Below are 132,556 nucleotides of genomic sequence, written 5' to 3' on the forward strand. Positions count from 1 at the left end.
TGTAAGGCTATTTAGTGAGAATTCAAAAGGCTACCGATTAATGGATCCATTGAATAAAAGGAGAGTTACACACAGAGATTCTTTGAAAATAGAAAGGACTCTGAAGAGGGCAAGGTTACTAAGTTAACTGCACTTAGTTCTGAGAGTGAAACCTTATTCAAAGAAAGAGAAAGTGAATAACAGGAAGAGGATAGTCAAAGGCAAATGGACAATATTTATGATGACAATGAGTTTGAGGACAAACAAAATGAAGAGAACAATGTAAGGCATTCTTCTTATATACCAAAAATAATAATATAAAAAATCTGGATTTTGAGATTTATGCAGCCCACTCTTTTAATGATGAGCCAGCAACATCAGAAGAAGCAATGAGTGGCCTGAACTCCCAAGAATGGAAAGAAGCAGTAGAGAGGGAATTGGAATCTTTATCTCAGAATGAAACCTTTGAATGGGTAAATAAGCCAGCAGATAAGAAACCATTACAGGCAAGATGGGTATTCACTTTGAAGAGCCCCAAAAATTCATCACCAAAATATAAAGCATGACTTCTAATAAAAGGATAGTCACAAAAACAAGGGGTAGATTACAAAGAAATTTTTTCACCTGTAGTAAAGTATGCCTCATTGAGATATCTTCTAGCCTTGGCAGCAAAACTAAATTTAACAGTACATCATCTGGATGTAAAAACAGCATATTTAAATTTGAAATTGGAGGAGGAGATGTATGACATTCCACCAAGAGAAGCCAGATCAGAAAGGGAAAAGATTTGGTGTTTGTGAAAAAGTATTTATGGACTTCAACAGAATGGACATTGCTTGAATTGATGTCTACATGAAACTCTAATAAACATGAATCTGAATCAATCTAAGGTAGGTCCAAGTATATACTATAAAAGAGGATGAAAAGGGATAATAATAGTGGCAATATGGGTGGACGACTTCTTTATCCTGACTGAAAATGAAAGCAGGATGAGAATTTTTAAGAAACAGCTATAAACCAAGTTTAAGGTGCATGATTTGGGAGGAGTTAGATGATATTTAGGTGTGCAGATTACTAAAGATGAAGAAAGACAAGACTTGAGCATAAATCAATCATCATATGCCATAAACTGTGGTGAATAGGAACTCAGGTGTGAATAGGGACAGCAGTTCAGGAAAAAGTTTTATGTGAGATCTGATGTCCAAAACACCTTATGAGTGTGTTTCTCTGAAATACTATCATCTTTGACTTATTTCAGAAGTTGGCACCCTTGTTCAAACTTGTCATCTGTTTGTGTTGTTTTTGTTTTGGCAGAAAAATTTCAGCTGTACGTGCTACATACTTTTGAGAGATATTTTCAAAAGTTTACAGGTAAATATTATCACTATACACAAGAGACATGCACAGAGATTTATGATACAATCATGTTTTTGTAAAAACTGTAATATGTTTTCTCTTATGCTGTAACATTTTTTAACTTTCAGGGGTGAATAGGGACAGCATGGTTAGAAAATATCAGATTGATCCTAGAGGTCATCGCCACAAACATGTTACACAAGAGGACCTGGAAAGGGCTATATAAGCCATTAGAAAAGGGATGTCACTTCAAAAAGCTTTAGAAAATTTTAAAATTGTGAAATCTGCATTACAAAGGTACAAAAAAATGTCTAAGCAGGAAATTGAAAACAGAATTAAGAAGGGAGGACAAACAGCTCTTGAAGTCCAATGTTTTGTGAAGTACTGTTTTGACAGAGAAGAAACAATAATAAGCCAATTTAAAAACAATCTTCCAGGTCCAGATTGGTCACAATCTTTCATTGAGAGACACAAAGTTATTTCTCCATGAATATTTCAAAATTTATCCCAAAGCAGGGCTAAAGTTACCTCACAGAATATTGTTCGCTATTTTGAAGAGTTGAAAATAACTCTTAATGGTGTTCCCCCAGAGCAAATATTAAATTATGATGAGACAAACCTTGTGGACAACCCTGGAAGGAAAAAATTTCTGTACAAAAGAGGCTGAAAATATCCTGACAGATTTATGAATCAAACAAAATCCAATGTAAGCGTGATGTTTGCTGCTCCAGACAATGGCACACTATTGCCACCTTATGTGATGTATAAAGCTAAACACCTATACGATCTGTGGAGTGAAGGTGGTCCTGCTGGGGCAAGGTTTAATAGAAGTAAATCAGGCTGGATGGATGGCAGCTGTTTCTTAGATAGGTTTAAGTCTATAGCGATACCTTATTTTCATTGTTTCGAGGGAAGAGAAGTGACAACTTGAGCTGTCATCTGTCTCCACCTGTCATTGATTTGTGCTAAAAACATGACACTGAGTGTGGTTTCTGACCACCGAACTCAACTCATCTTACACAACCTCTAGATGTTGCAATGTTTAGGCCATTGAAACAGGCTTGGCAAAAGGTTCTGGAGAAGTGGAAAAGCAGAACTAACAACTGTTCAGGAATTGATAAGAAATACTTTCCTTGATTTTTGAAAGAAACCCTTGACATGTTATCACCAACCATAGAAAGAAACATTTGTTCAGGTTTCAAGAAGATTGGTATTTATCCTTTCAATGAAGAGCAAGTTCTTGGAATGTTGCCGTCTGAAGAAAGTGGAGAAGGCAGCTCTGGCACTGTTAATGACAGCCTGGTTGAATTCTTAAAGCATCAAACACGGCCTGATGATAATTTGCCAAAACCAAGTAGAAAAAGGAAACTGAACATACTACCTGGCAGGAGTGTTCATGCACATGACTTGTCAAATTCAGTGAGTGAATCAGAAGAAGACAGTGATGGTGACAACAGTGATCACAGTTATGAAGAGAGAGAAGACTCCACACTTACTCATAAACCAAAGAACTGTCTACTGATAGAGTGTTACACTTTGGGGATTGGCTGAAAGTGAAATTTGAGAGCTTAAAGAGGGCTCCAAAATATTTTATTGGTAGACTTACCAAAGTTTTGCTTTAAGGAAAAACATATGTGGCATTATTTTTTAGACAAAACTCCAAAGACAATAGTGTTTATGTTTTCTCAGTTGTAGAAGATGTATCTGAATTCTATTCAAGTAATTCAAGTCATGAAAGAACCGTTAATAAGATGAGGCAGACATATTTTTAAATGATGTTTTAATATTCCAAAGTATTAAAGGTTAATTTGTATTTTTACAAACCATTTTTGTGTCCCTTTTGACCCCTGTGCCAGTTGCAGTAGGGTTCTGTGAGTTATATTTATCACTGTCCCTATTGACCCCTACCAAGTGGTAAAAATGGACACTGTATAATTGCTAATTACTACAAATTATATTAAGCAATACTAAATATACCTAGTTTCAAGGTTGAATGATTATACTATCTTCCACTTTAATGATTAAAAACTTATATTCAGATTGTATTTCTGGATTTATTATTTAAAAATCTGAAATTCTGTCCCTATTCACCCCAGTTTATGGTACAGAAAAAATCTTTAAGAAATTTGGCATGACTGATTGTAAACCCATAACTACTCCTATGGCAGTAGGAGCGAAGTTAAATATAAATGAGGCAGATGTGGAATGTGATAAGAATGTTCCATGTTTAGAAGCAGTAGGAGTCTGTTATATTTATCTCAAACTTTACGACCTGACATTGGTTTTTCCACCAACGCAGTGAGCAGATATTGCAGGGACCCAAAGGAAAAGCACTGGAAAGCTATGAAAAGGATATTCCAATACCTAAGAGGAACTTCAACCATGAATTGAGATAACATAGAGAAGACATTGCAAAACTAGAATACTACAGTGATGCAGACTGGGGGAGTGAATTGGGAGATAGGCACTCCAGTACTGGTTGCTGCTTTAAATTAATGGGGGGGGGGGGGGGGGGCAGCCCTCATTTCATGGTCATGTCAAAAGCATAAAACTGTTGCATTGAGTACAGTAGAGGCCGAGTATATGGTGCTATCTTATACCACACATGAAGCACTGTGGCTAAGAATATTAGTATTTGAAATAGAACCCAATTTAATTGTGGAACCTATAACAATCTTGTATGACAATAAAGGAGCCATAAATCTACATAAAAATGATGTCATTCCACGTGGGAAAAATATATCTAAAAACAAAGATGATGTGACTTACCAAACGAAAGCGCTGGCACGTCGATAGACACACAAATATACACACAAAATTCTAGCTTTCGCAACCAATGGTTGCTTCATCAAGAAAGAAGGAAGGAGAGGGAAAGACAAAAGGATGTGGGTTTTAAAGGAGAGGGTAAAGAGTCATTCCAATCCCGGGGGCGGAAAGACTTACCTTAGGGGGAAAAAAGGACGGGTATACACTCGCATGCACACACATATCCATCCGCACATATACAGACACAAGCAGAATGTCTGTGCAAAATTAAAAAAACTTAGTTGTCTCTGACTATAATATCAATGAGTCACCGCTGTAATCAGCCAACTTATACAAATATCTTGTTGTAATGCTTTGTAGGGATGTTAAATGGAATGATCAATTTGGCTCAGTCATGAGTAAAGCAGGTAGTAGACTTTGGTTTATTAGTGGAACACTGGGGAAGAGCAGTTAGTCTACAAATCACTCATGTAACTGGTTCCAGAATATTGCTCAAGTGTGTGGGATTCACACCAAATGAGACTAACAGGAGATACTGAACATACACAGAGAAGGCCAACATGGTTGGTAACAAAATGGTTCAAATGGCTCTGAGCACTATGGGACTTAACAACAAAGGTTATTAGTCCCTTAGAACTACTTAAACCTAACTAACCTAAGGACATCACACACATCCATGCCCAAGGCAGGATTCAGACCTGTGACTGTAGTAGTCACGCGGTTCCAGACTGAAGCACCTAGAACCGCTCGGCTACCGCAGCTGGCAGTTGGTATCAGTTTTGGTGATAAATGGGAGAGTGTCACAGAAATATTGGGTTTTACTATGGATACTGTTTTGATTGTATTTATTCATTATTTCTATTTATTTATCCTACAGTATAGTTATGAAATTACTTGGTATGCTTTTCATACAAATATATGATCTTTCTAAAAAATTTGTCATCCATGTATTCTTATATGAAATCTAAATGAAATTGGTTAAAAATAATAATTAATGTTAATATAAATTATATATTACATTAGTGCATAAATCTCAATTTTTCTAATGTACAGAATTAATGTCACAAAATAGATAAAAGTAACTTCTTTGAAAAATCATCTCTGATATATGATAGTTTATTGCTGTAAGTAGATGTCATGTTGGCAATCTGTGTTATGTTGTTTCATGGTTATGGCCCCACTGAGTTAAGTTTTGTTTCATCTCTATTTTGTGAAGTTATTGTGTGTATTAAGGATATGAAACTAATTTAAAGAACTATGTGATGAGAAGTATGACATGTATTATATTTGCATTCAATAAAAACAGCAAAATAAACTGAGATGACAAAAGCCATGGGATACATCCTGACACAATGTCAGACCTCCTTTTGCTCAGCATAGTGCATCAACTCAACATGGCATGGACTCAACAACTCATTGGAAACCCACGCAGAAGTACTGAGCCATCCATGATTGCAAATGTATTACTGATGCAGGAAGTCATGCACAAACTGACCTCTCTATTATGTCCTGTAAATGTTCAGTGGGATTCATGTCAGGTGATTTGGGTGGCAAAATCATTCATTTGAATTTTCATGATTGTTATTCAAACCAATTGTGAACAATTGTGGTTCTATAATATAACATTGGTGTTTGAGAACATGTCCATCAATGGCTGCAAATTATCTCCAAGTAGCCAAACATAACCATTTCCAGTCTGTGATCAGTTTGGTTGGACCAGAGGACCTGTCCAGTCCATTTAAATGCAGCTCACACCATTATGGAGTCAACACCAGCTTGCAGAGTGCCTTGTTGACAACTTGAGTCCATGGATTTATGGGGCCTGCACCACACTTGAACCCTACCATCAACTCATATGACCATGCCATGGTTTTCCAGTAACTTAGGGTCCAACTGACATGGTGATGAGCCCAGAAGAGATGCTGCAAGAGATATCATGCTGTTAGCAAAGTCACTCATGTCGAATGTGTGTTGTTATCCCCCATTAATGCCAAATTTTGCCACATTGTCCTAACGGATACATACATCATATAGCCCACATTGATTTCTGTGGTTATTATATATGGTGTTCCTTGTATGTTAGATTTGAGACAACTCTACACAAATGCTGCACTCACGGCTATCAGCCACTGCATTGTCCAAGGTGAGAGAAATGTCTGAAATCTGGTATTCTCAGCACACTCTTGACACTGTGGATCTCAGAATACTGAATTCTTCAATGATTTCCAAAATGAAATGTTCCATGCATCTAGCTCCAACTACAATTCTGAATTCAGAATCTGTTAATTCCCACTGTGTGGCCATAATCATGTCAGACACTTTTTCACATGAGTCACCTGAGTACAAATGAGCAAATGACAGCTCCACCAATGCACTGTCCTATTACACATTGTGTATGTAATACTACCACCATTTGTATATGTGCATTTTGCTATCCCATGACTTTTGTCACCTCAGTGTAAATCAGCAACATCACAAAATTAGTGTTTGGTCATTTACAAATCGAAATCCAAACCAACATTTTGAATAGTTTTGATAAGTGAATTTTAGCCCATGGACCATTGAATCCATCAAACTAAAAGATAAGTAGAGACTGAATGTTTTATACAACTACTGATACCTTTCAACGGAGTATTTTTATCTTGCAAAATTTCTCATGATTTGCTGAAATGCAAGGTGTAAGTTTTTTATGATCATTGTCAGCAACACCATTGTGGAAAAGTAGTTTGTAGAAGGCAATCACAAATATTTTTTCGTGAAAGCATTGACTTTTCTGTCTCACATAATTGTAAACATCTTAACCATTATGGTGATTACTTTTGAAATAATAAACTGTTTACCTAGTTTTCCATCTGTCTCATTTTCATGCAACTTTCCCTTACAAAAGGTTTTTTTACTGGCTATTTACCATGTCTTTCTATTATTGTCCTTGTTGCTAAACCAATAAGGAAAGTTTAAAAAATAATAAAAGTATCATCAATATAATAAGCTTCGCGCCAGTCTGTGAATCCTATAGGGATGTCTACTGGCCACTGTGTCATCCTCCACTTTGTGGCATCATGCACATGCTGTTTGGGGAAGCACATGGTCAGCACACCGCTCTCCAGTCTATTTTGCAGGCTTCCCAAACAGGGAATCAAACATGGGTCCTCCACAAGGCAACCATCTGTCCTGATCACTCAGCTATGGAGGCAGACATTATTGATATATGATAACTAAATTTAATAAAATTAATATTTACTACATTTATAGTAACTCGAGAAGTTCATCACCTTTGGTTGAGCTCTCATAAAAATAAGTGTTTAATTGAGTAATAACAATTAATTAAGGCAATATGAAATCATAAATTAATATCTATTTTAAGCTACCAATTGAAGAGTTCGCATTTTTTGTGTGTTTCCTGGAAAAAGGAAACATATTATAGGTGCGAATTTTTTACTAGGATTTGTTTACATTATCATATACTACAAGTTATGTGATTATTCCAATATAGTACACTTTGTGTTCCTAGATTAGATTAGATTAATACTTGTTCCATAGATCATGAATACAACACTTTGTAATGATGTGGAATGTGTCAGGTTAATAAAAGATGTCTGTACAAGATATTACATTACACAAAATATTGCATGACACAAATGTTTAAGTTGCTGTTGTTTTTCTTTTTGTTCCCCCCCACCTTAATTTATATCAAAAAATTCAGCCAATGAGTAGAAGGAGTTGTCATCTAGAAATTCTTTTAATTTATTTTTAAATGTTAGTTGGCTATCTGTCAGGCTTTTGATGCTGTTTGGTAGGTGACCAAAGACTTTCGTGGCAGCATAATTTACCCCTTTCTGTGCCAAAGTCAGATTTAAGCCTGCATAGTGAAGATCATCCTTACTCCTGGTGTTATAGCTATGCACACTGCTATTACTTTTGAACTGGATTGGATTATTAACAACAAATTTCATAAGTGAATATATATATACTGTGAGGTTACTGTGAGGATCCCTAGATCCTTAAATAGATGTCTGCAGGATTACCGAGGGTGGGCTCCAGCAGTTATTCTGATTACACATTTTTGAGCAATGAATACTTTTCTACTCAACAATGAATTACCCCAGAATATCATGCCATACGAAAGCAGTGAATGAAAGTAGGCATGGTAAGCTAATTTACCAAGATTCATATCACAAAAATTTGCAATAACCCTAATAGCATACGTAGCTGAACTCAGACGTTTCAGCAGACCATCAATGTGTTGCTTCCAGTTTAACCTCTCATCAATGGACACACCTAAAAATATTGAAAATTCTACCTTAGCTACAGAGTTCTGTTCAAAGTCTATTTTTATTACTGGAGTTGTGCCATTTACTGTATGGAACTGTATATACTGTGTTATATCAAAATTTAAAGAGAGTCCGTTTGCTGTGAACCACTTACTAATTTTGTGAAAAATATCGTTTACAATTACATCACTTAGTTCTTGGTTTTGGATGTTATTACTATACTTGTATCATCTGCAAAAAGAACTAACTTTGCATCTTCATAAATGTGGAATGGTAAGTCATTAATGTATATCAAGAACAGTAAAGGACCTAAGACCGAACTCTGTGGGACCCCGTACTTGATAGCCCCCCCAGTTTGAGGAATCAGCTGTTGTTTTAACATTACATGAACCACTTATTTCAACTTTCTGCATTCTTCCAGTTAAGTATGAATTAAACCATTTGTGTATTGCCCCACTCAAACCATAATGATTTAGCTTATCTAAAAGAATTCCATGATTTACACAATCAAAGGCCTTTGAGAGATCACAAAAAATAGCAACAGGTAATGTCTGGTTATTCAGAGCATTTAATATTTGGTCAGTGAAAGCGTATATAGCATTTTCTGTTGAAAAGCCTTTCTGAAAACCAAACTGATATTTTGCTAGTACTTTATTTTTACAAATATGGGAGGCTACTCTGCAATACATTACTTTCTCAAAAATTTTTGATAGAGCTGTCAGAAGAGAGATTGGGCGGTAGTTGTTGGCATCCGACATATCCCCCTTTTTATGCAATGGTTTTACAATGGCATATTTCAGTCTATCGGGGAAAACACCCTGCTCCAAAGAGCTATTACATACGTGGCTGAGAATCCTACTTATCTGTGGGGAACAAGCTTTAAGTATCTTGCTGGAAATGCCATCAGTTCCGTAAGAGCTTTAACTTTTCAGTGAGTTTATTATTTTACTTATTTACTGATTTACTGATAGTAGTGTATTGTTGCATGCTATCCATTTCATTCTCTACTATGTAGCTCATTCTCTACTATGTAGCTGAAGTGAAAAGTTCTGAAATAAGTGAAAAGTTTATAAAGTGTAGGCCCAGTTCTATGTTTACTCTTTGTTTCGTCATCCAAGGGATACAGGTTTAATCATTTCTGTTTCTCTAGAAGTTTTGAATAGTATCCGAACTTTAGGCATAAACTTTCTAAGAAATTTAATATATTAATTGACTTGTTAAGAAAGTTATTTTTGTTTAACTTAGACTAAACCTAAAATTTGTTTTCTCACACTTTAGAAACATGTGGTTTGCCATAGGATTGTTAGTTCTGGAGTGTTGTGTGAGGGTTGTTGCAGTTTCTGTCATGTAGGTGGCTCTAGCAGTGTGGGAATTGGGGGAATAAACAAAGTTCATTGGTTGTCTAGGATTTGCTGTAGAGATAGGAAGGTAGTGGAACAGGGGGAAAAGAATGCTGCCCTGCAGGCAGAACTAGATAAAGCAAAGCAAGATCTTGAAAGATTGAGGGGAGAGAAGGGAAAAGAAAGGTGGGAAGCAACAACAGGTTCTAGGAGAAATAGGTGTAGGACTTTCTCAGACAGTGTTGTGAATGTGGAAAACAGGTTTGACCTGTTGTCACAATTGGAAACTGATGAGTCACAAGAAGATGTAGGAGTAGACAGAACACAACAAAATTTTCAAAAAGGTTTTTAAAAGTAAGAAGTCAGAAAACTTTGTGAAGAAGAAGAAAGTTTTGTTATTAGGAAGTTCACATAGTCGTGTCGGCCAACTGTTGCAGAATGAACTAGGGTTAGGTTACCAGGTCACAAGGTTTTTTTTAAACCTAGTGCAAGTATGGGTCAGATGTAGAGGATGTAGGTTCACTCTACAAAGACTTCAAAAAGGAAAACACTGTGGTAAGAGTGAGTGGGGTGCCCAACAGTATAGAGAGGAACCCTAAGTATTCAATTGAGAGTGATCTGGTGAAGATAACTTCAGCAACAAGACATACTGGTGTTGGGCTTGTGCCTGTTCTGAGGCGCCATGACTGCCCTCATTTATACTCTCCTGTAAGGAGAGTTAATTTAGAGGTTGAACGGCAGCTTGGATCAGGCATAGGGTCTCATATCAGTGTGGTTCCTGTTGACTCTTATCAGGAGGTGGGACTATACTAGGATTTTCTGCTACCTATACTAGGTATTTCATAATAAGTCTTTATAATAGTTCGTATATACAGATCACCTTCAGGAAATTTTAACCTCTTCATTAAAAATCAGGAAGCTCTGTTGTCCAATCTCACAGTAAAAACAAAGAAGTGGTGGTTGCTGGTGATTTTAATGTGGACTTATTGAAAAGCTCTGTCAGTGAACAATTATTGGAATCAGTAACAATGTCATTCAATTTGGTTCCTACTGTGAACTTTGCAACTGGGATATGTAAATCCTCTGAGACTGCTATTGATAATATCTTTGTAGACAAAAGTCATATAACAAAACCAATAGTAAATGAGCTATCTGGTCGGGACATGTCTTGTGTTAAGTGTTGAAATTTGTCATGATTAAAAAATCTATTAAATCTGAGTACAGAAGGGTAATAAATCAGTTAGAAATTGAGAAATTCAGAAAATTGCTCAAAGATATGAAATGGATAGATGTTTACAATACTTCTGACTCAAATGGAAAATACAAAGCATTCATTAATAAAGTTACTTCCATTTTTGAAAATTGTTTTCCTCTAAAGGTAACTCAAATCACACAGAAATCAAAAAATAAACCATGGATTACACAAGAAACAAAGCTATCATGTGGGACAAAAAGGAGACTGTATCTACTACCCAGGAACAGCTCTGATGTTAGCACTGTAATGCATTGCTAAGAATACTGCAAAATCTTGAAACAAGTAATTCAGAAACTGAGGCAGTTTTATTATGACAAAAAGATAATTATATCAGGCAACAAAATAAAAAGTTTATGGGATATAGTGAAGACAGAGACAGGTGGGGCCAAAAAGGAAGAGGAACAGATAACTAAAAAACAAATGAGACTCTGGTAACAAGTGCACGTAGCATTGCAAACCTCTTAAACAAGTACTTTATTTCTGTTACTGACAGCTTGGGATTATTAGGTTCACTGGACAGTGCAATGGAGCATCTGAGACCAGTCTTTAAAAATAACTTCAATAAATGGAAATGACACACATGTCTGCCAAAGAAGTAGCAGCCTTCATAAAGTCCTTAAAATTTAAGTACTCTAGTGGGTGTGACTACATATCAATGAAGTTAATCGAAGACTGTTCAAGTGAGTTGCTTTCTATCTTAAATTATTTGTGTAATCAATCTCCTATCAGTGGGACATTTCCAGACTGGCTAAAATATGTTGAAGTTAAGCCTCTTTACAAGAAGAGGGATAAAGAGAAACCATCAAACTATCAACCAATTTCACTTTCGTCAGCTTTTTCAAAAATATTTTAAAAAGTTGTGTTCAAGCATCTACTTGAGCATCTGACTGCAAATAATATATTGTCCAAGTCACAGTTTGAATTTCTGAAGGATTCTGATATGGGGAAAGATAGTTACACATCTAGTGAGAATGTACTTAATTCATTAGATAATAAACTAGAGGCTACTGGCATTTTCTGTGACCTGTCAAAAGCCTTTGACTGTGTGAACCATGGCATTCTCTTAAGTAAATTAGAATATTATGGTGTCATTGGTAATGCTGTGAGGTAATGCTGTGAAATGGTTTGCGTCTATCTAACTAACAGAAAACAAAGGATGTCATTGAGAAATACCTGTGCAGTAGGCAGTCAGTCTTCATCTGTTTGGGAATTAATTACATGTGGTGATCCTCAAGCTTCCATCTTGGGTCGATTACTTCTTCTTGTGTACATTGATGACCTCTTGTCTGTTACATTGCCAGATGCTAACACTGTTTTGTTTGCAGGTGATACATTGTTGTTGTTTGTTGTGGTCTTCAGTCCTGAGACTGGTTTGATGCAGCTCTCCATGCTACTCTATGCTGTGCAAGCTTCTTCATCTCCCAGTACTTACTGCAACCTACATCCTTCTGAATCTGCTTAGTGTACAGATGATACAAACATTGCAATAAGTAGCAAGTCAAGTATAGGTTTATAAATAGCTGCTCATCAAATTTTCACTGGCATTAAGAAATGGTTTAAAGCTAATTCTCTGTCACTGAACTTTGAAAGGACCCATTATATGCATTTCAGAACCTGTAAGAGATTTCCTTCCAGCATGTATATAACACATGAAGATATGCAGATCAAAGAGGTTGACAGTGTTAAATTTCTGCAATTACAACTCGATAATAAATTCAGTTGGAAAAGACATACTACAGAATTGATGAAGCACCTAAACAAGTCTATATTTGCCATGAGAATGATGTCAGATGTAGGAGACATAAATATAAAAAAACTTGCATACTTTGCTTACTTTCTTTCTATTATGTCATGCAGGATTCTGGGTTAAATCATAAAACTGAGCAAAAGCTTTTAGCATGCAAGAGTGTGTAGTAAAAATCATTTGTGGTGTAAATTCAAGAACATCATGTAGAAGCCTGTTCAAGGAACTCTGTATTCTAACCATTGCTTCTCAGTATATTTATTCCTTAATGACTTTTGTTGCAAGTAATATATCTCTTTTTCCAACCAATACCTCAATACATAGTATTGTGGTGTTGATAGGTCACATCGACCACACAAATTGCAGTCTTTGGAATATTAACTTCTCTGATGAGTTGCCTTTGTACTTCATGCAGCGTTCATGTGTATCAGTCTTTATGGTAAAATATTTGTGTGTATAGAGAGCTTGGGAACTGTTTATTACATATATTATGATTTGTATCTGGAATCCCATATTGGTGACCCCAGACAAAAAGTTCTGTGTCTTCCGCGCCTTCTGCACCGGTCTTATAGAATCAACAGGTTTCATGTCCAATGCCATGGCTACATCACCGAACATTCTTTATGAAGATTCCAACCCTACAACTGCTCACCCCTTCCACAGTACTGTTTGCATCTGCTGTGCCAGCCTTCTGCGTCATTTCCGAGCTGGACAATGTCAGTGGCATTCCTGCAATTTCCGGTCCAGATTATGGGCCCTCATTATGCGACACTCACACATTCACTCCCCTGGTACTGGCCGTGCCTGCCGCATCATGTTTTCAGGTGTCTTCTGAGACATTACAACCAGCCATTGTTCTGAACATGTGTGCTAGTAACATTTCCGCTCCGGTGATGCCGGATCTCAGCATGAACTCTTGTGCAGCAGGACCACAGGCCTTCCAAGATATGCCAAAGCCACCTTTGTCTCCACCTCCAGGCTGCCTACCCAAGCTACCTCCCCTATACAAGGACAATCCAGTTTCATGGTTCGCATTAGTGGAGCACCTCTTCTAGCTGCATCAAGTGACTGCTGAAAACTCCAATTCCTACGTTTGGTCACACACTTTAAAGACCACTTGGATTTAATTTGTGATCTACTTTAGCCTCCACCACCACCAAAGTATGAGTCTGCCAAGAAAATGATATTGGACCAACTTGTCTGCTCACCACAGGAATTGATAATCGAGATTCTGTACGAGGAGCACCTGGGGGACCGCTCTCTGTCACAACTTTGTCGCTGCCTCAGGTTACTCATGAGTGAACACACAATGCCAGACATCACTCTGTGGGCAATATAGTCTGCCAAGTTACCTACTGACCTACAGATACACCTACTGCCACACTCTTTCGAGTCTATTGATTCTCACCTATGCATCGCAGATCAGCTGTATGCACTCCTGCGCCAGAAACACCCAGTCATCCCCCATCGCTGTGTAACACTACACCTCCTGTTTACCGGCCATCTGCAGGCAGGGGCAGGGCTCGTTCCACTTCCACACCTTCTACACCACCAGGCAGTACTCATTCACTCTCTCCTCTTTCCGAGCACTGAAGACTCGCCCTTGCTCCATACGTTCCAGTTTACGTCCCAGAACAGATCAATGGGGACAAGCCTCCCCCACTATCACAGCCACCACCACCACCATATCCAGCTCATCCATACTGTTGGTACCACAAGATTTTTGGGGTTGAGGCCAAGAAGTACAGGTTACCTTGCCAACACCCAAATGCCGACAGGTGTCCCATAGCATTGCACTCCATCCACTCATCCCCTCGGCTGAGCAGTTATTTATACGTGATGACATTTCATCACAGTTTGTCTACCTAATTGACACTGGAGCTGACGTGTCTATCATACCTTGATCGTTGGCTCCTACCGGCTTTTCACCAACAAAGTCTCTCCTGTGAGCTGTCAACACATGAACGTTACAAACTGTCGGTTCTGTGAAAGTGATGGTGCACCTATTCCCTTTTCTGCATTTCCTGTGGACCTTCTACATCGCCAACATTGATGAACCAATTCTCGGTATGGATTTTTGTCCCATTATAAGCTCTCCCCGAACATAGTCCAGTGTTCGGTGTTACACCACCTGTCTAACACTCAGATATTGTGCTCCAGCACCCATACTCCTCATTCCTTTTCCGCCATAACATGGGATTTAGTTCACGAGTGTTCTGCCCTTGCAGGCAATATTGTGACCTGTGTCACTAACCTACTTTCAGAATATGACTCAGCGGTGCACCTCCACTGGGAGAATGATGAGCTGAAACAATGCATTGCTCACACTTACAATGAGATCACTGTGGCCCACACCTCGCTGTTGAAACTGCAATCCACAGTTCCTTCACCAGATCAAACTTCATCGCCAAGCATCAGTTCAAACACTCATCAGGTTAGTTCAAAAATATTCATTGCGTGTGACAATTTGCATTCAGTGACCTCCACACTGCCCAAGCATCCACTACGCACAGTGCCTCATGTTTCAAACAGTGTCTCTAATAACAGTCACTTGTGCAGCACGACCACATCCACTAAGCAGGCAGCTTGTTGATAAACATTCCCCTCTCCCACGCACCATCCGAGCAACTTGGCGGCCATCGCTGTCCCTTGCGCAACACTAGCGCCTCTCTCACCTGCACTGGTTATGCAAGGCAAAGTTAACAACAGACAGTCACTGCGTGCCCCACTCCGCTCTGTGCTGCATGCGCTGCCAACCTCTACAAACAAGCACACACCGTGCTCACGTAATAGGCATGTGACCTTCGTGCTGCCTTTTCCCACTCGCACTAATGGCTATACCTCATCATGCCCCACTCATCCGAAAATTTCACATCAGAATGTTACTCAGCCTCATGTGCAGTTCTCAGTCTCTTCCATCACTGACGGAATGACACACAAGATAATTACTACTGTCGGCCCACCTGTTATTCACAAGGTTAGATGCCTCAACCCCATTAAGTTGTGTGCAGCCTGGTAGCAAATTAATGATCTTCTGGAGGCAGGCATTCTACAGCCATCAGACAGCAATTGGTCTTCACCAATTCACCTCATCACCAAACATGACGTTTCTTTTCAAATGTGTGGTGATTGCAGACTTTTAAATGCTCGCACTGTCATGGACAATTACCCCATGCCAAACATAAACGATTTCACTCATATGTTATTGGGCACCACAATCTTCAGCGTGTTTGACTGCAAACATGCTTATCACCAGGTTCCCATTGTGCTGGAAGAAATTCCAAAGACTGCGATCATCACTCCACTCGGTTTGTTCCAGTACAACTTTATGCCATTCGGCTTAAAGAATGCAGCATAAACGTGGCAAGTTTCATCAACTCAGTCTTACAATGATTTGAGTTCTGCTTCACATACCTGGATGACATACTCATTTTCAGCAAATTGACTGAAGACCACGAAGGTCATTTATTCCAGGTCCTCCAGACTTTGGCATCCAACAATGTTGAGGTCAACAAAGAAAAATTCCAATTGCATCAGTCTTCTGTGACATTTCTGGGTTACACTGTCTCTGCAGACGGAATATAGCCTCCCAAATCCCACATGCAGGTTATCACGTCATTGCCACCCCCAGCTACTTACAAAGAACTCAGACATTTCCTAGGTACTATAAATTACTTCCACCATCATCTACCTTCTGCCGCTGCTGTGCAGGCCCTGCTGATGGACTCACTCTCCAGCAAACAAACTTCGGGTGTTAAACCAGTCCATTGGACTGAACCCATGCTACAGGTTTTCAGGGCTCTTAAAACAGCTTTAGCTCATGCAGTCATACTTGCCCACCCAGATCCATCTGCCGATTTGTTCATCACTACGAATGCCAGTGACATAATGGTCAGGGCAGTATTACAACAGAGCAAAGGTGACACAGTTTCACCACTTCATTTCTTCTCCAAAAAACTGTCTACAGCACAGAAGAAATATTCTAATTTTGATAGAGAGCTTCTGGCAGCATACAAGGCCATCAGACATTGCCACACTGACATCGAGGGCCATCCTTTTTTCATTCTTACTGATCACAAACCACTGGCAGATGCCTTCTGCAACCTGCAACCCACCAGAGGATAGTCCCCCCCAACGTTTCTGCCACTTCAACCTGGTCTCTCAACTTACTATGGGCGTACGCTACATGAAATACACAGAGAACATCCCTGCTGATTTCCTCCAGTGGATCAATGCCATTTCAAGTATTGTCAATTTATCCAACCTCGCCACTCTATGAGCTTCAGACGAGGACACTCATGTTCTGCTCACGGACTCGCAGTCTTCACTCGTGTTTACCAAGCCTAAGTTCCCTAGCATTTCAGATTAAGTGTGGTGCGACTCTTCCACAGGCATTTTGTGGCCTTTGCTACCACCCACACTGCGCCAACAGATTTTTGACGCCTTGCATAATCTTTGCCACCCTGGCGTCCGAGCCACCACTCACCTCATCACCGAGCATTTTGTGTGGAAAGATGTGAACTGGGACTGTCAAACATGGGCACACAGCTGCATTTCCTGTCAACAAAACAAAAGAGGATGTCACACCTCTCCACCGCTCGGCAAGTTTGACATTACTAAGGGAGGTTTCCGTTATGTACCTATTGACCTTACCGGTCCCCCGTCTTCGTCTTTTAATAATTCCTCCACAGCCCCCTAGAAAATTTTGGTTGGCCCTTACAGCCATTATAGTTGGATGTGGAAAGCAAACTAGTTTGATTCACATACATAGTCTCTTCATGTATTTTCTGAGTTTTATGACATCTGACACCTAATGAAGATTGTGACTGGCATTTGGGTGCTCACACAGAGAGATTATTTTGCTCATGGCTGTACTGAAACCTGTGTGGAACCACCACCACTGCACAAAATGTTGAAACTGTGAGTAGTGTGCTGTACTGACCTGTCTATTATTGTCAGCTAATCACATTGTATCTCAGTATCTGGGAGGCACTGATCTGAGACAGGAGCATCTTGACTCTTCAGATGCACCTGGCCTGGCTCAGTTACTGCATGCCCACTTGTGGCATAAAATGTCTGCTGATGTGTTTGTGGTGGGTAGCAAGAACATCCATATTGTAATGTGAAAACAGGTCTGCCATTTTTTGTTTAACTTCTTGTGTGAGCCCTTGATTTGTTATCTGGAACACCTGAATAATGAGGGGCAACTTACTAACTCATAGTTTCATGTTCACTTAGGTTCACATACTGTGCAAAAACTATGGAGTCTGTCTTTACAGCTGCTCGCAGAAAACTGCTTGATATCACTGATGGTAGAAGTATGCCCTGTGATGTTACACAGTAATGTGGAATATTTAGCTATATTGAGTGGCAAACACAGATTCTACAATGCCAAACCATTTTTTTTGGGGGGGGGGGGGGAGGGGGGGGGGAGAAAACAGGAGCAATTTAGTCAACACAGGTTGGCACACTGCTGGAAATGTGTCTGTATGACACTAACTGAGATCATCCAGCAAATTTAATCGAACATAACCCCACTGATGTCACAGTGTGGTAGGTAACTCAGATTCCTTCATGTGACAGAAATTGATTCATCCCTCCAAAAACCGGTGTGGAAGCAGAGATTGAACTGGGAGGAGTATGAATACAAAAATCTGAAGCAGGTCCAGTAACACCTGTTGGTATCAGTCTCCTCTACTCCTCTGTTGGAAAGAAGTCTATAAGATTTATAACAAGGAACTGCACCATGTGGAATCCACATGTCATTGGGTGTGAGCTACAGGTGGACTGTAATCACTTTCACATGTAGCTCTATGCTTGTATTGTTTCATATTGTTTGTTGTACTACACAATCCATTTGAAACACCATTAATCCATGAAAGTCACAATAACCTTTTTTGGTCCACTGGTCTTGGTCCATAGTTTTATTTTCCATTCTGGGAAAGGATCCACTCTGTTTCCTTTACCTGGAGAAGTGTTAGTTTTTTCCTCTTCACCTCTACAATGAAAAGACTACCTCCAGGAAGTCTTTAATACATTGAATAAATTAGGCATTTTCATGAACAAGAATGACTGTCAAATATGCCAGAAGTTAGTGATATTTTTGGGACATTCTGTGTTGCACGCCAGGATCAGACCAATGAACTAATAAAACTGAGACCTAGGCCTACCATGTTTCAGGAATTCAGAAGGTTTTTTTGATGATAAATTTTTACAGGCAACATATTCCACAAACTGCTAGAATCCAGGCACGACTAACCACTGCTTTGGCTGACAAAAATATGAGGGGAAACAGCCTTTATTTTGGACATCAGAAACTCTAGAAGTTTTGAAGTGATTAAACAGTGCTTTCAGTGTGCTGTTACCCTGACCTGTCCCTTACTTCTGGTACATTTATCTGTTGTGGCTAATGCAAATGAGCCCACTACAGGTGCAGTTTTGCTACAACACCCAACAACTCTTATGGTTCTTTTTACATAAGCTGACTAAGACCAAACAGTTATGGCTGGCTTATGACTGTGAATTGTTGGCATTATATAAGTCAGTACTTCAGAGAGGACATATAAGGCTGCCCCCTAACAATTTTTAATGATTACCATCTGTTAGTTCATTCAATATGTAATCTGAGTCAGAACAGTTCTCCCTATTATTTCAGACACACACAGCACATTCACAACCAACCATCAGCACATAAATGTGATAGACAATGTGTTCACCAATTACCTGCCATGCACTCAAACACTTAGTACACTGATTGATTTCAGACAATTAGCTATAGAACATAAACAAGAGTGGCAGTTAATAGCATTCTTGGAAGACACCAGCACAGGTTTGAAGTTGTAACACATTCAGATTACCAACATTAACTTGCACCAATGGTGTGATAACACAGGGCAGGCCAAGCCCTTTGGTTGTGGAAAAATTCCCCAGGTCCATCTTTGACAGTTTGGATAACCTATCACACCCTGCTGTTCATCCCACCTCAAAGCTAGCAACTGAGCTCTTTGTTTAGCCATGGGTAAAGGCTGGTTGCCAAAAGTGGACATGCACCTGTCTTGCCTGCCCTGTCTTCCCACCACAGGGAACATTGGCATGCCAAAAGGTCATTTTAGTATGTTCACTTGGACTAAGTTGACCCATTGCACAAATCAAATGGATTTCAATATATTTTGTGCACAATGAACAGGACAAAGTGGTGGGTGGAAGTTGCAATTAAAGCACATGACAACTGTTTCTACAACATTGTCTTTTGTTAATATTTGGATTGCTCTTTTTGGATGCCTGTTGACAGTAATGACTGACCAGGTGTGAGAGTTTGAACAGCATCTCTTCAGTGAATTGTGTATATTGTGTGGTGTGGAACATTTTCACATTGCAGCTCACCATCTACAAAACAATAGATTAGTTAGATGAAACAACCATACTATGAAGGCTGCATTGATGTGTAACAGATTCCAGTGAATGGAAGAATTACTATGAGTCCCACTTGGAATCTGATCCACTCAAAAAGAAAATCTGAAATCTTCCCTAGCTGAAATAATTTGCATCTACATCCATACGCCACAAACCACCATGAGGTGCATGGCAGAGGGTACATCTCATTTTACTAGTTATTATGGTTTTTTCCTGTTCCATTCACATATGTAACATGGGAAGAATCACAGTCTGAATGCTTCTGCATGTGCAGTAATTATTCTAATCTTATCCTCGTGATCCTTATGTGATCAAAATGTAGGGGATTGTAGTATATTCCTAGAGTCATCATTTAAAGCTGGTTCTTGAAGCTTTGTTAACAAACTTTCTTGGGATAGTTTACGTCTATCTTCAAGAGTCTTCCAGAGCAGTTCCTTCAGTATCTCTGTGACACTCTTCCACAGATCAAATGAACCTGTGACCATTCATGCTACCCTTCTCTGTATACTTCAGCATCCCCTGTTTGTCCTATTTGGTTCAGGTCCCACACACTTGAGCAATGTTCTAGAACCAGTCACATGAGTGTTTTGTAAGCAATCTCCTTTGTAGACTGATTGCACCTCCCCAGTATTCTACCAATAAACCAAAGTATACCACCTGCTTTACCCATGACTAGACCTATGTGGTCATTACATTTCATATCCCTACAAAGTGTTACACCCAGGTATTTGTAACAGTTCACCAATTCCAACAATGACTCATTGATGTTATAATCAAGGCTACTACATATTTTTGTTTCATGAAGTGCACAATTTTATATTGAATGTCCTTCATTATAGATAACTGCATCATATGCAAAAAGGCTGATGTTACTATTAATATTGTCTGCAGGATTATTAATATACAACATGAACAGCAGGGGCCACAACACACTTCCCTGGGGCACATCCGAAGTTACTTCTACATCCAACAATTATTCTCCATCCAAGATAACATGCTGCATCCTCCTTACCAAAAACTTCTGAATCCAGTCATGAATTTCAGTTCCTGTCTCATTCACTAGGGACTGGACACTAACTTTGGTGCCACCAACATCCTTTACATATGACCAGAATTTCTTTGGATTCTGTGAAAGATTATTTGACAATATTCTGCTACAGTAGACATTGAAGGCATCATACATTGATCTCTTGACAGCCAAATGCATTTCATTCAGCATCTCTCTGTCTATAGCCCTACAGTTTGTGTTACACTTATTATGCAGTAATCTCTGTTTCCTTAAAAGCTTCATTACAATCACTGTATACCATGATACCATACGGCATCCCATGAACAATTCTGCTGGCTACATATCTATCCAGTGCATGGTCAACTATTCTTTTAATCTTGAGCCATAGTTCCCCTACATTCTCCTGACCTGTGCTAAGAAGTTTCAAGTTCCTCACTGAGATATGAAACAACTAATTTTGTATCTTGTTTACTGAACATATAAATTTTTCTGTTTGTTTTAGTTGTCCTTTATACTTTGATAATCATTGTTGCCACAACCGCATCATGGTCACTGATATCAGTTTTGATGTGGACATCCTCAAAGAGGTCAAGTCTATTTGTTGACATTAGATCCAATATATTTCAAACATGAGTTGGGTTGCCAACTATCTGTCACAGGAAGTTTTCAGAGAGGGCATTTGGTAATGTTTTACAGGATGTACTATCATGCTAACCACTAACAAAACCATAATTTTTGTACTTAAGTGGTATACTACTAATATGTATAGTGTGACATTTTTGAACTATATGAAATAAAATTGTCATAGCTTCTGAACAGTTTTTGTCAGAATGTTGAAACTACATGGTTTGCTTCAGGGCAATTAGTATGTGCATGCACACTCGCCTTATTGTTGGCGGCCATTTGCACATGGAGATGTCACAGTACTGTGTGCCTGAGCATATAGCACCTGTGAAGGCCTACTGTGTGAGGAATAAGAGCCCAACTGTTAGTAACTGATTTCAAGCTGAAGAAAACCAATCCAAGTGTGCTAATAATCAAGAATTTGATTTGTTTCAAATGGAAAATTGATATTATGGATAGAAAAGAATAATGTTGATATATTTAAAAATAGAGGATATAGCACAGAAAACTAAGAAAAAACAGTGGTACAATTCCCTTTTTAAATCATCAGACTTGTCTTATCAAAAAGATGCTAAATAATACTACTCAGCATACTTCATTCTATTGCAATTATCTTCCACTACTAATTACTTTCACTATTCACTTCTCACTATTAATTACTTTCATTTTCTGTCATTCCAACATTAGCATTTAGTACTCTTCTTTTAGTTATCAACACCACAGTAAATACATTATAACCTTTCAGCTCAGACCCCGATACAGAAACATACTTCATGTTACAACTGAATAGACTGTATGGTTCTCTAAATCTATGCACAGTTAACAATAATGGCAGAAGCAAGCAGTTTCACAACTGGCATGGTCCTCCACCAGGAAGCAGCAAATGTACAATAACCACTCAGATTTTTTTCATGAAAACTGACCCCTTGCCAAAGCAAATAGCCTGCTTACAACTGCTAACTCCCCATAGCCTATGATGGTTTTTTGGGATGATATGGAAGGTAGACCACTAGTCATCTATACAGGTCAGTGGACTCGAATATGTAACCTGTCAAAAGACGCTTTCACCACCTGGATTACATTGCACAATTCGCAACTGATGTACACCACTGAAAGGCACAGATAACATCATTGCTGATTATCTTGCATAGATCAATACTATCTCCATGTGTAATCACAACAGCAGGATAATCAGCTCCAAGATCTCCTCAATGATGTGATTATGAATCTCAAGTCTGAACACCACATGACACCAGACACAGCAAGGCAGATCAGACATCTCACAAAATTAAACTTGATGCTTAGTATCTCAACCATTTTGGAAGATCTTCTTGACCAGCTGCACAGTTTGTCACGTTGTGATATCTGACCAATGACAGCTTCTTACAAATTATTTTGTATGGCCAAACCTCAATAAAGACTCCAAGGAGTGGGCACACATTTGTACACAATGTCAGAAAAGCAAATGGGGTTGCTATGTGCAGCCACCCCTCAGACAGTTTAGAATATTTAAGGGACAGTCCCAACAGGTAAACCTCGACTTGGTGGGACCCCTCCATAATCTGAATATTATCAAAATTTATTCTCAGTCATCAACTATATAACATTTTGGGTAGAAGCCATCCACCTATGAGATGTGTAAACAGAATCAACAGCCAGACCTTTCATCAACATCTGGATTTCCTGGTACAGATGCCCAGTATCCATAACCACCAATTAAGGCTGAAAATTCGAATGAGTCCTGTTCAGTGAATTATGTAACTTGTGTGGTGCCCACCGTTATTGAACCACTGCTTACCACCTTCAAAGCAATGGCTTTGTTGAGTGGTGACATCACACACTAAAAGCTGCTCTTATGTGCACATGTCAGATACTGGATGGAAGCGTTGCCATGGGTGCCAAGTTCCTGGTCATTGAAGGTCAACACCCTGAAAGCAACACTGGGGATAGTTTCATCAGTTGGCAGTTTCTTATGAACTGCCCCATGACATCAATATGGCAGCCATCATATTGCAGCTATCTTCTGATGGTTTTCTCAAAATCTCCATTACAGCCTAGTACTACCACGATGCAATGAAATTACTCACCAAAAGCCAACCTTGACACAGTGCCCTGTTAACTGACATCCTACAAAAATCCTGTTAAGATCACACTACAGGGTGGGGGGCTCTGTGGGAACTCCATGTTGTGTAAGCTCACTGACAATGAACCCTGCTTCACAATGGACGATTAGAAAATCTTTGTTGTTGGCTGCGTAGTGACAGTACACTCTATGCTTTCATTTGAACAGATGTGCTTCTCTCATTGTATAATGCTCTTGGAAAATAAAGCATATTTCTATACCATATCATGCTGTATACATTCTGCATCATACTTCCACTGTATGAATCTACACATGGTACTTCACAAACAAACTAATTAGCCTATCATCTTCAATGATGACATTTCACAATGCTCCCAGAATAAACATTAGGAAAGAAGTGTATCATACTTCAAATTAGTATGAAAGTATGGAAATATATTTTGGGCTAGCTCAAACCATATGTGTCAAATATTAAAACTTCAGAAAACCATCATTACAAATATGAAGAAAAGCATATTGCTCTTTTCTGAAAAAAAATCTCAGTTCATTAAGTCTTCCTTCATTGTAAATCCATAAAGTGAGTTTCTTTGTACATAGTAACTATGATTTTTTGTAGAGAACCAATTTCAATATGATGCAACACTAGGAGTCAAAATAATATTATGCTGCCCAACCATTTTTCAAAACTTAAAGCTCAGACAGAATGAAATTTATAACAATGTATAAGGAGGAATGATTATAAATTATTACTGAAAATAAATGACAAACTGGTGCAGAAATATTATCATTTAATTTAAGAGTTCTAGAAGAACAATCTGAAAATGTGGGCAGGAGAGAAAAATCTTCAGTTATGTTCAAATGGCTCTGAGCACTATGGGACTTAACTTCTGAGGTCATCAGTCCCCTAGAACTTAGAACTACTTAAACCTAACTAACCTAAGGACATCACACACATCCATGCCCGAGGCAGGATTCGAACCTGCGACCGTAGCGGTCGCGCGGTTCCAGACTGTAGCGCCTAGGACCGCTCGGCCACTCCGGCTGGCTTCAGTTATGCATTCAACACAATATATTATATTAATGATATTTTAAAAAAAACTGTAAATAAATTTTCATGTTTTGATAAGTCTTCTGTACATTAAGTCAATGATTTGAAATTGTTTTTTATGAGACAATAAACTTTTGTCTTTCCCACCTGAGCTATGTCAGGTAAATATGTGTAACCTTTACTTCAATGAAACAATGGAAAATTCAGGATGGATGACAACAGTATGAAAAGACTAAATTGCTACTCACAATATAACAGAAATGTTGAGTCACAGATAGGCACAACAAAAAGATAGTCAAACAAGTAAACTTTCAGCCAGAAACACACAGACACACACACACACACACACACACACACACACACACACACACACACACACACACACACACACATATGTATGACCACTCTCTCCCATTGCTGAGGCCAGACTGCGAGCAGCAGCACATGATTGGAGAAGCATTCTGGGTGGTGGGGGTTAGGAGAAGGCTGAAGTGTGGAGGGGGAGGAACAGCGATATGAGTGGGTGACAGTAAAGTGCTGATTATTGCGGGAGCTTACAGGAACAATGTGGTAGAGAGATCTATGTGCTTTCAATAGGTTAGACAGTGGCTTGGGGGAGAGGAAGCAGCAGAGAGGAGAGAAGTAAAAAGACTGTGAGTGCTTTGGTGAAATAGAGGGCTGCGCTGAAGTGGGAACAGGAAAAGAGATGAGAGGGTGTAGGTCAATGACTACCAAAGGTTGAGGCCAGGAGGGTTACTAGAATCTAAGGTATATTGCCAACTATGCAGTTCAGAAAAGCTGGTGTTGGTAAGAAGGATCCAGATGGCACAGGCTGCAAAAAAGTCATTAAAATGAACAGCTCTGTGTTGGGCAACTTGTGCATCAACTGTACGGTCCAGCTTTTTCTTGCTCACAGTTTTCAGTGGCCATTCATGTGGACAAACAGCATGTTGGTTGTCATGCCCACATAGAACACAGCACAGTGGCTGCAGCTTAGCTTGTAGTTCACATGATTGATTTCATGGGTAGACATGCCTTTGATGGGATAGATGATGTTTGTGACTGGACTGGAGTAGGTTGTGGTAGGAGGATGTATGGGAAAGCTCTTGCATCTAGGTCTACTTGAGGGATATGAACAATGAGGCAAGGGGCTCAGAGTAGAGGTTGTGTAGGGATCAATGAGGATATTGTGTAGGTTCAGTGGGCGGCAGAATACCACTGCAGGAGGAGTGGAAAGGATAGTGGGTAGATGTTCCTCATTTTAGGGCCTGATTAAAGGTAGTCAAAATCCTGGCGGAGAGTGTGATTCAGTTACTCCAGTCCTAGGTAGTACTGAGTCATGAGGGGAATGCTGTTCTATGGTTGGACGGTGGGACTGTGAAGTGGTGGGTGACTGGAGAGATAAGGCCCTGGACATCTGTTCCTGTACAAGGCTGGGAGGGTAATTATGATCTGTTAAGGACTCAATTAGACCTGTGGTATATTTTGAGAGGATGCTTGTCACTGCAGATGAATTGTCTTGTGTGGCTAGGCAGTATGAAAGGGACTCATTGGTATGGAATGGGTGGCAGTTGGTGAAATGGAAGTATTGCAGCTGGATGGTAGGTTTGATATGGATGGAGGTACAGATGTAGCCGTCTTTGAGGTGGAGGTAACATCAAGGAAGGTTGGGAAGGATGGGAAGAACAGTTGAGATAGAGAGTTTGGGATAGGCAGTGAAATTAATTAGATGTCTTGTTCAGATGTAACAAATACTTAGAACTTTATATCTCAAGGAACAGATAAAACAATATTAATGTGTCAGGTGTATTAATACTGTAATAAGTAACTAGTCAGAGAATCTAGGAACACAGTAAATATTCCTGTTTTATTTGGTAGTTTCTGAGTCATCAACTTGACAATCTTGAAAATAGTAACTTTACTTAATGCAAGTAAAAACAGTTGACACAGTCAAAATATTAATGAGAGACAACAAAACCAACATCAAAAGAATCAGCAAAACACAAGTTTAATTGTTCAGAGCTGAGTTCATTTTCAGTTTCAATCAAAATGAGGGAAATCGTGGAATGTATAAGCCATTGTATAGTCATTACTGGAAGAGGTATGTTACAGCCTACAGCACTGTTATTTTTATTTAAAGATGATTCTTCTGGGCCATACAACAACAACATATCTGTGACATCAAACTGATTACACAAACAATGAAAGAAGTGAAAGTATCTGTGTGATATTGAGTAGTTAACAGATACATAAACAAGAATAAAAACAGAGCTGTGCTTTCAGGCAAAACCTGTCTTTAGAGATAACTGATACAAATCTCACTTACACATGCACACACCCTCCCTGCCTCTTTTCTCCTCTTACTCACTTCATGCAATACAATTTCCATCAGGCTTGCAGTGCTGGAACAATGTAGCTGGATAGGATTATTACCTAGTTACAAAGAAGGTCATTGTCCAACTACTGAAATATATTTGAAATCTTAATTGTGTGCTTATTAACTAGTCAATACATTCATTATATGGTGAGTAGTCACCTTTACTCCAAGCATTCTTCGTATTCAAACCAGGACTTCACATGATCATTTCTCTCACTTGTTGACAAAAGTACTAGCTGATGTGTGCATGTTCCTTAGCCTCTATATCTACATCTACATCTTCATATGCCAGATAATCTGCAAACATCTGTAGGGTGAATGAAAGAGGGTACCTCATATGACTACTAGTCATTTACTTTCCTGTTCCATTCACAAACAGAGTGAAGGAAAAATTACTTTCTATATGCTACCAAACAAATCTTATTTTCTTCTGTCTTATCTTCTGGGTCCTTACATGAAATAAATTAACACCATCTAGAATCATTTTGCAGCCAGCTTCAAATGCTAGTTCTCTAAATTTTCTCAACAGTGTTTTGCAAAAAGAACATTGTCTTCCCTCCAGGGATTCCCATTTGAGCCCACAAAGCATATCTGTAATACATGTGTGTTGATCAACCTATCACTAATAAATCTAACAACCCATCTCTGAATTGCATCAGTGTCTTCCTTCAATCTAATCAGGTGGGAATCCCAAACTCTCAAGCAGTATACAATTATGGGTTGCACCAGTGTTCTATAAGTGGTCTCCTTTACATATGAACCACCTTTTCCAAAATTCCCCCGATAAACCCAAGTCAACCATTCACCTTCCTTAGATACTACCCTCTACCACCACATAATGATAATAATGATACTGCTACCTCCCCCCACCCCCCACCCCCTCACCCCCACCCCACCCCCCTTCCAACCCAGCTGTACTACCAATACCCTAGTAAGCACTGCATTTACATTCACACTATCCCTAACATAGTTCCAGTTTTACAACAACATGTTGGTTTTGAAGTACCCTCATTGGTCGTAGGAAAGTGTCTGCAGAATACTGAAATGCATTTTGGGAGAAGGGAGCAGGGTTGGAGGCTAATTTGCTTTACTGTAGTGCTTAATACAGAGTGATGATTATTGAACTATATGAAAAAGCATAAATTAGTTACAAACTGTGGCATGCACACACTTTATTCAACATTTAAACATCACTACAGAAAGTTGGATTTTGGTTATGATGTGTTTGATATGCCTGCCATAATTGGTGATGATGTGCAGACAAATAGCAAAATTCTACAGGACCCGCTGAATGTTTGAACACGGGTGCTGTTGATGAGCTCCTGGATGCAGGAATGGTTTTGGTGTTATTGCTATACACTTTGTCTTTAATATAGGCCCACAAAAAGGAGTCACAAATGTTCATATCTGGAGAATATGGTGGCCAATTGAGGCAGTTACCAGTGGCCTCTGGGTACCCAAGAGCCAGAGTGCAGTCCCCAAAGTACTCCTCCAGGACATTAAACCTTCTCCTGTTTTGATGGGGTCGAGCTCTGTCTTGCATGAACCACATCTTGTCGAAATCAGGGTCACTTTGGATAATGGGGATGAAATCATATTCCAAAACCTTCACGTCCTGTTTGGTAGTCACCGTGCCATCAAGGAATATCACACTAATTATTCTGTAACTGGATGTTGCACACCACACATTCACCCATTGTGGGTGAATAGACTTCTTGATTGTGAAAGAAGCAGATTCTCTGTCAACCAAATGCGCCAATTTTGCTTATCAATGAATCATGCAAATGAAAATGGGCTCTGTTGCTGAACCAAACCATATTCACATCAAAGTCTTGTTCATCAATTCTGTGGACAATAGTAGTGGCGAAACATAACTACTTTTCTGTGCCCCTGGTGCTTAATGGCTGATGGGTTTAAATTTCATACAGCAAGGAATGCAAGTCTTCAGCAAGATATGTCACAGTGTCTCCCATTTGGTTCCCATCTGTTGTGCAGCTCATATGACTGATTTCCTGGGGCTGTTTTGAAACACAGCACATGTCTTCTCAATGTTTTCACCCATTTTGGATGACCAATATTGCCAACATTGTCATCATGATCACTACCTGTTCTCTCAAACATTTTTCATTTGTACATTTACGTCAAGTTCTACATTCATGTGTTTTCTTTGTGTAAATACACACACTTATGTTTGTTTTTACATTTTCTCTGGCATACAGAGTTATGTTTTGGGCAAATCTCTCAGTGAAAATGATTTTTCCATTGCTGTTGGAGCATAACCTCAACTACACATTCTGCCAATCTGTGTTGTGAATGTTGCTGGGTAGTTACCATTGGAGACCACTCAGCTTTCTTTTGGAGTTCATCCCTTTCATATACTCATCCTATTGCTTAACACTGTTGCTATACTTTCTTTATCCTTCTCCTGATGAGTGGTAATTTTGGCTAAACTTCTCCAACAAGAGAAGCTTCTTTCATTTTGAAGCAACATGCTTGTCTTGTTGCAGTGCCCAAACTATACTTTTCTCTTGTTTCTTTCACCAATAAAATAAGCAGTTATGAGATTATTTAGAATTTAAAGAACTTTTCTTTGACAGCAGAACTAATATCTTACGATTGATGTCAGATATGCTGCTTAATAAAATATATTCACTGAGTATTTTGTCTTAGTTAAAAGAAGTTTGGGTAGGAGAATGTATGTGTGTTATTGTTGGAACTATTAGGTCATTTTGAAGATAGGTCAGATATGGTATATTGTAGATTCACTATCAGCATTTGAATTATGATGCAAAAACTGAAGTATTTCTGAAAATATTTTTGTGATTAAAGTGTTTAAGATGAAAATTTATGCATACTGACAAATCTGAAGGATTTTCCTTTGATGTGGGTGGGTTAGATTTCGGGAAATAGATTGAAAGTGTCATTCAAAGAGGGCCAAAGTTCTTTCAGTGGTATCACAATAACAAGCTACAAAGGGGCATCCAGGTTTGGTGGGTTTGTGGATTTTGGGCAGCAGCTACAAAGGTGCATCCCTCTTGTCACCCAATGCCACGTCAGATTGGAACTATTGATCCACATCCTTTGTCAGGCTTTGATTATTTGTCATCATGCCCTAATATGAGGGACATCCTTCCCAAGATCCTCCCCACCCATCCCAAAGCTATGTTTTGTAGTTCACCCAACCTCTACAACATCGTCCACCTATATGCTACTCCCAAACTCAACCCTTTGCCAAAGGGCTGGGACTGATTTGGGGAGAGGAGACTTTTCCAAAGGAAGAACTAGGTGCAGGATATATCCATTCCACCCACCTGGCACTTCCTATTCCAGTCCTGTCACAGGTTTATCCTACCCCATCAGGTCACCTGTAAAAGCAGTCATGTCATGTATCAACTTTGCAATCACTGATCAGGTTTTTTATGTTGGAATGTTTACCTTATAGCTCTCCACCAGGATGATTGACCACTGCCAAACAGTGGCCATGAGCAAAGTGGATCACCTGTTGCACTGACGATAACATGCTTGATTTTTATGGCTGATTCACAGTCTGGGCCATCTGGATCCTTCCCTCCACCACCAGCTTTTTGAACTGCGCAGATGGAGGTTATCCTTACAACACATTCTCCACTTCCAAAATAATTCCAGCCTCAACCTACAGTAACCTACTGTCCCCAACCCTCCACCCAACAGTTTCTGCTACCTCTGTCCTACCTCCTCCTTCCAACTCACATCCCCATCCTCATTGTGTACTGCTGTCCGCCCCCCTTGTAGCTAAGTGGTCAATGCTACGGAATGTCATACGTAATGGCCCGGGTTCAGTTCCCGGCTGAGTAGGAGATTTTCTCTGCTCAGGGACTGGGTGTTGTGTTGTTCTTGTCATTGTCATTTCATGCCCAGTGACACACAAGTCACCAAAGTGGCATCAACTCGAAAGACTTGCACCAGGTGAACAGTCTACCCGACGGGAGGCCCTAGCCACATGGCATTTCCATTTCCATTGTGTACTGCTCTCTGCCAGTGCACTCACAGATATTTTCTTTTTCTTTGCTCCTGTTCTTTCCACTTCCGTTTTTTCCCCTTCCCTCCCTCCTGCACAGCCTTCCAACTCTGCATTGGTTAGCCTTATCTGCCACCTCTAGTCCCTAAATGCTCTGCCAGACAGCACTGTTTCCTCTTAACCATCCATAGCATCCTATCCCTCCCCCTTCCCTGCTTCACCATAGATTGTTGCTCCCATTTGATGCATTTCAGTTTCATTGTGGCCTGAGCAGACAGTGATAGCAGTCATGTGTGTGTGAGTGGTGCTTCCTTGTGTGAAAGGGTGTGTAATTCTCTTTTCTAATGAAGGCTTTGACCAAGAGCTTAATGGGTAACAGTCTTTTTGCAGTGTCAGTCTGCAATTCAATGTGTCATCTTTACAATGAGTATCAGTCTACTTTTTCCATTACAGTTATGTAATTAATTGTTTGTCTGCAATTAAATACCTGCAGTCCTCATACACATTTAAATACCTCAATCACAGCACTGGAGCATACTGCTGGAGGATCCAGAACAAAACAATATGGATCACTGATAAAGAGGAGTATATTGCAGTAATTTGTTTTTGGCAGCAGCAGAAACATTGCATCTGTGCCAGTCCACTCCAGATGGCTAAAGAGTGATTTCATTCTCTTTTTATTATCACACATTATGGGGAATACATCTCAAAATGTTCTCACAAATATTATTAGATGTACTGTATCTTCTGGTGTGAACTTTGAAAACCAATTTGTCCAATGAGTCATATGCAGTCGATGTCACCACAAATGTAATAAATATCAATTTTATTAAATTTAGTTATCCTATATCAATAACACTGCTATCATTTTACAAACACTCGTTATTGGTGTAACAACAGGAACAGCAATAGAAAGACATGAAAAATCATTAATGGGAAAACAACCAGCAGAAAAACTTTGTGTAAGGGGCAATCAAATGAAAACAAAATGGACAGAAAAGCAAGTAAACTGGAATGTCTATTGTTTTGACTGCACTGTAGAAACTCTAATGCATTCTGCAAAAAATCTCAAACCTTTTTTTCCATTCAGATAGAAATGTTGTAATCTACCTTAAACTGAAGTTTATGGGATTCATGTTCTTGTTCTAGAAATTCCTGTTTTGTCTTTTAATCTGAAAATCATTCACCATGTTCATTATTTAAGTCTTATTTAGCTTCCCCTACAGATTCAATGAATTCTTTTCTGGCAACTTTATACTATTGTAAATTTATTTTCTCAGGTGTTCATTATCATTAACAATGTCCTTAGAAAACTGGACTTCAATTTAGTTAAACTTACCTTGTATGTTTTATATCTCTTTGGATCTACTCTTTCCCTCCTGAGATTCATGAATATTATTCTGAGTTTGGCACTTGCACTGTTGTCTGTACAATTAAGGTCTGGTCTATACATTCCATTAAACAAGATTAATTTTTAATTTAAGTTTTTAATCTTTCCCTTGTTTTTCTATTATCATATTTCAGGTCTTTAATTTCGTTTTTAAATTTGTTTTTAAGTACTTCCAAACACAGTACTTACTATTTTGGTGTCCACTTCAGTTTAATAGTTTTACATTGGGCAGTCAAATGAAAACAATGTGATGAGCACAGGCATTGGTAATGCAGGCGGGTGTGTATAGAGTGCCCTCTATTTGGAATCAGGAAGGAACAGTACAAATGTTCACTGCTGTGCCACTTGCCTGTTAGACATGCTTGATGTGAAATCACTTAGTCAATTTCACTGTGGGGGCAAGGAAAGAGGAACATTGAGGTGTAGTGCAGTTCCCCTTTTTTATTTTTCATTTTTTTTTAAATTTTACTGTGGAAGGAGTATTGGGAAGTGAAATTCATGCCTGAAATTCTGTTATATATGGCAAACAGCACGTCACATGTGCATGTGTGAGTGCTTTGACCAAACAATTTTGAGAAAGTTGGGTGCAACTGAAAGACAGCTGCTGAGTCATCATGAAATTACCACTTCTGTCATTGCAGTGGTGGATTCTGCCATCAGTCATGGTGGAAGAATTCGGCTCATGTTGGACATCCTTTCTGGTATGCTCAGTTTTCATGACAGAGCATCTGAGGTCCCAGAAAATCTGTGCACAATGAGATCCACACAGCCTGATGGGGTGGCAGAAGTTGAACAAAATATCAACAACAGTTCAGCAGCTGGAATGGTATCACAATGCAAAATATTGTTTGCTGTCCCATTTTGTAACAGGAACTGAAACTTAGTGTTATTATTTTGAGCTGAAGAGCAAGCATCAGAGCCAACAAAGGAAGCATATGGATCCAGCCCCACCAAAAATATCCAAAGCTGTGCACTCCTGCTCTGGGAAAGTTATGATGAATTTTCTTCTTTGATTCCAAAGGTGTGCTGTTAATTGACTTACTGGAAAACAGCAAGACAGTTAATACACGGCAGTATATGGACACTTTGTGAAAACTGAAGTGTGCCATCAAGTCCAAGTGCCCAAGAATGTTGGCAGATGACATTCTTTTGTTTCAGAATAATGCCCACCCACATTTTGCAAAGGTTTTTTTGACTGCACTGCAGAAGTTTTTCTGGGAAGCTCTTACACATCTTCCATACAGTCCCAGTCCCCCCCCCCCCCCCCCCCCATGTGACTACCATATTTTTGAAGCCCTGAAGAAAGATATTCATGGCCATCAATTTGCTTCAGATAAAGAGATGCGCAGCTGATACAATTATGGTTTTGTAGGCAACCACAAACATTTTTCCATGAAGACACCAACCATTTCTCACACAGTGAGATTACTTTTAAATAACAAACAGTTTACTTACTTTTTTCCTGGCTGTCTTGTTTTCATTTGATTTGCCCTTATAATTACTTTTGTTTATTAAATGAGGGTTTTTATTATTAGTGTTAAGTAGGAAACATTATCACAATTTTCTGCAAATATATTATTTATTGCACCATGCACAAGCTTTCAGCTTCTGAGGACATTGTCTGGTGGAAATTGCTTGTAGCAAGCTACTTTCAGCTTCTAGTGTTCTACAACTTCTTAACTTCATAATCCCACTTCTTTTGAAATAATTTTCTCACAATGACATTTCAAAAATAAGCTAATGCATTCTTTAAGCTGCCATGTGTATTCAGTGTCAGCATCAGCAATGGTTGTAGTTCCCATTCACCATGGCTGAAGGTATGAGTTCTGCTCACCCATCCCATGCAGAGTTGCTAATTCTGTGCCTGGAAAAATAGCACCTGCTGGCTCATTGGAAAAACCTGACCATGGAGAGTAGACAGAAGTTTTGTGGAAACAAGAATTTCCTCTGTATCCACTGAAAGTGGTTTGTATTTGTCTTCCCCTGATGCTTTATTGCACTGCCTTTCTTTTCTTGTTAGCATATATTTTTTTTATTTTCCATCTTGTTTAGTGATGTCTTGCATGATATTGATAAGCTCTTGTTTTAGATTTACTCAAAATGAGGTTTAGCATTAGTTTCATTAAAAAGCATCCAAAGATTATAACAGTAACCATTTCAGTCATCAAGTAAAACAACAAAACACCACAAATCAGATTTTTCCCCCTGCAGTTGAGGTTTTTCTTGTCCCAGTATAGTCAAAGACAACTACCACTCTTTCCTGTAACAATTGTCATGGAATCTCTGGGTTTAAAGATGTGAGTTTTTCATACAAATTTGGTTGTTTGTTATGAAAAAACGCAAACAATAATAAAAATAAAGGCAGCCTCTCCAAAAGTGAACAGATTTGCACATCCATGAAAACAAAATGTGTTGCTTTACATTCCCACCCACTAAGCATTTTAACCTGCGTGGGTCCTCCAGGGTCTTGTGTCCACAAAGTTGTTGACAGGTTGTTACTCAAGCCTGTCCTGTTATCCAATGATGGCCGTCCTGAGGTCATTCAGTGTGTGAGGTAAGTTCCTCTTCACTGTAAGTATCAACTGGTCCAACATATTTAACTACATTCATGTCAGCAGATACTGCATGCCATTGAGTTTGGTTGATATCTGCATGCAGGAAAAATGTGCACATGAGGTGGGTGCACAGTTCTCATGTATTATCATCTTGAAATCTGAATGCATCACCAAATTTTGACTGTAGGAGCAGACAAGAGATAGGAGGATCCAATCCTGATACTGTATAATCTTAAAATTACTCTCAACAGGGATAAGAGGTGTCTGAATCTGCACATCACATTGGTTCAAAAACTACTGAAACATAGAGTTGCTGAACTTGTATGATTCCATGTCTGCAATATCTGTATGCATCTGGCCATCTCCACCCTTTTGTATGACAAACATCAACAAATCCTGCACTCATCAGTGGTGACAGCCCAATGCTATTGATCTAGGTTGTACTCCAGGTGTTCCTCCTAATGGATATGTAGGAGCCCAATTTATGATGCAGAAATGGTTCCATTCTGTGTGGGTTGACACAGACCTAACAGTTACTGCCAAACCGTTGAATTCTCTCCAGGGTACCTAAGAGTCATAATTAGTACATAGCATACATCAGCTGGTATTTTTGACCATGGTCAACAAATTATGAGGTGGCTATTCGGTGTTTTGAATGTCACAGTAGTGACTGAATACTCAAATAACACTTTTATTGTGTAGACCAATTTTATTGGTGACTTCCTGTGCTGACAGCTCTTCTTGCAGTAAAGTTAATACGTATACACAGTCTAAACTTGGAATTACTCTTTGAGACTTATTAACAGTTTCATCATTGAACACAAACCACATTATTCTGTTCAAGATATGAGATGGAGCATGATCTATTTTCAGCTTCATTATACATATATGTGCATTGACAATAGTGGCCCCAAAAAAGGAAACAAATCACATATGCTTTTCAAGTGGTACATAATGTTATCTGATTTTATTTATTTATTTATTTATTTAATCATGTGGCTAGGGTCCCCCGTCAGGCAGAACATTTGCAGGGTGCCAGGCTTTTCATTTTGACGCCACTTTGGCGACCTGCAGACAATGAGGATGATAGGATGATGATGAGGACAGCACAATACCCAGTCCCTGGGCAGAAAAAATTCCCCGACCCAGCTACAATCGAATCCGGGGTCAGAGGATTGACAATCCATCACACTGAACGTTCAGCTACCGGGGGCGGACGATGTTTTCTGATCAATATGTATCAAACATCGCTGAGGCCTATGTGTCTCAGATTAGATCCAAACATAAAAAAATATAATGTAAAAATCCTAAAAGGAATAGTATAACTGTCCTCTAAGTATGATAATACAGGAGAAAACAATAGCACAACTACTTGCTGTGAAGAGTCATAGGAAAGAATGTTACAGTGCTGTAAGCTTTCTGTAGATTACAAATACTGATGACTGCCACTCTGCCTTCTCTATGTATGTTAACAAGGTGAAATCAAGTAATTATTTTTACTGTTCAGTCTCTGATTGAATACATGGTTCTAGGTTCTGCTGCCAAATCTCTCTCATGTAAATTTCACAATATTTCTCTCAGGCAGTTGCTTGACATTGTCAGGTTACTGCTGGAAAGTAGCAACCAGTGGTGTCCATCATGTGATGGCATTCTTACAGAGACTCCATCTGTGAGTCATGCATTTGTGATTGAGTTGAGTCAAGAAAGATGATGATAGTGTTTCTAGAGCCCCTGGTGTGAATCATGCCATGCTCTCCTGTATGTGCACTCTGTCCCTGATGCATCTAACAACTGTCACTGTGGCATCCTCCAATACACTGCAGTGGAGCTGTCACTGAAAATTCTTGTTTTCCTCTATATTCAATGGCAGCAAGTGCAGGGAACCAGGCTGTACGTACGTGGAATCCTGATACTCTACTGATGAGGTTGTCCGCTGCGTGAATATGTATTGGCTCCTTTATCAACCACTCCCAGATGAATGAAACTGACAATATTATGTCTTCTCATAAGCATGGACTGTCATGCAATAAGAAAAGCTCTGTTACTGTAGATTTATCTTGCTGGTCTAGGTGTGTATGATGATGGTATTTATAATACAGATTAGTGTGATATGTATGAGCAATACATAAACATTCTACACTAACACAGAGTCCTTTAAAACCATTAACCCCAGAAGCCAAGATCTCCTTTGACTAGGCCCCACATGTTCCTTAGTCTCTCAATAGATGGTGACAGAAGACGCATTTAATGTTGCGTCTGTTCAGGAATCCATACTGGTTTGCATGGAGGAGGTCATAATGTTTGACATACTTCATTATTTTTGAGCTCAGAATTTGTTCTAAGATTCTACAACAAATGGATGCCAATGATATTTGATGTTAGTTTTGTGGATCAGTTCCACTACCATTTTGTAGATGGATGTGCATTGTAATGGTACCTACCTGCATTGTCAATCTTGATGATCAAAGCCACATAGAATATCTGTTAATTTATTTCCAGGAACTATGAAAATGATGTTCAAGACACAAATTTCCAAGTAACATGGCTTTTTTCCATATTTGTTACCACCACAAAAATTAGCTGACTGGATAAAATTTCACATCATACATTTTTATGCAGGTGGTACCTACACCCCTCCACTTCACTATACACAGGCATAGGATTAAGAAAATAGTCACTATGTGCAGAGACAGTATATCTTAGACATGACATTAGCATAACACAGTGGCTATAGATTATGTAAACACTGAATAATCATCATCCTCTCATCACTGATTTTGATCCTACAATACCAGTGGAAGGAATGCAAATGCCCAGAAGAACTTGGTGCAGACTTAATCATGTGAGGACTAACCACAGCAGGTGTAAGGCCACTCTCCACAAATGGAAATTCACTGATGACCCACGATGTGACTGTGGTGCAGAAGAACAAACAATCCCTCACCTGATCTTTGAATGTCCTACAAGGAGGTTTGAAGAGGAATGGTGGGATATCATGAATGCTACTCCACGTGCTGTTCAGTGGGTGACATGCTTAGATGTGGACTTGTAACTGCTGCAGTGACTGTCTCCCTAATCTTTTGCATATTGTTGTTTGCAGTCAATCATTTAATAATATGTTTGTAACTCATTTATTATGTTAATTAATAGTATGTGTGCAATTTTACCCTGTAGATGCCATACGTTAAATAAAATAAATAAACCAAGATGGTTAAACATAAAGTGCATGACATGAGACTAGTCCAAAATAAACAACATCCATCACTTCAAAAAGAATTAACACAGTCACTGTCTGATAAAAGTTCATCAGATAAGCCATCCATCACTGCTGATTATACAGGAGAGGGACAAAAATATGGAAACACCATGAGAAATGCATGTTTCAACATATATGCAGCTGCTAGCCAAGCCTCTAGGTTGCACTGTTGTGTCTGATGACAAATGGTGTCTCTGTTATGTCTCAATATGCTGCATGTGTCTGTCATGGTCAGAAAGATGTTTGATGTAGCTGTGAGAGCATTCTGTCAGAGCTCAGTGCATTTCAATATTGGCAAATTGTTGATGACCATATGGTGAGTGTTTCAGTAATCAAAGTAGCCAAAGTTTTTGGTGTTTCAAGAGACATTGTACTGAAGATTTATACTGCATTCAGGGAAAGCATAAATATAATCCACTAAGACACAATGCAGATGAAAGTATGTGTTGGGTGAGTGTGTTGTACGGTCATTGAAGAGGATTATGACGAAAAATAAGAGGATGACAGCTGCAGACATCACCACTGCATAACTGAGTGTTGTGCTCATAAACACTGTCAGCACCAAATGAAGAGAACTGCAGGTTTAGCTGCATCAGTGAAAAAATTAGGAAAATATGGTGCCAAAGCCATAAAACCTAAACTGATAAGCAATGGCAGGATGTCATTTGGTTTCACACTGTTTCCAATTCTAGCTGAGTTATTGTCCCAAGAGTGAAACATGGTGAGGGTCCAGTGAGGACTGAGCAGTAATATTGTAGTATTCCACAGACTGCATGGCTATCTTGCACGGCATCATTACTGCCAAGGATTATGTGACCTTTTTGACTGGTCAGGTCCATCACATTGTATAGTGTTTGTGCTTCAATAATGATCCTGTGTTCCAAGATGACAGAGCCCTTTTTCACACAGCTCTCTTTATGCGGGTTGGTTCTGTGAGCACAAGGATGAATTGTCGCATCTCTCTTGGCCACTATTCTCACCACTCCACTCCATCTAAAGGCCACAAGTGACCCATCGGGACCATCCGACCGCCATGTCATCCTTAGAGGAGGATGCGGATAGGAGGGGCGTGGGGTCAGGACACCGCACTATCAGTCGTTATGATGGTATTCTTGACCAAAGCCACTACTATTCAGTCGAGTAGTTCCTCAATTGGCATCATGAGGCTGAGTGCACCCTGAAAAATGGCAACAGCGTATGGCGGCCTGGATGGTCACCCATCCAAGTGCCGACCATGCCCGACAACACTTAACTTCGATGATCTCACAGGTACCGGTGTATCCACTGCGGCAAGGCCGTTGCCTACTATTCTCACCACATGCCAATATTATTGAGCCTTTCTGGTCTCTTTTGGAAAGAAGGGCACATGATCGCTATCTGCTTCCATCATCGTTACCTGAACTTGTCACTATTTACATCAAGAATGGCAAAAGATACCTTTGAAAACCAGGACTTGTATTTATCCATTCTGAGATGACTGGAAACTATTTTTAATGTAAATCACTTCCCTACATCATATTTTTAACTGTTAAATATGAAACGTCATGAACAATGATTAGTTGCACAGTTATCCACATGATGGTAACAGTAAGCGGTAGTTTTCCAAATGTTTGTCAAGAAATGACTTTAACACAATCAGTCTAGCTACTAGATCTCACATCACCACAAGTGCTAGCTGATACCAGACTTTATTTTTACAAACAGTGACAGAGATATTGCTATTTTAATACCTCTCAGTACATTAAAGTCACCTCCAACTAATGTTAAATTATCAGGGTACTTCTGTAATGGTGAGTGTGGACTTTCTTTGAATGAATCTACAATGGTTGTGGCAGAATTGGGTGGCTGATAAAAGCATCTGCTAATTAACTTGAGTTCATCTAAGTCTGCTATTAATGTTCAGAAAACCTCACAGTCACACTCAATTTCAAACTCAATAGTCACAATATTTTTATTGACAGAAGAGAACAATCCCCCTGTCTTGGCACCTAATCTGTCTTTTCAATATACATCCCATGCCTTGCTAAACATTTTAGAGGTTTCTTTTTCAGGTTCAGTCCAGGTCTTGGTTCTGAGAATAATTTGAGCATGACAACTTTTCTGGAGGGCAATAAGTTCAGGAACTTAGTTATGAATACTTTGACAATTTGCTGTTAAAATTTTGACAGTCAATGTATGTTTACTTTGCATGGAATAACTGATTTAGCAGTCTGTGTATCAACTGGCAAGTGCTCGTAAGAGGACCTCAAACTACCACCTAACCTAAAAAGCCTCATGTTCACTCCACTAGTACTCTGGCACTGAGTTACTGCTTCCTTTGTTTAGTGCAAATCTGACCTATCAAGAGGAATCTCACAATTCTCCACCCCATAATGCAGGCCCAGAAATCTGCAGCCATGAGCATCACAGAATCAACAAAGAATGTGGCTGAGACCCTCCACTCAGCTCCAGGTCAAAGGATCCTGTTCAACTCTGAGGATAATGCTGAAAATTGTGAGCTCTGCTTGCACCCAGTGAGCAAGGCCATTAGTCTTCACTGTTTCCACCATATGACCATAGAAACAGAGGCTGTCTTAAGAACCCAAATGACAGACACCACAAATGCCACTATAAAAACAACTTGCTGACTACAGCACCTGTACACTTGAGGGCTGCAGGCAGGGCCTAGGGCCATCACCTCATCTTTGATGAGGCCTTCCTGGCAGACAAATCAGGTGTAAATTTGATTTCTTTCCAGCCCTCAATGCTATTTCCCTAAGAGACTCCTTAACGCGCCTATCATTGGAGCTCTAAATAGCCAGTAAACCCCTCCCCCTGTATGCCTGCCAGACTCTACTCATAAGTGGTCACCTGTCCACCCAAAAAGTGAATGGGCAAGGCCAGGCAGCCAGCCTCCATAATGACTCTCCGCCTCAAGCAAAATGATTGCGAGTATAGACTGGGACATCTAAGGATTTGGTGAAGGAGTTATGGACAGACAACTTTGTAAAGTACTTTTGAATAATTTTTCCAAAAACTGACTTGAAGAACTAATTAAACAACCCACACACAATGGAAATATTTAAGTTCTTCTAGCTACAAACAGGCCAGACCTTACTGACAGTGTCAGTGTAGAGACAGTGCTTAGTGATCATGATGTCACAATAGTGACAATGGTAACTAAAGTTAATAAATTCCTGAAGAAGGCTAGAAGAGTATTTATGCTAGCAAAAAGCAGATGAGAAGTTGTTAGCATCTCACTTAGACAATAAGTGGACATCATTTAGATCCAACATGATGGATGCAGAAGAATTACAGGCAAGGTTTAAAGCAATTGTATATCGCAGCCTGGAGATGTATATGCCAAGTTAAGGATGGAAAAGACACATTCTGGTTTAATAATAAAATTTATAAAATGCTGAAGAATTAGATATTGTTGTCTTCTCATTACAAAGAACAACATGCAATTGTCAATAGGAAGAAGTTAGTGCAAATTTGTCCATCCAGAAGAAGGTCGATGTGCAAAGGGTACAACTTCCACCGTCATACCCTAGCAAAAGTTCTTGGTGGGAACCTGACAAAATTCTGGTCATACATGAAATCACTAAGCAGAGCAGAAACTTCTATCCAGACATTTCTTTTCCAGTATGAGGTGGCAGTAGAAGATGGCAAAAAGATAACTGAAGTTTTAAATTTCATGCAGAAGTTCAGACAAACATACCGTCATTTGACTGTCACACGGACTCCTGCATGGAGGACATAGAAATAAGCATCCCTGGCATAGAAAAGCAACTGAAAGAATTGAAAACAAATGTGTCACCAAGTCCACAGGGTGTGCTCTGGAGCATTGGCCCATTACATAGTTTTCAGTTATTGCAAATCTTTCACCCACCATAAAGAACCTAGTGACTAGAAAAAAGTGCCGGTAAGAAAATTAACTCACATATTATGGACTAATGCCCTTAACATTGGTTTGCTGCAGAAATCTTTAATACATTCTCATTTCAGAGGTAGTAAATTTGCTTGAGACATAAAAGTGTTGTGACAGTGCCACGACATTTAATAGTGCCACCACGTCAGTACGCACAAACGGCGATAGAGGCGCTCCGCAACTCGGCTGAGCACGGGAGCACCACCTAGCTACGAACGGTGCCGGCCGCATGTCACGGCATGGCAGTAGAATGACCGATACGGAATTGGTAGCATGTAACCAGCTATTGTTTCTACGTTTGTATATCCACGCAATTTATTGGTGATTAAAGGTTATAACACTTTTTGGCGATGAGGTCGGATATTTTTGTTCCTGTGTTGTGGATTTGTGTGTTCATTTTGGGGCAGACATGGAACAGCTTATGCAAGCACTCATTGAACAACAAACACAGCTGACAGCTGCTAGTCAGGCATTGTCGACGTCGCTTACTCATCGTCTGTCTTCCTCTTCTCCACCACCGTTCCCTCCTTACGACGAGTCCGCTGAAGACTGGGAGGATTATGAGAAGCGTTTGCAGCAACACTTCTTGGCTTTCAGCATTGTTGACGCTCCTATGTGTAAGTCGTTATTTCTACCTTGGATTTCCCCATGGATCTATCAGCTGCTATCTCAGTTAGCCCCACTGTGGGAACCTGCCTCTCTGTCCTTCCAAGAAATGTGTGACTTATTGTCTAACTATTACCGAAAAAACGCCCACGTCGTTGCCGCCCGCGTGGCATTCTACCGGTGTCGTAAACAGCCCCATCAATCTTACCGGGCTTGGGCGGCGGAACTACACGGTCTGAGTAGGAAATGTCAGTTTGTCACGGACACTCATCATGAGTCTTATGCTGATTCAGTGGTTAGGGATGCTATTCTACAGCTTGCTCCTGATAAAGAAGTTCGGCAATGTGCCTTACAACTGCTAAACCCGTCGTTGTCGGAAGTTCTAAGCATCGCTCAATCTTTTGAAGTGTCTCACGCTGCTGGTGCACAAATAGATGCGTGGTGTGATGTAGGCACTATACAGACCACTTTCGACATGGACAATTTGCCTGTCTCCCAGGGGATCTACAATGTGGCGGCGGTTCGCTCGCGTCAACAATGTCGCGTTGGGCAGCCACGCTCGCAGCAAAAACAGCAACCACAGAAGCAGGTTCGTTCCGCACTTCCTTCTTGTCCACATTGTTTCGTACAGCATGACAGGGCCGCGTGTCCGAAACATTGGGCCACGTGTAATTCATGTAGGAAAAAAGGCCACATTGCTTCTGTGTGTCAGTCCCCTAAAGTTCCTGTCGACGCGGACGAGGCATCGGACATGGATGTTAACTGTGTGCTTTCTCAAACAAATAAGTTGTTTGTTACTGTTCATGTTCTGGAATAACCCATTCGCATGCAAGTGGACACTGGCTCTGCAGTAACTCTCATTAATTCTCGCACGTATTTGGAGTTGGGCTCCCCTCCCTTGTCTCCAGTTACGCGAAATCTGAGAACTTATAATAAACAGAAAATTCCTATCGTTGGCCAGTTTGATGCTTCCACTGCCTACAAGTCTGTTGTTAGGCCCCTCACGTTTTATGTGGTGGATCATGCGGGCACTGAAAACCTGTTCGGTTATGATGCTTTCCAGTTGTTCGGGTTCTCCATTGATGATGATGGGCACCTCATATCTGAGGATATTCTGTATCAACAGCTGGATGGATTGTGTTCTGAATTCTCGTCCATGTTCTCTGCTGGTCTGGGTCGTGACAAGGATTTTGAAGCCCACATTACTCTTAAACCTACAGCTCACCCTAAGTTTTTCCGGGCACGCCCTATTCTGGTGGCGTTGCGTGCACCTGTCAAGGCTGAGATAGACAGGTTAACAGCTTCAGGGATTCTCCTTCCTGTTACCTCCAGCGAATGGGCATCGCCAATCGTGGTGGTTTCTAAACCAAACAGGAGTCTGCGATTGTGTGGTGATTTTAAAGCCACTGTCAACGCTCAGAGCCTCATTGACACTTATCCTCTCCCCCGTCCTGAGGAGTTATTTACCAAGCTCGCTGGGGGCCAGTTCTTTTCCAAACTTGACTTATCGGAGGCGTACCATCAGTTGCCGTTGGATGCAACTTCTAAGAAATTTCTCGTCATCAACACTCATTGTGGGTTGTATCAGTACCAGCAGTTACCGTTTGGCGTCGCTAGCGCACCGGCCATTTTTCAGCGGTTTTTGGAACAGCTCACGGCTTCCGTTCCCGGCTGCATAAACTATCTGGATGACATTGTTGTCACAGGGGCCTGCACTGAGGAGCACCTTCGCAATTTGCGTTCACTGTTTCGGGTTCTGCATTTGGCTGGGTTGAAGTGCAATCTGGACAAGTCACAGTTCTTCCAACCCTCCATCGTGTATCTTGGTTTCCACTTGTCCCGTGAGGGTATACGTCCTCTGTGTCAGCATGTTGCAGCCATTACCGCTCTACCCCGGCCATCTATGGTAAAAGAACTTCAGGCTCTTCTAGGCAAGATTGCTTATTATCACAAATTCATTCCATCCGTGGCGGCAGTAGCTCATCCTCTGCATCAGCTGTTACGCAAAAACGCTCCTTTCTGTTGGTCTGACGAGTGTGAGCAGGCTTTTGTCCGCCTGAAGGTTCATTTGCAGTCGGCACCTTGTCTTGCCACATTCCGTCCGGGTCAGCACTTGGTTCTGGCGACTGACATGTCCCAGTATGGCTTAGGGGCTGTTCTCGCCCATCGGTATGAGGATGGGTCAGAACAACCAATCACCTATGCTTCCAAGACCCTCAACGATGCGCAACGGCATTATTCTCAAATCGAAAAGGAGGCGCTCGCTATCATTTATGCTCTAAAAAAGTTCAGCATTTTTTTGTATGGTTCTAAGTTTCACCTCATCACCGACCACAAGCCGCTGGTCTCTCTGTTCAGCCCATCGGCGTCGCTTCCGGATAAGGCAGCTCACCGCCTGCAACATTGGGCCTTATACTTGTCTTGTTTTCACTATGAGATTCACTATCGCCCCACGGCCCAGCACGCCAACGCTGACGTGTTGTCGCATTTGCCAATGGGCCCCGACCCAGTTTTTGATCGAGATGAACTACTCTGTTTCCACATTGATGAGGCAGAACGTCGTGCGGTCGAGGGTTTTCCACTTAGAGGTTCGCAGGTCATGTCGGCTACTGCGTGGGACCCGGTCCTGTGTCAGGTGATCGGTTTTATTCAACGGGGTTAGCCGGACAGGACCAAGGGCCGGGCATCGGATCCCCTTCACAACTACCATGCCTTGCGCCTTCGTCTGTCTGTTCGTGATGGTGTTGTTCTTCTGGCCAAGGATGGCGCATCTCCACAGGTCGTGGTGCCAGCCTCTCTTTGCAAAGATGTTCTCAAACTGTTGCATGAAGGCCATTGGGGGATTTCTCGGACTAAGTCCCTGGCCCGCAGGCACGTTTATTGGCCTGGTATTGATTCGGACATTGCCCACATGGTGGCTGCTTGTGGTCAGTGTGCTCAACAACTGGCTGCACCCCATACAATGCCCTCTCCATGGCCTGACCCGGCGCAGCCATGGGAACGGGTGCACGCTGACTTTGCTGGCCCCTTCCTCAGCACTTATTGGCTGCTGTTGATTGACGCCTTCTCAAAGTTTCCGTTTGTTATTCGATATCCGTCGCCCACCACTGCGGCGACGATGCTGGCTTTGTCCAAAATCTTTGTGCTAGAAGGTCTTCCATCCACAATTGTCACAGACAATGGCCCTCAGTTCTCTTCACAGGCCTCCCAAGAGGCCATGGATGTCTCCGCGCTGTCCGTGTCTTCCAGGAAGTGAGTGTTTTTTTTTTTTTTTTTTCAAGGGGGAAAAAGTGTTGTGACAGTGCCACGACATTTAATAGTGCCGCCACGTCAGTACGCACAAACATCAATAGAGGCACTCCGCAACGCGGCTGAGCGCGGGAGCGCCACCTAGCTACGAACGGCGCCGGCCACATGTCACGGCATGGCAGTAGAATGACCAATACGGAATTGGTAGCATGTAACCAGCTATTGTTTCCACGTTTGTATATCCACGCAATTTATTAGTGATTAAAGGTTATAACAAAAAGCTTCTACCCACAAATCAACATAGGTTTATGAAGCATCATTTATGTGAAACTCAGTTTGCCCTTTTCTCACATGATATCCAGTGGGCCATAGACAAAAGGCAACAGGCTGACTGCACATTCCTAGCTTTCTAGGAAACATTTGGCACAGTGCCCCACTACAGACTGTTGATGAAGGTCCAAGCATTAGGTTCGCAGATGTGTTGTGAGTGGTACCAAGGCTTCTTCAATAATAGAATCCAGTATGATGTCCTTGATGACAAGTATTCATCAGAAACAGGAGTATTATCGGAAGTGCCCCAGGAAAGTGTGATAAGGCCACTCTTATTCTCTACATACATAAATGATTAGACAGACAAGGTGATCAGCAATTTAGAGCTGTTTTCTGATGATGCTGTGCTGTATGGGAATGGGTCATTGCTGAATAACTAGGAGGATACAAGATGACTTAGAGAATTTCTAGTTGGTTTGATAAATGGCAGGAGTTCCACATTTACAAAAATGTAAGTTAATGTAGGAAAAACATTCCTGTAACTTTCGAATCAAGCATTAGTGAGGTACAGCTTGATGCACTCACATCCATTAAACATCTAGGCATAATGCTGCTAAGTGATATGAAGTGCAACAAGCACATCAGGTTGGTAGTATGGAAGGCAAATGCTCAACTTTATTGTATTGTGAGAATTTTGGAAAAGTGTAGCACATCCATGAAGCAGATGGCATATAGAATGCTAGTACAACCCAGTTTTTAGTACTGTTCAAGTGTTGTGCATCCCCACCAAGTCAGATTAAAGGAAGACATTGAAGCAATTGAGAGACATGCTGCAAGATTTGTTACTAGTAGCTTAACTCAACGTGTAAATATTATATGATGTACTTCATAAATTCAATTTAGAATCCCTGGAGGTGAGCTGATGCTCTTTCCACAAGGCAGTATTGTGTGAATTTAGGGAACCAGCATTTGAGGCTGATTGCAGAATGATTCTACTGCCACAAATCTACATTTTGCATAAGGACCATGAAGATAGGATGTGAGTATTTATAGTGGCTTGATGAGTTTGAATGTATATGTAGATGTAGATATGACAATGTCAGCCAATAATATTCAAATGGAAGCTACATCCTATAAAGAAATTCTTCTTTCCTCCTCCCTATTCCCACATCCAACAATGTGACAAGTTATCATAACACCCCAATCAAGTGAAGAGGGGGAAAGGAGAAATGTTATTATATTTCAGTGCAAGTGGAATTATTGAAATAGTAAGTTAAATATAGTAGCTGCAAAATTGGTGCATATAATACCATGATGAGATCATAAAGCCATAAGAACTGTCAATCCTTTACATGTACTCTGTAATAAAATTTTAAATTAAAATTAGGCTCATGTAAAAGTATCGCAGGTTTCATTCAGTGACCAATCAACAGAAAAATAATTTCCATTTGCATAAAGCATCCTTAACTTTTGTAGAAAAGGTATGCAATATTCTGCAGGTTCCATTTTTATAAGCATTCTGAAGAACTGAAAAATTTGAGAGATAACCCACAGATTTGGAGATCTCAGTTGAAAAGCTTTCTTTGTAGTACACTACTTTTATTCTCTACACAAATTCCTCATGGTACATTAGATTCATTCATATATACTATTGCAAGAGTTTTGTTTTCTGGTGTTTGTTTTTTTTTAATTTTTGTCAGCTTTTCTGAATCATTAAGAAGTTTATTTCACGATTGGAAGTCTCTGGCTCACTTGTTTTCTTAGAGGACAAGAAAAATAAATAAGTAAATAAACTTTATGGAAAATGAATACCCTTTATGTCATAGTGTAGCATGTCTACAATAATATGAGGAGGTTAGCAGAAGAAAGCGCCAACCCTAGTTTAGTATGGATTAGTTTGATCATGGTATACTGTGTTTTTGAATGTAATACATCTTAGTAACACAAAGTTCCACTTGAACTACTAGCAACAATTGTTTACTATACAGGGTGGTCCATTGATAGTGACCAGGCCAAATATCTCACAAAATAAGCATCAAATGAAAAAACTACAAAGAACAAAACTTGTCTAGCTTGAAGGGGGAAACCAGATGGCACTATGGTTGGCCCACTAGATGGCGCTGCAATAGGTCGAACGGATATCAACTGCATTTTTTAAAATAGGAACCCCCATTTTTTATTACATATTCATGTAGTACATAAAGAAATATGAATGTTTTTTCGTTTTGTAATAGATGGCGCTGTAATAGTCACAAACATATAAGTACGTGGTATCACGTAACATTCTGCCAGTGCAGATGGTATTTGCTTCGTGATACATTACCCGTGTTAACATGGACCATTTACCAATTGCAGAAAAGGTTGATAACATGTTGATGTATGGCTATTGTGATCAAAATGTCCAACGGGCGTGTGCTATGTATACTGCTTGGTATCCTTGACGACATCATCCAAGTGTTCAGACCATTCACCGGATAGTTATTTTATTTAAAGCAACAGGAAGTGTTCAGCCACATGTGAAACATCAATCATGACCTGCAACAAGTGACGATGCCCAAGTAGGTGTTTTAGCTGCTGTCGTGGCTAATCCGCACATCAGTAGCAGACAAATTGCACAAGAATCGGGAATCTCAAAAACATGGTTGTTGAGAATGCTACATCAACATCGCTTGCACCCATACCATATTTCTATGCACCAGGAATTGCATGGTGATGACTTTGAACATCATGTACAGTTCTGCCACTGGGCACAAGAGAAATTACAGGATGATGACAGACTTTTTGCATGTGTTCTATTTAGCAGCGAAGTGTCATTCACCAACAGCGGTAACATAAACCAGCATAATATGCACTATTGGGCAACAGAAAATCCACGATGGCTGCGACAAGTGGAACATCAGCGACCTTGGCAGGTTATGGTATGGCATTATGGGAGCAGGATAATTGGCCCCCATTTTATCGAGGGCAATCTAAATGGTACAATGTATAGTGATTTCCTATGTAATTTTGTACCAATGTTACAACAAGATGTTTCACTGCATGGCAGAATGGTGATGTACTTCCAACATGATGGATGTCTGGCACATAGCTCACCTGCAGTTGAAGCGGTATTGAATAGCATATTTCATGACAGGTGGATTGGTCATCAAAGCACCATACCATGGCCCGCACATTCACCGGATACAGTGGATATGACATCCCTGGATCTCTTTCTGTGGAGAAAGTTGAAGGAGATTTGCTATCATGGTCCACCAACAACACCTGAAAACATGCATCAGCGCATTGTCAATGCATGTGCGAACATTACGGAAGGCAAACTACTTGCTGTTGAGAGGAATGTCATTACATGTATTGCCAAATGCATTGAGGTTAACAGACATCATTTTGAGCATTTATTGCATTAAAGTGGAATTTACAGGTAATCATGCTGTAACAGCATGCATTCTCAGAAATGATAAGTTCACAAAGGTACATGTATCGCACTGGAATAATCGAAATAAAACGTTCAAATGTACCTACATTCTGTATTTTAATTTAAAAAGCCTACCTGTTACCAACTGTTCATATAAAATTGTGAGCCATATGTTTGTGACTATCTCTGCACCATCTATCACAAAGCAAAAATAGTGGTCCAACTAAAACATTCATATTTCTTTATGTACTACACGAATGTGTAATAAAAAATGGGGATTCCTGTTTTTAAAAATGCAGTTGATATCTGTTTGACCTATGGCAGTGCCATCTAGTGAGCCAACCATAGCACCACCTGGTTTCCCCCTTCAAGCTAGACAAGATTCATTCTTTGTAATTTTTTCGTTTGACGCTTGTTTCGTGAGATATTTGGCCCGGTCATGATCAATGGACCACCCTGTACACATTATTTTGTCTTATTGTATTTATATCCATCACTCTGAATTTGACCAACATATAACATAGGATCATTCAAAATTGCACTAACATGTGACAGCAGTTTCTTCCACTGGCATCTTCATTTGACATGATCACAGCCATTTCAGTCAGTGAGGTAGCACACTGGGTATCACACTGGGCTTGTATTTGGGAGAATAGAGGTTCAGGTATCGGTATGGTCATCTAAATTTTTTTTTCAGAGTTTTCCTTAGCTGCTTAAGGTAAATGCCAGAATGGTTCTTTTGAAAAGATTATGATCAATTTTCTTCCATACACGTCCCCTCAATTTAAGCTTGTGTTATGACATAATAACTTCATTGTCAACAGAATGTTATACCTTAATCTTATTCCTCTTTCCTCTAGTTTTCTGTGGTTTTGGTGTATTTGAATCTGATGGTCAGTGGCTTTTGCTGTGACCAAAAATAAACTTTTTCTGTTATTTCTGGCCATCGGACTTATATTTCACTATTTCAGTTATTGCATTTTCAGAGTAATATTTACTTTTATGTGTGGCTTCATGTTCCAGTGAACTATGTGTCAAATTACAAATCCAAGTGTCAGGCATTCAATCTTCAGTTGGTCCCACAATCTTTTTCTGTCATATATTGCTTCTTTCACCTCTACCAACAATTATTTAACGTGACAAGTGTCAAGCTGAATAATACTTTGGAGTTGCCATTAAACTGTAAATCTTCCAATGACTGTCCACATAAATCATCTCAAAGGCTGAAAGAAAGCAAGGGCATACCATCTTGAACAGATCATGCCTAAAAAAGCATGTTCAAACCAGCTTTTTGGTTGATGACAGCCTTACTTTAATTATTTATTATGGTATATGTTTTAAAAAGATTCACAGCTATTGGTATAGCTATCATACATTGTATTCAGAAATCATTTTACTTATAGTTTTCAGTATACTCATAATGGCACTTTTTTATGTAGGTGTTTCCAAAAGAAACAGTTCTGCAACCTTTTGGAGAGGCAACACTGAAGCTAACTGTTTACCCTTGTATTTGTGACCAGGATACCAGATTTACACCTCTGCGAGCTGTGTTAGCTGGTTTTATACAAATTAGTGAAGAAGACAGGTAAAGTAACTAAAAGATAAAAATGTTCCTAGACTTATGTTTTAGTAATGAAAACAGATAACTGTGATAATATATGAACCTTTTCCATAAAACTTTTCATGTGATTATATTTTCTGTACAACATGTATGTCCTTAAGGAACCGAATGGTTGATGCGCATTTAGTTTTAAAAATAGGAAGGTACTTCGTATCACAATCATCACTCCCGTGACATTTTAAATGTAATTACATATGACTTTCTTTAGATAGTTTCTTTTTTATCTTGACACAATTTTTTTATCCTCAGTATAATTATCACACCCAGTAACATTATTGGTGACAAACAGCTGTTACAAAAAGTGGTACTGAACTGCACACAACACAATGGTCACAAGACAGTGACATCTGGTGGACCGGCACTTGTTTATTTTAATTATTTATTTATCCGTCTGTACAAAATAAAGATTTTGTGGATGTTGTCCAAAAGTACATGTAAATTTATGGGAAACAATTTGTGCAAAAGGAACATACAAAATTTTACATTAAGTACTAGAAAGAACAATACTTACAAAATAGTACAAAAAATTTACAAAAAATAATACTTCATCATACAAGACACAGTAATACAACTTTTTACATATGTATACTAACAGTATTGTAACTGCATAGTCTGTTTGCCTTAAGGCTTTACTTTTGTCTTTCCTAAACAGGAAGCCCTTATATACACTACAATAATTCAGTAAAGATTTTACCACACTCAGCAGCTGTCCATCAGATTTACGAAATTAACAGAAACTTTAGGGGATGTTTTCAGTTTTTCCTTAATATAAACATTATCAGAATTATTTATTGGCCTAATTGTCATTTATCGAGTAAAAACATTGTTCAAGTAGATATTCTTTAAATTCTACTTTAAATCTGTTTTCATATTCTAACTTTTTGGTGTTGGCCGACAGTATGTTGTAGAGTTTTGTGCCAATATGTCTCACATGCCTTTGTGTGTGTGTTATTTTTGTTCACTGAGTATGGAGTGCTATGCTATAACGAGTATTGTAGTTATGCAAGTCAGCATTTGTCAGATATTGTTAGAACTTTAAACTTGTTGAATAAGGGTTTGCATTGTGTCTGTTGATGGCAAATGGTGGAACCCAAAAATATTATTCTGTATGCTGCAAGAGACTGAAAATAACCTAAATATTGTGTCTACAATCCTGGAACTCTTTGCAGTACAGACATTTGCAATAATTCTAAGAGCAAAACAGGCTGCACAAGTTTCAATACATGGTCATTAAAATTAATATTTTCAGCTACATGAATCCACAGCAATTTTGTTGATGTTAGTCTGTCTATGGCCTTTCACCCAACAACACATCAAAATTTACATTTTGACATATTTTCCCAAACTGCTTATAATTTGTTTTATTTGCATTTAATGTCAACTGGTGTAGGTATGATTCAAACCACTTTTCCCTGTCCCATGACTACCTAATGCTGCCAGTTTTTCTAAAAGAATGCCATGATTGGCACTGTCAAATGCTTTGGAGAGATCTAAATTTTTTTCTATTCGCTGTTGTCTTTCTCTAGATTTTTGATTGTTTGTTCAGTGTAGCACATTAGAGCTGTTTCTGCATTTTTACCTGCCTGTAAGCTATGCTGATTTCTATTTAGACAGTTATGGTCATTTTGATATTTGTTGATTCTGTGCTTGATTAATTTTTCTATTATTTTGGAAAATGCTGGAAAGAGGGATATTGTTTGATAGTTTTCTACCTTAAGCTTGTCACCACTTTTGAATAATGGCTTCACTTTTGAGATTTCCATCCTTTCTGGAAATACTCCTTCACTGAATGATAAGTTGGTTATGTATGCCAAGGGCCTTGCAATTTGTGCAGCTGTCATTGTTATGATATAAACAGGCACCTCCTCTACTCCTGCTAACATTTTAGGTTTCGAGCTATTTACTACTTTGAACACTTCATGTTTAACTGTTGGATCTATCCTCATACTACAAGCAGCTTTTGGAAATTCAGGTTTTTCTTGTTTTGCACATTTCGAGCTTAATAAACTGTTGGATTTATGATATAATTGTTAATATAATCTGGCAAATCTTGTTTTTTAATATTGATATTTTCTGTGTTTTTTAGAATGATATCCTGGTCTTCACATCTCTTTCCTGTTTCAGTCTTCACAATACCCCGTATGGCTTTTGTTTTGTTATCAGACTGTCTTATTAAGTTGTCATTACTCATAAATTTTGCTTTGTCAATTACTTTTCGATAGACCCTCTTGTAATTCTTAACATTTTCTATGAACTTTGGACCTTTAGAAGTCTTAAACTTTGTATTTAGTAGCTTTAGAGTTTCACAAGAAGTTTTGACGCCAACTGTGATCCAATAAATGATCTACCATCATGTACAATCCTGCTGTGTAAATTTACATTATTTGCTGATGATACCACAATTTTTATGAGCAGTAGAACAGGCAAAAATATTGAGGAACTCATTATTCACATACTCTCAGATGTGGTTAATTGGTTCAAGTTGAATGGTCTCTCATTAAATTCCAGTAAGACCAGCTTTATTCAATTCTGTACAAAAACAGAAAAAAGAGAGAGGGATAAGTGTGACATGTGGTAATCAACCAATAGAAAGAATGGAAACAACAAAATTTCTTGGAGCGCACGTTGACAATAAAGTGAACTGATCTTCACATATTATTGATCTCTGTAAGAGGCTTAGCCCTGCTACCGATGCTTTACAGGTTGTCACTACATGTATTGAACCTAACACTGCAAAAGTGGCATACTATGGCTATTTTCATTCTCTCATTGTGTACAGAATTATTCTTTTGGGGCAACCAGCCATTAGCAAGGAAAGTGTTCATTGCACAGAAGCGAGCTTTAAGAATTATATGTGGATTGCACCCAAGAGACTCGTGTAGAAATAGTTTTCATAAACTTAAAATATACACAACTACATGCCAATATATCTTTTCTCTCATGTGTTTTGTTTGTAAAAATATAGAGATATTTCAACCAAACAGTAATTATCATGAACATAACACACGGAGGGAGAATGACATACACAGCGAGCTCAGAAATTTGAGCTTGGCTCAAAAGGGTGTCCACCACACTGGAGCAAGACTCTTCAATGCTCTTCCTCCTGAAATAAAGACAGAGATTCATAACAAGAGTAAGTTTAAGAAAGCACTAAAAATACTTCTGCTAGAAAAAGCTTTTTACAGTCTAGATGAATTTTTAACTAAATAAATTGTGATATTTCAATATTATATAATACAACTTGACATAATCCCACCAAGAATGTTATTTAACCTGAGTTCTGTATCTGTGTGTGCTCTGTATCTGTTTTCTGTAGCCGGCCGCGGTGGTCTAGCGGTTCTAGGCGCTCAGTCCGGAACCGCGGGACTGCTACGGTCGCAGGTTCGAATCCTGCCTCGGGCATGGATGTGTGTGATGTCCTTAGGTTAGTTAGGTTTAAGTAGTTCTAAGTTCTAGGGGACTGATGATCACAGATGTTAAGTCCCATAGTGCTCAGAGCCATTTGTTTTCTGTAGTGTTTAATGATTCTAAGAAAATATGTATTTTCTTTTTCTGTATTGCTGCCCAAAGAATTTACTGTATCAATTTTTATATAGTTTTGTACTCAAATTTCTGTATATGCTATAAGATTATCAGATTGTATTTGTAAACAACTGACTCATTCCACGTCCTTGTGTATCCAACACAGTTGGACCTATGGAACACGAAATAAACCAAATCAAATCTAATCAAGAACTTGGGTTTGTATTGTGATGTGATGTGAATCTTGACAGCTTCTTTGGGAAGCACATTTTAAAATATCCCATGAAAATTGAAGAAACAGTGTTATATGCACCATTTGTATTTGTTAGGGACAGCACTTCTGCCCAGGACTCACTAGTTAGGATATTTGTAAATTCTACACAGTTTTCAGTTAAAAATTTTCCTTTATTCATGAAGTACACTTTTTTTCCTTGCAGTGGCATCCCAAATCAGTATCTGTTACTTCTACTTCTGTGGATCATACATTTGAAAATATATTACCTATAAGATTGTTTGTATTATATGTTATACTTGTGGGTTTGTGTATGTGTGGAAACGTATTGAAACTATGTAATAGATTTAGGAATTGATTTTTTAGACTACTTTCATTTATAAGATTCATGCTGAAAACCTCACAAACAACTACAGTGGCTCTTTCAATAAAAAGAATGTAAAGCAGTGTTTTTAATTGATTAATGAATATGTCTGTATCCCCAGCAGGCAGTGTGTTTACTGTTATGACTGTAACGTTTCCCCATATTTCATACAACTGTATAGCTACTGCTTCAAAATGATTTTCCACACTCAATGATCCAGCTTCACACCTTCTTTTGTACCTGATACTTGATGTAGTAAAGATACATACACCTCCATTTTTTGACATTTTTTCTAGAATAATGACTTGCCAACTTAGTCATTCATACAAGGCAAATACTGATCTTCATTTATCAATCATCTCTGAAGCTGCAGTAGCATATCATACTTATCCTAATAATCACATATTAGTACATTTCAACTCCCAGATAAATTTTGCTATAGTTTATTTCAGTTTTTGCTTCATCTGAATAAATTCCCAACAATTTGTTTCAAGCCTTCTGGTTGTGTCTACAATACAGTCCAATTTAGCTCTATCATTTGCATTGCATAATGTCCAAGATCTAATACAGATTTTCTTTAATCTTGCAGATTCTGTCCTGATATTTGTGAGAGACAAATGGGCTACAACATGAGCCCTATAAAGATGAACATTGAAGCAGACATTGAAATCCCATATCTGTGTGTTGAAACTCCTGAAGATGATTGTAACTTCAAAATGTATGCAACTGATATTATGAGTAAATTTAACAAATCACACAAAGAGGAGAAAGTGATAAGAGTTAAAAACTATAACAATGCAGAAGCAACAGCAGTTTTCAGTACATATGAGCCATTCACCTTGTGTAAAATCACTACAACTGATGGTACAGTTTCAAATAGAAGACCATATGATGCTGTGGTACTTAATAAAAATGTAACGGCTGAGGTAAATGATTTTATAATGTTACACAATAACTGTGACATTTGTCAATTTGTCAAAGGTTTCATTATCTTGAACCACTGTTTATAAACAAGTAATGAAGAATATTTGTCTCAGGACAGATAGCATTCAGAGGATGTACCACCACTTTATTACGTACTATTATATACAGTCATATCACCAACTATTTTACATTTCATATCAACACCTCTACCATGGATAAAGACACAGATATTACTAAGTCGGCTGCAATGTCTTTGGAGCAGATACCTCCTCGTGATGTTCTCGGTTATCGGACATTCATGGTAACCATGTCTCAAATGCGTGGTGTTGGTGAAACACCGACTATTTTTTTTATTGATTAACCATTGTGTGTTAGAGCCCATAGGTCTTGTAAACTGTCTCACGATGATAATATCTGTGTCTTTACCCGCGGTAGAGGTGTTGATATGAAATGTAAAATAGTTGGCGATATGACTGTATATAATAGTATGTAATAAAGTGGTGGTACATCCTCTTAACGCTAGACATAGAGCCCTATCATTTATTTTAATAAAGCACGTGACAGCAACATTCCAGTTACTCATATCTTGCTATATCTCGTGAGTTTTCGCCCCTTGTAGTTAGGCTGCCTGCCTGTTTGGCCGCCTGCCAGCCGCGCCCAGCTGCCATCACACTGACTACAGCTCCTCAGTGTGACGGCGGGATAAGCACACTGCCGCAGTCGAAATTATTCTAAGTCCATGACCTTGGGTGACGTGTCGTCTATAAATAGCGTGTTTCCAGTAGCTGATGCACAGTCGGCAGCATGCCTCATCGTAGTACACATCATGTCTTCCGATGGAAGCCTACTATTTACAAATCTATTTGTCAGGCTGATATAGGTCCTTGGTACACATATTTGTTTGTCCTCCCAGTATCAAGTCTAATACTGTTTTATGTACAGTGCATCATTGCTCCAGATGTTAAATTCTTGATATTACATTTAATTCTACCTTGTTCTGTCAATTCTGAACATGGAAATGGGCATTGTTGATCAAACAACAAATGTCACTACAATAGAATATGGAACCAACATCTTAAGATTATTGGATTACACAAAATTTAATAGTCTCCAGTAATAATGTTCTTACTACAATATTCTATTGATATTGTGTTGGACCCTGTGTCAGGAGCTTATTATATATACATTTTTTTAATATATGTAGTTCCATCCTATGTCTGGAGTGTGGGACTTCAGCCAGTCAATTTCCAGTAATAAAATACCAACAGCTGTTATTTTGGTTTTATTTGTTAGGCGACCAGTTTTGACATTACATTATGCCATCTTCAGGCCTTTATACATCATGTAACCCTCATGTTGGAAACCAATGCAGCACTGTCAACTGGCATCATGAAGATTTTTTTTCCACGGGCATGTGTGCTCCTTGGAAAGTTGCTGACAACTGTCCAAGGAGTGCACAAGCCCATGAGAAAAAAACCTTCATGGTACCAGTCAACAGTGCTGCATTGATTTCTAACATGAGGTTTATTCGATATTTGCAGGCCTGAAGGTGGCATAATGTAATGTCAAAACTGGTTGTCTAACAAACAAAACCAAAATAATGGCTGTTGATTTTTAATGCTGGATTTTTAAACACAGTCACTACAGTACTCTAGTCAGAGACACTGCACATGAGTGCCAAGTACCTGCATCTGTTGGCTACCCATATTTTAATGGAAGTAGATTCCCATATTTACAGATGTTTGTTCTTATTTACAGTGCCTCAATTAACTGACAATTCTGACAAGTATTCTGTATACAGAAGAGATGAAAGCAGTGACAGTCACTATCAGATAGTGAAGTTTATCATAGCAATACTATGAGCAACAGAACAGTAAGAAAATGGTTTACAGAATTTGAAATGGCTGTATTAATGTACTTTACTTTTTCGTGTCAGGAAACCAATTGTAGTCCTTCAGCCAGTACTGGGTGCTGTATGGGGCTTCTTTCTTTTCCAGCCACAAATCGCCAAGGTTGCATCTGTAGGGACAGTTTGGACATGCCAAGAGTTGTTCTATGTGTTGTGCAGAACCACAGTCACACTTGTTGTCATCCACTTCCCTGTCACCCCAAGTGATCATATTTTTTTTCACTGATGCCACCCCTTTTACTTGTATTATGCAGTTCAGGATCCTCCATGTTTTTCACTTTATTGTGGAGCTGTCAGGCTGTATTAATGTTGATGATGAAGTGCTAAGTAGCCAACCACTTGTAATTACTAAAGATTTGGTGCATACAGTAGCTACAGAAGTTCAAAAGAACAGATACTTCATGAGTTTGTCTTTATTTAATGAGTTTTCTCAGATTTCAAGAAGGGTTCTTTACTGAATTCTCACAGAACACTTAAATTACAAAAAGTAGTGTTCACAATGGATATTGAAAATGCTGACTGAGTTGTAGAAAACAAATCAAGTAGCAATTGCTTCCAATTTTCTTGATAAGTGCAGTGATTTAGGTGATGAACTTTTAAGCTGAACTGCCACTGGAAATGAAATGTGGGTACTTCTTTTACACCAGAAATGAAATGACAATCTATGGAATGAAGGCATTTAATGTCAACTTGACAGTGCAGTTCAAACAATCAATTTTAGTCTGAAAATCATGTGCACTATGTTTCTGGATAGGGAAGGAGTGTTGCTAATGGAACCATTTTGCACACTGTCACATAATTTTGTGACATGGTGTGAGACCTTCCTCAAAAAAAATCCAAAACAAGAGTCGTGACTTGCTTAGAAAAGGGATTTCTTGGCTACAACTGAACAAACACAAAATATCATCACATCACATGTCTCGGTCAGCTTTCACGTGGCCTGGTCTAAGACCCATGAAATACTACTTTGTTCTACACAATGAGATTTTCACTCTGCAGCGGAGTGTGCGCTGATATGAAACTTCCTGGCAGATTAAAACTGTGTGCCCGACCGAGACTCGAACTCCGCTGCAGAGTGAAAATCTCATTCTGGAAACATCCCCCAGGCTGTGGCTAAGCCATGTCTCCGCAATATCCTTTCTTTCAGGAGTGCTAGTTCTGCAAGGTTCGCAGGAGAGCTTCTGTAAAGTTTGGAAGGTAGGAGACGAGGTACTGGCAGAGGTAAAGCTGTGAGTGCCGGGCGTGAGTCGTGCTTCGGTAGCTCAGTTGGTAGAGCACTTGCCCGCGAAAGGCAAAGGTCCCGAGTTCGAGTCTTGGTCGGGCACACAGTTTTAATCTGCCAGGAAGTTTCATATCAGCGCACACTCCGCTGCAGAGTGAAAATCTCATTCTGGAAACATCCCCCAGGCTGTGGCTAAGCCATGTCTCCGCAATATCCTTTCTTTCAGGAGTGCTAGTTCTGCAAGGTTCGCAGGAGAGCTTCTGTAAAGTTTGGAAGGTAGGAGACGAGGTACTGGCAGAGGTAAAGCTGTGAGTGCCGGGCGTGAGTCGTGCTTCGGTAGCTCAGTTGGTAGAGCACTTGCCCGCGAAAGGCAAAGGTCCCGAGTTCGAGTCTCGGTCGGGCACACAGTTTTAATTTGTTCTACACAGTTCTTCAACAGCAGTTGGCAAAGCAGACAGATTTTCACAAGAATAGGTTTAAAAAATTTTCTGTCCTAATTATCGTAATAATGGTACCAAATATGTTGGAAAGTAAGTTAAGATGCAGCACACAGTTTTGTGCAATAATAAAAATATCAAGATAGTACTACATTAAACGACACACTTCATAAATTCATTCTTCTTCCTTTTCTTCTTCCTCTTCCCTCCTCACCCTCTGCCTCTTCCTGTTATTATAGTTTCTTTCTTGTCTCAGACGTTATGTCTGGTTAAAAATGGAAGGTGACGCGGACCTTGATCAAGTGTGACTTCCTTTTAACTGTACGGTATATGTTACATTGCATTTAGGAACTTTTGGGTAATTGAACAAGTGTCAATAATTACAGATTTCTTTATCAAAAAACAAAGATGATGTGACCCACCAAACGAAAGTGCCAGCAGGTCAAAAGACACACAAACAAACACAAACATACACAGAAAATTCAAGCCCTCACAACAAACCACCACCCCACCAGGAAAGAGGGAAGGAGAGGGAAAGACGAAAGGATGTGGGCCCCAAGGGAGAGGGCAAGGAGCCACTCCAATCCCGGGAGTGGAAAGACCCACCCTAGGGGGAAAACAGGACGGGTACACACTCGGGGACACACACACACACACACACATCCACCCACACATACACAGACATATTGTCTGCTTGTGTCTGTGTAGTTCAAGAATCTATTCTTTAATTTTTATTTTAGACAATAATAAATTATACAAAGAAACAAGAAAATGTGTACAAAAGCAGTGTAAAAAACACAATCAAAATTGATGAGTGTGGTTTAATGGTAATATACTGTTTGTGTGAGAAATTTCGATTTATTCTCTGAACATTCATTCAAAATAGTAACTAGGCAGTGCAATTTTAAACAGTCATTAAACAGTGCAACAAAATATGTAATTAAACTTCATATTTTAATGACACATTTTTGTTTTTTCAGAAAGAAAGTTTTTTAATCCTCTTCAATTAACTTGACATCCAGGTTACTCCTTCCAGCAATCACACTCTTCATCCTCAAATTGCTCTTCTACATTGTTCTCCAAATCACTTCCCTCTAGAAGCTGAACATAAAATTCCCATCTTTCATCTTCACTATCACTAATGTGTTGTTTCAGAAGGTTGACAAATTCCTTCTTCTGTTTTGATGTTATGCAGTACATCAAACTGACAACATTCTGGTCAAGTATATGATCAATTGCTACACTTCTTTATAGAAAGATCCTATAGCTTTTTGAGAATAGCAAAGGTTCCTAAAGTTTAAAATATTCCAGTCTGTTCCTAGTATTCAAACATCCTCTATTTTCTGATAAATATTATGGTATTTTTAAGGAGTTAATATTTCAACCTGTTTCTATGACTCTTTTCCACTCTATCAAAAAGGCCGTCTGCAGGCGAGTATGAATGAGCATGCATTGGAATTTTTATTTCTTTTTCTAGGCAACCTTCAGAAAAAATCTGCTTTTATTGTATTCTTCATGTCTACATGTACTTGTGTGCAATGAAGATTTCCTGTACATTTGGTAATGAATATTATGATTTTCATCATGAATGTGTAACCAAATGGCAAAGTCTTATGTCTCAAATGACTTTAAAGTGCTCAATTGTGATGATGCTTTACAGCTTTTGCTTTTAAGTGGCTTTAAAATGGGATAAAGCATCCCAAAACTTATTGTAAAGTCCAAATAAATACTTTAAATGCAGAAAAAGAAGAGTAGTCAACTTCATAAAAAGTTTTCTTTTGCAATTATTTATCTTTCCATCAGCTCCACTTTTCTTTTCAGTTCACCCTTCTGCCATTTCCTGTATCTGGAAGAATAGTCCTCTACACTTTCTCTTTTTTCCATGAATGTCATATTTAACATGAGCTGCAGGCACATACAAAAGCACAATGTTAGACAACAAACCTGTTGTATATTATGTTGTGTTGGCTACAGCACTAAGTAAAATACAATGGAAACATTGTTGCAAACTTTCAAAATGCTTCCTGTCTTGGTGTCATAGATTTTATTAGAACTTAGGCACTAGTCAGACTAACAGTCAGGAACAATGGGACCTATCTCAATTTCAATCAGATTTCCTGCTGGACATACTGTGTTATGAAATGAATGGCAAACTTTGCACTTGATTTAAATGGTAAAAAATTGCATTTTGACTGAAAAGACACCTTAGCTTGATGCAGCCCACCTTCTAGAGTAGAAATCTGCTTCAAACTAATTTATAATGTTTCAAAATCTCATTCCCCATTTATAACATTAGTTGGATAACCCCTCTTCTTTATAACACCTGAGTATTTTTCTCTGATAACATTGTCAAGAGCTTTCTGAATTTCTTTGTCATACTCTTCATGTTTTTCGATTACTGTTTTATTTGGGCTTGACAGACTGAACTGCAGGCAGGCCACAAGACCAAACATGGGGCTTTAGGAAGTAACACACACGGTACAGTAGCAACTTTTTCCAATCATACATAGTTAAATTTATGAAACATAATTTCATTTATGAGAGCAACTTACATATTTCCAACTCATACATTATTCTCGGACACACTCTTTTCCAGCACTCTGTCCAATGACCACCCACCTCATGGCAGTCAGAAAGATTCGAGCCTCATGAAGAGGTTGATAATCCCACAGAGAGTACAGAGAACTGCAAGAAGTGTGGGTCAATGGATGTCAGCATGTGCAAGTATGCATGACAAGTCATGCTGAAGTACTTGCATTAGTGAGACGTGATCAGACCTTTTCTCAGAGAAGAAAGTATAGATGCACACAACCAATTGTGCCATGGCAGGTGTGTAAGTGAGACATGATTGGACTGTTTCTCATGGTGTGTATTATGCGTTGATGCTGTACAAGTGGTACAGTGCTATATGTCGCAAGTGGTGTCTAACATGGCAGTATCATGACTGAGATGGTGCAACAGAAGGAGGGAGTGGAGACAGAAGCTCATTGAAGTCCTGTCTGTCTCTCATTGAATCCGAGGGTGGAGACAGTGTGGGCAATGAGTGTTTGACATGGTCAACGAGTGTTTGTTGTCATTCTCATTGACCAGCATGTTAGCATCTGGTTGTGTTGAGGCAGAGTCAACCTGGAGTCCCTCAGGAGGGCTTAAGATAGGTGAGTGAGACAGTTGTAGATTTTCCATGCACTAAGATGTTGAATGTCTATTGACCACATTTGATCAGCTTGCATGGGCATGAATAAGGGGCTGCAGAGCTGCTCTTACAGAATCATCTCACAACATCATGAAGTCACAGAAGGCAAAGTCTTGTGTACAAAAACTTGTGGGTCAAATAAAGTGAGGGTGGTAGAACATGCATGTTCTGGATGTGTTGCTGAACATGATGCAATAGTGTAGGTAAGTTCATCTGATTTCTGTAATCTGTAGGGTGCAAAAACTCTGCATGTGAGACCAGCAGCACACTGTAAACCACATCTGCCAGCAATGTCTGTAGATTGTTCTTGTACATTGAGCAAATGCCAAGTAGGACCCACATGAGCACCTCAGTTCAGGAACAGCTGTGCCACATCAGGGCCACCTCCAAATCCTGTGCCATCACTCTGCAGATGCTGTACAATAGTCTGTGTGTGAGTGCTACCGCAGAGGCAGCACAGAGTTTTTAATGGGGTATGCAGCCCTGATCAGTAATAAACTGTTTCAGTGTGCTGAATTGGGTGATTCAAATCTTGAAAAATACACAAGCAGTAGCCTCAGCTGTGATGTCTTGGATAGGTACAGATTTGGCCCATCATGACAACCTGTCACTCATGGATAGGAGGTAATAAAATCCTGCTGACTCAAGCAGAAGTCTGACAATGTCAAGGTGAACCTACCAAAATGGAGTCTTCAGGATGGGGAAGCTTTTGAGGTAAGGCTGTGCATGACATCCTTTCGTGCTCCACTAGCAACCAAGACAGCTTTGTCCCCAGTGACAACAGTTTCACTTAACATGGCACATACAATCTGTCAATCACTAAGCAAACTATTGGTTTGATGTTGGGTTGGCTTAGGTTACATAACTGCTCAAATATTTCACAGCATCAGCAGTCATGGCCTGTTCTATGAAATGTTGCAGAGCAGTGTTGATTGAGACATGGTAAGTGACTGACATTCATTTTGAGCATTTGTGTTCCAGTTGTTAGGAGGTCTGTGGTGCTTGGATTGTTCATCTGCTCATTCACCATATGGTCATAATTGAATTGGAGAGAAAATGTATTGATTCTAGACAGATTTCTGCAATGATATTGTCTGCACTGTAGATATGATGTACGTTGGTGGTGTACTGTGCTGTAAGATCTAGATGTCTGAATTGGTGTCGACGGGCATCCTGAGATGGGTTCTTGACGGTATTCGCCAGTAGTTTACGATCTGTGTACATGGTCACTTGACAGTTCTTGATAAACTTGCAGAAGTATTTGACTGCCATGTATATTGCAAGGAGGTCTTGATTGAAGGCTGACCAGCTACATTGTGAGGGAGATAGTTTCTTCAAGAAGAACTGAAGTGGTTGGGGTGCCCCATCTACCACCTGATCAGTCACTGCCTCTACCACAATGTCGCTCACATCAGTCATGAGGTTTATATGTACTTCAGAGTGAGGGTGTGTCAAAGTAACAAATTGTACTAAAAAGTTCTTCACCTGGTGGAATTCATCTGTCATCTCCACAGTCTATTCAACTTCATTTTCCCATGTTTATCTTTGCCAGGCAAGGCATTGTAATGGATCATATTATTTTTTTCTTTTTTTCTTTGTTCTTTTCTTTTTATAAATGGAAAGACAAACATGGATTAATGAATTGCTTTTGTGCCAGAGATAATGTTTTTATATAAAAAAGAGAAGAGATACACTCTTCAATTAATTAATTTCTGTATCTGTGTATTTCAATAGTATATTAAAAAGTATTATAAAAGTTATTAGGAAGGTAAGTTTAGTCATATATATATATATTTTTTTTTTTGGATTAATCACATCTGTCTGTTCATCATTTCACCTGCGTCGAGAATCCTGCATCAGGAGGTTTGAAGCAGACAAGAGGAATTTGTGTGAGCAGCAGAGAGGCAATTCAGCATTATTGTTATCAGCTCTATGCACAATAGAGCTAATGAGAAGAAGTACACAACTTTAAATAATGAATATTAATCTTAAATATATTAATATTGAAGGTCTGTTGATATTAGTACCAGTTAAAGTTCACTCAGTATATGTGTACCTTCCAATGAATTCTAATTATTCTTTCCAATTAGGTTTGGTAATTATTCAAGCAGCAATTATTAATCAGTTTCCATTATATTATTTGTCCCCCTACACATTCTGCCACTATTCAATGGCAATCATTTAAAGGATGGCACCGAGCCGAATATGAGCAGACCTTTCAATTGTCCAGATAAAAAAAATTTTGAGATAAATGATCCATTTTATTGTTCAAGAAAGAAATGAGACATTTGTTGTATTTGTTACATGTCCGTGAGATTGGGAATAAGAAAAATGTTGAAGGAGCAAATTAAAATTAAATTCTGCCTCAAACTAGATGCACTGAGAATGCTGGTTTCATAGGTAAAGGTAGGAAGCTGCTATGCTCTATACTTATATGGCCATGCTTGGCACCATTTCTCTGGGGGTAGATGACGTCTTATCCTTCCAATTAATATCCTTTATGGAAAGTGCACTTTGAAGGAAAAGACAAATATTTGTATAAAGTCATCACTGAAGTATGAAATAAGTCATTGAATTCTATAAGAATGTGTCAGATATCAGTCAGGTTCATTAATAAATACACAGATAAATCAACTTTAGTTGAAAAGTACCGGTACAGACAATTTTTTTTTTTTTTTTTTATTTTTATAATTCTGTCAAACACTATTCACAATGGAGTCAAAGAAAATTGCCATTGTGGAACACACATTACAAAATGGAATATGCCAAGATGTCGGAAATCCAAGCTTGGCAACAGTTGAAGGTAATGCACCAACTCGTGAACTGATTGATGGCTACCAAAACAACAAGGGTGGCCTCCCACTACCAAAAAATGATGACACTGGTAATATAACTAATCATGATGTCACTTTTATGACGCTCAATGACACAATTCTTCAGTTCTCACCAGGAAACATTTTTTCAAATAATGAAACTGAAGCATGCGACCGCGAAAATACCTTTCCTTATTTGGTCATGACATCGCAAATGCAAGAATAGGAAACAGTTTGTAAAAGCATTTTAAATACTAGTGACACCCACAAAACAACAGGAATTTCAGCAGACTGTAACATAGCAACTTAAGGGTTTAGGACAACACTTTACACGCCAAAAACAGGAATTTAATGATTTCAAGAATAGTATTGGTGAACAGTTGAGTAAGGTGAGCAAAACTATATGCACTGAATTATTGGTCAAACTATCTGGGAAGTTGACAGAGCTAGGTAAACAACTAAAACAAGAAATAATTAATGACATGTTCTGCAGTATAAATGCTTTAACGAAAAAGTGTCATCCATAGATGATAAACAGGAACAACTTGCAAGTTAGTTACAAAACCTTAGTGAAGCATATTCTCAATATTAGGAGACACAATCCCAAGTGAATGCGTTGGTAAAAAAATGTGACAAATGCAGTCAGCAAGCTGCAAGACATATGCAAAAATTACCTACAGAAATGCAAAAGTTAAGTCTAAAAGTAGACCAATTAAGTGCAGAGTCAAAATTTGTCAAAAAACAGAGAGATAAGATATTTGCAGAGTAGAGGAAATAAATGAAAAAGTTGAAGCTGGGTGTTGGATAAACAGTAGCAATGCCAATATTGTATTAGTTACTGAAAGGTGGTTGAAACCAGACATAAATAGCAGCGAAATTTTGAACTCAGGTTGGACAATTTTTAGGAAGGATAGGACTGATGCTATGGGAGGTGGTGTGTTGATTGCAGTTAAAACCTGTTTAAATGCAGTTGAGATCGATACTTGGTCAGACTATGAAATAATCTGGACAAAGCTGTCAATCAGACAAGGATTGACCATTGTATTAGGACGTTTTTCTAGACCACCAGCATCCACAACAAACATCACAGACCATTTCAGGAAAAGTCTTGAGTACATAGGAAATAAATATCCAAATTATCCATTAGTTACAGGTGGAGGCTTTAAACTGGCATCCACTGACTGGGAAAATTACATGTTTATCACAGGGGACAGAAGCAAAGTTATTCTAGGAGCACTCTCAACATACGACCTTGCCCATTGGTCAGGAAACCAACTGAAGATAGGAAAATATTAGATATCTTGGTGACAAATATACCTGTTCTTTTTGAGGAAGTTAATCTAGAAAAAAAAAAAAAAAAAAAAAAAAAAAAAAAAAAAAAAAAAAAAAAAAAAAGAAAGCATAGAGTTTTCTTGTTCGGGAAAGCAAATAAAAGTGTCATTAATGACATTAATGAATATCTTCATATTCAGCTCCAAGCATTCACCTCAGGACACAAAGATATTTAGCCCCTTTGGTCAGAATTTAAAGGTATTGTCCACCATGTGCTAGAGAAGTATGTGACTAGCAAAAATATAGAGGAGGGAAAGGATCCACCTTTGTGCAACAAACATATAAGGAAGTTGCTGAGAAAGCAGAGAATTTTGCACATTCTTTTCAAACATAGTCACTGTCATGCTGACAAACAGAAATTATGCGACATGAAAGCAGCTGTCAAAAGGTCAATGAGAGATTCTTTTAAAAAATTTGAAAGCAGTATTTTACCTGCTGATTCCAAAAATAACCCCAAAAAATTTTGGTCATACATAAAATCTATGAATGCTACAAATAACGGGACAAGTTAGTGTGTGTGTTTGTTTTTCGATGTAGTTTCGTCTTTATAATTTTTACATAATTACGTCATATCTGCCACATTGGATTCATGGTTTATGGTCATTTCCGCCATATTTGTGACGTCATGTGTCAAAGCATATGGGTGGGATCAGATGCTTCCGTATTTCTGACCTTTCTAGACTCTGAGGGGCTAATCTGCAGAAACCAGCACGGTTTTAGGAAACAGCAGTCATGCGAGACACAGTGGACCCTCTTTGAGCATGATATACAACAGGCTCTAGATACCAGCTTCCAGGTTGATGCCATATTTCTTGACTTTTGAAAGGCATTTGACTCAGTTCCACACTGTCACTTGTTTTGAAAAGTGCATGCTTATGGTCTATCCAATGACATATGTGGTTGGATAGAAAGGTTTCTAACAGGCAGAGATCAGTATGTCATCCTGAATGGGGTGACTTCAACAGAAACAAGTATAACATCAGATGTGCCTCAGGGCAGTGTAAAAGGTCCGCTGATTTTTACCATTTACATAAACAATCTGGTTGATGGTATCAACAGCTGCATTAGACTGTTTGTTGAGGATGCTCTAGTCTACAGGAGAGTAGTATCACACAAAAGTTGTGAACAAATCAATGAGGATGTGCAGAAAATAAATGTGTGGTGTAATGACTGGCAGTTATCTCTCAATATTAGTAAGTGTAACCTACAGCATATAACAAGGCAAAAATCCCCATTAATGTAAGAGTACAAAATAAATGCCCAGTCTTTGGAAGCGGTAACACCCATCAAATATCTGGGTGTGACTATTCGAAATGATCTCAAATGGAATGATCAGATTACACAAGTAACGGGCAAGACAAGCTCTAGATTGTGGTTTATTGGTAGAATCCTGAAGCGATGCAGTCCTTCAACAAAGGAAATTGCTTACAATATGTTAGTTTGCCCAGTCTAAGAGTATTGTTCATTTGGATGGGACCCTTACCAGTTGAGTCTGATTCAAGAGATTGAGATGGTTCAAAGAAGAGCAGCAAGATTCATGACGTACAATTAGCCATCACGAGAGCATTACAAATCTCATAGAAAGTTTGAAGTGGGACATGCTAAACAGATGGGGCTGCTCACTAAATTCCGATATTCGATCTTTGGCGAGGATGTAGAGCATATATTATTACCACCAACTTTCAAATTGTGCAATGATCACCATTCAAAGACAAGGGAAATCAGATCTCTTACTGAGGTGTTCAGACAGTCATTTTCCCTCGCGTGATCTGCGAGTGAAATAGAGAGGGGGAAATATGACTTTGGCATGAATTGTGCCCTCCACCATACAATGCTTGGTGGCTAGCAAAGTATATAGGTCGATATAGTTAGGTAGGTAGATAAGGGCAGCACCCTTGCTGAAAAGGTTGTGTCAGAGTGCAAAATTTATGTAGATACTGTAGAAGAAGCTCTAAATGAGAAAGAAAGTCAGCTTCTAGCTAAAGTAAATTCAGGTTTAAAGGAGGCAGAGGAAAGGTTATGAGGCAGTATTGCTAAAACTACTGACATTTCAAAACGACATTTGGTGGAAAACAAACCCATGCTTTTAGAGAAGTTAGATACTTTCACCGGTTACCCTCAATACATGGGTCGTCCATCAAAGGAAAATACTGTAGGTTGAAGAATGCACCAACACTTGAGGGCAGCTGTAACAGTCAAGCAAGCACAGTTGCCACGTTGCCATGTTGACAGTGTGGCGTGCTTGTCAACATTACTTGCAGATGAGGGATTACTAAGGCAATGACAATGTCTGATATTTACCTCTGAAGGGAAAGGAACACACCCCATGGTCTTTATCAGAGCATTTCAAAATGTCTTACCTCATACCTGGACCAAAGCCCAGAAAATTAGACTTGTTGTTGGATACACACAGGGTGTTGTTCCACTATGGGCTATGGACATGACGGAACACTGCCACTACTATGAACAGTTTGAGAGAGAATTTCTGGATAAATACTGCTCTCAAGCCATACAAGAGTGCCTCAGACATGAAGTATTCAAGGTAGCTCCATTCAGTAGCAAATATGGAAGCTTAAGGGGCTATTTTGAAAAATATTTGAGTAAAACCAGATACTGGACGGATCCAGTATTTCATGTAGACATGCTGAAATTTTAAAGAGCCGTCTTCCTGCCCACATTTGGGAAAAACTCATTACCATTCCAGAACACTAACCTAACCTAACCTAACCTAACCAACACCAAATACTTTCTATCTATACTGGACTCAATAGAATTGATATATGAAGAGAGTCCAGTACAACCCTATCCTGTTAATATGTAGATAGAGCCACAAAGATTTGAAGTCCAACAAACAAACAACGGATCCGTAGTATAATATTGATGGCAACTTTACCTCACACACCTATTGTAAAGGTGAAGGTAATCACAACAGCAATCTAGAAAGCCATAAATTCAAACATGGATTTAATAGAAATGAGCAAAAATTTAACAAAAACAACTACAATGGGTAAGTAGTGATGGGCAGCCTGTACAATATTTACAGACACAGGCTACCAGCAATAATCAGACAACCAAATAAATCACAGACAGTGGAATTCAGCCAGCAAAGTAATGCATGTAAGCCGAATAATGTGCAAAGGCAAAGAGAATTACAGCTGAGGGCCTCACAGGATACTAATTGGCATAATCAAACACCAACAGTCCATATAGTGGAAGTTGCACCTAACTCAGAGACTGAAGCCATCAAAAGACTGGAAAACTTGAACCAGTCACAGTAGGACCCCATTTTGTTACCTTGGAAGGGTGTAGGAGCACGAGCTTGATCGACACTTGCATTATCAGATATGATCAAGGTAGTGTTTTAAAAAATGATCTTCATCAAAATAATGAGGATATGCAGAAAGACTTGACAGAGCACAAGGCTCAAGCTACTATTAAAGCCAACATATTTGACCTTGATGTACCCATTGTGCTTGACACAGGTGCTATGACTCATTTGATGACACAGGGATTTTTTCAAGAACTGAAGAAACATGGGCATATACCCACCCTGCCAGTGCAAAATTGTCAGGTACAAACTGCCATTGATCAGAAATCGAAAGGAGTCCCATACAATTAGGACAGTTTTCTGTATGATGCAATTTTTTGATAGTAAAGAAATTAATAGTTGATTGTTTAATCGATATGGATACATCTAGTACATACTAAGTACAAATGATGTAGGAAAGGACCAGTGTCACTTCACCAATTATTTTTAATAGACCTAATCAGGGAAAGTACTAACAGATGTAAAACTGAAGCTACTCATGACACTGAAATTCAATTGGTAAATCCCATAATTATGTTTTCCAACACATACAATAATGAACAGCCAGCAGCAGAAGAAGTAAATGCCGACACAATAAGATCAAAGGTAAGCGAATAAAAGTGCTAGTCTCAAGAATAGCAAGCGGAACTTAGGGAACTGATACTTGCTTATATACATGTATTTGAAAAAAGACCAGGTGTCATTAAGGTTTTTGTGTACAAAATGGAAGTATATCCTCATGAAACCTTTTGTTCTACCTGATACCATATACCATGGACAAAGAGGGAAGCAGTAAGAAAAGAGATTAACAGAATGCTTGAATGGTGCATAATACAACCATGATTTTCCCATTATTGTAGTCCTTTTCCGGCTGTGAATAACCCAGATAGCAAGGTGTGCTTGGTCCTTGTCCACGTAACATTAATAAGATAATTGTACCAGTCCAAATACATACAGACAATTTAGAGGAACAGCTTATGAAATTCCATAATGCTAAATTTCTTACTATAATCAACATCCGGTCTTTGTACTGGCAAATAAAAGTACATGAAGAAAGTTGAAAATAAGCCCACATTCTTATATAGGGGCAGGAGCTTTGAATTTCAGGTATTGCTGTTTGGATTGAATATAAGTGCAGGTCTATTTGTCTCTGCACTGGACAGAGTGCTAGGGCCCGAACTTTTGAGTAAGGTAATAGTATATGTGGACGATCTTTTAGTCACTACACCCACTTGGGTAGAACATTTAAGATTAATTGAACAAGTATTGAGCCATTTTTCTGAATATGGAATGACAGTAAATCTCAAGAAATCTAATTTCGGACAAGAAAAGGTAAATTTTTAGGACACATAATCTCTTCGGAAGGCATACTGCCAGATACTAAAAAACTTGATGCCATTAGGAAATGCCCTATCCCTCAAAACAAGAAACAATTAAAGGCATACTTTGGCCTAGTGACATTTTTCAGGAAATTCATTCCTAACCAACTTAATGAACAGTGATGCTCTACTCAATGTTCCCCGGAAAACAGACCGTGGGTATGGGACAAGCAATGTCAAACCAATTTTGAAAACATCAAGTGAGCCCTATTAAATGCTAATATTTTATCTCAACCAGACATGAAGAAATATTTTTGTTTATGCACCATTTATGGGCCTTCTCATGGGCTGGGTGCATGCCTTTTTCAAATGGTAGAAGAAGAGGGAAATCTCATCCCTAAAGTCGCACCTTATCCAATGCTGAGTGTCCATATTTAGTCACAGAATTAGAGGATTTGGCTGTAATTTCGTTCTTTAAAAGGTTTGAATATTTCCTTTGGGCTAAACACTCAAAAGTGTACTGTGACCATCAGCCCCTATCATTTTTGTTAACTTGTAAATGCTACACCAATGGATAGCCAGGTGGTGTATGTATCTTCAAGAATTCAATTTTTGAAATAGTATACATAAAATGAAATCAAAACATAATATCTGATGCAGTCTCTCAACTACCACAAGCTTTAGAGGAATTCAGCGATCTTTTAGAGTGGGAAGATGAGATAAGAGCTATGTTGATGGAGGACAAAACACTCTGACCATACTGTGTCCACATGTGCAAACATATGGAGCAATTACAGCAGAAAGACACACACTGGAGTAAGGTAAGAGCAAAACTTGCACATAACAGTGATGAAAAGTTAAAAATGTTTTTCACTATTCACAAAGGTGTTCTGTTCCATAGGAAACCTCCCGAACCAGAGAAATGGTACATGTGTTTGCCATAGGAATATGTGGATGATTTTTATCTTATATATACACAATACATGGGGCCATTATGGCACTGCAAAATGCACTGATAAGATAACTAAATGTTGTTATTTCCCCAACCTTAGTCGAAGAGTACTCATACAAGGGGTTGAAACCTAACTATTGAGAGTATCAATTACTCATGAAAGCTTCTATGACCTGATTTACTTTGAAATTTTTATACACGTTTGCTACTTATATAAACACTATTTTACGCTCATTGTACACGACATGTACACGACATATAGAATTGATGATACAACTCTGTATACCTCAGCATATGAAATGGTTATCCTTTACACAATGAACATAACAAGTAAATGTTGAGGTGCACTTTAAACACTGAATAAGTATTTGATACTGTTGGTATCATCAGTGCAGTCATGGACTGTGCAGCTGATCCCAGTGGAGGTTCGAGTCCTCCCTCGGTCATGGATGTGTGTGTTTGTCCTTAGGATAATTTAGGTTAAGTAGTGTGTAAGCTTAGGGACTGATGACCTTAGCAGTTAAGTCCCATAAGATTTCACACACATTTGAACTTTTTTTTTTTTTTTTGGTATCATCAGGTTTGTGTTGTTTTCATAAACAAAAAGCTATTTTGTTCTTGGGATCACAGTTAAGTCTAATAACGAGACGTGAATGAACACATAAATGCCTTTCTGTGAAATTTCCTCAACCCTGTAGTGTGTAGATCATTCCTGGAGAATGGTAGAGAGGTGAGGCAACACGTAGCTATTTAAGCGCATAGAATCTATTGTAGTGACTATTATTTACTTCTTTAATTCTTTGAAACTGATAAATATGCTCCGACAAGAAGTCACTGTGAATTGGAATAAAATGTATGTCAACTTATGCCATAAAGGAAAAACGAATCTATTATTGTATGAATGTTATGTAAAGAATGTTAAACCAAATGAGAGTAAAAAATGTTCTTGGATAAGTTTTTTTTTTTTTTTTTTTTTTTTTGTATAGTGTGTGGAAAGGATACTACAGAAATTTTGTGTAATGCAATGGTATGAAAGATGGTCAAAAACATATGAAACCTGCCTGCAAAGTGTTTAAGTGTGCATGTGAGATATGTGGGTGTGTGCATGATGAACTAAAAATGACAATACCTCATGTAGCAGGAATTTCTTGTGCTCGACAACATCATAAAAACATGAATTATCTGTGCTCGACAATGTTGTAAAAGTGGCAAGAAACTTATCTTGTCAGCGGATATTGGATGTGCAGTTGGGGTTCCCACTAAATAAGTTCAAGTGACGAGTTGAAATAGATTCCTCATGCTGCCGATATGGAAACCAGTTGTCACTGCATCAAAGATTTCACAAACGATCACACCACTGAACACGAGCTTCACAAATTTGTGCAGTGAAGACTATATGAATGCACGACACGGGCACTCTGACTTTGTATTAAACATGTGAAAGTGAGCAGGGACAGTAATGGATGTTGAGCTGCGTGTGCATGCTTCGCAAGCTAAACACTGGGCAGATACTGAATGACAATAATGGGACTATGCACTTAAGCAATCACTTTGTTATGAAGGAAAACTTATGTATTATGTTTTAAGGGAGCTAACATGCCAATACAAATTGATAGCCATATAGGATAACTCCAATGGCCGAAAAATAAAGGCTATTATCATACCAGCCAGGGTTATCAACCTATAAAAATAGAAATAAGGTCAGACACTGTGCACCTCCGTATGACATCAGTGCATAGTGGGGGGTAATTGTAATGTATCATATTATTATTATTATTATTATTATTCCTATTATTATTATCTTTTCTTTTCTCCCTCGTTCTTAGGGAAACATTCCACATGGGAAAAATATATCTAAAAACAAAGATGATGTGACTTACCAAATGAAAGTGCTGGCAGGTCAACAGACACACAAACAAACACAAACATACACACAAAATTCAAGCTTTCGCAACAAACTGTTGCTTCATCAGGAAAGAGGGAAGGAGAGGGAAAGACGAAAGGATGTGGGTTTTAAGGGAGACGGTAAGGAGTCATTCCAATCCCGGGAGTGGAAAGACTTACCTTAGGGGGAAAAAAGGATGGGTATACACTCGCACACACACACATATCCATCCACACATATACAGACACAAGCAGACATATTTAAAGACAAAGAGTTTGGGCAGAGATGTCAGTCGAGGCAGAAGTGCAGAGGCAAAGATGTTGAATGACAGGTGAGGTATGAGTGGCGGCAACTTGAAATTAGCGGAGATTGAGGCCTGGTGGATAACGGGAAGAGAGGATATATTGAAGAGCAAGTTCCCATCTCCGGAGTTCGGATAGCTTGGTGTTAGTGGGAAGTATCCAGATAACCCGGACGGTGTAACACTGTGCCAAGATGTGCTTGCCGTACACCAAGGCATGTTTAGCCACAGGGTGATCCTCATTACCAAACAAACACTGTCTGCCTGTGTCCATTCATGCGAATGGACAGTTTGTTGCTGGTCATTCCCACATAGAATGCGTCACAGTGTAGGCAGTCACATATATTTTTCCTACGTGGAAGGGAAAAATATATCTAAAAACAAAGATGTTGTGACTGCTTGTGTCTGTCTGCTTGTGTCTGTCTGCTTGTGTCTGTATATGTGTGGATGGATATGTGTGTGTGTGCGAGTGTATACCCGTCCTTTTTCCCCCCTAAGGTAAGTCTTTCCGCTCCTGGGATTGGAATGACTCCTTACCCTCTCCCTTAAAACTCACATCCTTTCATCTATCCCTCTCCTTCCCTCTTTCCTGACGAGGCAACAGTTTGTTGCGAAAGCTTGAATTTTGTGTGTATGTTTGTGTTTGTTTGTGTGTCTATCGACGTGCCAGCGCTTTCATTTGGTAAGTCACATCATCTTTGTTTTTTGATATATTTTTCCCACGTGGAATGTTTCCCTCTATTAATATATATATAAAAAAACATAGTGGGAAACATTCCTGTAGTAACACAATTCACATTTCCATCGCACTTTGCATAGTGTAGACCAGGAACCGTCTGCTAGGCATGCCCAATGTGAACTGCCTGAGTTGTTGTTGTTGTTCTGCTGGCAGAGGGTGCGGCTGAAATCTCGCATGCCCTCTGGTGGACGGGACTTTACCTGCGGCAACTACTGTCTGTGAAGCACCGTGCTGATGTGCACCTCCCGTGATCTTTCTAGTGGCTACTGCACTCCTCCTCCTTCGGGAGGTGAAGCCACGGTGATACACTACATTGGAAGGTGGAGCGTCGTGCAGTAGCAATGACCTCCACATCCATGGGAAGGCTGGAGTCGACCACCACCGAAGGCTGGGACAGAACGGGCGACAAGCCGTAGAACTCCGGATCCCGGGCCACCTCAGGAGGGACAAGACCCAGTGGCGGGGATGATGGGGAAGGGATGACCACAGGTGAACCAGCCTCCTGAGTAACCAGGCCTGCGAGAGGGGCTGGCTCTCGCCGGGGCACCTCTAATGATGGCGATGCTGGTGCTGGAGCTGCTGGAGGCCACCAAGGCTGAGAACCATCGCAGTATGGCGGAGTCACAGGTGGGAGGGGCGGTAGCATTCCCTGAGAAAACAACACGGGTGCCGGCAATGGGGAAGCCAGGCCCGAGGGGTCAGAGGGTGGGTGCCCATACGTGGATGTAGCTGATTTTGGTGACGACGTACCTCCCAGTCCCCCACCTGCAAGGTATAGAGCCAGTGGCCATTGCGGCACAGGACCACCGCCGGTATCCAACGTGGATTGCAACCAAACCCACATGCCCAGACCGACATACCCGGTGGAAAGCCGGGTACCCCATTTTGCAAAGACTGGCAAGGACCAGGCCAGAGGAGAAGCAGCAGAGTCCTAGGTTGGCGCCTGAGGAGGAGCTCTGTGGGGCTGCGTTCTCCCATTGGTGTGGCTCGGTATGCCATCAGGAAAAACGTCAACGCCTCCTCTGCAGGAAATTTGTGCACATACTTTTTCATCTGCATCTTAAATGTGAGCACCATGCGCTCGGCTTCCTCATACAATTGTTGATGAAAGGGGGCAGAGCAAACGTGCCGAATACCACAGCGCCTACAAAAATCCTGGAAGGTCTGCAAAATAAACTGAGGTCCATTTTCTGATACCAGGGTGACTGGCAGACCTTCCACAGAAAAGATTTTTGCGAGTACCTGGATTGCTATTTCTGAAATGGTTGAGGAGCAGTGAACTGCATATGGGAATCGGGAATAAGCATCAATGACAATGAGCCAAAAGCCATTGAGAAACGGGCCCGCAAAACCTATGTGAACACATTCCCATCGCAGGCGGCCATGAAGAGAACGCTGACCTGGGAGACACCTGTTGGCTCACACACTGGGAACAGGCGGCCACCAAGTGCTCAATTTCTCTGTCAATACCGGGCCAGTACACATGTCTGTGAGCCAAGGTTTTAGTACGGGAAACACCCCAGTGCCCCTCATGTAATAACGTGAGGACCTCCCTTCGCAAACTTGCAGGAACAACCACATGAGAAGCTGTATCATCTGTAGCCAGAAGGAGAACTCCTTCCAAGACTGAGAGGCGGTCTCATAGAACAAAATAATTACAACGAGGGTCCAAGGCCCGGCCTGGAGGTCGGAATGACAACCCCTGCTGAATGAGGCAACCTTCTTGCCAGAGAACCAGGTCAGCTGCCGTTTCCCTGGCAACTCTAGAACTAGAGATCAGGAAGCCACCAACCACTTGGCGGGACACTACATCCAAATGAAAACACATAATCTCCTCCCGATCGAACTTAGGATCCGGGCCCACCGGAAGACGGGAAAGAGCATTGGCGTTGGCATGCTGTCCGGTAGGGAGAAAATGAATGTCATAATGGTACTTAGAGAGAAACAAGGCCCAGTGCTGCAGTCTGTGGGCCACCCTATCTGGAACCTGAGAGGTGGAGCCAAATAACGATATTAATGGCTTATGGTCAGTGATTAACTGAAACTTCGCGCCATACAAGAAAGGGTGAAACTTGGTAACAGCATAGACAATGGCCAAAGCCTCTTTTTCCACCTGAGAGTAATGGGTCTGCGCAGGACTAAGAATTTTAGACACAAATGCCAGTGGCTGCTCGGAGCCATCCACGTTGCGATGGGCCAGGACCGCCCCCACCCCATACGGTGAAGCATCTGTAGCCAGGACCAACGGCTTATTGGGGTCAAAAGTAGCAAAACAAGGCACTGACATGAGGAGGCCCTTCAATGAGGTGAATGCTCACTCACATGCAGGCGACCAATCAAAAGGAACACCCTTGTACAGAAGGCAGTACAGGGGAAAGGGCTATGGTGGAAGCCCTGGGAATGAACCGGTGGTAATAGGCAATCTTGTCTAAAAAAGCTTGTAACTCCTTCAGCAAAGCGGGTGGTGGAAGGTCAATGATACCTTGGACCAAACTTCCTAGCAGCTGGACACCATGCTGAGAGATGGTGTAGCCCACATACTCAATAGACGGTTGGAAGAAGTTCGACTTACGCAGGCTGCAACGCAGGCCCACGGACCTGAATTTGAGAAAGAGGGTTCGAAGGTTGTGCAATTGTTCCTTCGTGCTGCACCCTGTGACAATTATGTCGTCCAGGTAATTAATACAATGAGGGATTGTTGATGTGACGTGCTCAAGATAACGCTGAAATATCGCCGGGGCACTGGATATTCCGAAGGCCAACCACTGGTATTGATAAAGGCCAAACGGGGTGTTGACGACCAGCTGTTTGGAGTCCTCATCAAGTGGTATCTGATGATAAGCCTCCAAAAGATCGATTTTCGAAAAATATTGGCCTCCCGCCATGATGGAGAACAATTCATCAGATCGAGGCAAGGGATAGGTGTCCACCACCAATTGGGAATTAATGGTGGCCTTGAAATCGCCACAAAGAGGGTTTCCTGACAATAACAAGGGGTGAAGCCCACTCACTAGAAGAAATGGAAAGAATGACCCCGAGGGCTGTCAGCTGGTCTAGCTCCGGTTTTACCTGAGGGCGGAGAGCCAAGGGGATCTGCCTCGCGCGTAGAAAACGCGGGTGAGCCAATGCCTTCAACGTTAAGTGAGCTTCAAAGCCTGAAACATGCCCCAGGCCCTCCTCAAAGATATCCTTAAAGTCAGAGATCAAAGATTCCAATGATTGATAGGGAACGTCTTCAGAGACCAACTGTATGGTGTCTACTATAGAAAAAACGAAAGCTTGAAAGGCATCCAATCCAAAAAGGTTAGCGGAGCTCGCATCACTGACAACAATAAAAGTAAGAGGCCGAGTGACTGATTTGTAAATAACGTCGGTAGTGAATTGACCCAGTAGGGGAATGAACTGTTTACCATAACCGCGTAGACGCCGGTAAACTGGCGCCAACGGGGGCAACCCCAGGTCGGAGTAAGTTTGTGCATTCAACAAGGAAACTGCCACACGTGTATCTACTTGCAGTTGTAATCGGCACAACCGAACCAACACCTCAATAAAGAGTTTGTGTGCCGATGTGTCGGGAGCCTGGCCCGATGAAACTTCCTGAATGTCAATGTCCATGTCCTCTGTACCTGCCTCCTTCGATTCTTTTGAGGCTGGGTGGAAAACTTTAGCAACGTGTCCCTTTTTATTACATTTGCGACAAATGGCCCAACACTGGGGGCACTCTGACCAATCGTGATGTATATAGCACGATGCACAGGACGGTAACAGGGGCCGGCAGCCGGAACTCTGTTTACACACCGTGCGGGAGCAGCCATAACGGCCGGATTGTACCGCTCACACGTTGTCCATCCCGGATGCAGTGGATGTGGCCACGCTACCCTGAACCGCCGCAAAGTCACACCACGCTTCCAACTGTTGACCTGTGGCGTGAGAGACTTCATACAATTGAGCAATGGACAGGAATTCCTCAAGGGAAGGGTCTTCCAACTACAGGGCCCATTGCTGGACTTCCCTATCAGGGGCCGAACGAACAATGACATCGCGCACCATCACGTGGGCATACGACTCCCGTGACTGCTCCATGACAAAATGACACTCGTGACTAAGACCGTGCAGGGTAGCAGCCCACACCTGCTAAGACTGATGGGGCTGTTTCTTGCATTGATAGAACTCGACCCTAGCCATCACAACATGCATGTGGTGGCGATAATATGAAGACAGCAATTAACACAATGTGTCAAAAGACAAGGACGAGGGTTCCTGCAATGGTGCTAGCTGCCGCAAAATGTGATACAGTGAGGGAGATATCCAAGACAAGAAAAGAGCATGACATACCTCCGCATTGGCAACAAGAAAAGCCTGGAAATACTGCCGAAGGCGATGTTCATATGCATGCCAATCCTCCGCCATCTCATCATACAGGGGAAAGGGAGGACGGAACGGCGCTGGAGCAGACTGCATGGAGAGCAATGCCGGAAGCACTTGTTTCATGGTTGCCATGAGCTCTGTCTGCTGCTCAGCCAAAACCCACACTAAATCCTCCATGCCATGGATAAGCTGCGAAACCAGAACAATGACGCAGCATGCAAAAGAATGACCCTACTCATCGCCAATTGTGTAGTAACACGATTCATGTTTCCGTCGCACTTCACATAGTGTGGACCGGGAACTGTCTGCTAGGCATGCCCAATGTGAACTGACTGGGCACGGCCCGTGCTGCCTGAGTTGTTGTTGTTGTTCCGCCGGCAGAGGGCATGGCCGAAATCTCGTGTGCCCTCTCGTGGACGGGACTTTACTTGCGGCATCTACTGTCCGTGACGCGCCATCCTGATGTGTGCCACCCGCGATCTTTCTGGTGGCTACTGCAATTCCATGTGGGAAACATACATATAAAAAACAAAGATGCTGTAACTTACCAAACGAGAAAACACTGGTAGATAGACACAATAAAAAACACACAAACACACACACAAATTTCAAGCTTTCGCAACCCAAGGTTGATTCATCAGGAAATAGTTTGCCTTTACAAATGTCTGCTTGTGTCTGTGTATGTGCGGATGGATATGTGTGTGTGTGTGTGAGTGTATATCCCTTTTTTCCCCCTAAGGTAAGTCTTTCCGCTCCCAGGATTGGAATGACTCCTTACCCTCTCCCTTAAAACCCACATCCTTTTGTCTTTCCCTCTCCTTCCCTCTTTCCTGATGAGGCAACAGTTTGTTGCGAAAGCTTGAATTTTGTGTGTATGTTTGTGTTTGTTTGTGTGTCTATCGACCTGCCAGCACTTTCGTTCGGTAAGTCACATCATCTTTGTTCAAAAATGCATATTCAAATCGGACATTAAAGAAGTGTTATAAACATTATTTGGGAGACGAAGTCTATCTAAAAACCATTCGTTCATCATTCTGTGATGCACTGAGAATCCTACATCAAGAGGATCAAAGTAGACAAGAAGAATTTGTGTGAGCAGAGGAGGGGATGATCCAGAACCATTATTGTAATATCTAGCTGTGTGCGCAATACCGGTAACAAGAAAAAGAAGTACAGAAAGTTAAATGCTGAATATATGTATGAATATCAAAGGTCTGTTGATATTAGTGCCAGTTAAAGTCCACTCAGGATATGTGTACCTTCCAATTACTTTCAATTATTCTTTCAAAATTTCCGTTTTAATTATTTAAGCAGCAATTTTTAATCAGTTTCCAATATATATTACATTTTATTCCCCCCTCTGCAACTGTTCATGACAAAAGCCTGTGTAAAAGATGCATGCTGGGCACTGATGTTGTTGTTGTTGTGGTCTTCAGTCCTGAGACTGGTTTGATGCAGCTCTCCATGCTACTCTATCCTGTGCAAGCTTTTTCATCTCCCAGTACCTACTGCAACCTACATCTTTCTGAATCTGCTTAGTGTATTCATCTCTTGGTCTCCCTCTACGATTTTTACCCTCCACGCTGCCCTCCAATACTAAATTGGTGATCCCTTGATGCCTCAGAACATGTCCTACCAACCGATCCCTTCTTCTGGTCAAGTTGTGCCACAAACTTCTCTTCTCCCCAATCCTATTCAATACTTCCTCATTAGTTATGTGATCTACCCATCTAATCTTCAGCATTCTTCTGTAGCACCACATTTCGAAAGCTTCTATTCTCTTCTTGTCCAAACTATTTATCGTCCATGTTTCACTTCCATACATGGCTACACTCCATACGAATACTTTCAGAAATGACTTCCTGACACTTAAATCAATACTGGATGTTAACAAATTTCTCTTCTTCAGAAACGCTTTCCTTGCCATTGCCAGCCTACATTTTATATCCTCTCTACTTCGACCATTATCAGTTATTTTGCTCCCCAAATAGCAAAACTCCTTTACTACTTTAAGTGCCTCATTTCCTAATCTAATTCCCTCAGCATCACCCGACTTAATTAGGCTACATTCCATTATCCTTGTTTTGCTTTTGTTGATGTTCATCTTATATCCTCCTTTCAAGACACTGTCCATTCCATTCAACTGCTCTTCCAAGTCCTTTGCTGTCTCTGACAGAATTACAATGTCATCGGCGAACCTCAAAGTTTTTATTTCTTCTCCATGAATTTTAATACCTACTCCGAATTTTTCTTTTGTTTCCTTTACTGCTTGCTCAATATACAGATTGAACAACATCGGGGAGAGGCTACAACCCTGTCTTACTCCCTTCCCAACCACTGCTTCCCTTTCATGTCCCTCGACTCTTATAACTGCCATCTGGTTTCTGTACAAATTGTAAATAGCCTTTCGCTCCCTGTATTTTACCCCTGCCACCTTTAGAATTTGAAAGAGAGTATTCCAGTCAACATTGTCAAAAGCTTTCTCTAAGTCTACAAATGCTAGAAACATAGGTTTGCCTTTCCTTAATCTTTCTTCTAAGATAAGTCATAAGGTCAGTATTGCCTCACGTGTTCCAGTGTTTCTACGGAATCCAAACTGATCTTCCCCGAGGTTGGCTTCTACTAGTTTTTCGATTCGTCTGTAAAGAATTCGTGTTAGTATTTTGCAGCTGTGACTTATTAAGCTGATAGTTCGGTAATTTTCACATCTGTCAACACCTGCTTTCTTTGGGATTGGAATTATTATATTCTTCTTGAAGTCTGAGGGTATTTCGCCTGTCTCATACATCTTCCTCACCAGATGGTAGAGTTTTGTCAGGACTGGCTCTCCCACGGCCGTCAGTAGTTCCAATGGAATATTGTCTACTCCGGGGGCTTTGTTTCGACTCAGGTCTTTCAGTGTTCTGTCAAACTCTTCACGCAGTATCATATCTCCCATTTCATCTTCATCTACATCCTCTTCCATTTCCATAATATTGTCCTCTAGTACATCGCCCTTGTATAGACCCTCTATATACTCCTTCCACCTTTCTGCTTTCCCTTCTTTGCTTAGAACTGGGTTTCCATCTGAGCTCTTGATATTCATACAAGTCGTTCTCTTATCTCCAAAGGTCTCTTTAATTTTCCTGTAGGCGGTATCTATCTTACCCCTAGTGAGATAGGCCTCTACATCCTTACATTTGTCCTCTAGCCATCCCTGCTTAGCCATTTTGCACTTCCTGTCGATCTCATTTTTGAGACGTTTGTATTCCTTTTTGCCTGTTTCACTTACTGCATTTTTATACTTTCTCCTTCCATCAATTAAATTCAATATTTCTTCTGTTACCCAAGGATTTCTACTAGCCCTCGTCTTTTTACCTACTTGATCCTCTGCTGCCTTCACTACTTCATCCCTCAAAGCTACCCATTCTTCTTCTACTGTATTTATTTCCCCCATTCCTGTCAATTGCTCCCTTATGCTCTCCCTGAATCTCTGTACAACCTCTGGTTCTTTCAGTTTATCCAGGTCCCATCTCCTTAAATTCCCACCTTTTTGCAGTTTCTTCAGTTTTAATCTACAGGTCATAACCAATAGATTGTGGTCAGAGTCCACATCTGCCCCTGGAAATGTCTTACAATTTAAAACCTGGTTCCTAAATCTCTGTCTTACCATTATATAATCTATCTGATACCTTTTAGTATCTCCAGGGTTCTTCCATGTATACAACCTTCTTTCATGATTCTTAAACCAAGTGTTAGTTATGATTATGTTGTGCTGCGCGCAAAATTCTACCAGGCGGCTTCCTCTTTCATTTCTGTCCCCCAATCCATATTCACCTACTATGTTTCCTTCTCTCCCTTTTCCTACACTCAAATTCCAGTCACCCATGAGTATTAAATTTTCGTCTCCCTTCACAATCTGAATAATTTCTTTTATTTCATCATACATTTCTTCAATGTCTTCGTCATCTGCAGAGCTAGTTGGCATATAAACTTGTACTACTGTAGTAGGTGTGGGCTTCGTATCTATCTTGGCCACAATAATGCGTTCACTATGCTGTTTGTAATAGCTTACCCGCATTCCTATTTTCCTATTCATTATTAAACCTACTCCTGCATTACCCCTATTTGATTTTGTGTTTATAACCCTGTAGTCACCTGACCAGAAGTCTTGTTCCTCCTGCCACCGAACTTCACTAATTCCCACAATATCTAACTTCAACCTATCCATTTCCCTTTTTAAATTTTCTAACCTACCTGCCCGATTAAGGGATCTGACATTCCACGCTCCGATCCGTAGAACGCCAGTTTTCTTTCTCCTGATAACAACATCCTCTTGAGTAGTCCCCGCCTGGAGATCCGAATGGGGGACTATTTTACCTCCGGAATATTTTACCCAAGAGGACGCCATCATCATGTAATCATACAGTAAAGCTGCATGCCCTCGGGAAAAATTACGGCTGTAGTTTCCCCTTGCTTTCAGCCGTTCGCAGTACCGGCACGGCAAGGCCGTTTCGGTTATTGTTACAAGGCCAGATCAGTCAATCATCCAGACTGTTGCCCTTGCAACTACTGAAAAGGCTGCTGCCCCTCTTCAGGAACCACAAGTTTGTCTGGCCTCTCAACAGATGCCCCTCGATATACTGGAGTATTTCTTTCATCAAAATGTTTGTAAGATGACTTAGCTCTGACATTAACAAGCGGAGAAAATGAAACCCTCACTCGTCACCCAGTTTGTTGTGGCAAGAACATAGTACTTTATAGAGAAACACGTAAGATACCATGAAGTACTGGTTGTGTATAACTCTGAATGCACTGACTGAACAATGGTAATACAGGTTATAGGCCAAACATTTGTTTGTGGTTGCTTAAATAATACTGTTTCTTTGGCGGCTCACCAGAGCATCCCAGAGGCCAACCCAGGTGGCCTCTATAAGCGTACCTGTGAACTGTACAGACATGCAATCTCTGAAATCGTGCAGATCATGAGTGAAAGTACATCGGCTATAAACATAAATTTAACTGTATTTAACATATCTTGTATGATAAATTGTATGGTCAGTATTGTCTTACATGTATGGTGGCAGTCAACAAGTTAGTACAAGTCAACCACCACCTCTGTGAGGAACAACTTCATTGATTTACTCTCAGTATGCTCTTGTTCAGCCATGTTCTGTGTCATTTTTGTATCTGATATTAAAAATGCTCTGTTAACAAAGTGTTTACTATTTAATAGTATGGCTCTGGTACTTCTGGTTGTAGTATAGTATTGAGTATGCACACTGGTAACCCATTATTCTGCATTCCCATGCCATGTTGTTGTTCCACAATGATCATTGTTGTTTGTTGTGAAAAATGTTTTGCCATACAGTGCTTCCTCATCGTATCACACATCAGATGTCATGTGTCAACCTCTTCATTCATGTGCAGTACAGAGTGTCACCACAAATATGTTGGACACTTTTAACTATGCACTCACAGCCTCACATACCACCTTAATATCCCTGCGTTGGGTTCCGTCACCTCCCCCCCCCCCCCCCCCTCCCCCACTGATGGCAGCTATTTTCGACACTATAGACAATGAATGCTCAGCTTGAGTAAGTGGTCATCAAACAGGATCCCAGTGTCTTGAACCCACAACAAACTGCACAGCAATTAAGAATCTACCTCTCCCAATGTTGCGTCATTTTTTTGCTCTTCAGGCAGAGCCACCCCATCTACTCAGTACAGTAGTCATGGCCAATCCTACCAGGCCATTCATGTCTTCCCTGCCATCTGCGTTCACACCCACATCATCCTTGTCTACTGCACATGCCACATGCCACAATGTGTGATGTCCCAAAGTGCCCCTCCCACTACTGCTGAGATGTGAGGCACCATTCCATTTTTGCACCCCATCCTCATTCATTTGAGTGTACTGCCTTCATTGAGCACTTTACCACATAATTTATGTGTAAACTATCAGCAAAAGGTTGCCCTCTCAACTCTGGCATCACCTATATGCCTTTGTCAATCCTAACAACCTGCAGGGTACTGCCTTGTGGGTGGTTTGGATAGTCAAGCTTCCATATGACATCTAGCTGCAGCTCTTACCTTTCTCTACAGAACCATTGGAATGTAGACTCTGACATGCAGATTACATATATCAAACAAGTGGCACTGCCAGCTCATCACTTCTGCAAGAATAGATTCTGCTACCTATATTGACAGTTCTGCTGTGGATACAGCTACCCCTCCTTCTTGCTCACCCAGAGTAGGCCACGCAAGATTGTGCACATCATGAGATGGAGCAGAGCAGCCACTAACAGCAGACCAGTTGCGCTATCTGCACTCTCCACTCCCACTCTACACCTTCTACTCTCAACGGCTCCTAGCACACTGTGGCAGTGGACGTCAGAACTTCACGTACTACTGCTCACTCTACCTATTCCAAAATCAGTCATCATACAATGTTCATCTCATGTCTTTATGCCTCTACATGCTTGACAGGTTTACTTACACATGCTTCCAGATTGACATCAGCATGGATGCAAGTGTTATCCCACCAACTCTCACTCCATTGAGCATCCTGCCCACACCTGGTACCCTCCATACAGCTAATAATTCAGATATCAAAGTTCACAGTGGAGCCATGCTACAGCTTCAGCTTGCTCCAGATGAGAGTTCCCATGGAAGTTCCTTGTGGCAGATGTCGAGAGTCCTGTTCTTGGGACTGACTTCCTTAATCACTTCTGCCTCTCACTGGACATCTAGTCTGTCGTGCTGTTGCAGCATACTTCTGGCACATGCATAGCAGGTTGCTTCATTCCACTGGCTACAGCCCCCACATCTTGATGTAACAAGCTTGTCCATCTGTCATCAGAGTGTACACATCTGACAGCTCAACTTGCCAACTCCCTGATTGAGCTCTTACTCCATCATCATGACATCGATGCTCTTCATGCCAGCAACAATACACTCCATCTACTGGTAATGGATGCATCCAACAACCTGACATGTGAAATTTGCATAGTCAGTGCTCTTCCTACTTTGGTACTGCCTGCTGCAACTTTGGCTGATGAAAAAACACACTCCCAAGCCATGGATTTGACACATCAGTGACCCTTCATGTATGAGCATTGTGTGTTATGTTCCCACCCCCTCTTCTCAGCTCATGGCTATTTCAAATGGTGCCTGTCATAGGTTAATGACCACAGAATACCCTCCTGTCCATTAGAAGGCAAGGCAGCTGACAGCTAACAAACTGCACCACACTAAGGCCCCTGTGCAGCAACTGTTAGACATGGGTATAGACCACCGCTCTTCTAGTAACTGGTCTTCACCTGTCCACCTGGTCTCTAAGAGAGATGGTACCTACAGGTTGATCAGAAGCTACTGCACACTAAACATGAGCACAGTAATTAATAACTGTTCCCTTCCACACATCCGAGACTTTGCACAACAGCTGTATGGAGCACATGTGCTTAGTGTCAGACACTGCCACAAGTTTTACCATCAAACCCCTATGCAAACTGATGATGCCCTGAAAATGACCAACATTATACCACTCAGCCTACTCAAATATTATTTCACACCTTACAGACTGAAAAATGCCACCCAAACCTCGCAGTGATTTATTGATTCTCTACTTTCCCTACTGCCATTCTGCTATACATATCTGGATGACATCCTTATCTTTTCCTCTTCCAATAACAAACACAAGAAACACTTATTGCATACGTTACATGTCCTTGCAGACAATGGTCTTAAAATTAATCAAGATAAAAGTCAACTTCATCATAATGGTATCATGTTCCTTGATCATGAAGTTACTCCTGAGGGCATTCTATGCCTTCATCTCTGGGCTACCATTACCTGAAACCTACCACATCTTTGCAGGTTTATGGGCATGCTAAACATTTTCAGGCGCATGTTGAGAATTAACTCCATTACTTCTCCTCTTGAAATGGATGAGCAGGCTTACTTGCAGCAACAAGATCCAGATGTACAGAATTTGTTACAAGACTTGTCTACATTCTTTATAATGGAATTCTGACTCCTACTTGGCTCAGCTACTCCAGTGTTGTGTGACAGTTCTACTGGTCCAGTACAACCCCTAGTTCCTTCTGCCTTGTATTGCACAATCTTCAATATCATTCACAATGTGGACCATCCATGCATAAAAGCCACCATGTGCCTGCTTAGTGAGTGCTTTGTTTGGCTTGACATGAAAAGTGACTGCCATACCTGGGTGTGCACATGTATTGCCTGCCAACATAGCAAGGTTGGTCAACAGGCACTACCTTATCTTGGACATTTTGTCATCCTAAAAGGATGTTTTTGCCACATCCATTTTGACCTAGTTGATCCCCTGCCCCCATTGGAAGGTTTCAAATACATTTTCTCTATGATCAACTGGACTAGACAGATCGGCCCATACATTTCTTTACACCTGGCTGGCCCACTTTGGCAGTGCATCATCAGTCACTGCAGATCAGGGTTGACTGTTTGGATCACTCCTTTTTGCTAAGCTCTGTAATCTGTGGGGTACTGCCAAGCTTCGCACCAGTGCCTACTATCCCTAAAGTAACGGACTTATAGAACATTTGCATCGCACTCTGAAAGTGGCACTCTTGTGTCACATCAGTGGCTGCGCAGAAATGTTACTGTGCGTCCTCTTGGGCATATGTACCACCTTCAAAGAGGATTTTGAATCATCTGTAGTTGCTGCACTGTATGGTTAACCTTTGATCCTTCCTGCAGAGTATGTTGAGGGCTCTGATCCTCTTCCGCCCTCCTCCACCCTACCCACATTAGTTAAGTGCATATGCTCACACATCTCGTGCATTTGTGTGCCCCTCCCCATGCTCAAATAGCTCCACACATCTTCATTCACATCTACCTACGATTGTGTCATACTCTGTGATGAGTGCTCACACTTGCCCGCGAAAGGCAACGGTCCAGAGTTCGAATCTCGGTCCAGCACACAGTTTTAATCTGCCAGGAAGTTTCATATCAGCGCACACTCCACTGCAGAGTGAAAATCTCATTCTGGAAACATCCCCCAGGCTGTGGCTAAGCCATGTCTCCACAATATCCTTTCTTTCAGGAGCGGTAGTTCTGCAAGGTTCGCAGGAAAGCTTCTGTAAAGTTTGGAAGGTAGGAGATGAGGTACTGGCAGAAGAAAAGCTGTGAGGATGGGGCATGAGTCATGCTTGGGTAGCTCAGTTGGTAGATCACTTGCCCGCGAAAGGCAAAGGTCCAGAGTTCGAGTCTCGGTCCGGCACACAGTTTTAACCTGCCAGGAAGTTTCAGGTTTTCTGTTATTTTGAAAATAACTTGGTCTGTATACTGCAGCCATAACTTATTAAACTTTCCAGCAAGGTACAACAATAAAAATGACAGAAGCCCACACATCCATGATTTGATTTGCTTTAACAAACCACCAAACTCTCTAAGAATGTGTACAGGGAATGATTTTCAAACAAAATTAAAATCTTTTCTGATAGAAAAGTGTTTATATTCATAAACCAGTAGCATACTAGTTGTAATGTAATAAATGGACAAAATAGGCATGAGATGCAACAGTTGCAGAATATAAAATATTTTGTAAGTGCAATTACTGTTGTGCTATTATTTCTGGCATTTGAAAAAGCCATTGTGGTGACTTCATGCAAAGAAAATGTAAATAAATTAAATAACTAGATGAATTTCTTCAGTAATATTCACACCTGTTAGGCCCTGCCTTTTTCAAAGTATTTGGGTATTTTGACTGGCTCCTGTATCTTGCACACTCTTCTTCCTTGTTTATTATGTGTCTGAAATGTCATTTAGCAAAGTTAGTTGTTTTAGAAATCAATTTTATCTTATTTTTTTAACTGTAAAGTCCAATCAAGTTTCAAGGTTATCGAGTATTCTCAGGAACAGAAATGTCATCAGGCTGTGTCATAGGCACCACGTAAATGAACCTGGACTATCAAGTAATAATTCTTGTATACTGTGCACCTTTATTTGTGTGTTATTTTACTCTTTTAGTCCTACTATTTTATTCCTACAATTTAACAAAGCAGTAATTGGTATAAATTCAGAATAGATAACATTAACTTTTTTGGTCATGGTTAAGATAATGTATACAAATAAAACAATTTACAATTTTGTTAGCCAAAGTTTGGTAAAAATAAGAAAATTCTCATAAAGTCTCTTCAAAATAAAGGAGGGCAGAATCATCTTTTATTTATATAAATAGGTATAAATTACATATGGAATTCTGGAGTGTTTGTATTAAAACATTGCTCTGTCGTTCTTGTTGTCATAGAAATAAATAACACTGGCTTTGAAACAGGAGAAAATTACTTCTGCCATCAGGGAATACAATTATGTTCGTTAAATTAAGAAATAAAAACAATGACAGAAGAAGTAGTGAATGAAATTTTGTTACTAGGAGTCATACGACAATGGAGCTGCACTAAAAGCATGATAAGTGGCTTAGAAACAAATGCTGATCTGTGACACTAAAACTGCCATTCTCATCTGACAGTGGCACATAGCGATGACTGTACAATCCTAACAAGACCTTGGACTCCTCACACATAGCACAGACCCATAATGTATTTTCTCATCACTGTGGTGAAGTTAGAGGAGGTACACTTCAAGAGTCAACTGGAACTGCTTCAGAAAGGGTCTTGGCACAGAGCTAGATAGAATACCACAAAAGTGTGGAGACTATGACTTCACAGATCTCACCAAGCTAATTTCAAACAGATTAATACTGTGAGGATGCTGGATAGGGACTACCAAACCTCTACCCATACCACACCAGGAGCTTCACCAGAACAATCCATTTGCTGAAGAGGCCATACATGCAGGTGGAGAACTGTTACACTGTCTTAACCAAAATCTGAAAGACAAAGTAGAGCAAACTAGCAAACAGTCTCATCATCAAAGTGGAAAGCAGTGTAGTCTGGTAACAGTTCAGAAAAACTCAGTGGAGATCCCACAGATGCCTGCAATTATTTCACATAAGTGACTGTACACCAATTGCTGTTCAGCTGCAAAATCACAACAGACATGACTTTAGAAACCATTAAGAGGTCTCCAGCTTCCTTGCAAATACATCCACAGTGGCTGAGCTGGAGTAGGTAATATCTAACAGTAAGCAAAACAGAAAAGCTGGTATCAAGAAACTAATGGTTGAATAAAATAAATAAATAAAAATTAACTTTGAATATAAATCAATGAAATGGTTACTGGAGACAATAAAAGTTTATCTTACTACTTGCACATCCCAGAGACATGAAGGAAGGTCAGGCCAGTTGTTGTGTCAAAACCAGGGGAGGAATGAAATGAGTCAAAAAATTCCTGTCTGTGTCATTATTCCATCATTCCATTAAGTATAAGAAATAAAATGCTCCACTTATCACAAACATAATGAAAGAAAAATTTGTTCACTAGCAAGTGGGATTCTGCCCTGGAAAATCAAATATTGGCTACAACCCAAACCTGACATAGTGTGTTTAGGGTGACTTTGTGAAAAGACAGATTACTGGAGTGCTCTGGTAGCTCTGTATGACCCCATTAATCAGATGAGGCCACTTGGCAGTCATGTCAACATAAAACACTGCACAGAAATTATAGCAGAGGTGGTATATGAGATGATCCATTTCATAAGTGACCATGTCATTACAGGATAGGATATTTTTGTGACTTGATGGGAAAAGGATGTTCTTGGTAAGTGCACAGTACAGGTGAAGTGCTTGGGCCATCAACAGGAAATAGGAGTATGTGTGGTATAAAGCTTGACTGGAATATTTCATAAATTAGATTGGCACACTAACATATTATGGACTAGGATTAAATGTTAGTGCCTGTCTTCAAATGTTCTTCAGCACACTGGGCAAGACATTGCTTGTTACTGCAGATGTGCCATCACAGGTTGTTAGACTGTATGGGAGAACTTTTTTGTGTGGAATGATGACCGGTATAAAGCAGTTTTTATATGAATTGATGTTTTTGTGGAGCTATCAGAGATGTGGATGTTAACATAGAGGTAGGTGGTTTGAAATGGATAGGAAACGAGATGCTGAGCATGCAGAAGCACAATGACTAAGTATCATGGCCCTACATATGGTTATGAAAATATCTTCAACAAACGTGAACAAGGCAGGAAAGGGGTTAGAATTTAAGGTAACCAGAAAGCTAGAAAACTATGAGAAGCTGTTAGTTATTGATGGCAGAAGCTGTTTCTGTTATGTACCTTTACATTACTTTTATGTTCTCGTTATTATTTTTAGTTTTTGGACCATATTTCCTTAAACTGCCCCTCTCACGTATTTTATTTCTTATTTCAGTTAACTGTCCAGTGCAAAATTAACCAAAATTATGTTGCAGAAGCTCTTTTAGCACTTCAGGATCCTAAGAGTAAAGAACTGATTACGGCAAAAAAACAGAAAGTGGTTGAATTTGAAAGTTGCATTTCAGTGACTCAACACAAATTTCTTCATCAGGTTTGTTTATCCTTTTAAACTTGCCTGTGTTTGTCTTATTAGAAGAATCACTCCAGCAAATTAATTTGCACACATTCTATTCTATGTATTTACAGTACATACCACTAAAGATATCTGTTATCTTCCCTACCATTCATGTCTCAGAGGAGCTTCTGGATTTTGGGAAAGTTTGCCGAGGTGAAACCAAAGAGATGATTCTAACATTGACAAATAATACAGGTAATACCTACTAAAATGCAAAATATGCTCTAAATTATATAACATTATTCCAAAAGTTGAGGCAATCAAAAATTGTCCAAGTAACACTAAAAAAGAAGTTTATCTCATTGAATGGGAGTCACTTTGAAAATGTGCATAGATGTGCATACCTAGCATCTCCTTGTAATGTTCTGTGATAGTAATCCCAGGTGAAAATACGTGCACAGCTGACTGGTTGAGGTATTACTTTACTCTCATAACTGTAGAAAGCTATTTCCCTGTGGTACCAGTTGATTGATAGAGCTAAATTAGACAGACTGTACAAAAATGAGCTCTGAAGAATGATGCTGCCTTTGATAGGTTTGGATAGCTTTGGTCACAGCTACTACACTACGCTACCAGTAAAATAATGTAAAATCTGGTCAGGCTTAACTATGCTGTAAAATGACCCAATGGAAATTCCAGTATGGAACAACAACAATATGGAAATAATATATTGCTATTCACATCACAGGGGAGGCCCTGAATCACTGATAGGCACAACAAAATAGGGTGCTAGAATATTTCAGCTTTTCGACCAAGTCCTTCATTAGAAACAAAAATCTCACACATGTCTACACAACTCACATGTGGCCACTGTCTCTGGGTGCAAAGGCCCAAATGAGGCTGTGTTCGACGTGAGTAGCATTCCATTTGGAGTGGGTAGTGGGGGTAAAGAAGTGGTGGCAGATGGGGAGAAGGAGAGGGGGTATCATTTAAGGGTGGGGAAGCAGCCAGTTCTACATTTGGGAGCATGCAGGGATGTGGTGGGAGCAGGATAGCACTGTTAACATCAGAGTGTAGTGCAAGGGAGGGGTGGGAGGGTGTAGAGGGAGAGGGAGGGAATAGAGGAGAGAAGTAAAGCTGAGAAAATGACTACGTAGGTGCACTGGCAGCACAGAAGGTTTTTGTAGTACTGTGATGAGAGCAAGGAAGAGGATAGGCAGATGAACAACAAGAACTACCATGAGATGAGGCATATGTTGTAGGGAGAGTACACAGCTGCACAGTTCAGGAAGGCTAATGCTGCTGAAAAGAATCCAGATGGCACAGTCTATGAAACAGTAATGAAATTGAAGCACATTGTATTGGTGGCATGCTTAAAAGAGACTACTAGTTGTCATTAGCTATTGGACTAAGTCCTTCGTCAAATGTAGACAAAACACATACACATTCACACATGCAGAACTCACACACATATGGCCACTGTTGTCTGTGGGTGTAAAGGCCCAACTGTGACTGTGTCTGAGGTGAGCAGTGCTCTCAGCTGGGGTAAGTAGTGCAGATTCAGAAGATGCATGGGTATGTGTGAGAGGGGGGGGGATGAAGAAGCTCGTGCTGCCTGTGGGAGTGCGCAGAAACATAGTGGATGTAGGTTGTTAGTGGACTGCTAGGTACAAAATTAGGAGATTTTTGGGGAGTGGGGAGAGAGGGGGAAGGGGGGAGGGAGTAAAAGGTAGAGAAGAGGAGTACAGAAGATGAAGGACTATGTGGGTGTGTTGGCAGGATATAAGACATGTGTAGGGCTGGATTGAAGCAGGGATAGTGGTAGTTGGAGACAGGGGCTAGTGAAAGTTGAGGGAAGGGGGATTATGGGAATGAAGGATATATTGCAGGAAGAGTTCCTACATGCACAGTTCAGTAAATCTGATGTTGCTGGGAAGAATCCATATGCCACCGGCTGTGACACAGTTGTTGAAGTCAAGTATAATGAGTTGGGTGGCATGATTAGCAACTGGTTGGTCCAGTTGACACATGGTCACTGTTTGGCTGTGGCCATAAAAGCAAGCAGGTCATTTGTTACTGGACACATAGGACACTTCAGTGTGGCTGCAGCTAAATAGGTAGATTACATGATTGCTCTCACAGGAAGCTCTACCTTTGGTGGGATAGGAGATGCCTATGACAGGACTGGAGTAAGTGGTAGTGGGAAGATGTATGGGACAGGTCTTACATCTAGGTTTGTTTGCAGGCATATGAGTCACAAGGCAAGGGAGTTAGGGACAATGGGAGGAATATGGACAGCCAAGGATATTGTGAAGGTTAGTTGGGTGATAGAATACTTCTGTGGGAGGAGTAGGGATAATAGTGGCAAACATATTTCTCCTATCATGACCTGTAATTGGATATCATCTGGAGCCTTCCCATCAATGCCAGCTTATCTGAACTGTGCAACTGGGAATTCTCTCTGCAACACATGCTTCATTCCCATAAATCCCCTGGCCTCAGCCATCTCTAGTCTATGTCCTCCACCTGCCTATCACATTCCCTGCTTCCACTTGAGCCCTATGCATGCCTTCTATCCCATCAGTGCAGCTGCATAGTCCTCTCCCTTTCTCTGCTTCTCTCCTTTCCCCTCTATAATTCCCCACTCCCTTCCACCCTCCTCCATCAAATGCAGCCTCCTAATGTTGCACCTAGCAGTCCGCAATTCTGTCCTCACCATGTTCCTGCACACCCTGACAGGCACCACTAGCATCTTCCCTCACCCCTACCTTGCCATCCATTCTCCTCCGTGCCCCATGTCTGTCCTATATCCTCACTACCCATCCCTGATACAGTCACAATCAAATTTTAGCATCTTGTGATGACAGTGGCCATATGTGTGTGTCTTATGCATATGAGAATGTTGGTGTTTTGTCTATACCTGACAAAGGACTCAGTCGGTACATAAAATAATGGAAAGGCAACACCCACCTACAGTGAACCAATGCATGGAGCACAGAGACAGGTAACAGGAAACATTATTCTGGCTATCTTTTGAGTTCTTGCTATTTTTCCAGCAAAACTACTCACATTCACATGCACAACCACATAGATATCCAAATAAGCATTTCCATGGCCATGACAAGACCAATTATTGATACTCGATTCTTAAAAGCAGTTGCCAGAACAGATGTAACTGGGAATACAAAGAGAAAGTAGTGGGCAAGAGGCAGGTCTTTGAACAGATGACTCAGTGGCTACACAACAAGATGAGAGGAGTACAGAGAGTAGAGCAAAAAGAGTTTTAGGAAGGGTGGGGGGGGAGGGGGAGGAGAGGAAGATGGAGATGAAGAGGGAGAAAGGTAACAGAGAGAGAAAGGAGAGTGTTAGAAAAGGGAGGAGAAAGAGTGGGGTATGGGAGGATAAAGAGGGGGATAAGCGGCAGAGAGAGAGAGAGACAATGAGGAGAGAGATACAGAATGCCCTCAGTGGGGGAGAGGAGGGGGAATGTGGTGGGAGAAGGCAGTGCAACATCTGGACTGAAAAGTAGTGGCGTCGACAGATGGAGGGAGGGAAAAGGTTAGGTGAGGCAGTGGGACAGATTAGCAAAAGTTTAGGGCAGGGGGACTGCAAGGACTTAGGGTATTCTGGAGAGACAATTCTCATCTACATAGTTCAAAGAAACTTATGCTGGGACTGAGTATTTAAATGGCCCAGATAGTGAAGCAGCTGTTGAAATCACTTGTGTTGTAGTGTGCAGCATTTTTAGTAACTGGATGGTAAACTTTGTTGTTTGCCACAATTTGGTAGTGACCATTCATACAAGTAAACTGTTAGTTACTTGTCATGCCCACACAGAACACAGTACAGCAATTGCAGCACAGCTGATATATAACACAGCTGCTTTCACTTGTGACCTCTCTTTTAGTGGTAGGAAATTGCTATGACTGGACTGCATTAGGAGGTAGTGGGTGGGAGTATGGGACAAGTCTACTGTGTGGACCAACCACAGGGGAATGACCCATAGGGTGGATAATTGGGAGGAGCATTGGAATGAGGATGGATAAGTATATTCTGTAGGTTGTGTGGGTAGTGCAGTAGGTGATATGGACAGGTTTTTGGGTAATATATTCAATACACGGGGTATGATGAAAGGTTATCAAAACCCTGAGGGAGAATGTGGCTGAGCTTTTGAAAGGCAGGGCGATACAGGATGATCAGAGGAGTGCTTGATTGTTGGTTGGTTAATAGGTTTTCCTGGTGTTGGAGGAGGAGATGGCACAGCTTTGTTTATGAAAGAGCAGGATAGGATATTGTCTGTCAGTAAAATCTCTGGTAAGGTTATTGATATATTTCTACTGCACACACAGTGCCCGAAGGAAGGTGAGGTTATAAGGAACAGACTTTTCCACATGGAGCAGGTGCCAGCTGTCAAAGTGGCAGTACTGCTGGCAGTTGATATGCTTGATATGGATAACCTATTTAAGGAGTCATCTGAGATATGGAGATCAACATCTAGGAAGACGGTTTGATGAGTTGAGAAAGACCATATGAAGTGCGTTTGGGACAAAATGTTGAGGTTATGGAGGAAAGAGGAAAGGTTGCCCTTGCCATGAACCCAGATGATAAAAATGTCATCAATGAATCTGAATCAGACAAGAGGTTTAGGTGTTGACTGGATAGGAATGACTCCTCCAGATGGCCCATAAATAAATTGGTATAGGATGGTGCCATCTGAGCACCCATGGCTGTACCATGACTTTGTTTATAGATTTCACCTTCAAAAGTGAAATATTTATAAGTCAGGATATGGGTGGCTATGAGGAGTAGGAAGAGGTGGTCAGTTTTGTATCACAAAGATTATTCTGACTATCTTTTGAGTTAGCTATTTTTCTAGCAAAACTACTCACATTTGCATGCACAGACACATAACTGGAAGGCCATGGATGTGGGGGATGTTGGTATACAAGGTCATTGCATCTACAATGACTGGCAAGGAGTCTGGTGGTAATGGAACAGGAACTGTGGAGAGGCAGTGAAGGAAGTGAGCAGCGTTTTGATTGTACAATGGGAGATTATAGACAACAGTTTGGAGGTATTGGCCAACAAAGGCAGAGATTTGTTCTGTGGGATCATTGTACCCAGCCACAGTGGGATAGCCAGTTGTTGAATTGGGTTTGTGGAGTGTAGAGAGTTGGTAAAAGGTAGAAGTGCAGAGGCTGCTGGTGTGAGGAGGGATAGGCAGTACTGCTGGCAGTTGATATGCTTGGTATGGATAACCTATTTAAGGAGCCATCTGAGATATGGAGATCAACATCTAGGAAGATGGTTTTGGGATGTCAGGTTTTGGGATGGACCTAAGGCATTGAAAAGCTGCTTGAAGCCATATTAGACTTCTGGTATGTACTCATGGTTGTAAGGTTTGAATGCAGAGATGGCAGAAAGTTGGTGGAGACCCTCATCCACATAGGCACTACAATTCAGGACCTCTGTGGCTGAGCCTTTGTGTGCAGGAAGGATGTTAAGGTCTGGACTGTTTTTCGGGTTACGGGTGGCGGTATGTTCCATACAGGTATGGTGGACTGAGGAGGGATTTAGGAAGAAAGGTGTGACAAGGTTAGAAGTGAGGCCCTGAAAGATTTATCAGGAAAAAAAGGAAAGAAGGGAGTTCTGTCAGAAAGACAGACAACAGTGTTGAGAGCTGTGTGTTCAGAAGTGGTGCATTTCGTGGAGGGAGGAGGAAGTTTATGAGGATGTGTTAGGCAGTATATGCAGAGTATGCCAGTAGGGCATGGTCAGGGGGTGTTGGAAATGCTAATTCAGCTGGTGAAGGACAATAGTTCCTGTTACAGTGATGGCACTCAGGATGTTGTGGTGACAGAGTAATAGGCTGTCAAGTATGGTCTGAGCTTGGATTGTATGGTTATCAAGGACCAGATTGGTGAGGGTGAGGGACTGACAGAATTGGAAAAGGTGAAGGTTTTGCAATAGGATGAGTGACAGCATGAAAGTCAGTTTTAGTGCTATATACATTAGGTGGGACACCATGTGCCAGACAAGATTACAGAAAAAAATAGGGCTTTGTCTGACAGCAGCATTCTTTTCAGTGTGCCTGCCGTCCACTCATTGCCTCCTCTGTGTGACAAGCAGCAATCTGTCCAATTCAAATAGCTGCCATACAGTCATTTGTTAATGAATTAATGTTTATTGATTATATTAATATCAAAATTTACTGTAAAATTATGGAAGGGAGATTCCACACAGCATTTCAGTAAAGGTGTTTCTCATTTGGATTTTCTTTTGTAGACTGAAAGTATAGGCTTTTGCACATTGGCTTGTACTTTCCCCTTTTTCTCACAACTTTATTAGTTGATATCCCACCATATTAGATGGTAATGATTATGTTGCTAATTCACATGTGGTGCAGCAGATGTCTCATCTGCTTAAGAAATCCTCACTTAACTGTAGCTCTTCTTGGATCTGTGCCATATTTACAGAAATGAGTATACAGTTAGAACAAATAAGTTGAATGATATACAGTAAAATAAAATAACATATTTCATGGAAGGATTGTCATAACTGATCTTCACAAATATATTTGTTTATTCACCTTTGAACATTGCAGATGTTATTGGTGTAAATATTTACCTATGCAGCTAAAAGAAGGAATATGTAAAATCTCACGACATTTGTGTCAATGATATTGTGTTACATATAATGTCAATATTACATGTGCAGGAATCTGTTGACAAACCATTTGATATAGATTATTTGTATTTTCTAGCATTCTCTGGTGTTACAACTTAGTGTGACAGAACTTTATGCCAGTTGAATGTAATTCCTCATTCTCTTTTACTGAGTAATATTCTTTTTTTTCCCTAAGACTATTTTAAATGTACTGCAGGAAACAGAATGGTCTGTCTTTGGAAGTCTGTTGAAAAGTCTGTGGCCAATATATTAGTGGATGTTATGAATCTTAGTTAGCTTACTGTTCGATAAATGAACAGAATGTCCAGTTCTTGTGTTGTGTTCATATATTAAAATCCAGCAGCCAGAATGATTTATATTTTCTTTAACATTGAGGAAGCAAATACAGAGGCTAGGAACCATCATAATATTAAGCTCTTTATTCTCTTGGAATAAGTCATGCTGTACATCAGATAGCCTTCTTTTAGATAAAAAAATCTACTCACCAGGTGGCGGCACGAGAATACACATATAAAGGTATATACAGAGGATTTTACAAAGAAATTGAATATATGTATGATGAAATAAAAGAAATTATTCAGATAATTAAGGGAGATGAAAATTTAATAGTCATGGGTGACTGGAATTTGATAGTAGGAAAAGGAAGAGAAGGAAACATAGTAGGAGAATATGGATTGGGGGTAAGAAATGAAAGAGGAAGCCACCTGATAGAATTTTGCACAGAGCATAACTTAATCATAGCTAACACTTGGTTCAAGAATCATAAAAGAAGGTTGTATACATGGAAGAAGACAGATTATATAATGGTAAGACAAAGATTTAGGAACCAGGTTTTAAGTTGTAAGACATTTCCAGGGGCAGATGTGGACTCTGACCACAATCTATTGATTATGAACTGTAGATTAAAACTGAAGGAACTGCAAAAAGGTTGGAATTTAAGGACATGGGACTTGGATAAACTGACTAAACCAGAGGTTGTACAGAGTTTCAGGGAGAGCATAAGGGAACAACTGACAAGAATGGGGGAAAGAAATACAGTAGAAGAAGAATGGGTAGCTTTGAGAGATGAAGTAGTGAAGGCAGCAGAGGATCAAGTAGGTAAAAAGACCAGGGCTAGTAGAAATCCTTAGGTAACAGAAGAAATATTAAATTTAATTCATGAAAGGAGAAAATACAAAAATACAGTAAATGAAGCAGGCAAAAAGGAATACAAACGTCTCAAAAATGAAATCGACAGGAAGTGCAAAATGGCTAATCAGGGATGGCTAGAGGACAAATGTAAGGATTCAGAGGCTTGTCTCACGAGAGGTAAGATAGATACTGGCTACAGGAAAATTACAGAGACCTTTGGAGGAAAGAGAACCACTTGTATGAATATCAAGAGCTCATATGGGAACCCAGTTCTAATCAAAGAAGGGAAAGCAGAAAGGTGGAAGGAATATGTAGGGGGTCTATACAAGGGCAATGTCTTGAGGACAATATTATGGAAATGGAAGAGGATGTAGATGAAGATGAAATGGGAGATATGATACTGCGTGAAGAGTTTGACAGAGCACTGAAAGACCAAAGTTGAAACAAGGCCCCTGTAGTAGACAACATTCCATTAGAATCACTGACAGCCTTGGGAGAGCCTGTCCTGACAAAACTCTACCATCTGGTGGGCAAAATGTATGAGACAGGCAAAATATCCTCAGACTTCAAGAAGAATATAATAATTCCAATCCCAAAGAAAGCAGGTGTTGACAGATGTGAAAATTAGCAAACTATCAGTTTAATAAGTCACGGCTGCAAAATACTAACGTGAATTCTTTACAGACGAATGAAAAAACTGGTAGAAGTCAACCTCGGGAAGATCAGTTTGAATTCTGTAGAAATATTGGAACACATGAGGCAATACTGACCATACGACTTTTCTTAGAAGTTAGATTAAGAAAAGGCAAACCTATGTTTCTGGCATTTGTAGGCTTAGAGAAAGCTTTTGACAATGTTGACTGGAATACTCTCTTTCAAATTCCGAAGGTGGCAGGGGTAAAAAAAAAAGGGAGCGAAGGGCTATTTACAGTTTGTACAGAAACCAGATGGCAGTTATAAGAGTCGAGGGACATGAAAGGGAAGCAGTGGTTTGGAAGGGAGTCAGACAGGGTTGTAGCCTCTCCCTGATGTTATTCAATCTGTATATTGAGCAAGCAGTAAAGGAAACAAAAGAAAAATTTGGAGTAGATATTAAAATCCATGGAGAAGAAATAAAAACTTTAAGGTTTGCCGATGACATTGTAATTCCGTCAGAGACAGCAAAGGACTTGGAAGAGCAATTGAATGCAATGGACAGTGTCTTGAAAGGAGGATATAAGATGAACATCAACAAAAACAAAATGAGGATAATGGAATGCAGTCGAGTGAACTCGGGTGATGCTGAGGGAATTAGATTAGGAAATGACACACTTAAAGTAGTAAATGAGTTTTGCTATTTGGGGAGTAAAATAACTGATGGTGGTTGAAGTAGAGTGGATGTAAAATGTAGACTGGCAATGGCAAGGAAAGCATTTCTGAAGAAGAGAAATTTGTTAACATCGAGTATAGATTTAAATGTCAGGTAGTCGTTTCTGAAAGTATTTGTATGGAGTGTAGCTATGTATGGAAGCGAAACGTGGATGGTAAATAGTTTGGACAAGAACAGAATAGAAGCTTTCAAAATGTGGTGCTATGGAAGAATGCTGAAGATTAGATAGGTAGATCACATAACTAATGAGGAGGTATTGAATTGAATTGGGGAGAAGAGGAGTTTGTGGCACAACTTGACTAGAAGAAGGGATCAGTTGGTAGGACATGTTCTGAGGCATCAAGGGATCACCAATTTAGTATTGGAGGGCAGCGTGGAGGGTAAAAAGAGATGAATACAGTAAGCAGATTCAGAAGGATGTAGGCTGCAGTATGTACTGGGAGATGAAGCAGCTTGCACAGGGTAAAGTAGCACGGAGAGCTGCATCAAACCAGTCTCAGGAGTGAAGACTAAAACAACAACAACAACAAAGGATTTTTATCAATCCAATTACATTATATTTTCAAACATTGATTATTTTCATAGATATATTAGCACAATGGCCATTTTACTGTTTCAGACCAAATTTTTAAGCCAGCTTATTTACTCCATGGAAGAATTGCATATGTAAGTTGGGAGTGGAAAAATGCAAACTATGCATACACTAATATGGTTTTGATCAATAATATGCATAAAGACCAGGTATCAGTGGTTTGCATTTTATGATTTTTTGCATGTGCTACAAGAAATTTTGGATAAAAATTAATATACAGGGAAACATGTTAATTTATATCATGAATCACTTTCATCCTATTAATTGTTCTTTCTAAATGACACTATGAAAAGTACACTGAAAACTTAAAATTTATTGAATTAAAACATGAAAGACAAATCAGTTTAATCTAGTAAAAGACTCACCTTTTAAGGGAACATTGGTCCTCCTGTAGTTGCAATGTTAAATTTGAGGTCATTTTTCTCACACCACTTACTTGTTTGCAAATTAATATGCAGCACAGACATTCATAAGTTTTGATCTTTGTACCTAATAGCTCACAAGGAAACAAAACTTATACAGCAAAAAGAGCATATTTAACTTGTTGATAAAATATAGTCACTCTTGTAAAGTTATCATGGCTACCTGAGATCTCGGTTTGGGTTTTTATGATGTGTGGTAATTGACAGTTCAATTACAATTCTTAAGACCTGCTACAGTTCCTAGTTCATTCAGACTTTTTGAGAGCTGAAGTATTTGCTATCACTCTGTGCATGAAAGTGCACAGTATTAAAATGTTTCAAAATGCCATGCACAAAAATTTGATTTTTTAGGGGGCCATATCTCAGGTTCAAACAATAAAGACATTTTAGTTAGCCCTTATCCTAGTGATCATTTATATAGCTATACACGTTGCTATCCTACAGTAGAGAGTCAAAATTTAAATATTATACACTTCCTCCAGCCCATGCAAATTTAGCAAGTTGATTGGTTCTTGTGCATTAATTATGGTCTAGAGTGGACATTAAACAGCTTATAAAAGCACTTTTAGCTCATGGGTAGTTTCTCAGAAAATCCAAAAAAACCATCACTTTTGGGTGCAAAAGTTGTGCCATAATATTGCCTCATGACAGGTAACACATGATTTCTGTGGAATACCACTGAGCCATCCAAGTTCTCTCAATCACTACCAGTTACAACATTTGCTCAAGTTTGGTAAGTTATACACTCTTCAGCAGAGAAATTGTCAAATTTTGGCATGCAGATGGTGAAGAAAGTTACTGAAATTGTGAAGGAAGTTAGTAGATATGCCAAAGAAAATACATAAATTGATTAAAGAGGATGAAGGAAGCATGTTGGAAGTGGTCCAAGCTATTTCATCACCAGCCCCAGTATTACAGAAGGTTGAAGTTAAATACACACAAAGGGGTTTGCAATACAAAAAGTTAAAAAAAAGAAAAGAAAATGCATCACCTAAGGAACTGGAAAAATAAGAAATAAAATTCAAGAATGTGCAGGAAGAGTTTAAAGCACTGGTAGACAAATACAAGATGATTAAGAAAGAGTATGAAAGGAAAATGATATTGGCTTTCTCGATTTATCAAAAAATTGAGGATGCTGATCTGAAACAGATGAAAGAATTTCTCAACACTTATGCTGATGATCTCCAGTACAACCATGAACTCATTAGACACAAACATATTGACTTCAAACGTCAGTGTTTGGAAATGACTGGTGAAAAACTACTTGAACAGTTCATTTAGATGAAATACACTGGCTTAGGAAGACCATGTATAATTTAATTTGAGGAATTTAGGATATCAGGGCTTTCATCCATTATGAGACAGGTGCAAGATTACTCAAAAATACGATGAATGATATAAAGTCTTCACCGGCCGGGGTGGCCGAGCGGTTCTAGGAGCTACAGTCTGGAACCGCGCGACCGCTACAGTCGCAGGTTCGAATCCTGCCTCGGGCATGGATGTGTGTGATGTCCTTAGGCTGGTTAGGTTTAAGTAGTTCTAAGTTCTAGGGGACTGATGACCTCAGAAGTTAAGTCCGATAGTGCTCAGAGCCATTTGAACCATTTTTGACAAAAAGCCATCAATGAAAGAAGGGTTTTTAAGAATCATGTGTGAGAAGCAAAAGAAAGAGAAGGCAAAAAAGAAGAAAGTAGGCACAGATAATTCTAGCAGCAAAGAAGACAAGTCAGATGAAAAGAATGGAAGTTTAGATGCTTCCAGGGAAGACAAAGATGACAATAGGAAGTCAGAGACACCAACTCCTAAAGTGGATGAAGAGGGCTACTGTATCAACCTAAACCTTGTCCTTAGGAATTTGATAAAGGGAGCTTTTATTGAAGCTCAGACACTGATGCATATGATGAAAAGGAACACAAAATTTGTGTGACAATCATAAATTAAGCAAAAGGTATGCTCCAATGAGTGCCAGTGTTAACGAGTTCTGTCCAGTGGAGGAAAACATGTTGCTTTCATCAGTAGCTACAGTTACAACAAAAAGAGATTCATCTGCTGACTTTGAGTCTCATATCAAATGCTCACAGTCTGTCTCTTAACAACTAGTTGAGAAACCAAGTAGTGATCTTTTGGGACTGTATCTCTTCCAAAGTCTGTCTGACTGCATTTAGTGCCTCAAACACAAAAGGAAATCATCCATATACACTGCTACAGTGCCCAACTCAGCCTACAGTTAGCAGCCCATCTGCATAAACAACATCACACTATGCAGATCTGGGAGATATTTTTCTGATGTTGGTGAAATGCAACAGCTAGCATTACCATCAATGCAATCATTGAAAACAACCACATCCACATAGGGCATCGCTGCAGTTACAAGTTCATCATCAAGATGAGGGGAGGGCCCATCTACACATGGGAGAATGAGTCCAGCTCCAATTTCCTGTGTGAATAGTGTTAGAAGCTTGGAGTTCTGCACAGTTGATGTTACGCAGGTTCATCATCAGGACCACCACCTCTTACTATGAAACAAAGTATCACATAAAGTTTTCCAGTGGCACAGTGCCCTCATTCCCTGCTGGAATTATTACTGTACTTTCTAACAATCTAAGTCCTGCACAGTTTCCATCTAGAATTTGTAACACACTTATGCTTGTGGGAATGCTAGCCAATAAACAGCTCGTCACAATTGACTCTAACCAATCAATACATGACAGTATGGACGTGTTTTTGGGATCTCTTGCAACATCACCAACCCACAATGTAGCACCACTATGTGGGTCATTGGTCCAGCTCCACAGACACACCAGCCAAACTTCACTCATTTGCCACAAAGGTAGAAAAATTGCCCTCACAGCGAGCAGCAGGCAGTTCCATTTCTGACAACAGAACTATAAGATCGCCAGCACCGCACCGCCACCCAGACTTGACATCGCGCTTGCCACCCAAGACCACCACATATTACAACCAATGCTGGAACTCCTTGTATTGCTTGTGAGCTGGAACTTTAATTTTCTCCCTACTGTTAATGTCTAAGGAGATAGTCTTTACCAATTGTAAGAAAACTTTTCAGAAGATAGTCTCAAACAGAGATTTACTTGAGTTATTCTCCAAAAAACTTAAGTTGTCAAAGAAGTCATTCCTTTATTTTCAAGAAGGACCTTTTTTTTAAAAAAAAAAAAAAAAAAGTGCTAATTGATTGCAGAAACACATTTGTGGACATAAACTGAGTGTGTCAATAAACTGATTTTTGAGTCCAATCAACTGACTTACAGCGAAAGTGCCCCAAGTCAGGACACTCCAAGTACTGTACTTGAAAAGGCAATCATGTCAGAACCCATCAGCATTCTACTTTAATGTAGATATTTTACAGTACAAGATAAAGCTAAAAAGTGTAGCAGGATCTTGACCTTTCCAGCTGGCAGCCTATTGGAAATATGAATCCAGCCATACTGGCCTCATAATTGACTATAAATATAATAGTCATGGAATGTCTTCAGTCTTTCTTCTGCCTAATCTCACAGTAGCTGTCCCAGTTGATGGTGGTGGCAAAACTATGGAATCTATGCCAAATAACCATGATTTATGGAAGTTCATGGAACTCTCCCAACACAGTAAAAATCATGGTGCTGGTTCCCAGAGGGTGTGTTCAGAAATAACTAATGAACCAAGAAATCAAAGCTCTCTAGCAGCACATTTAACTGTGAAGGCACTTCCTTGTTGGGCTTGGAATTTAAGCTGGTTGGTTATGGCTACAGACAGTCTCTAGTGAAATGAAGATTTGTCTCAGACAGTTATATGTATGATGGTGTCCCAGACCCCAGGAACTCCACCAGAATCAGAATGCTATCAACTGTGCTGTTTCTGGGAAACTCATAAGTTCCATGCTGTTTAGTTCCATTTACAGTGTTTGTGTGTAAGTATGGAGTGTATATGAGAAAACACTGTGAGTGAAATGAAAATTTGCTGTTGTGTGTTTCAAAAAGTTAATTTGCCACATTTTCTGTTTGTAATGATCTAAGTCATACTCAACATTTATTTGAATTTTAAATTCATTGCAAAATTATGTGTGAAATAATGCTGTTACTATGAAAGACATTTCAGTTAAAACTTACCAACATACGCAACTGGCCCATATAAAATAGACAACGATTCCTTGAGGCTAACTGGGGGAGGGAGAATACTGCAGTATGCCTGGTGGCTCCCCCATACCATGGTGGCAGGAGTTAACACTGCTGTGCCTCTTCAAAACAATGGACAAATGGAAGCTCATCCCAAGTTGCCATCATACAGTGGTCATCCAATGTAGTGCAGAAACACAGTTCATCATTGAATACATTGCAACACCATTAATCAACAGTCCATGCTTCCCAGCCATGGCACTGTCCCAAATGCAGTCATTTGTTGTGGTACTAATGCGGCCTAGCCATGCCTGGGTAATTCCCTAGTCCAGCAGTTGCTAGGCTGCCACCATTAGTGTGGGATGACACAGACTGTTGCAGGGAGTCCATTACTTGTTCTTGTATGGCAGGCACAGATGTGAAGAGGTTACAGTGTAGCTGGTGCACAGTATGCTGATCTTCCCTTTCTCTTTATTCCTCTTCAGCCCTTCTGCTAGGAGGAGGAGCCATTGGCTCCAAAAGCTTGCAAACTTCCTTAACCTTGGTATGTGTGTGTTCTCCTGCAACTACTCCAGTGAATAGTTTTTATTATCTATTCAGTTACATTGCATTTTCAAAAATTGAAAACTGATATTTTGTTGATGTATTCAGTCAACCAGGCCTGTTAACAATACAAAACACAAGCAATAGTAATGAATTCTGGTGGCCATTCTTCCTGTAACAAAGAATTGCAACTTTGACAATTTACATTACCAGCAGATGGTGTGTACATGTATGAAATTACATTGACATCCAACCATGTCTTCTGGGTTCTTCAGTATTTTGATCAGGCACTGAAGTTTCCTGAACATATAAATCTTTCTGCTTGTTTTAATTGCCCTTTATACTTTGATAATAACAGTTGCTGCCTTTGCTTCTAGGTCACTAATGCCAATTCCAGTGTGGATATCCTCAAAGAAGACATGTCCATTTGTTGCCATTGGATCCACTATATTTCCCTTATGAATGGGCTTGTAAAATACTTGTTCTGTATAGTTTTCAGATAAGGTATTTAGTAAGGATTCACAGGATACCTTGTCAAAACCAACACTAACAAAATCATAATTGTCCCAATTGATTGCTGGATCATTAAAATCTCCACTGATAACTGTTTTATGATTGGGGAACTTCATAACATGAAACTGACTTTATTTATTTTAAAATTTATTCATTGACTGTGAATTCCTTGATATCAGCTGTATTAGGTATAGACTCACTACCTAATAATAACATATGAAAATTTGTTCTGGACTGGGACTCAAAACTGGATTTAGAGCTTATCACAAGCAGTCACCATAACCACTTTGGCTATGCATGCACAGCCCCTGGACTGACCCAAACTTCCATGTGTCAAACTGTCTACATCCTTGTATCACAGTCCACTATATTCATCACCTAATGCTTACATCATTACTTGGATTCCCACAGGAATTTGCAGTCAACAAATGAATATCTAATTTTTTTGTACAGCTGTGGATTGTCGGCAGTGTCTGTTCTCTTAGACATTTATGCAAGTATTACAAGCCTAGGTGGGCATATGACAATAGGAACGTTGGTCTTCATTCCTTGTTATCTCATTCTCTCTACTGCAAGAATTGACAGACAATGAATAAATTTTGTGATACTTGTACAGATGTGGATTTAAGTAGCGTCTGTTCTTTCAGACATGAATTTAAGTTTATTTATTAATTTATTTGAGTCCAAAGTACACAAAATCTAATATTAATTAAAGAGAATTTCACAGTGTTCAGCAGGCAGAATGGTACATCATTTCCTGCAAACAAGAGTTTCATGTCACAGGTTCACTCAGATTACTGCAAGCCAACAAGTGCTCAGAGTGCTACCTTGCCCCGCAGTCACAAAATTCATCATCACTCATATCACACTCTTTCAAATTAGCCTTGTGCCTTGTCACCTCTTATTCTCGCCCTTTTGACAGTCTTCCAGCAGATAGAAGTATTGCATACAACCTGATAGCTTCTCTTTTCATGTCCGCAATTCTCCAGCTCAGTTCAGCAGGTTTCTGTTGAACTTGGAATTGTTGCTGTTGTAAGTAGGAAACTTTCTTTAGATTTCAGCTGAGATGTACAGTGGTGAGTTCCAAATAATGGATGCCTTGGATCTGCTTCCTGCTTCTTCTTTTTAGTCTCTGCTTCTTATATCTGAAGGTGCTACTCTCATGAGTGGAAAGATCTTATTGTCTGGGGTTGGTATTGGGCACCCTGTGACTATGTGGCCTGTCTCTTCAAGAGCCATATCAATTTGGTTAGCACGAGCAGAGTTCCTCCAGACTGGTGTGTCATACTCTGCAACAGAGAAACACTGGGCAAGTGAAGACGTGCAGAAGATGCTGGGCTGCACTCCCCATGTAGTGTTTATCAGTCTGTGGCTAAGTTTGTTCTCGGTACATACCTTCTGTCTGGCATCTATACACTGTTGTTTGTAGGTTAAGGCATGATCCAGCTTTAACCCCAGGTACTGACAGTTACACAGTGGTTTAGACTGTGTTTTTTCTAGGTAATGTTCAGCTTTCTGCTTGCCACCTTATTGTTTAGGTGGAACACACACACCTGAGTTGCAAGTGGTTGTTATCATAATAGATGGCAAGTTCTTTGAGAGCAAACGTTGCTTGAATTCCAATTCTTCAACTGTTGCTCCCTATGTAGCAACAGCTGTGTCATCTGCATAGATGTTTCCTGTAAACGTTTTGGTTACTTCAAGGTGAGTCTTCTGACTGAAAGAAGGATCCAATTAAGAGTTTATGCCTAACCCTGATACTAAGGTTTTCCTAGACAGTCTAAAATGCAGCTTCAATTTCTACCTTGATGGAATTAAGTTTCTTGTCTACTGTGACAGATAGACTGTCTCTATTTCCCATTAGCCTATCCTTTCTACATATACTTAAATTTTCCACAAAAATCTTACTGTTATCAATTTTTTATTTTGAACAGCTTTCTCTAACTAGTATCATGTGAGCTCCATTGCTTTTTGCGAGCACTTTAAACTCTGGTTGAGAATGATTCAACAGTTATTCACGATAATTTTCATTCTCTCACCTGTGGTGGTGGGGATTTCTTTGAATCTTACACTGATATCTTTGGGTCTCATATAGATGTTGTTATATTGTGTGGGTGGAGAGTCACATAATCTAAAAAAAACCTTGTGTGTATACCACACACAATTAACTAACTGGGTAGAAGACTTTGATGTGTAGTACACACCTGATCCAAATGGGGAGACTCTTCAATTCTCAACCTTTTGGTGCAAGTCTAGGAAGTCGTAGCCAAGCTTCTCACAGAACTCTTCGAAGACTCTGGTTCAACCCTTCCACTAGACTCAGAAATTAATTCTGTGGACAATGCTGCCGATGGAGAGCTCTTTTGAAACTCTGTGAGCATGGCTGATCTTCTCAAGGTTCTCTGCCAGTCACTGAAATAATCCAAGTCTAACTTTGGAAACCAGACAATGGGAATCCTTTGCTGTGACATGCACAAATATTGCAGTTGGTTGCACCCTATTTTCTCAATAGTTGCTGTAATAGTCTGTTCAGTGTGCTAAATGAAGCCCAGATCTACATAATGAGTGCACCCCATGCTTCTTCCCATCCCTTACTGCCATTCCCCTCAGGTGGTACCATCACTCACCAAATGTTTGAAATGCCTTAATTAATAAACTCCTACTCTTTTTTGTTTGCCTCACCTTGACACAGGACACAGAACCCAACAGGTGGTGTGAGTGTACCACTGACAGTTTCAGTGAAAGACAGCATCTGGTTAGGGGGATAGGTATAACACCCTGGCTTCTCCCTGGTCTCTACCTCCCCTGTACAGGGGCCTAGAACTACTATTTACATATCACTCACAGTCAAGTGGACTAGCTGTGATGGCTCCTGGACTTGCTGCAAGGACCAAGCATCTGCAGGTGAGAATAGTTCCTAAGGTACCTTTGGTATCTCTGGTACATGACTTCCAGTAGTCCTCCCCACACACCTACACTCCCGGAAATTGAAATAAGAACACCGTGAATTCATTGTCCCAGGAAGGGGAAACTTTATTGACACATTCCTGGGGTCAGATACATCACATGATCGCACTGACAGAACCACAGGCACATAGACACAGGCAACAGAGCATGCACAATGTCGGCACTAGTACAGTGTATATCCACCTTTCGCAGTAATGCAGGCTGCTATTCTCCCATGGAGACGATCGTAGAGATGCTGGATGTAGTCCTGTGGAATGGCTTGCCATGCCATTTCCACCTGGCGCCTCAGTTGGACCAGCGTTCGTGATGGACGTGCAGACCGCGTGAGACGACGCTTCATCCAGTCCCAAACATGCTCAATGGGGGACAGATCCGGTGATCTTGCTGGCCGGGGTAGTTGACTTACACCTTCTAGAGCACGTTGGGTGGCACGGGATACATGCGGACGTGCATTGTCCTGTTGGAACAGCAAGTTCCCTTGCCGGTCTAGGAATGGTAGAACGATGGGTTCGATGACGGTTTGGATGTACCGTGCACTATTCAGTGTCCCCTCGACGATCACCAGTGGTGTACGGCCAGTGTAGGAGATCGCTCCCCACACCATGATGCCGGGTGTTGGCCCTGTGTGCCTCGGTCGTATGCATTCCTGATTGTGGCGCTCACCTGCACGGCGCCAAACACGCATACGACCATCATTGACACCAAGGCAGAAGCGGCTCTCATCGCTGAAGACGACACGTCTCCATTCGTCCCTCCATTCACGCCTGTCGCGACACCACTGGAGGCGGGCTGCACGATGTTGGGGCGTGAGCGGAAGACGGCCTAATGGTGTGCGGGACCGTAGCCCAGCTTCATGGAGACGGTTGCGAATGGTCCTCGCCAATACCCCAGGAGCAACAGTGTCCCTAATTTGCTGGGAAGTGGCGGTGCGGTCCCCTACGGCACTGCGTAGGATCCTACGGTCTTGGCATGCATCCGTGCGTCGCTGCGGTCCGGTCCCAGGTCGACGGGCACGTGCACCTTCCGCCGACCACTGGCGACAACATCGATGTACTGTGGAGACCTCACGCCCCACGTGTTGAGCAATTCGGCGGTACGTCCACCCGGCCTCCCGCATGCCCACTATACACCCTCGCTCAAAGTCCGTCATCTGCACATACGGTTCACGTCCACGCTGTCGCGGCATGCTACCAGTGTTAAAGACTGCGATGGAGCTCCGTATGCCACGGCAAACTGGCTGACACTGACGGCGGCGGTGCACAAATGCTGCGCAGCTAGCGCCATTCGACGGCCAACACCGCGGTTCCTGGTGTGTCCGCTGTGCCGTGCGTGTGATCATTGCTTGTACAGCCCTCTCGCAGTGTCCGGAGCAAGTATGGTGGGTCTGACACACCGGTGTCAATGTGTTCTTTTTTCCATTTCCAGGAGTGTATTTGCAGCAGCTTCAATTTGTTTGACAATAGTTAGAGCAATTTCAAGCTGCTGACAAACATCAACTAATTCAATCCATGCCCAAGAATAGCACACACAGTGGGGCTGCATTTGTATTAAAGAACAAATGAACATATCTCCAATTACAATATTCTGAGTAACTAATGATTTGTGTTACAAAAGGAGCTCTCGACTGACCATGCCATTTGCCATTTCAATGACCATGTGTAAAATATGTGTGTGTGGCAAGATTTCACCAACCTGGATTTTTGGGTCCTCTCAATAGTATTTACTGTGGAAATTTGAGAAATTTTTTATGACTTTTTAGGTACATTGAATAAGTGGTTTACTTCATATTTAATTAATAGGAAGCAAAGGATTTTGATAGACAGCTCTCATGCTGAATCTTCTTTTGAGTGGAGACAAATTACTGCTAGTGTTCCACAGGTTCAATTCTGGAATGATTCCTGTTCTTGCTACATGCAAAAAATATGATATCCAATCTCACACTGGTACCACAGAAAAAGTGCTTCTTTGCTGAAAATGGATATTGGTCAGCACTGCTGACTGAAAATATCATATTTCAAATCTTGTGAATAAAATTCTTCTGGGTTTTGGACCACATTGTCAACTATAAAATTCCAATGTTTCAGTGACTACTGCAAAACACCTTCCTCAGGGTGTACTGCTAATTGCTGAATGGGTGCTAGTTTGATTACTTATATACTACAGAGGAGTGTTGTCATTGGATATGAGGGTGAGAAGGAAAGGTATTAGGTATTCTTTATTGGACTTTGCATTGTGTGTTTTCATTGGCAGAAGTAGGCATTTTCCATCGGAGTTTCCTTTATTGCTTGCCATTGGTGGAAATCGGTGAATAGGAAATTGAGCAGCAGCTGCAGCATAGCACTGTTTACTAACTGCCTAGTCTTGACTAGGGCACCTCAGCACTCTGTATACCCTCCGCCACTGTAGCCTACCATGCACCTGTTGCTATGCAAGAGCTGTCCTTCCGCAAAGCTGTCACTGCTGGCAGCTACAATGCTGGGAGTTGGTACCCGTCTTCTCTGTTCCTATTGTCAGGTCACTTGGCTATTTCTATAGCCTCTCTGACCTTCCTCCTCAAGCTAAATGGCTGTTTCGCCAGCACGTGGGCCTCTCGAAATTGCCTGCATCCTTCACTGATCCTGGTGTTCTGCCACCGCTGATTTGTTGTTTTGTTTGAGATGGATATGTCTCTCATGTTCAGATAACCTTGTGCTTATTGGACACCCAGTCTTGACTGTGTACACCAGTCCACATTCACACCTGATTTCGTAAACTCCGGTGGCATGAAATTTGTCAATAATATCTTACGTTGAGCCCAGAACATCTTTTATTTTGTTGTTACTACAAAAAATCGGATTGATACCTGCCTGACAGAGAATTTTGCCCAGACGCTCAGTGACCCCTGGTATGTATGGTAGCAGACAGTGTTCTGTGCTTCGTTCTGCATTTCCCTATTGCCCTCCTCCTTTGGTGCCATAGTTTTCTTTATCATCCTCATGTTGTAGCCATTAGCTCCAAAAATTAACCTGAGATTCTATAGTTCAGCTTTAAGATTGTGTTCACCACTAATCCTATAGACTCTCTTAGTTAAAGTTTGCAGGGTCAATTTCTTTTGCATAGGATGGTGGTGGGAGAATACATACCTGTCTACGTTGGTGGTCTTTTTATAAACTCTGTGTTCAAGCTTCCCATTAGGCTCATGGTAAACTTCCACATCGAGAAAAGGCAATACCCCATTCTTTTCTATTTACATGGTGAAGTGAATTTTGCTGTGCTGCTGATTGAGATGTTGGTGGAAGTTCTGAAGCTCTTCTTCTCCATGTGGCCAGATGACAAAAGTGTCATCAACATATCATAGCCAGCATTCTGGGTGTAATGGGGTGGACTAGAGTGCTGTTTCTTTGAACACCTGCATAAAAATGTCTGCTGTGACAGGCGATAGAGGGGAACCCATAGCTACACCATCTGTCTGCTCATAGAAATCCCCTTTCCACCTGAAATAGGTGCTCATCAAACAGTGGTGCACTAACTCATAGATCTCAAGTGCCATGGGTTCCTCTAAAATGTTAATTATGTCTATCATGGGTACATTTGTAAATAAAGACTTCACGTTGAAACTGACCAACACATCCATAACCATTTACCATTCACTGATTTCCACCAATGGCAAGCAATAAAGGAAACTCCTACAGTATTTCTGCCAATGACAACACGCAATGCAAAGACTAATAAAGAACACAATACATCCTTCCTCCTCACCCTCATATCCAATGACAGCAGTCCTCCATAGTATATAAGTATTCAAACTAGTGCCCATTCAGCAGTTAGCAGTACACCCTGAGGATGGTGTCTTGCAATAGTCGCCAAAACATTGGAATCTTATAGTTGACAATGTAGTCCAAAACCCAGAAGAATTTTATTGAAAGTGACAACAGCCATGGAAGCCTACATTTAAATTTCAAGTCTTCTCAAATTCTTGAGTTCATGACCATTTGCTCTATGTGTTATTGCTTATTTTTGTGGCAAAACTGTTAGAGGATTAGTTTATCTTGATTATTTCCTTCATTTATGTCATATGGAACAATTTTTCTTGAACAATGTCACACGTACACATGAAATATCCATTGCACAGAAACAAACTGCTAAGAATAATGTCTGGTGTCCTTATTCACACTGCATGTATTTGAAAATTATTGTAACACTCAAATATAGTACTAGGAACAAAAACAGCATCTACTATTGACACATTAACCTTATCCTTGCATAGGAAGGAACAAAATACATTGCCAAAGAAAATTTGACCACCTTATTTGTGAATTAAAGTTCTGGCAGATAATGAAAGTTGTAAAAACTAAATAAGATGATTCCAGCTTGACAGCTCCTACTACTTCATAGATAAATTTCTGAATAGATTAGGCTACATTTATGTAATTTTGTTACAGATTAAGGTATTTTATTAAAGATTAAGGTAAGGTAAGAAATAAGGGAAATATCTTGTTATGCAAATGACTATCATGTAAACATGTCTTATCAGAGAAAATGTATCTTGTTTTCCTTGAAGTTATTCCAGAGAGTCAAATGTTCCACCATTTTTTGGGAGTATATCCAGGATACATTAACTCTTGTACCAATATTTTGGCTGACAACCTTTCAGTCATTCCCAAGTCACGTCACTTGCAAAATTTTTAAAGCATTTTACACTGTGGAGTAAATGTGCATGCACATGTGTGTAAAGTACTTTAAAAGTCTTGGAAACAACTTAGCTTGGGAATGGCTGTCAGCCAAAATACCAGTACAAGAGTTAATAATATCCCACATGCACTCCCAAAAAAAAAAAAGGTGAAATAAAATATATCTCATTTGTAAACCGATAGACATGATCCACTTCAAAGTGAGTTGTTCTGGATATGATCCATAGAACAAGCAAAAAACAAAACTAAACTGACACAGATTTTGGAGAGGAGGCAAAGTATGTCTTTACTAATTTTGTAAAGCTTTCATATGATCCTGGTTAGACTGTGGATTCACAGTTTATAGAGCAATGTAAGTCTACCCAAAGACTACTGACATTATCTGCCATTAGGGGATTTGGTTGATCATGGATGCCTATACCAGTCTCTCGGCTGAGGCTGGGGAGCCAACACTGGCTATTAGGTGCCAGTTCCTCATGGTTTGTCATGTGTTCAGTTTCTTAAGTGTTCCTGAATCATCAACATTTGTATATGTTGCTCACACTGCCACGAAAGGAAATTTTCATAAATTATCTACAAGCACAAGTTCACTTAAGATCCATGTGAAGCACAACTTAGCACTAGATGTTGTAGGAGAAACCTTAACTGGAACAAAGAGTTGAGGCCAACTGCTAGCCTTGTTACTGATGAGGCCTAAAGTAATTTCATTTATTGAAGCAGGAGGACATGCCCTATGTCTTTTGCTTAATATTTCATGACATTTTGAAGGAGCATCTTGATTATATGGCAATATCTTCTGATGGGGCAAAGCAGGGAAACTCCCGTGGTCGAACATTGGCTTTCCCTGAGTGTCTCCTCCAGAGTCATTCACCAAATGAATTTACTGTATTTGATGCTGAATTACATGCAGTATTGAGAACATTGTAATATAGGGAATGTATTCATGTTGCGAAATTCATCATCTGCTCTGATTCCCCAACAGAACAGGCTCTGATAACAGTATACTATGCCTTTCACATTGGTGGCAACGGGTTCTACACAATGCTGGCGACTACTTTGAAGTACAGTAACAGGTCCAAATATGTAACTCTTTTGTATCGGTTGTAAATAACTAGTTGCCACTATTTAAGTTCCATCACTCGTATATTGAATCTGCAGCTGAGTTTACCCGTCTTCAACTATAATATATACCACAGATCCCTCAGACAAAATATTGTGACCAATAATTGGAAGAAACCATAAGTCACACCTGTCTACAAGGAGTGTAGCAGAAATGATCTCAGAACAACCGTGCAACATTCTTGACATCCATTTACGTAGAATCTTCGAAAATATTCTGAGCTAAAAAATAATGAGGAATCTTGATCTGAATGGCCTATTAGCCTACATGTCAACCAGCATGGATTCTACAAACATTGATCCTGCGAAACCCAACTCCCTCTTTCCTCACATGACTTTCTGAAAGACAAATAGATTAAGGCAGTATTTCATTTGACTCTGTACTATCCTTATGCTTATTATCAAAAGTACAGTCATACAGGGCATCAAGTGGAATTTGTGACTGGATTGAGCATTTTTTGGTAGGGAAGATACATCATGTTATTTCAGATGGAGAGTCATCAACAGATGTAGAAGTAACTTCAGATGTGCCCTGTGAAAGTGTGTTAGCGTCCTAGCTGTTCATATTGTTTGTTGTCAGTAATAATCTTGTAGTTAATATTAACAGTAGCCTCATACTTCTTGCAGATGATGCAGTTATATATAATGAAGTACTGTCTTCAAAAAGTTGCACCAATATTCAGAAGGATCTTGCTAACATGTCAAAGTGGTGCAAAAACTGATAGTTCTTTAAATGTTCAGAAATATAATATTGTGCACTTCACAAAATGAAAACTCATAACACCCTATAATGTCAACTAGTCACTATTAGAATCAGTTAACTCATACAAATACAAATACCTGGGTCTAACAGGTTGTCGGGATATGAAATGGAATGATCACTTAGACTCTGTCATAGGCAAATCAGTGGCAGACTTTGAGTCATTGGTAGAACACCAGGGAAATGCAGTCTATCTACTGAGGAGGCCGCATTTGAAAAACTAGAATATTGTTCAAGTGTGCAGCACCTGCAAAAATCAGGGGACATTCAATATATATGGACTGTATGAATGGTTACAGGTTTATTCGGCCCATGGAACACTGTCATGGAGATTCTGAAAAAACTGAACTGGCAGACACTTGAAGATAGAAGCAAACTGTCTCAAGAAGTCTACGATACAAAGTTTCAAAAATGAGTTTTAAGTGATGAATATACTACAGCTCCCTATTCATCCCTCCCCCAGGGATTGCAATAATGAGCTTAGATTAATTACAGTGAAGACAGAGGCATCTGAGCAATCATTCTTTCCACACTGCGTAAATGAGTGGAATGGGTAAAACGCCTAATAACTGGCACAGTAGCAAGTACTTTCTGACATGCACCTCACAGTGGTTTACAGAATATGGATGTAGATTTAGAGAAGGAACTGTCTTTTTGCTGAGAACCAGGACACATGGGAATTCAGGATGATGAATTAGTGGACGCATGTACTCAGAATGTTGTGGTTCAGTGTGCTGTCCTCTTACATGTTATACCTTTGCTGCCTAGGCACAAGGTCATACACCGATGTGAAGAAGAATGGTTGGAAATGATAGCCAATAGGCTGCAATTGATAAAGTCAACTACTCAGCCATGGTGGATCTCCTTCAGTCACTAAGGCAAGATGAATTTGTTCTCACTTGACTACAGACAGGGCTCAATCAAATAAAGCATGGCTTTTTGTCCTGGTGGGAGGCTCTCCAATGTGTGGTGCTTGTTGTGTACAGAGTGCACAGATTTCAGCATGCTTCATTTTCATAGAATGTATACTATATGCAGACAAGTGGGCAGAGGCTAGTTGTAACAGTTTAACTGTCCACTATTTTAAGCATGTGTTAAGGTAACTGTAGTAAGGCTTTTCACATTTTGTGAAATGTCTGATGATCTCACTGCATTAATTGTAAGAAGGTTTAAATTACTAGGGTAAAGATTTAATGTGTTAGGGTGGGTAGCTCACCCATGTTTTTTGTAAGTGATCAGCTAGCCACATTTTCCCAGTTATTCTTTCATACTTTATGTTGTGACACTGCCACAACATTTAAGAGTGCCACCATGTCAGTACGCACAAACGGTGAAAGAGGCACTCTGCAACTCGGTTGAGCGCGGGAGCACTACCTAGCTACAAACAGCGCCGGCCGCATGTCACGGCATGGCAGTCGAACGACCGATACGGAATTGGTAGCATGTAACCAGCTATTGTTTATACGTTTGTATATCCACACAATTTATTAGTGATTAAAGGTTATAACACTTTTTGGTGACGAGATTGGATATTTTTGTTCCTGCGTTGTGGATTTGTGTGTTCGTGTCGGGGCAGACATGGAACAGCTTATGCAAGCGCTCATTGAACAGTAAACACGGCTGACAGCAGCTATTCAGGCATTGACGATGTCGCTTACTCATCGTCTGTCTTCCTCTTTGCTGCCTCCATTCCCTCCTTACGACGAGGCTGCTGAAGACTGGGAGGATTATGAGAAGCATTTGGGGCAAAGCTTCTTGGCTTTCGGCATTGTCGATGGTCCTATGTGTAAGTCGTTATTTCTATCTTGGATTTCCCCACGGATCTATCAGCTGCTATCTCAGTTAGCCCCACTGTGGGAACCTGCCTCTCTGTCCTTCCAAGAAATGTGTGACTTATTGTCTAACTATTACTGAAAAATCACCCATGTTGTTGCCGCCCGCGTGGCGTTCTACCGGTGTCGTAAACAGCCCCATCAATCTTACCGGGCTTGGGCGGCGGAACTACACAGTCTGAGTAGGAAATGTCAGTTTGTCACAGACACTCATCATGAGTCTTATGCTGATTCAATGGTTAGGGATGCTATTCTATGCCTTGCTCCTCATAAAGAAGTTCAGCAACGTGCCTTACAACTGCCAAACCCGTCGTTGTCAGAAGTTCTAAGCATCGCTCAATCTTTTGAAGTGTCTCACACTGCTGGCACACAAATAGATGTGTGGTGTGATGTAGGCGCTATACAGACCACTTTCGACACAGACAATTTGCCTGTTTCCCAGGGGACTGACGATGTGGCGGCGGTTCACTCGCGTCAACAACATCGCGTCCACTGAGGAGCACCTTGGCAATTTGCGTTCACTGTTTCGGGTTCTGCATTCGGCTGGGTTGAAGCGCAATCTGAAAAAGTCACAGTTCTTCCAACCCTCCATCGTGTATCTTGGTTTCCACTTGTCCCGTGAGGGTATACGTCCTCTATGTCAGAATGTTGCAGCCATTACGGCTCTACCCCGGCCATCTATGGTAAAAGAACTTCAGGCGTTTCTAGGCAAGATTGCTTATTATCACAAATTCATTCCATCCACGGTGGCGGTAGCTCATCCTCTGCATCAGCTGTTACGCAAAAACGTTCCTTTCTGTTGGTCCGATGAGTGTGAGCAGGCTTTTGTCCGCCTGAAGGCTCATTTGCAGTTGGCGCCTTGTCTTGCCACATTTCGTCCGGGTCAGCACTTGGTTCTGGCGACTGACACGTCCCAGTATGGCCTAGGGGCTGTTCTCACCCATCGGTATGAGGATGGGTCGGAACGACCCATCGCCTATGCTTCCAAGACCCTCAACGATGCGCAACGGCGTTATTCTCAAATCGAAAAGAAGGCACTCGCTATCATTTATGCTCTAAAAAAGTTCAGCGTTTTTGTATGGTTCTAAGTTTCACCTCATCACCGACCACAAGCCGCTGGTCTCTCTGTTCCGCCCATCAGCCTGCAACGTTGGGCCTTATACTTGTCTCGTTTTCACTATGAGATTCACTATCACCCCACAGCACAGCACACCAACGCTGACGCGTTGTCACGTTTGCAGATGGGCCCCGACCCAGTTTTCGATCGAGATTAACTACTCTGTTTCCACATTGATGAGGCAGAACGTCATGCGGTCGAGGGTTTTCCACTTACAGGTTCGCAGGTCGCATCGGCTACTGCGCGGGACCCGGTCCTGCGTCAGGTGATCGGTTTTATTCAACGGGGTTGGTCAGACAGAACCAAGGGCCGGGCATCGGATGCCCTTCGCAACTACCATGCCTTGTGCCTTCGTCTGTCTGTTCGTGATGGTGTTGTTCTTCTGGCCACGGATGGCGCATCTCCACGGGTCATGGTGCCAGCCTCTCTTTGCAAAGATGTTCTCAAACTGTTGCATGAAGGCCATTGGGGGATTTCTCGGACTAAGTCCATGGCCTGCAGGCACGTTTATTGGCCTGGTATTGATTCGGACATCGCCCACATGGTCGCTGCGTGTGGTCAGTGTGCTCAACAAATGGCTCCACCCCGTACAATGCCCTCTCTGTGGCCTGACCCAGCGCAGCCATGGGAACGGGTGCACGCTGACTTTGCCGGCCCCTTCCTCGGCACTTATTGGCTCCTGTTGATTGACGCCTTCTTGAAGTTTCCGTTTGTTGTTCGATGTCCGTCGCCCACCACTGCGGCAACAATGCTGGCTTTGTCCAAAATCTTTGCACTAGAAGGTCTTCCATCCACGATCGTCATGGACAATGGCCCTCAGTTCTCTTCGCAGGCCTTCCGTGATTTTTGTACTGGACACGGGATTCATCATGTTATAGCACCGCCCTTCCATCCGCAATTGAATGGGGAGGTCGAGCACCATGTCCGCACTTTCAAAAGCCAGATGAAAAAATTCCTTAGTGATTTTTCCACAGATGACGCTCTGTTTCATTTTCTGAGTTCTTATCGCTTCACGCCTCTGGGTGATCGTAGCCCTGCTGAACTCTTGCATGGCCGCCAACTGCGCACTCTACTGCACCTGCTTCACCTTGTCAGGCCTTGTACTGTGTCCCCTCGTGTGGGAAAATACTCGGTGGGTGCCAACGTGTGGGCACGAGGGTATGGATCTCGCCCTAAATGGATTCCAGGGGTGGTCAAGGCTCTTCGCGGCCACCGGCTTTGTGAAATACGTACGGACGATGGCATGGTTGTTCGCCATTAGGACCAGATGTGCCCACGAGTGGTGGCCACACCGGTGCCACCGCCCCTTCCTTCGCCTCCACCAGCCCGAGAAGCCAGTCCTGTTGCTGCTGCCGATCTCCCGTGCGTGTTGCTGCAGCCGACATCGCTACCGGAACCAGCCCCAGCCGTAACGCCACCTTCTCCGGGACCTATCTCGCTGGAGCTCACCCCCAGGTCCACGACATCTGTGAATGCTGCTCCGGAGTTTTCACCCATCATCTCGTCCAGGAGGCACGTTCTACGCACGGGCTTCCATCCTGGACATTTTCGACCGTACTCTCGTGTTTCTCTGCGGAATCTTCTCGGGGCCTCCCAAGGGTCCATGGATGTCTCCGCGCTGTCCGTGTCTCCCAGGAAGTGAGTGTTTTTTTTTTTTTTCAAGGGGGGAAAGTGTTGTGACAGTGCCATGACATTTAAGAGTGCTGCCATGTCAGTATGCACAAAGGGCGATAGAGGCGCTGCGCAACTCGGCTGAGCGCGGGATCGCCACCTAGCTACCAATGGCGCCGGCCGCATGTCACGGCACGGCAGTCGAATGACCAATACGGAATTGGTAGCATGTAACCAGCTATTGTTTCTACGTTTGTATATCCACGCAATTTATTAGTGATTAAAGGTTATAACACTTTATTCTTTAGTTTAATTACAATTTTTAATATTGATAAATTTTATATTCTGCATGATTGGGTATGACTGGATAGGTGAATCTGAGAGCAAAAGGCAGAAAATGATTGTGATTTTAAGTGAGTTTGTATTTTATGCATTTTTAGTTGTACCCATTTTAACCAAGTTTACTTCAGACTATCTTAGTAAGGGGACTAATAACCTTGCTCTGAGTGCCATCAATTTACAAATCCCCTGGATGTATCCATTGATACTCCACACTTCCCCCAGAGATGACTTTTTAAAAAAAAAAAATGTTGACTGCTCAAGTAATCTCCAATCTGCTGAATAGAAACATTTTTCTAACTTTCTTAAGAAGCCTTTAAACTTCTACAGTACTTGCTGCCTCAGTTCCTGAAAATAGGTGGCATATAAAAGCATTCAGTTAGCATGTATTACACACCTTTGAAAATTGCCTTCATCCAGGGCTGAACTACAGGCATGGCAAGACAGGCCCCCACCAATGGTGGCACAGGCACAGAGGCTGTGCAAAAAAAAGTAGATAAATAAATAAAAGATGTTTTATGAACTAATCTGGTGAGGCAAGTGAGATGTCCTTCCTCTAATGTTCATATCTTATGCCTACAAGAACAAACCATTCCCTCATCCATTACTGTAATTGCACACTGCTGTCACTGTGTGATTTCTGATTCATCATTTTGTCCAAGTAGCATCATAATGAAATGACTGCTACCCAGCAGTCATTTATCACAAACTTAGTCAACATGTCAGCAGTGTGTTGGGCTCACATTGCTGCCACCCATGTTCACCAATGCTGATATTTTACTAAGGTACTGAAGGATATCGAAGACTGATGAATGCATGTTATAGTAAATATGCTATCTGAATAAGGACCTCTGATTTTCAATGATTTCTGCTGAGTGAGGACAGGAACTAGGTGCAACAGTTAAAGAAGCAAGCAAGGAAGCTTGTCCTTTCAGCCTGTACTTTCACAGCTCCCAAATTTTGTTTGCTGCAATTTGCAGTAAAATTAGAAAATAATTCAAGAATAAGTCTCCTGTAGCTAATTAATAGTATTATAGGAGCTGTTAGCCATTGAGCCTGTTGACACCTGTACTTTGTTCAAGTAAGTTGAACCCTTGTGTAAACAAATGTGTTCTACCGTTGGTCATCAGCTGCTTTGCTGCTGTCATAAGACTACTGGAAGGAGGCCTTACTTATGTACTAAATATTTAATTATTATTCTTATGGTAATGAAACTCTGAACATGCTAACACATTGAAGGGATTAAGTTTCTTTGCTAGTCACTGTGGTAAACATGTATCCCATATAATTATCGTGTCAAGCCTCACTGGACAGTCATTTTTACTGTGCTTTCCTGTCATGGCCTTACAAATTTATTCATCCTACTTACAAAATTATAAAATTTGCTAAATTTGCATACAAAAGATTGTAGAATGGTAGTTTTAGGGGGTGGGGATGCAGCTTTGGCAGTTCTGCTAAGGATGTAGAATCAACATGTTACAGCTCTGCAATGTTGTAACCTTTAATTCACTAATAATTTGTGTGGATATACAAGCATAGAAACAATAGTGAGATTCATACTACCAACTCCGTATCTGTCACTCAACTGCCGTACCGTGACATGCGGCCGGTGCCGTTCATAGCTAGGTGGCGCTCCCGCGCTCAACCGAGCTGCGGAGTGCCTCTATCGCCGTGTTCGCGTACTGACGTAGTGGCACTTTTAAATCTCGTGGCACTGTCACAACACTTTTCCCCCCTTGAAAAAAAAGGACACTCACTTCCTTGGAGACACGGACTGTGCGGAGACATCCGTGGCCTCTTGGGAGACCCTGAGAAGATCCCATGGAGAAACACGAGAATATGGTCGAAAATGTCCAGGACGGAAGCTTGTGCGTGGAACGTGCCTCCTGGACGAGATGATGGGTGAAAACTCCCGAGCAGCATCCATAGGTATCATGGACCTAGGGGTGTGCTCCAGCGAGATGGGTCCCGGAGAAGGCGGTGTCGCGACTGGGACTGGTTCCGGCGTACTCGGAAGCGGCAGCGACGTTGGCTGCAGCAACACGCACGGGAGATCGGCAGCAGCAACAGGACCGGCTTCTCGGGCTGGTGGAGGTGAAAGAAGGGGCGGTGGCCCCGGCGTGGCCACCACTCGTGGGCACATCTGGTCGTAATGGCGAACAACCATGCCGTCGTCCATACATATTTCACAAAGCCGGCAGCCGCGAAGAGCCTTGACCGCCCTGGAATCCACTTAGGGCGAGATCCATACCCTCGTGCCCACACGTTGGTGCCCACCAAGTATTTTCCCTCACTAGGGGACACAGTACAAGGCCTGACAGAGTGAAGCTGGTGCAGTAGAGTGTGCGGTTGGTGGCCATGCAAGAGTTCAGCAGGGCTACGATCACCCAGAGGCGTGAAGCGATAAGAACTCAGAAATTGCAACAGAGCGTCATCGGTAGAAAAATCAGTAAGGAATTTTTTCATCTGGCTTTTAAAAGTGCGGACAAGGCGCTCGACCTCCCCATTCGATTGGGGATGGAAGGGCGGTGCTGTAACATGATGAATCCCTTGTCCAGTGCAAAAATCACGGAAGGCCTGCAAAGAGAACTGAGGGCCGTTGTCCGTGACGATCGTGGATGGAAGACCTTCTAGCGCAAAGATTTTGGACAAAGCCAGCATTGTCGCCGCAGTGGAGGGCGATGGACATTGAACAACAAACGGGAACTTTGAGAAGGCGTCAATCAACAGGAGCCAATAAGTGCCGAGGAAGGGCCTGGCAAAGTCAGCGTGCACCCGTTCCCATGGCTGCACCGGATCAGGCCACAGAGAGGGCATTGTACGGGGTGCAGCCAGTTGTTGAGCACACTGACCACACGCAGCGACCATGTGGGTGATTTCCGAATCGATACCGGGTCAATAAACATGCCTGCGGGCCAGGGACTTAGTCCAAGAAATCCCCCAATGGCCTTCATGCAGTAGTCTGAGAACATCTTTGCGAAGAGAGGCTGGCACCATGACCCGCGGAGATGCGCCATCCGTGGCCAGAAGAACAACACCCTCTTGAACAGAAGGACGAAGGCGCAAGGCATGGTAGTTGCGAAGGGGATCCAATGCCCGGCCCTTGGTCCTGTCCGGCCAACCCCGTAGAACAAAACCGATCACCTGATGCAGGACCGGGTCCCCCGCAGTAGCCGACGCGACCTGCGAACCTGTAAGCGGAAAACCCTCAACCACACGACGTTCTTCCTCATCAATGTGGAAACAGAGTAGTTCATCTCGATCAAAAACCAGGTCGGGGCCCATCGGCAAACGCGACAACGCGTCAGCATTGGCGTGCTGGGCCGTGGGGCAGTAGTGAATCTTATAGTGAAAACGAGACAAGTATAAGGCCCAACGTTGCAGGCGGTGAGCTGCCTTATCCGGAAGCGACGCTGAGGGGCTGAACAGAGAGACCAGTGGCTTGTGGTCGGTGATGAGGTGAAACTTAGAACCATACAAAAAAACGCTGAACTTTCTTAGAGCATAAATGACAGCGAGCGCCTCCTTCTCGATTTGAGAGTAACGCCGTTGGGCATCGTTGAGAGTCTTGGAAGCAAAGGCGATGGGTCGTTCCAACCCATCCTCATACCGATGCACGAGAACAGCCCCTAGGCCATACTGTGACGCGTCAGTCGGCAGAACCAAGTGCTGACCCGGACAGAAGCAAGACAAGGAGCCGACTGCAAATGAGCCTTCAGGCAGACAAAAGCCTGCTCACACTCGCCGGACCAACAGGAAGGAACGTTTTTGCGTAACAGCTGATGCAGAGGATGAGCCACCGCTGCCGCGGATGGAATGAATTTGCGATAATAAGCAATCTTGCCGAGAAACGCTTAAAGTTCTTTGACCGTAGACGGCCGGGGTAGAGCGGTAATGACCGCAACATGCTGACGTAGAGGACGTATACCCTCACGGGACAAGTGGAAACCAAGATACACAATGGAGGGTTGGAAGAACTGTGACTTGTCCAGATTGCACTTCAACCCAGCCAAATGCAGAACCCGAAATAATGAACGCAAATTGCGAAGGTGCTCCTCAGTGGAGGCCCCCATGACAACAACGTCATCCAGGTAGTTGATGCAGCCAAGAACGGAAGCCGTGAGCTGTTCCAAAAACCGCTGAAAAATGGCCGGCGTGCTAGCGACACCAAATGGTAACTGCTGGTAATGATACAACCCACAAGGAGTGTTGATGACGAGAAATTCCTTGGAAGATGCATCCAACGGCAACTGATGGTACGCCTCCGATAAGTCAAGTTTGGAAAAGAACTGGCCCCCAGCGAGCTTGGTAAATAACTCCTCAGGACGGGGAAGAGGATAAGTGTCAATGAGGCTCTGAGCGTTGACAGTGGCTTTAAAATCGCCACACAATCGCAGACTCTCATTTGGTTAAGAAACCACCATGATTGGCGATGCCCATTCGCTGGAGGTAACAGGAAGGAGAATCCCTGAAGCTGTTAACCTGTCTATCTCAGCCTTGAAAGGTGCACACAACGCCATCGGAATAGGGCGTGCCCAGAAAAACTTAGGGTGAGCTGTAGGTTTAAGAGTAATGTGGGCTTCAAAATCCTTGGCACGACCCAGACCAGCAGAGAACACGGACGAGAATTCAGAACACAATCCATCCAGCTGTTGATACGGAATATCTTCAGATATGAGGTGCACATCATCATCAATGGAGAGCCCAAACAACTGGAAAGCATCATAACCGAACAGATTTTCAGTGCCCGCATGATCCACCACATAAAACGTGAGGGGCCGAACAACAGACTTGTAGGCAGTGGAAGCATCAAACTCGCCAGCGATAGGAATTTTCTGTTTATTATAAGTAATCAGATGTCGCGTAACTGGAGACAATGGAGGGGGAGCCCAACTCCAAATACGTGTGAGAATTAATGTGAGTTACTGCAGAGCCAGTGTCCACTTGCATGCGAATGTCTTTATCCAGAACACGAACAGTAACAAACAACTTATTTGCTTGAGAAAGCACACAGTTAACATCCATGTCCGATGCCTCGTCCTCGTCGACAGGAACTTTAGGGGACTGACACACAGAAGCAATGTGGCCTTTTTTCCTACATGAATTACACGTGGCCCAACATTTTGGACACGCGGCCCTGTCATGCTGTACGAAACAACGTGGACAAGAAGGAAGTGTGGAACGAACCTGCTTCTGTGGCTGCTGTTTTCGCTGCGAGCGCGGCGGCCCAACGTGATGTTGTTGACGTGAGTGAACCGCTGCCACATCGTCGGTCCCTTGGGAAACAGGCAAATTGTCCATGTCGAAAGTGGTCTGTATAGCGCTGACATCACTCCACGCATCTATTTGCGCATGAGCAGCGTGAGACACTTCAAAAGATTGAGCGATGCTTAGAACTTCCGATAACGACAGGTTTGGCAGTTGTAATGCACGTTGTCGAACTTCTTTATGAGGAGCAAGCCGTAGAATAGCATCCCTAACCATTGAATCAGCATAAGACTCATGATGAGAGTCCGTGACAAACTGACATTTCCTACTCAGACCGTGTAGTTCCGCCGCCCAAGCCCGGTAAGATTGATGGGGCTGTTTACGACACCAGTAGAACACCACGCGGGCGGCAATGATGTGGGTGTTTTTTCGGTAATAGTTAGACAATAAGTCACACATTTCTTGGAAGGACAGAGAGGCAGGTTCCCGCAGAGGGGCTAACTGAGATAGCAGCTGATAGATCCATGGGGAAATCCAAGATAGAAATAACGACTTACACATAGTAGTGTCGACAATGCCGAAAGCCAAGAAGTGTTGCCGCAAACGCTTCTCATAATCCTCCCAGTCTTCAGCGGCCTCGTTGTAAGGAGGGAACGGAGGTGGAGAAGTGGAAGACAGATGATGAGTAAGTGACGTCGACAATGCCTGAATAGCAACCGTCAGCTGTGTTTGTTGTTCAATGAGCGCTTGCATAAGCTGTTCCATGTCTGCCCAGACACGAACGCACAATTCCCCAACGCAGGAAAAAAAAATATCCGACCTCATCGCCAAAAGTGTTGTAACCTTTAATTCACTAATAATTTCCACGGATATACAAGCATAGAAACAATAGTGAGTTACATACTACCAACTCCGTGTCTGTCACTCAACTCCCGTACCGTGACATGCGGCCGGCGCCGTTCATAGCTAGGTGGCGCTCCCGCGCTCAGCCGAGCTGTGGAGCGCCTCTATCGCTGTGTTCGCGTACTGACATAGCGGCACTTTTAAATCTCGTGGCACTGTCAGAACATGCAATCATTACAATTATTTCACATTCTCAATATGAAGAAATCTCATTACATACTATTTAGTTCAAAAAATGGTTCAAATGGCTCTGAGCACTATGGGACTTAACTCCTAAGGTCATCAGTCCCCTAGAACTTAGAACTAATTAAACCTAACCAACCTAAGGACATCACACACATCCATGCCCGAGGCAGGATTCGAACCTGCGACCGGAGCGGTCGCGCGGTTCCAGACTGTAGCGCCTAGAACTGCTCGGCCACCGTGGCCAGCACTATTTAGTTAGCAATGATAGTAAGCACATTGCCACCCATGGTATGTAGCCTATTCTTAGAATAAATTTTACAATTGTAATTTAAGCTATGACTGTTATTACTGTCAGGTGTAAGCCAGTTTTCTGTTCCTAGTATTATATGGGCTTTAACATTGTTAATAAGTAAGACTAATTTTGGAACCTTACCATGGACACTTGTGCAGTTACCTAATACCGTATTAACATTTTCTCTTTCTGCTCTGGAAGATGTAATGTTCACCTCTATGCTTAATGTAGCTGATTCACTCTCTCCAATTACACCAGATAATATATCGTCAAGTTTATGGTGGGGTTCATCTAATCTAATAAAGTCACATGTACACACTGACACCTACTGTACTATGTGAGTAGGCAAATTTTGTCTGTGGTTTATTCCTGATGTGTTAAGAATAGCCTTACAACATTCCATTTGATGGTGTATGTCCAAATATTTCCAATTTATTGCTTGCAAAACTGCAGCCCATTTGTTTGAAAGCTACATAATGTACTAGGGAAAAAATTATGTGATTTTCTAGAAAGTTAACCCAGAATGTAAGCATCTGTTGTCAGAAGGCTCCCCCAAACTGTAATATGATGATAATAATGTGGCACTTCATGTAATCAATTAAGTTAGTGTCAAATCAAATATGAGTAAGGTACTCAAATGTCTGGAGACTGAAGTGTAAGCTGAGTAATACTAGACAGCATACTAGTTGTATTAAAACTGTAAAATAATGGCTGAGTTGGATGTCTTGAGTGCTATTCTCATATAAAACTTTCTGGTAAACAGGAAAACAATGGTAAACAGGAAAAGAACATTTTTGTTTGGTGTTTCATGCTGAACAGCAGATTAAGTATTGAGTTTACCACTAGCCAGACAAATCTTCATAATTATTTGAGCAAGCTTCATTTGTATTAAACAATGACAAATCTAGAACATGTGGCTTCAAATCAATGTTTATTTTACTGTAGGATATCGAGTAAGTCATTTGACAGAGGAAGGTATCTGAAAGACTTGTAACATCAATTTCTGTGAATTATCTGCACTTCTTACAAATAAAATGATAAAACAAAAAACTCTACCCTTTGCTTGTGTAACATGCCTCTGAGCATTCTACTAATCATTTTTGTTAAAAAGGCCAGAAATATTCTATGTGGTTTACATTTCACATTTTGTGTTTGTTGATTATTTTCATTTAAAAAATAAATAAAAGTTAGAGACCACACAGCTTATTATGGTTGACATGTATGCATAGAAAAGGTACCAATGACTCCTACCTTTGGATCCCAAAATCTTAATATTCTTAACAGTAAGAAGCAAGAAGAAGATAGCCAACCCAATACCCATTTCCCCTCCACACGGATGTGGAAGCAGATGGTGGAATGGTTTTTGCGTAGAACACAAAGAGGAAGGGGAAGCTGGGGTGGGATACTATCATACAGGAACAACTTACAGGGGCAAGTTAAAACAGGATCTGTACCACACAAAAAAAGGATGGAAGTAGGACATGGGTACAGCACAAAAAATTAAAAATTAAGTGAAAATATGATTAAACCACCAAAGCAAGAAGAAATACAAGTTTATGGGCGAGAGATAGTTGCCTCAGATCAGAAAAGCCTGAAGCACATAGCTTAGAGGAAGAGAAGGCCAGAGAAAGTAAAGCAGATTAGAGAAGCGGCTGAAGAGAGTAGAACATGGAAGAGTACATATGGAGCATATAAGAGCTAATAGAAACTTATAACAACACATCAATGGGACTACCAACAATTAAGAATCTTTTATGTCATTTTACATTTGTATCTGTAATCTACAAACTGCTTTAAAGAGTGTAGTGAAAGATATCATTGGTACCACTACCACTTTCCCCCATTTTTGATCCATTCATGAATGATGCATAGGATGAATGTCTGTTGGTAAATTTTTGTATGAGCTCCTATTGATCTGATTTTTTTTTAGTCATTTCACAAGTCACATGTCTGAAATTTGATATGAAAGTAGATTATTGATTTTGTATTAAAAAGCTTGCTCCCCTTTTAGCAGTAGATACTGTAGGTCACTGGAACAATGGAGCATGCCAAGTGATTCAGGTCATTCCTATTTTCAAAAACGTTGTCAAACTGATGCACACAATTATAGACCAATATTACTGATGTCACTCTTTTGTACACTTATGGAACATGTTCTATCCTCACAAATTATGGGAGAATGAAGAATGAAAATCTCAGCTATAAAAACCAATATGGATGCCATACACTGAGATGACAAAAGACGCTGGATATGATATGCACACATACAGATGGAAGTAGTATCATGTACACAAGGCATAAAAGGGCAGCACATTGGCAGAGCTGTCATCTGAACTCGAGTGATTCAAGTGAAAAGGTTTCCTACATGATTGTGGCCACATGAAGGGATTTAACGCACTTTGAATGCAGAATGAGAGTTAGAGCTACACACACATTGTATGTTCCACTTCAGAAATAATTAGGGGATTCAATACTCTGAGATTCACAGTATTTAGAATGTGCTGAGAATACCAGATTTCAGGCATTACCTCTCATCATGGACAATGCAGTGGTAGACAGCCTTCACTTAATGACCAAGGCAGCGGTGTTTGTGTACAGTTGGCAGTGTTAATAAACAAGCAACACTGCATGAAATAACCAGAGAAATCAATGTGGGACATATGATGAATATATCAATTGGGTCAGTGCAACAAAATTTGGCATTGATAGTCTATGGCAGCTGACAACTGACATGACTGCTGGACATCACCTGCAGTGCCCCTTCTGGACTCCTGACCATATTATTTGGACTCTAGATGATTGAAAAACTGTGCCCTGGTCATATGAGTCCCAATTTCAGTTAGTAAGAACTGATGGTAGGGTTTGAGTGTGGTGCAGACCCCATGAAGCCATGGGCCCAAGTTGTCAGCAAGGCACTGTCCAAGCGGGTGGTGGCTCCAGAATGGTATGGGCTGTATTTACGTGGAATGGACTGGGCCCTCTGGTCCAACTGAACTGATCATTCACTGGAAATGTTTATGATGTGACTACCTGGAGACCATTTGCAGCCATTCATGGACTTCTTACTCCCAAACAACAATGGAAGTTTTATGGATGACAATGCATCATGCCATCAGGCCACAATTGTTTACAGTTGATTTGAAGAACATTCTGGACAACTCAAACAAATGATTTAGCCACCCAGATCACCCAACATAAATCCTATTGAACATTTATGGGACATAACCAAGAGATCAGTTCCATGCACAAAATCCTGCACCAGCAACACTTTTGCCAAGTATGTATGGCTGTAGAGGCAACATGCACAAATGTTTGATGTGATATTAGGAGGTATCCCTTGACTTTTGTCACCTCAGTGTGAGCAGAGGTCTTGTAAAATCCAGATCCTCTGTTTGTCCATGAGAT

At 40.8% G+C, this 132,556-nt stretch overlaps 1 pseudogene; it reads left to right on the top strand.

The window, feature by feature from the left end:
* Positions 1-34,459: 34,459 nt before the first annotated feature.
* LOC124788466 lies at positions 34,460-106,849 on the top strand (annotated as a pseudogene).
* The last annotated feature ends 25,707 nt before the right edge of the window (positions 106,850-132,556 follow it).

Source organism: Schistocerca piceifrons, chromosome 3, assembly GCF_021461385.2.
Source record: "Schistocerca piceifrons isolate TAMUIC-IGC-003096 chromosome 3, iqSchPice1.1, whole genome shotgun sequence".
Classification (NCBI taxonomy): Eukaryota; Metazoa; Arthropoda; class Insecta; order Orthoptera; family Acrididae; genus Schistocerca; species Schistocerca piceifrons.